Genomic DNA, 144179 nt, shown 5'->3' with positions numbered 1-144179 from the left:
GGATTATTTAGGGTAGGGACAAGCTGGGCTGGCTGCAGTCTCCAGCCAGGGGATGGAAATCACTTCCCTGCTGCCTTGGCAGGAAGATGGTGCTTTCTTGGGGGAAGCTTGAATGAAGAGATGCACTTTCCTGTGGCTGTGAGGTCTAGGCAATGGTATTTACACTTAAAATGTGCATGTTAGAGGAAGTTTCTTGCACTCTTTCCCTAACGTGATCTTGAGCTACAAGTCACCTGACCTGACTGAGCAGAACGGGACCCAGAGATCAGGAATCTGCAAGGGATCCTTTGCTAGGAAGTGGCTTTAGGCCAAAAGGATCCTTTTGAAGTGCCATTAGTGTCCGAGTCTCACCTTTGCAGCTATGTGAGGGATGGGGAATCACAGCAGCCACTGATTCTGATGGTTGTTAGTAAAACTCAAGTGCTGATCTCTGAGAGTATTCAGGGTAGTGACCCTTGATTGAAGGGACGCCGCTCTTGATAACCAGTCTGTTATGACAGTATTTTTGTGTCCATACTGTTGTTTCTACAGCTCTACCCAATGGGAAACTTATGAGGGGAAGGAGCATGAATCCAAGGGAGTCAGTCTGGAAGGAACTCCCCCACGCTCCCTCCAGTGAGCGCTAGGGATTCAGGAGGGAGAGGGCTAATGGGGTAGAAATTCTGTTTCTTATGGAGCCAAAGGCATTTCAGATCAGACCCCTCCAAAATTGCCAATTCCACCAAGTTTATCCCTTGGTAGTGTTTGATACAGCTTATCTTCCACAGACAGAAGAGAAAGTTAGAGGTGAAACAGTGTCACAAAAAGGTGTTGGGTTGTTTTTTTTTTTAATAAAGCCAATTTCTAGGCTAAGGAAATGCTATTTGATGAGCCCAAGTGTGCAATATAAAATAGAGGGGAAGGGGTACCCACCAGTAGACAACATTTTGTCCAATAAATATTGCTCAGGCTCTTTTCATGCCCTCTGTTTCCCAGACTTCTGTCTAAACCTGGAAAAAGCCTGAAACCCTCAAATACATAAACTTTTCTTGATCTGCAGAAACAAATTTGAAATCTATTGATGCTCAGCAATCTAGAAATAATTCAGAAAATTATCCATTACAGAATCTACTGTTTCCCTGATATTCTTTCCGGGAACTCTCTCTCTTGCTGGGAAAGCACCAGGTGCTGGACAGATAGCTGTGAGAGGGCATCAGGTTCAGAGACTCTTTCATTGCTATTTGGGGTTTCCACAAACCAATGTGCTATTTTGAGTCTCACGTGGAACAAAAGTACGATTGCTTTGTTTCCTCTCCCAGTAGAGGGGATGGTAGTGGGGTATAGGACAATGAATAAAATACCCGGCCTAGAGTCTCAGTCCCATTACAGTAAGGCGGGGGTGGGGGGGAAAAACACCTGCATGAGGGCCAGGATTTACACCTTGTGAATAAACTCGTTATCCACGTGTGTATTTTCTTGATCATTTTATCCCACTGTATGTTGAGCTGTGTAGCTTTATCCTCCATTTAGAGACAGGGAGGTAAAAACCAAAAGTAGTGATTCTAAATCCTTAAAGTCTTCAGACCCCAGTCAGTGATCAGAGATCACTTGTTGTCTGTCTGTCTGTCTCTCTCTCTCTCATATGTAGTCCAACCCCCTGCTCAAAGCAGGACCAATCCCCAGACACATAGGGTCAGCATGATGCTGGACAGAATCCATGGAACCTAGCCTTCCTCACAGCCAACAGTGCTCCTGGAACACATGACAGCCACTGCTAGGGTGGGTGACCACTGTGTGGAAACAAGCTATCTTACATGCATGCTAGGGGACAACATGGTGTTTAGCAAACCCAGTTTCTCTAGGCCTAGGAATTTCTGAAACCGACAGGCTGCCTATAAGAAGACATGACCCTCTCCTGGCTCTATATGCATCTTTTGATTCCAGATTTCCTGTCCAGTCTCCCTGCTGCCATGAGAAGGGAGTTCCTGTATGGGAAGAAGCCTGTCTTTGGCCTTGTCTACATAAGGCACCTCTCAATTTCCTCCCACCAGTGGGAGTTCTAGTATAAACTGGGCATGGGTGGCAGCAAACATTTTAACCACAATATCTCCCAGCTCTAAGCACTCTTAGGTGATGTGACGATCAAAAAGCAAGCAGCTGATCTACACTAGAGTGTCCACCCTCACTGTCACCTGGGTAGCTGCACAGGTAGGAAATAAACAGCCTGAGAGTGTTTTCCTGGCCTTCCTTGAACACACATTTCCTTTTGTTCTATTTTTTATTTTTTTAATTCCTGATAGATTGTTTCCCAGACAGTCATAGAGAGCTTGCATCTTAAATACAATTGTTGAGGTCAAGGATTTGCCGCTTCCTCAAAGACTCACACAAGCAGCTATAGGTAAGAAACAAAAAAACTAAAGCAAGCAGTTCAGAGACAAAAGCAGCACCTCCACTACAAGCCCTGTGTGTGATTCCACCACTGTCTTTCCTAGCTATTGCTAGAACATGAGCAATTAGTTAAAAAAAAAAAAATTGTTTGACTATAGACTCTAACTGAGATGTGGGTCCCACTGTGGTAGGCACTGCACACTCAATAATAGTCAGTCACTGCCCCAAAGAGTTAACAGGCTACACAGACAAAACAGAAAAAGGAAATATTCCCATTTTCCAGATGGGACGGAGGGAAACATGAAGTACAGGGAGATTTTGTGATCTTGAGCAAATCAAAGAATCTGTGGCAGAGCTGGGAATCAAAGCCACCTCTCTCAACAGGACTTCCAGTGACAACTGCATGACCATCCTTCCTAAAGGATGTTAGATCATTCAAGGAATAATTAAAGTCCCCTCGCCCCTCATATTAAATTGTTTATTTACCAGTGAAACAATGAGTCATTTTCCTTTAGTTTCTTCCTATGTTAGACAGAAGGAAAAGTCTGATGTAACATTACCAGGCGCTTTCCTTGTACTGAAAATTCTAGGATGAACAACCTATGTGTGAAGTAAGGTGAAAGTAATAATTGCATGGAGATGGTAAGAGCTTTCTTCAATTGTTTCTTCAGAAACACCTTTTACCACATTGCCACACTCAGCAATATCTTTAACAGGGTTACTTCATGCAGCTTTCTATCCTATCAAGAGATCAGCAGCAGCACTGGCTGCTTTTTGCTAGTATAGGATTTTTCAGCCCAATTCAATTTTAGTGTGAATCTAAGCACACACCAAGCATAGGATATTCCTGCATTTGCACAAGTAGCGTTGGAAGGAAGGTGAAGCAGAATAAGAAGGCGTACAATGCAGAAGTGACTTGAAGGGACAAGCTGAGGATGGCTGAAGTATCCTTTACTTGCACATTTCTTGCCACGTTGCCCCCACAATGCACTCTTACCCTCCATCACACTCATACTCCTCTCACATGCCAATTTCCCCTTCAGTCCAACAGCATCTTTTCCTGTTCCCGCTTCCCCCTACACACACACACACACACACACACACACACACACACACACACACTGTTGATGGGGGGAAAGGAGGCGCAGTGTAAACTCTCTTCTTCCAGAGAGGTCAGTGTATATCTGAGGTTTTTGCTGACCAGTTTCAATAAGCACAGCTTTCAGAAACTCTGTAACCAAGTACAGTCCTGATATTTTCTCTCACAGCACACACACACACAATATTGTGACCAATATAGTTAAGGTTTCAACACAATTGCCACCAGAAGCCCTTGTTTTCACACCAATAACTTTGTGGTTCACCGTTTGAGCTGATATTTTCAGTGTTTGATTTCTGCCCATAAGGTGATTTTCTTCTATAGTATGAGCAAGAATCCTTAGATGTTTTTATAGCTATGAGTGTCTGGGGGATGGGACCAGGGAATACTATTTTCTCATTTAAAATCTGATTACTTCCTTTTCCCTCTGTAAATAAGAGTCTAGAAAAATAACTATAAGAGCTGAACTTTCAAGTTTCAAGCCTGGCATCTAAGGCAGTGGTTCTCAACCTTTTCCATACAGAGACTCCACTTACCACCTTTTCCATACGAAGAGCCCCCTTCCCATCTATCTGGATTCCCTTCTCATTTAGCAACATGGGAAGGGCAGGGTGATGGTTACCCTCCCACCCAGACACCATTTTGTAGGGACAATGACCCTCAGGTTGAGAATTCAAAATCTAAGGATTCCTCACTGACAGGTAATAAAGTTATATGCCATTGAGACATCACTTCTGTGCATGCGCAGTATGACCTGCCAAGATTATATTTTTTAAGCCTACTGAAGCTATGTTCCCTTGTGATATTATAATGCACCTTTTCCCTGAGCAAAGAACCAGCGGGTACAGAGGCTGCTGTCAAGTTGCTGCTGGGACTTTTTGTACAAGGGAGACTGTTTCAGCAAGTTGATGCCATTAAAAATTCTGCCACCAATCAATGCTTTTGCATCAGGAGAAAAAAAAATAGTGGACATTAAAATATAATGTCTCTCTTTCTCCCCTGGGATCTTAGGGCCTTTAATCATCTTTCCCTGCATTGTCCGGTAGTTTAGAAAGATTTTTTTTTTAAATGAAAGCAATGAAATTTCATGATAAGATACAAGGCAGCAGCACAGCTGCTTTAATGGCTGTAATACAACTATACAGAAAACTGTCTGCAGGTAAACAATAGCTTCCTTTCCATCCCCATTCCACTGGTGGCACACATTTGACAGCAAAGAGCAATATATTAAAAAAAAGTTGCCACCACAGCAAGATAGACAGGAAGATACATTTCTGTGTATATGCTATTTCACTGAGTTAAGGATGCTGCAGTTCGTGATTTTTATTTTAGCTGGGAAATCTTAATATTGCACTAACCCCTCCCCCCCACACACACTATATTCACTCATGTTTAAGGAATATGTCATTGTGTAGTATTTGCATGAGTTTTGGATTTGCACATCATGCACAAGTGAAGCTACATATTAAAATTACATGGATCATCCCAAAACAAGAATTGATAAAGCCTTTGTAGCACATCACACCTGCATATATTCTGTATATGACACATTACAGAAAGAACTATTCTACAGATGTTTTAGAGTTTAAAAAAATAGGATCGGGACTATTTCTTGTATGCTTCCCCAAGTGATGTCTGGAGCATTAGTCAGCATGAGGCCAACCATACAGAGCTATAGAGGAGTAACAAAAAAGGTTTTTAAAACAGCTTTTCTGCACTATATAACTCAGGACATTCTGTGTCTAGAAGTGAGTGAGCTCTGTTGGGTGGTTCTGAGACAGGTGCACATTCCTTGATGGTATAAATGTTTGTTATCTTGCACTCCCTGAATCTGTTCATTGTAACCATCTCTGATAGCTCATCTTTTACATAGATTGTGAGCTCTTTGGTGCAGGGACCAACTTTTTGCTATAAGTTTGTGCTAGGTGCTGCACAGTGGGGCTTAGGGCTCTGGGTGCTATCATAACATTAATGAGAATACAGCACCCTTTCCAGCCTTTTGCATGGTCAGGAGACATCCCATTTTATTATTTATTTGTAACACCATAGTGCCTAGAAACTCAATGGGGCCCTTGGCCATCACTGGTGGTAACCATTGTATAAACACAGTGCAAGAACTGTCCCTACACATGGAGTTTACAATTTAAGAATAAGATAAAAGACAACAGATGGACACAAATAGATGGAGGAGTCCAAGGAAACAAATGAGACAATACTGGTCAGCATGGTAGGCAGTGGGATAGCTTTAAAGCAGTCACTGGTCGAGGAGGGAATACTTAAGTTTGGGCAACAAAATCCACGTTTGAAGGAAGGGAGGAAACATTGTGTACAAATAAATGATGGTTGTTTGAAATTGCTCAGAGATTTGGAATGTTATCAGTAGCCCCAGAGTAGATGGATTAGTGGGCAGGCGAGATGGTCAAAGTGGTTTTATCCTATGGCTATGTAATACATCACAAGAACAATACATACACGGTAGCACGGCTTTTGTTGATTATGGTATTGAATAATATTGATAATCCCTTTTAAATTCTAGTATCAGAGAAAAGTGATCTCCATGGCTACGCCAGTATTTAAAACATTATGGCTAATACCACCACGTATTCTAGCATCATTGCTGGAGACTTGGAGTATGCAAGAAACAATCTTTATTAAAAGTCTTATCACACATTAATTGGTGTTTTCCTATACCTGTCACATAAATTGCAATGGTTAGGAGGGAAAAAAACAAAACAACACACATCAAAACACCAGTATTTCCAATTCTTTCATACTCACATCTCCATATGGACTCCTGAAGAAGAGTACAGGTGGCTGTCTCCTGTTGAGGGTCAGGAAAGGATGACCTCCAGGAAGCGGTGACCTCCAGCCATCTGCCAGGCCCTATTTATAATAAGTTACACATATGCCCACCAAAGCTTATTAATATGCATGAGGGTTGGACCCCCTCATGTCCATCTTTGGGAGGGTCACCCTCATATTATCAGGGACTCTTCATCTGATAGGCCACTTGGATAGATTTTTTTAAAATCTATTAACATTTACATCACCATTTTATCACCATAGTAACACGTGATTAGCTTACAAGTCTCTAATATTTCACCCCAGTTACCAACACACACCTTGTGGTGTCTACTGATCTCTAAGACATTTTCTTCCAAACTCAGCAGTTATTTTTCAAAACAACAGTATACAAACAAATATAAGATCAACAGATTTATAATTTATTTGTGCTAGTTTATCTTTATACTACAGCTAACTTAATCTAAGTCCCAAGGCCTAATAGTGGCTAAGCTAGGCATCTTTCAGGTATAAGCCTGTAGGTTTCTTGCATTTCAGCTTTAAACATTAAGCTTTATTTATACCTGGTAGGTAACAGGTTTTACTGTCTTATATCCAGCCCTTATAATAAATTAATTTATGCGTTACAAGCTACAGTGGACTGGTACAAAGTTGTAATTGATACTTGCTTGGAATGCCAGGCGTAACTCACTCATGTGCCATCACTTGTGGGCCATAGCACTCCTGCAGATAAGCTCCTGATCACCATGTATCCCATATAGAATACTTACACCTCTTGAATATCTCCTATAATAGCCTTATGTCAACGTAAACTGCCTTCTGTCGACCTAGTTGTGGAAGTGTCTTCACTTAAATTTGTCTCCCTCTGACATAAGTGCCTCTCTATGCCGATCTGGGAACACCACCTCCCCCAGTGGTGTAGTCAGGGTCAATGTTATCAGGCTGATGCAGTGTCAGGGTACACACTGCATGGCTTATATCCATTGTTACTGGCTTTCAGGAGGTGTCCCACAGTGCCCTGCAAGGGCAATATCATCGATATAAGCGCTCCTGCTGAGGACACGCACAACTGGTGTGCACACACAGGTGATTTAATCTCTTAGGTCGCGGTTTAAGTCCACATAATATTGTTGTGTAGACATGGCCTGTATCTCCCAGTCCCAGTGAGCCCTTTGGCCAGCCTTCGGGAAATCACCTGAAGGCAGCCAGGGAAGATCAAGGCAGGAACTCAGAGCAAGGATGGGTTTCCTCGAGGGAGATAAACAGCCTGCCCAAAGTTGGAGCTGCTCAGCCCCCAAACCCTTCAGCAGTTGCCTCCCAGTGGTGAGTTCTCTCTGCATGGTGAAGACCCCTCGGTTTCCCTACAGATCAGTGTTGGGGGCTTATGGGGGGGGGAAGGAGTCATCTTTTGATGTCTGAAGAGCAGCTAGAGCAGGGGTAGGCAACCTATGGCACGTGTGCTGAAGGTGGCACATGAGCTGATTTTCAGTGGCACTCACACTCACTGGGTCCCGGCCACTGGTCCAGGGAGATCTGCATTTTAAATTTAATTTTAAATGAAGCTTCTCAAACATTTTAAAAACCTTATTTACTTTACATACAACAATAGTTTAATTATATATTATAGACATAGAAATACCTTCTAAAAACGTTAAAAATGTATTATTGTCACGCGAAACCTTAAATCAGAGTGAATAAATGAAGATGGGCACACCACTTCTGAAAGGTTGCTGACCCCTGAGCTAGAGCTGTAATTGCTGTCCAGGCAGAAACGTCCCACGCCCACTGCCTAGTGCAAGGAGGGACAGAAGCCCCTCGCAGGCGAGTCTCGCGGCGAGTCCATATACCAGGATCGGGGCCCTTCTGCTCCCCACCCTTACGCCGGTGTTTTGACGTGACCGCAGGCGCCGGAGGCTGAATAAAGAGACGTCATTTGGCAGCAGTCCGGCGTGCGCCTGAAGAGATGATCGCGAAGGAGCGGCTCGAGCTGGGCAGAGTAGGGGCCAGGCTTACAGCTGCTCCCCATGGACTGGGGCGGAGAGGGGGCGCAATCCGGCTGCTCCCGGCCTGCGGAGGAGCCTCCACCGGAGGGGGCTTGCATGCTGCTGCCTGATGCCGAGGCGGAGGAGGCTACGGCAGAGGGGCCCTATGCAACCCACCCCCCTTCACCTCCCCACTGCACCGGGGCAGAGCGGGCCAAAGGGCTGGCTTGGGGGAGGGAGGAAAGTCACTGGAGCGACTGCTGCCCGCTTCCCCGAGAGCTCCGAGATAAACAGCCGCCTCCGCTCCCCGGGCAGCAGGGCTGCGGCTCGGGCGGCAGAGGAAGGCGCCCCGGGGAGCCGCCGCACAGACAGGAGGAGCGGCTGGATTTTGCGCAGAGGCCGGATGGTTTCCTTGTAACAGATGGACCGTTTCGCACTCAGGTTCCCGGGAAGGCGAATGCGCGTGATGGATGACGGGGGCCCGCCCTAGGGGATGGCCGGAGAGTGAAGCGCTGGAGTGCAGGGGCCGGAGGTTCAAGATCTTGGAAAGCATGGCTGATCGCACTCGGGAGAAGGAGCATATATGTGAGTATTACCGTGGATCGATGTCCTGTATCCGGCGTGGGCTAGAAACAGGTGATGATTTCAGCGCTTGTTTCTGTGAGAGCCCCAAGGCAAACGATTCACAATAGATTAACAGGGAGCTTTCTTCTCTCAAAGCCTGTGCCTTCCAGCATATTTCTGGTAACGCCTTGGTGTATCCCCCTCTTCCCCTCCCCAATAAAGTTAGAAACCAGTTTGCATTTTAATAGAGGGGTAATTGCTTTAAATAAGTCTACTGGAAGCAAATAGACTCCAGTTTCGGTTGAGCTTTACGAGTCCTGTGGAAAGAGAGTAAACAGAAACGCCTCATGCACTGCTTTACAAGCTGCACTAATGTTTTAAACTTTCCTTTTAAATAGCTGAGTAGTATAGTACTTGGCAGAGTCCACCTAACAAGCAAGACACGGCTAGAGGTATTACAGTAGTTGAGCGCCTTGGCAGTTGTAAGGCAAGGGAAGTGGATGTTATTTGTTCCCCCCGAAGAGTATAAATTTGTAGGCAATCCAAACTACGCTGCTGGGTTGCCAAATCTGCAACATTCCCATGAAGTTCTGCACACAACAAGCGAGCTTTTCATTGCTCGGAGGCGGGACAATAACAGCTCCAAATAGAAAGAAAGAAGAGCAGCGCTAGCTAGTGGCCGTGATAGATACTGCTGAGCGTCCCTGTCTCCGGTACCCTGGAGTGCTGCATATTTCCCCTGCTAAAAAATCTGCCGCAACCGTTTAAAGCAAATAAAATAGACATTTGCAACATCTGAGTTTTAGATCAGGCTTAGTCTGAAGCTCGGTTCCCTTCACCTCCTTGTGAACCAAGGGTAACGTAGGACGGAAGTTTTACAGTCCAGTCCTGGCTCTCCCACTCTCCAAGCCAGCAGGATCGCCTATGGGAGGAGCCACAGGTGATGGTCAGGGTAGCGGTTTGAGGTGTGCATCTTATTACAAAATAAATATAGTAACTGCCTGGGTGTCCAAGCCTTGGCAATAAAAACACATTGTTAAGAGAGACAGAATGGTACAGTTCCTGTTCCCCACAGCTAGCAGCAGAGAAAACAGCTGCCAGTGCTGTCTAATCCATCATATTTGCCAAGAATTGAAGCAAATCAAACCAAAACTGGAGAAGACACTAAACTGAATCTTAGGCTGTGCTCTAGGGGAGCAGCCAAAGAAAGGAAGTTCCAAAAGGATGAGCACCAGTCCTGGAACACACAATTCCAGGAACCAAATCTAGGAGGATTCCTGTTCATCTCCATTTACCATGTTAGGGTGCAGGATGAGAGGTGGGCGTGATCCCATGCCTGGCAATATTTGTACTAACAGCAGAAATGAACTGGAGGGAGGGCAAGGAGACATTTGCTACTGGACAGAATGTGGGCACAGAATGAATGGGACCTGAGCACCCACTTTAGGGGGTTACTTCCAGGGTGAGCCTGAAGTGTATTGTATTGACAATTATTCCTTATCCCTAAGCTTCCAACAATATTTTAATATAAGATGCACTTATTAATCTCTGGGCATTTTAAAGAAACCATAACTCCCCTTTGGACAAATGCCACTTATCTACTCATCAACTCTTTAAGAAAGGGAAGGCTAGGTAAATGTATTGGCCTTGTATGTGTCCTGAAGGTCAAACTTGAGCTGTCTTAGGTAGGATTCCAGACTTGAGGACCCTCCTCCGCTGCCAACACTGTGCTCCAAGGCATACAAAGCTGACACTTGTATGTTAATTTTAATACAACAAAACAGTATGTCAACTATTGACCAAACTTTAAACTGGCATATGCTTCTGATATATTGGGAGTGCATTTCATTAGCCTCAAAATGCCACATGGCTCTCCACACTTCCATAGCTTTCTGCCATGCCAAGGTCTTATGTGAATGAATTTTTCCAAAGGCTTAGAGGATCTGAAAATCTTCCAAAAACAGGACTTTGAATAAACAGTAAGCAAGCATGGTATGAAGACACAAAATGCTACTTTCCAAGCAGAATTTTGGAAGTTTCCCTGAGTAGCATTTAGATGGGAGGCTCTCGGGGAGAAAGTTCTGGAGAGTGCACATCTAATTAGTATTTTCCTTTCCATTGTCTGCTTTCCCCTTGCCATTTAAACTCATAGACTTTAAGGTCAGAAGGGACCATCATGATCATCTTGCACATTGCAAGCCACAGAACCTCAACCACTCACTCCTGTGATAAGACTCCTAACTTCTGGCTAAGTTACTGAGTCCTCAAAAAAATGATTTAAAAAAAGACTTGAAGTTACAATGAGTCCACTATTGGCACCAGTTTAAACCTGCAAGTGACCTGTGGCCCATGCTGCAGAGGAAAGTGAAAAACTCCCCAGGGTCTCTGCCATATTTGGGGTCAGGAATTGGCAATCAGTTAAACTCCGAGCATGTGGGCAATCCCCACCAGCCAGACACCTGGGAAAGAATTCTCTGTCCTAACTCAGAGCCCTCCCCATCTAGTGTCCCGTCAGCAGCCATTGGAGATATTTGCTGCTAGCAGTCACAGATCTGCTACATGCCATTGTAGGCAGTCTCATCATACCACTCACCCCATAAAACTTATCAAGCTCAGTCTTGAAGCCAGTTAGGTTTTTTTGCCTCTATTACTCCCCATGGAAGGCCGCTGTAGAACTTCACTCCTCTGATTATAAACCTTTATCTAATTTCAAGCCTAAACTTGTTGATGGCTAGTTTATAAGCTGTCATGGGATATGAGGGAAGGTTCTCTTATTCATTGGTAACTGGTTAAAAGATAGACTACAAAGGATAGGAATAAATGGAGAGATGTAAATAGTGGTGTGCCCCAGGAGTCTGTACTGGGACCAGTCCTATTCAACATATTCATAAATAATCTGGAAAAAAGGGGTAAACAGTGAGGTGGCAAAATTTACAGATGGTACAAAACTACTGAAGATCGTTAAGTCCAAAGCAGACTGTGAAGAGCTATGAAAAGATCTCTCAAAACTGGGTGACTGGGCAACAAAAATGGCAGATGAAATTCAATGTTGGTAAATTCAAAGTAATGCACATTGGAAAACATAATCCCAACTATACATATAAAAGATGGGGTCTAAGTTAGCTGTTGCCACTCAAGCAAGATCTTGAAGTCATTGTGGATAGTTCTCTGAAAACATCCATTCAACAATGTGCAGCGGCAGTCAAAAAAGCAAACAGAATGTTGGGAATCATTAAGAAAGGGATAGATAAAAACGACAGAAAATATCATATTGCCTCTATATAGATCCATGGTACACCCACATCTTGAATACTGAGATGTGGTCACCCCTCTCTCAAAAAGAGATAATGGAATTGGAAAAGGTTCAGAAAAGGGCAACAGAAATGATTAGGGTTATGGAATGGCTTCTGTATGAGGAGAGATTAATAAGACTGGGACTTTTCAGCTTGGAAAAGAGATGACTAGGGGAATATGATTGAGGTCTATAAAAACCATAACTGGTATGGAAAAAGTAAATAAGGAAGTGTTATTTACTCCTTCTCATAACACAAGAACTAGGGGTCACCCGAGTGCTAGCTCCACAGCTCCCATTGGTGGGTAACCACAGCCAATGGGAGCTATAGAGGTGGTGTCTGCGGGCAGAGACAGCGCACAGAGCTGCTCCTCTGCCTAGGAGCCACTGGCACAGGTCGCTGCTTGCTGAGAGCCACCCCAGATCCAGCAACCTGCACCTCCTCCTGCACTCCAACCCGCTGTCCCTCGCACACCCAAATTCCCTCCCTCTTAGTTAACTGGCATTTTTCACTTACCAACACCCCCTATTCCTCCAACATGCTGGATAAAACAGCTTTTACTGTAAATTCATGAAGGATAGGTCCATCAATGGCTATTAGCCAGGATGGGTAGGGATGGTGTCCTTCTGTTTGCCAGAAGCTGGAAATGGGTGACAGGGAATTGATCACTTGATGATTACATGTTCAATTCATTCCCTCTGGGGCACCTGGCATTGGCCACTCTCAGAAGACAGGATACTGGGCTAGATGGACCTTTGGTCTACCCAGTATAGCTGTTCTTATATCCATTTGTTCGTGTTCATTTACAGTTTTATGCTTAGTATATATTTAAATTAGTATGTTATTACAAAATGGTGGACCCTATCTTCTTACCTGAGGTTAGTGTAAAGCCTGATGTAAGGATGTGGCTCTGGGGATGGCATTTCCTCCTTCCTGCAGGAGGAAAGCATGTTATTGACTATAAGTTACAAGGGTCTCTTTAAAGCAGTGGTTCCCAAACTGGGGTTTGAGAGATGTTACGGGGGTTCTCGGGAAGAAAAATCCCTAATGGCCGACAGAGCTGTCCATAGGGACCCCGAACAGCACGGGGCCAGCAGCCCCTGGACTTCCAAGAGCTAAGCAGATCAAAACAAACATATCTATCACATTGAGGAGATTTAAACTTCAAGACTCCTTATAAGAAATGGAAAGGGAGGTGGATTTTTTTGCTGTTTTTTAAAATTAAATAGACAGCTAATATTGTTTTTAAGTTATTATGAAGCATAAGTTTAAGCTTTGTTGTAATGTGCGTTGTTTGCCTGAACTGCTCAGGATCGGAATGCTTGTGTAGGAGGAACTCTGAGTTGGGTTCTTAAGTACCTTCATGCTGTTTCACATCTGATAGTCCTTGATGAAACATAGGAGCCTTGTTTTATAACAGGCTTATTCAAAGTGATACAAGCTATCAACGTGAGATCTTGGAAGAGTGTTGCCATTTTCATAATGTAATAAAAATACTGTAATGATTAATAATTGTGTGTAATAAGTATGTCAAAAACAAATTTTATATTTCCAAGATCAATGCTTTTATAATTTATACTTGGGTAAAGGAGAAAATCCCTGGAAATATTCATTTTTAGGAGGGGGTTCACAAGACTTGACATTTTAGTGAAAGGGCTTCACAGGTTGTTAAAGTTTGGGAACCACTGCTTTAAGGGATTGTTACAAATATGGGCACAATAAAACGTGCTTGGGCTATGTATTAATTTAATCAGACATTTTCCCAGATCTATGTATTTGTTAAAGTACAGTTAAAATTATTAATATAAGACCCAAAGTCTGCCTTTCATAATTACACAAGAGTACCTGTGAGATATGCAGACAGTCAATGCTATACACCTTTAGGAATGTTCAAATTGCACTATGCCCCCAAAGCAGCCCCAAGATTGGCCTGTCTGTTCCTTCCCCAGGTAGGCACGCTCCATCTCTGCTTTCTTCTCTATGGGAAAATTCAAGGGAAGCTGTGTGAAGGGAACCTCATGAGATTCTGGCTGATAGGTGGGTATTTCCTTGTAGGAGCATGATTTCATCCTAAGTTTTTACCATTGAGTTTTACCACAGTACAGATTGTAAAAATTGAGTAAAGGACCTTATGATGTAGCCCCAGGTCCTAAGAGCACTATGATGCAAAACTTACACATTGTTCACAAAAAGTGATTCAAACACTTTTGAACAGTGCCCCAGAGATAGATTAGAGTAGGAAGTTATATTTGAACAGAGTACATAAATTCAAAGGTAAGAAATAGAAAGTGAGATACAGAAGGGAAAAATGATCAGGCAACCCTGCATTCTTCAACCCCTGACAGGCTCATGGCTAATAACCCAGCTGCCAGCAGGGAACCCAAAAAAACCCCAGCAACTGTGCCAGCCAAGGAATCAGACGCCCAACAAGATGCTGCTGCTGGAAAAAGATCTACAGCTTGGCTTATGTGCAGGACAGCTGTCAAACATGGTCCATCTGTGGCCACAGCTGTTGATTCCATTGCTGAAGGAAAGGAGCAGGCAGAAGACAGACAGGGGGTTTCAACAGGACTAACAGGGTCAGAAATACTGCCAAGTTAGCATTGCAATTAAAGGGTTGTGCCACTTTTTTTTTTTTTTAAATTGCACGTTTTAAAATGTGCTTTGCTCGTTCATTCAGTAGATATCCAAATGTAATGGGTGAAAGAACATGATGGCTTGGGAATAATTCCTCTTCACTGACATTCAGAATAGAGAATCAAGAACTGATAGTGTCTTCTGATATTCTAAAGAAACCAACATGACCTTCTTGGTCCTCTTTCTGTATATCAGTCACTACAAATGAGACCTCTATAGCTCCTGACATTGCAAATCTACACACATTGATAAGTTACATAGAGCTGTAAAGTAGAAAGGGAAAGAAAATAGCATTTTCCATACACATATGCCCTTATTTTCATTTTAGGGGTAACATATTTGGTACAGGATACATTTCAGACTGAACTACAAGTGTGTGGAATTAATTCAGCATTACTCTGAATGTACAGGCTGCAGTTATTTCAAACTACAGTAATTAGTTTTTATATAAACCACCAGTCCTCATATCACTTAAGTATTTAATAAAGTTATCCTCAATTCTGTTTTCCAAAAGTTTTTCCAGTCCACTATTTTGAATTAAAACAGGTCACTATTTCTCTTCCAAAATGTCCCTGTTTACAACACTGATGTTCTCAAGGTTCTTTGTGCACCTTTCCCAGTTATTTATACAAGTTATCTACTAAAGTCACAGGCCTCAATTGTTGAGTTTATGATGTAAGCTTACATGCAGACATTAGTTCCTTTCAGTGACATATATTGTAAAAAAGTTTGATGCCCTAAGAATACAACAGGGACCAACTAAACAGCGTCCCAAGTCTCACCATTTTCATCACAAGTTTCAAACTCCTGAGTTTCATAAAGCCCCAGCTCCTGAAGTAAGGCAGGTACATGAGAATCTCAGCTCCTCCCTCTGGCCCCCCCACCTGCCCCCCTCATAAACTGCCAGCCTTCACTGGTGTGGAGGAAAATGTGAATGCTAAGGGCCCCAAAGGTAAAAATGCCCCAAATTAGTTATTTTCTAAAAAAAATCTCATTTTTAAGCCAATCTCATGATATTTAATACTTGGCATAGGGGACACTGAAGAATAATACTGTAAATATCTGCTATCTCCAGAGTGCTTCACACATATACGGGAGCGTGCCATCACTGTTACAAGCCATCCGTTTCTACAACTGTAGCACCACATTTCCCAAATGCAATCAAGGCTTTTGAAACTGGTATTTATTAAATTGATTTGGTTCTGTGCTAGACCTTGACAATCCAAGTCTAGCTGTATTTTACAGTAGCTCAATCTATAACAGTGGTTCTCAACCAAGAGTACACGTACCCCTGGTGGTATACAGATGTCTTCCAAGGGGGACATCAACTCATTTAGTTATTTTCCTAGTTTTACAATAGGCTATATAAAAAGCACTAGCGAAGTCAGTACAAACTAAAATTTCATAGACAATGACTTGTTTATACTGCTCTATATATTATACACTGAAATGCAAGTACAATATTTATATTCCAATTGATTTATTTTATAATTATATGGTAAAAATGAGAAAGTAAGCCATTTTTCAGTAATGCTGTGCTGTGACACCTTTGTATTTTTGTTTGATTTTGCAAGCAACTAGTTTAAGTGAGGTGAAACTTGGGGGGTATTCAAGAGAAATCAGACTTCTGAAAGGGGTACAATAGTCTGGAAAGATTAAGAGCCAGTGATCTACAAGATCTTCATCAGTCTGACTGCAGGTATGAGAAGAAATGAATGTGACACAAATATTCCTGTTTGAATGAAAGATTATTGAAGCATTTAAATTATGGCATCAATTCATTTAGAATCAGAAAATAAATTAATTAATCTCAAATTTCCAGATGTCTTATTTCTTAATTTGTCAAGACATCTGGGGGGAAAAAAAGGGGGGGGGGGATGTCTTCATTACTGTTAAACTTGTTATACGGAGCATTGCTAAAATGTCAATATCACATTAGAGAAAGAAGTGTGCCTACTACAAGAATGATGGAAAAGGGCTTTAGAATGAGATAGCAGAAATCTATGATTTAATAGGTAGCTGTCTGAATTCCTATATATTAAATCTGTATTATCTTCAAAAGCAAATCATAGAATATAAAGGAGGCTAAAGACCCCTTACTTTACTAGATTTTTGCCTGGAAATCAATTTCTCTTACATATAAGAGATGCACTTAGCAGTATGGATTTTTGAGTCTCATCCAAATGCAGAATGATTGCTGTACACACAAAACAATTGTTTGTCAAAAATTTCACAAGGATTTGTGTTAAACCCACAAATTGGAAATAAATAGTTGCATGATATGTCACAGTTTCACCATCAAGGAAATGATTAGTGTGTTTAAGGTGTTCTAAACATGGAAACCATAAACATAGAAAAACAGATTGTCTAGTCAGTCTCTGTTAGTACACCTAACAGGTGTTTTCTCACTGTTGTTAATGATTCTCTGAATATCCAAGGCAAACTAACATTATTGTATATGGCTCTAATCCTGCAGATGCTTGCCCAGGTCAATAGTTTTACACTTCTGAATAGGCTCATAAAACTGACCACATTTGCTTGACTGGAGTATGAACTGTTTTAAAACTTTGTTAATGTGAAAGGGACAAAATGACTTGAATCCTCCTTAACTAAAATAACCATCTCCTGTTGTTCTTGGCTCTAGAAACAGCCATCTCAAGAACAGAGAAGGATATGCTTGTTGTGGAAGTCAAGCTGTACTACAAAGTTAAAGATCATCTTGCTGAGGGATAAACACTTCATACACTAACCCTCTGTGCTAAAGACTCAAATGTTGTAGGGAATGAGGAGTGGTAGGGTAGATCTCCCTGGGTACTTCGGTAGGCTTTTACACCTACATACTCAGAAAGAAAAGTACTTATAGCCCTACTCTCAGTTTTCTCTCTCTCATTTCTGCTTCCAGTCTAGCTTGACTTGTTGTACCAGTGGTCATAAGGGCAAGGAAAAAGGGCCAAGTCCAGCAAGCTCCTACTCCGTTATGGTAATGGGAGAGCTAAATGTCCAGGCCAAACATATGGAAGAGAGACTGCAGGGATATGAAAAGTTAGGTGGGTAAATCCACTAGGGAACCAGCCTGCTTGTGTCCACAGGCACAATGCCCTGCCCTTCTTTTCCAGCCAACTCAAAATCTTCCACAGGACAATGAGTGCATATGCCTAACTTCCCACCCCCCACACCAAAGTTTCTGGGTTTGTACATAAAGGTTCTTGGCTCCTGGCAACAGTACAGATAAGAAGGTATAATCCCAACTATCTAGCACACGCTGCCACCCCTCTTGAAGTTATTTATAATGCTGGCTTCAGGGGAATGGTCTTTCATAGAACAAGGAAAGAAAGCAGCAGCTTGTATTGCAACATTTAGAAGAAATATTTTTGTAATTATACATTTGTGTCTATCATTTATTGATCTTTATTTTAAAAGAGAGTATTAGTAAAATGAATTCAGCTGTACTATAATGGGTAATACAAGCATTGATCCTTTAGCCTGATCCAATTCCTACTGAACTCAGTAACTTTAGTGGCAGCTAGCCCCTAGTTCTTGTACATTTACTAAAATGTTTGACTATTAGTTAACTGTTCACATCTCAACTAAAAAGTCAGTGAAAAATTCTGTGTGCCCACAGTCTCTAGCTAAAGTACTAGCAACTTCTGAATGTTTAGTGAATTTCTACAGCAACAACAGAAAACAGTCTCACTCACCTCTTTTTGTAAGTAGGAAAAGCAAGTAAGTGCTGCAGAAAGGCATGGCAATAGAAGAATTCTTCCACTGGCAATGCTAATTACAAACAACTCTAACTCTTAAAGGAAAAACTGAAGCCACTATGTGAGGCTTAACAGCATAAATGATCACAGGATATTAAGCACTAGTCACCACATTTAATTGTAATGGGCTGTGTTTGAGCCAAGTAGTGGTACAGCTCCTGCATGCTTCACATTTGTAACAGTTGTGACAGTAGCTGTAAAGGGAGTAAACCTAATAGCCCAAGCCAATTTCCTGCTTCAGTAATTGATAGTTCAATGATTCCAATTGTAATTAAACAGTCTATTCGGGGAGATAAGTGCTCCTAATTTTGCTACCTTTCGCCCACCCTGCTGTGCTGAGCAAAATGAGGGAAATTTTTGTATAAAGCAAATAGAGTAGGCAACTTCTGTAGCAATTTGCATCTTAAAAAATACTTTACAAACATTACTTAACCTTCCTCATACCCCATTGTGACAGGTGAGCGTTATTTCCTTTTTACAGGTGGGGAGAAAGAGGCACAGAGAAATTAAATGACTTTTTCAAGGTCACAGAGTTCCTGACCAGTACTCAGACATGAGGGCTTGAGAAGTCATCAAGTCCAGGCCCCTGAAGAGGCAGGACCAAGTAAACCTAGGCCATCCCTGACAGGTCCAGCCTGTTCTTACAAAACCTCCTGTGATGGGGATTCCACTTCCCTTGGAAGCATATTCCAGAGTTTAACTACCCTTACCATTAGGAAGTTTTTCCTAATATCTAACATAAGTCTCCCTTGCTGCAGACTAAGCCCATTACTACTTGTCCTACCTTCAGTGACATGGCAAACAGTTGATCACAGTCCTCTTTATAAGTCCTTAACATACCTGAAGACTGATATCAGGCCCCCACACAGTCTTCTTTTCTCAAGACTAAATGTGCCGTTTTTTTAAATCTTTCCTCATAGGTCAAGTTTTCAAAACCTTTTATCATTTTTGTTGTTCTCCTCTGGACTCTCTCCAGTTTGTCCAAATCATTCCTTGAGTATGGCACCCAGAACTGGACACAGTTCTTCAGCTGAAGCCTCACCACTGCTGAGTAGAGCGGGGCAATTAGCCCGTCTCTTACATACAACACTTTGTTAATAAATCCAAGAATGATATTGTTGTCAGATGCTACCGATGTGGTGCTCTGCTCTGTTCGATGTTGATATCAATCGGCTGCGTGTGTGTGTTCCCTCTGTGTGCTGTCCCAGCTTTGCGCAGATAGCTGACACAGCAGATCCTGAGAGAACCCCCAATGACCACAGACTCTAGTAAGGTATGAAGGCAAGTCGGCCAGGTTTATTGTCGAAGAGAAACACAGTTTCCAGCTCCTGGGCAAACGAAGTCCAAGGTGCTGCTAGCCAGTATATATGTGCTCCCTGGCAATGGACTCAGCTCAGTCAGTGGTGGGACTTTCCACTGCCCCCTAGGCTGGACAAAGACATCCACTCACAGATGCATTCTTTTACATGGGTACAAACAAGTTACACATCACTCCTGATGTATTGAGGTGCAGCCCCTCTACGTAGCAAGGTACAACCCCTCTATGTAGTAAGGTGCTGCCTCTCACCTGGTACATGTTGGTTTGAACAAAACAACTCTATCCATATTACCCTTTTGGCCCTGTCAGTGGGATGGGTCAACCTGTTCCTTGTGTGGAGTATACAAGTATGCAAATGTTCTGATATCTGGTGTCCAGTACTTTTTAGGTATGTCTCTTTTTGCAGCATCAGCCCTTTCCTTGCCAGCTTCTGTGAGCAGGGCCTGCCTCTAGCTCACAGTTTAACCTTGCTTTATGTTAGTAAAGTCTTGACCATTACTTTAGTTCAGGCCTTAGGCCTCACGCCGGGCCTCTGATACCAAGGTTTATATCTCAGGGCCTCCTCTTACTACAGATATTAGCCTTTTTTGTAACTTCGCATTGTTGACTCATCTTCACCTTGTGATCCACTATAATCCCCAGATCCATTTCAGTAGTACTACCACTTAGCCAATTATTCTGCATTTTGGAGCTGTGCATTTGATTTCTCCGTTCTGTGTGAAGTACTTTGCACTTATATTTATTGAATTTCATCTTGTTGAATTCAAACTGATTCTTTAATTTGTCAAAGTTGTTTTAAATTCTAATCCTGTCCTTCAAAGTGCTTGCAACCCTTTCCAGCTTGATGTCATCCACAAAATTTTATAAGTATACTTTCCACTCCATTATCCAAGTCATCAGTGAAAATGTTGAATAGAACCAGACCCAGGACTGACTCCTGCAGGATCCCAATAGATACATCCCCCATTCTAATAGCAAATCATTGATAACTACTGTTTGAGTACAGTCATTCAACCAGTTGTGCACTCACCTTATAGTAGTTTTTCATCTAGACCACATTTCCCTAGTGTGTCTCTTTTTCAAAAATACATTAGCTGAGGTTTGCTCTTATTTCTAAATCTGAACAATAACCCTATTATCAATTCATCTGGTTTCTTCTAGTGATCTTTCAAAGTGATGTATGAGTACAAAAACTAAATAAATAAAATGAAAAAATTAAAGTTAAAATGCAATTGTTCCTTCAGACTATTTAAAGAAATTTGTTTAATGAACAAAATTCTATAAATAGTAACTTTCTATAACAGTCCTCAGAACAATCTTACCACTTAAGTAGTAGTAGCAGTATCATTACCAAAATGCAAATTCTTAAAAGAAAAACAAAACCACCACACTATCTAGAGTGAAAAATAACTGTCTCCTTACCCCAACATACACAATATTTACATTTTCCAGTGGTTTGTCTTTAACTGTAGATACAGCACACATTGATACCCATTACAAACATTAGAAGCAATTTTCAAGTGAACTGAAATTTTTTTCTGGAAGATTGGATTGTTGATTCCATCACCTCTACATGATGCCATGTTTGAGAAATATTTTCCCCATTCTAGATCTATTCCATCTTGTCATTTAGTAACGTTCGTTCACTAAACAGCAGAGACTAGTTTCCAAAATTTTAATTATAACTGCAGACGGAACACAAAAATATAAATTTGCATTATATTTGAGATTGATCAGAGAGATGCTTTACTTCAAATCTGTCACTTCCTTTTGGATTGGATAGAGGGGAAGAAAGTAATAAGCAAAGGGAATTACAGTGAAAACTAGTAGAAACACAAGCTTTTTCCACCAATTAAATTAGAAAATTCAAGCACTACTATGCCAAACAAATTTCAATATGTGATCCAGGAAATTGCAGTTGCCCACAGAAGTGTTGCATTCCTAGAATATCCTAATGCCCTTCTGTTGTACAGAGAGTCAGTTAAACAGACAAGACTATTTACAAGAGACCCAGGACTGGCAACTCCTACTCCTGGATTAACAGATACATTAAAGTCCTTTAACCATTCATAGCTCATCGTGTTTTGCAGGGTCCATGCTGGGTTTAATGAAAACGCCTTCCATTGCCATCCAGTAGTTGTGATGATTAGGAGAATTCATGCCATGAACTTCCCGTTGGCCTCTGATTGGGTGGCCATATTGTTCTCCCGTTATTGAAAGGAAGACGTCAGTTCCTATGTGCTTGAAACGCACTGCATCCTCCCGCTCCCAGTGTGTCCCACTGCACTGTACTGTCCATATATCCAAGTCATCTCCTTCACCATCATCACCAAAGGCACTTACTTCCTGAATTAGAAACAAGGGAACACCAATGATACTTAAGACACCAATCACTCAGCCAGCAGGGGGATTGTAAAGACAAGGGTAGGTGGGAAACAAAGAGTTATGTTGTATTGCTTCTGTGGCAATGGATCTAACCCGGATGGGATAACTTGCCCCCTTCTATAGTCCAGAGGTAAAATGCCAAAAATAAAGGTATTATGAACAAAAATAAAACAAAGGAAACAGGACAATCCTTTCAAGAAAACGAACGAACAAAATACTCCTCAGATACAGGGCTCACCTTCCTTCCTCTCAGCAAGATAGTATGGCATCAATCAGGTATTTAAGTCAATCTTAAGAAACATTTCCTCTCAGTCATTTATATTATTATTTATATTGCAGTAACGCCTAGAGATCCCATTGTGTGAGGCACTGTACAAACACACAGTAAAAGGACAGACCCTTCTCAAAGAACTTAGAATCTAAGTAGACAAGACAAATGGTAGGAGACCGTGTGACTTGCCAAGGTCACACAGTAGGTCTGTGACCAAGTCAGAAATAGAACCCAGGTCTCATGTATCCCAATCTAGTATCCTATCCACTGTACCATGCGGCCTCTCAGGAAGGAAGACTCCAGTGAATACTTAAGGAAGCCCATAACAGCTAAATAAGAAATTTATTTTAAGACATATTTTCAAATTTTGCAGAAGTACTTGCTTGATGAGGGAGGGAGCTGGGAAGACTAAGAATAGGAAACACTGATCTTCAGAGAAATACAAAGATGAAGTGTGTAAGTGTGGAAGCAAAGGGTTCTTTTGATGGGGTGGGCACAGAGCAAAATGAGGATACAGAGAGATTTAGGATATGTCTACACAGCAGCTGGGATGATTTCCCAGCATGATTAGACAGACATGTGGTATCTCTACTCGAGCTAGTGCACTAAAATTAGCAATATGGCTAAAGAGCAGCGTAGGTGGTGTCTTGGGCTAGCGTCCTGAATACAATTTTGCCTGACCCCTGGTCTGCCTGACCCCTGGGTATGTACTCAGGCAGGTAGCCTAAGCCACTGCAGCCACATTGCTATTTTTAACATGCTAGCTGGAGCTGAAGTAGTGTGTGTCTGTCTACCTACACTGGGATGGGACGCACCCTTCCAGCTACTGTGTCACCCCAAGTGACTTGCCCAAGCTCATACACAAAGTCTGAGGCAGAATAGTTCTCACGAGTCCTTGGCTAGCATCCAACCCCCTGGACCGTCTTTAGTCTCATGCTGGTCTCTAGCTTCGCAAAAACTTTTACTTTACCAAGCGACTGCTCCAAATTAGGGTGAAGACTATTTTAGACACTTTTTCTACACACACGAGAAATAAAGCACAAGGTTTGAAGGCACAACTCACCATCTTACCTGATTATTGGACAGCGGTGATGGAAAGTGATGTGTGTGTAAGTTTTTTCCTGTGTTAACGTGGGTAAGCCGTATTGCTTGCCCACACTTCACTGGTGTTCCTCGTTGGCAAGTGTCGTCATTTTTCCCTCGAATCCGCCAGTAACTGTTAGCATCATCTGAAGCTTCAACTCCAGTCACCGACTGCTGCCCACTTCCTGTTTCAAAATAATTTAAATGGTAGTTGACCTAACCCACCTTTCACCAGTTCAGGGAAATCAAAAATACTTGATTACTAAAGAACATCCATCTATTCACGCTAATAATTGGAGGGGAACAGCAAAGGAGGGTTGCAAGACTAATTTCCCTTCTCACCCTATTTTTACACTACTCCTGTCACTAGTACAGCTTCTAGATCAACATCCCCACCTGTGATGCAAACCCAGAAAAAAATATATACTGAACAGCTGAGAAGCAGAAGAGTCACCAACACACAAATATTACCAGGGGATGCCATGATTTTCATAGGTGTTGTGCCCTCACAGTTCCCCTACTGACTTGAATGGGAGTTGTAGGTACTCTGCACCTTAGAACTGTGGTTCTCAAATCAGGGGTCCGAAGCCCCCAAGGGGACCGTGAGCAGGTTTCGGGGGGCCGCCAAGCATGGCCAGCATTAGACTTGCTTGGGCCTAGGGCAGAAAGCCGAAACCCCACCGCATGGGGTTGAAGCCTGGGCCCTGAGCCCCCCACCTGGTGGTGAAGCCAAAGCCTGAGCAATATAGGATTCTTTTTTAGGGGGGGAGTGCAGCATGAGGCTCCAGGTAATTTTTATAGCATGTTGAGGGGTCCTCAGAAAGAAAGAGGTTGAGCCCCCTCCCTGCCTTAGGATATCAGGTTCTGAGGATGTGGAAACAGAAGACTGCTCATTAAATTAAGCATTTTTAAATCGAAGTGTCTGTTGCCAATGGCTCCAGCCCCCCTTTTGGATACTCCCTAACCGTTCTGAGTGGCTCAGTCCCGGATATTTGCTTACTCCTGCTAAGGAAGGAGTAACGCTCAGTAGATGTGCTGCATGTGAGAACCTGGCTGGTGATGTGCCCGCCATATGGAAGCGTGTGGGATAGTAGCGGGACACTTTTGCCTTTTCTACCCCCCACCCGGCTTTGTGCCCGAGGCATTTGTCCATGGGAGCTGCCCTTCCTTCCACCCTCTTCCTTCGCCCCATACGAGCCCATTTAACAGCACTTGCTTATCAGCCACTTCAAGAGCCAGCCACCCTCCCCGCATCTCCTGCCCCGCGATGGGCGTCGCCGCCACGAAAGCCTCGGTCCCGCCTCCTCCCTGACGGGCTGGCCCAGGCGCTCCCCTCTCACCCCGGGCGGCCGATCTCAGACCCGCGGGTCGCACCCCGTCACCGGGCAGGGCTCCGGCCTCAGCCCACGCCCACCCCGGCTACTTGCCCGGCAGCCCCGAGTCCCCATCGCCCTCCTCCGAGTTCTCCCGCGCTACTCACCCTCCGGCCCCTTCCTCAGCCCGGCCCGCCGCCCCCCCCGGGCCGCGGCCTCCCGCGTCTCCGGCCCCGATCCTCACCCGATCCGTACTTGACCTCATGCGAGTGCAGCCGCACGTTGTGGCGGGTGTTGAGCAGCTTCAGCACCGACCCGCAGGTAACAGCGCCCGGCCCGGGCTCGCCGCCGCGGCCCGGCTCGCACAGCAGCGCCAGGAGCAGCAGGAGGCAGCAGCAGCGGCGCCGCATCTCTCCTCAGCCCGGCGCCCAGCGACTCCACACAACCAACCAATCCGCCCGCTTCCGCAAGCGACCGGTACCCCGCTTCCGCATCCCGGCCAATCATACGACGCCAGCACCGCAGCCTGCCAATCCCCGCCCGCCTCTCTTCCAACAGCTCCTCCGCATTGGGCCGCCACCTGTGACTTCACAAAACGTACACGAAGGAGGAGCCCATTGGCCTAGGGAAGATGCCAAAATAACCAATCAGAAGAGGCGGCGTGGCATCTCTCGGGGAACGGACCCAGAGGGAAACCAAAAGTTGGAGTCCAGGGGAATTAGTCAGTGGGCCCTGCATGGGGGCAGGTGCGAGATGAGAGGTGGGCTGGACCTTGGATACGTGGGGCTGCCTCATGGCTAGTCACTGCTATAGGGATTGGCAGCAACAGGAGCCCAATTGTCACTCCTTGTAGTGCCACACTGCCAGCCCACCCCAAAACATCAGCGTGTTAACCTTGTGCCTAGCCACCCTCCCCTGGCACCCACACATCAAGCAAAGCATCAGCATGCCTCAAGGCGAAGCGGTGATATTGCATCAGCGTTACCTCTGTTGCACTGGAACATCAGCATACTACCATGAGTAGAGTTGATCTGACATTTTTTATCCACTGAAAATTCCTACCTTTCAAAAATAAACAACTCCTCCCCCCAAAAATGGAAAATGTTCAGTTTTCAGACAAAAAACCCAACACAAAACAAAAAAGAGTTTTTTGAGGACAGCAATCACCTTCTGCTAAAATACTTGTTTAGTTGAAACCCCAATTTTCAGTTGCAAAAATGTAAATGGAAAGTTTTTGACCAGCCCTAATGATAAGGTGAAAATGGGACCCTCAAATGGCCTGGCAATGAGACTGAGCTATTAAATAACTTAGCATCCTGGAAATAACAGTTTCAAGAAGTTCAGTGAGCTTCTCTGCCACATAGCTCTTGTCTTTCACAATGCCACATTTAACAAAGGGCCGAAAAGAAAAGTCAGAATATTGTAACGGATTGGTTAGTATGTGTGTGTACCACTGCCCCTGTACTGGATAAAATCAGCTTCTCAACCATGTGGCACAGTCAACATATTGCAAACAGCTAATAATGACTTCCATTCAGCTCAAGTGATTGTGTGCCTGTGCTTTTGGAGCAGAAATGTCACTTTTTTTATCCCAAGTGCTACCCTGAAGTTATTATAGCATAAAGCAATTATTAAATTATACAAACTATAACAGAAAAGTACTCCATATAGAAAGTAACTGGGACAATGAATGGATCCTTTTTCACTCCTAGTGCAGTTCTGCAGACTAAAGCAAATTTTCTTTCCTTACATGGTTCTGGAAGGAAGAGGAATGTGTTTCTCATCACTTTATCTACAGGAGCCGCTGGGGCAAGAGGTGACACTGAGGGAACTATTATGTGGGCTGTGTTAGGTATGCATCTGATAGTGGATACAGGGCCTGTACAACATACCATGTTCACTGCTGGAAGCATGGTGTGAGGATGCCAAGCTACCAATTTAATGCTCCTATGAAGGCAACATAATTTTCTTGGGACAGAGCAAAAAGTCTCCAACTCTCCAAGCCACAAGGAGGTAAACAGGAATGGAATTGTATGTGTGCAACAGCTCAGAAGTGGCGCTGTGCTCTAAGTTATCCTGACCTGGATAGTTTGGGCAGCACATCACCACTTTGGGCTAGTGAGAGCATCATGAGATACTCAGCTGACTCCATTTTCCACCAGTGCTGAATCTGTCAAGCCCTTTGCTCCCCACATGATGCAACTCATTTATTCGTTCACTCAAAGATTTGTTATTTGACTTGTTGATATTAACCTATGACATATGTAGAGAAGTGTCTCTGATTTTTGGTTCATGCGTGTTCAAATTGCCTGTATTAAATTAAGCTTCAGTCCTAAATCTCCCTCAACCACAACAGCACCCCTGCTCCCCACATCATATCCATTTCTGTTAATCAGAAAATCATTTTCTATTGCTTGATGTTTGTGGCTGACCCAAAAGAATGCAAATGAATATGGTGCATTGTTTGTCACTTGAAACCTTATTTCTGTTTCTTGTAAGAGACTTTCCTCTTCTTCTAAAACAACAGCTCACTTTTGTTACTGTTTTTTTAAACAGGGCAGAACAGATGTCTGTGGTTGCCATTTTAGCCATGGAAAATCAATCGTATGGGGCTTTAGCTGGCACCTGTTTATCTTTCTGGGAGGTCACTAACTCCCAGTGCATTTAGTACTGTTTATATGGTGCTCCCTACAATGTGTTTCAATTGTACTTTAGAAACATAATTGGGTTAGAAAGGTTGCCAACAAAGAACCCCATTAGTGCCAAACAACTATGGCAATTAACAGCCACATTATTGCTATAGGAGCTGTTGTTGTTTTTAGTAGGCTGCTGTGAGCTGCAGGTAAACTCTCCCCTGAAATTATATGATGGGGGTGGGACTGAGTTATATGCTTCTTGGAGGGGAACATTATAATTTCTATTTTTTTTTATGCACATGAAACAAAAAACTCAGTGAAACTGAATCAGTATAACAGACCAGACCAGCAAACAGCTAGAATGCCTTAGGCCCTTAGTCACTTAACCTTACAGTCCTTAGGCTGTAGTCTTGATTTTCAGAGATACTAAGCACTCACAACTTTCTTTCCACTGTACTTGTGGCTAGTGAGCACCCATGAAAATCAGGCCGTAATTGACTTTGCAGTAGGAATCAGTCATGGATTAAAAGTGCAGGAACCCATAAGATACAGGGGCGTATCTTGCGAGGAGTATTCTGGCACAAAGCACTGTATTTTACGAGAGGATTTCCCTTTCTATTATATTGGTCTTTGTGAAACAAGCTTTGAGCTTTCTGTTTAGTATGCATGACAAAAGCACTAATTGACAATGAGGCTAACATGGCAGGCAGCTCTCAGGTTTGATCTATACACCAAATTGTACCGATTTAGCTGGACTCATAACGCTTCATATACAAGTGCTTGGGTATGAAGAATGTGGTAGGACTCTTGGCTTCTAGTTCTCAGATTGCTGCTAATCTGAGGCACGACATTCAGGGCCTCATCCAAAGCCTGTTGAGGTCAGTGGGTGTAAATTAGGAGTCATTCCACTTAAATCAGTGAAATTACGGTGGGGAGAAGGAAATTACCCCCCTAACTGTTCTATGACTCACTACATCTATTTTCCTTTGCCCCACATTGATAAACTGGTTGTAATGATGCTTCTCCAGATTGAGTACCGTAATTTTATTAGCTCACTTCATTTAGCATAATGGGGCCCTGATCTCAGCTGTGGCTTTAAGCACTGCAGTACTACAAATAATAAATAATAGTAATAATTATAATAGGAGTCAATCACCCAAGGAGAGCTAGATGTAGTAAAAGAAAGGGTAGATTGCAAAGAATCTTTGGAAACGTATAGCTCCCTGACCCCTAACAGACACGTCATTTGTGGAGTGGGGGCCGATAATAGGTATTCAGGTGTGTTAACAATACATGTAAATAAATAGAAGAAATTTGACAATAAAATACAAATATATTTGTTTTATTTTAAACTGGTAGGGTTTCAGATTTTGGGGAGAACAGTTGATGATTTTCGGCTGCTGTCCCCTGTGATGCTAGTCCTTTGAGAAAATGAGGATTGCCTTAGAGATTCTACAGAATTCTGGCCTTCAGTGTCCGGTAAAATAGTCGATGATTTTCTGTTGTTCCCCTCCATGATGCTAGTCCTTCGAGAAGATGAGGTTTGCCATAGAGGTTCTACAGAATTCTGGCCTTCAGTGTCCAGTAAAACAGTTGATGATTTTCCGCTGCTCTCCCTGGTGATGCTAGTCCTTCTAGAAGATGAGGCTTCCCAAAGAGGTTCTACAGAATCCTGGGCTTCAGTGTCTGGTAAAACTGTCGGTGATTTTCTGTTGCTGTCACTGGTGATGCTAGCCCTTCGAGAAGACAAGGATTGCCTAGGAGATTCTATAGAATTCTGTCCCTCAGTGTCCAGAAAAACAGCAGATAATTTTTTCTGGCTATCAATGGGAATGATAGACTTTCTAGAAAATGACATTTGTCTTAAGGCTTCAACAGAATCCCGACCTTGCAAATCCTCTCCACTTTGTGGTATATCATCAGGGAATTTTAGAGGAACTATTTCAGTTATTTCTGGCAGAGAAGAGATGTTTTGTTCAGTGGGTTTCTCAATTAATTTTACCTTGCCAGTGATCATTTTTGGTTTAGAATGAGCGGTTTTTTTGTCACCACTCTTTGAACTAAGTTTTTGGGGTTTAGTGGGTCTTTTGGCATGTACCTGCTGATATACCTCAGCCCAATCAATCTGTGATGATAACCTTATGCCGCTGCCTTTTAATTTTTTAAAGCCAAACATTATCTCAAGGAGTACCTTTGTTACAGGAACTGAAATAAACCCAAGTTTCTCTGACAGTGACTTTTCGTAGTTATACTTGTACAATACATGTTTGGCTGCATTTTCAACAAGAAAGTCAACAATCTCCTCTTGTCTTCTGTAAAGTTTGCCTTTCAAGCGTCCACCTGATAGATCTGTTTTTAAAATCTGTCTGTAAAACTGATGTCTTGAAAGAAAACGACCAGTAGACTATCCATAATTTCAGTGAGCAAAACAGAAAAAAAGGTTAGTCATTAAAAAGTCTATTTAATACCAACATTTTAAGTGTAAAATTTAGTAAGTTAACAGTATTTTAAACCTATGGGGCCCAACTCTGCAACCACCCACTAGTATATCTCCATGGATTTCCATGGAGCTATTCTTGATTTATACCAATTTGAGAGCAGGATCAAGCCCTTTGGGCCAAATTCTGCTCTCTGTTAGGTGTAAATTGAAATCAATAGAGTTAGTCTGGATTTCCACCAGCCTAACTGCAAATAGCATTTGTTCTATCAGCTGTGCATATTTTGTGGCAGATCCAATGTGAGGGGAATCATCCAAATTTTGGTTTTGATTGCTGTATGTATTTGATTTCCTTTTTGCTATTTGAAGGTGGGGAAATGCAACATATTGGGCCAGATTTTTAAAGGTATTTAGGCCCCTAAAGATGCAGATGGGCACCTGGTGGGATTTTCACAAGTGTTGAGGCACCTACCTCCCACTGATTTCAATGGGAGTGAGGATACATTTAGAAATCTGGCTCATTTGTGATCTGCATGAGCGTGATATGCTACATATCTTCTTAGGATACATTCCTTTACATATTTACATTAGAAAATTACTAAGAATTTGTTTTCAGACATTGTCATTTCATCTGCTGTTGTGAAGTAGTTTTGCTGCGATGAGCCTGTCACTTGGATTCGAGATGAAACCGTCACACCTACCATTTAGTCAAAGTGTTCATATGTTTGGTCCCATTATTTTACTCTTTGTCAGGGATTCCCCTCCTCTCTTCCCAATCCCTTTTGACTTTACAAATCCTTTTATATTTTCTAATTCTTGTAAGAATGTGGCATAAAAGCCATTTGTGGTAGGGACAAACAAACTTATTTGACCTATTTTCAAAAATCATGGACTCCAAGTTCATCTCAGACTCAAATGTTAATGGGTTTCCATTGTATGTAGGAGAGCCTATGAGGAAGAGGTGGGGGAATGGAGTAAAATCAACTGTAAATGAACATTAATTAACTTAAAATATAGAAAGGTTTGGACATTTTGACTTAAGGGTGGTGTATGAATATTAATTCTAATTAATAGCCAAATCTTGGTCCAGTTGAACTCTAGTGCAGTGGTTCCCGAATTCTATGTACACTTCCTTAAAAACACTGATGTTTGAAGTGCTTACCACATGTAAATTTCTCCTTTTTGTGGACATACATTTTAGCCTTAATAGGCTTAATGTAAGTATTTATGGATTCACAGTAAAGTAAGTTTTGAATTTGGCTGGTGGAGATCTGCCTGAGGCAAATTAGAAGAGAAGACAGTTTGCCTGAGGGAGTCTGGGTGGAAGAGTTAGAGATCATGAGGTTTAAAGCTGGTAGGGAATTTTCTGACAAAACCATTATTCATAAGAAAAGGTCAGTTTGTCAAAACTGAAACTTATAATAATAATAAAAAATAAAAATAACTTTCCATGGGAGCATACCAGTTTCAACAAAACTTTTGCTGGGAAAGATTTTGCAAATCCAGGATGGAATATCTGGTCAAAACCAAACAGAGAGAGAGACCAAACTCATGATAACCTGGTGGCAAGGGCACTCACTTGAAATGTAAGAGACCCAAGTTCAGGTCCCTGCTCTACTACATATTTGATTTATACCATGTTGAACAACTGCACCTGAGGATATTGAGAAAGACCCACCCCCTGAATAGTCTGTGGCCAGGGGACTCACCTTGGGTGTGGAAGATACAGGTACAAATCCCTGGTCTGGCTGATTCAGACCAGGGACTTGAACCTAGGTTGTGCACATCACAGGTGAATGCCCTGTTCACAGGCTGTTAGCTAAACTGAGCGGAGGCAGAGGTTTCTCTCTTTGTTTTTGTGGGACAGTTTTATGTGAGTGTTTGAAAGTTCTCAGTTTTATCCCGATGAGGAATATGAAAATTTTTGAAATCCTGAAAAATATCATGAGATATGAATACCATTTCTTGGCTAGCTCTAATGAGATTAGATTTATGTTAGTGGTTCCAGCTGGAGTGCAGGAGAGCTCTGGTGCTGTGTGGGTGCACAGCCCCTGGATTCTCTCTGGATTGTCTTTCCTACATATCTCCGCCTCCTGTCCTCACAATTCTTTCCTCTTGGTTAAGGGATTCCACAGCTCTTCTCCATGGGGTTGTGCTGTGATTCAAACAGGTTTCCACATCCCACCAGTATTCAGGTTCCAGCCTCATTCCATGAAACCTCCCTTGATTTCATTCATTTCTTCCCTTTAGTGTAGGCCCCAACAGCCCTCCTCAGTCTCCCTTCTGTTTGTAGGTCCCATCCCAGGGAACCTGAACTCCGACTTGATGCTCCCCTGTAATTCTCCTCCTGGGAGCCATCTAACATCAAGGTTTTATCATGTTAAAGTGATATCTACCTGATTAACACCTGGTCCTATTCCCCAGGTAGTCTACTGCTCCCTTGAAAACCTTTTTCCATAAAGGGGTCATGTGATGGAATAAAGGTTACCTGGCCTTAGCTCCCCCCCCCACTTTTTAGAGGGGACAGACCACCCTGTTACAGTGTATCACTTCCAACAAGACCACCTACCACAGTTTGGGAATCCCTGATATAGGGTAAAACTCCAGTTGACTTTAGTGGGACTAAGATTTAGCCTTAAATGCATATTTAGATCCTGATCCTGCAAGATACTCCACCCAGGTGGACCCTGCACCTATGCAGAGTCCCACTGAAGTCACTGGGACACTGAAAAGACTCAGGAGTCTACCCACATGCATTTGCAGAATCAGGGCCCTAGTTCAACATTTTCATAGTGGAAAATTAGCCATTTAATATTAAACCCAATGTGACAGTAAAAGCCACCACAATCACCACCAAAGGCCAACTCCTCCCTTCATTTACACTGTGCAGCTTCCCGTCCTTCCCCTGGACCAGGTTCTGATCTCATTTACCAAAGTCTCTGATCCAGAGTGGGAATTAGAAACCGAGTCTCTCACATCCCAAGTGAGTGCTCTGAGCATTGGGATATAAGGTTAAAGGGGTGGAGGCACCACTAATACCATTTCCTCAATTTTGTGAATGGCTCCAAAGTCCACTTGTAAATCCAGCCCTTTGTTTCCAAATTTCCCTTGCCTTTGTTTAAAACAGAAAAGCCTGAAATCTAAATGAAATGTTTAGTTTTGGGCTGAGTTTTGTTCAATTCAAAATTAAAACGTTTCTGATTTTTTGATTCACTGAAAATTCCAGCAAGTTTTGGTTTCGGGTTGACACCAAATAATTTTTTTTTCAATTTTTCAGAACTGCCAGCAACCCAAAAAATCAGTTGTTCACACAACTCTGCTCCTGCGTAGTTGAAGTATGAGGACTGCAAAGAGCTCTGTGAGCTCTCCTAAATTGAACACAGTCCTATAATGACTGAATCTAAGTTACGAGTCCCCGCTGTTCAAGTGGGCATGAAATTAGGCAAAATGAGTTCATTCATCCCTGATTCTTAAATAGACCTCATACACTATGAAATAGGTATAAACAGCACCAAGCACTATGGAATGATAACAATACTCAAGTATTCTACAGATATATGATGATAAATCATTTTGGTTGAGCTAAAAAAAGCGAAGGTACCTGGGAAAATGAAAGTTCCTCTTCTGCCATTGCCGGTTTCTTTGGCTTAGACTTAGGAAGTGGGGGTGGCACATATTTTGGTTTGGGAGGAGGTTTCTCAACTGGTGGCCGAGGCTTGGATTTAGGGAGTGGGGGCGGTACATATTTTGCTTTAGGTGGAGGTGCCACTTCTACTGCCTTAGGCTTGGATTTAGGGAGTGGGGGTGGCACATATTTTGGTTTAGATGGAGGTTTCTCAAGTGGTGATTTTGGCTTGGATTTATGAAGTGACTGTGGTCCATGTTTTGATTTTTGTGTCGATTCTTTTAATGTCTTCTCTCTTGTCTGTGACTTGGATTCCTTTCCCTCCTCTGTCTTTTCCTCCTCTGTCTTTCCATCCTCTACATTTTCTGAAGCTGTTTGAGTCGACTCATCTATATTTCCAGGTGAAAAACCACATGGCTGGGAATCACCAGTAATGCCAGAGTCATCGGCCATGTTAAATAAAGGGGATCCATCCTTCTTTGTTGTATTCAATAATTCTAGAATGGCCTGATTTACAATATCTTGAAGAGCAGAGACTAATTTATTTTCTTCTAAGAAATCCAGGGGTTCAAATGGCTGCTGGCCAGGATAACAGAGAGCAGTATCAGATGGAGTAGGTCGTTTCTGGACATTTGTGATTTCTTTTTCAATGTATTTAGTATCAAAAGAGGAGTCTTTCTCAAACTGAGACTTATCTTTCTTCTTAATCTTAGAGAAAAAATCTGATGTAGCTCGTTGTTCATGGAAGCCAACAGAAGACTCTGCCAATTGTGCCCAAATGTGAAAATGTTCTTGACGGAAATAATAATCAGCTGATTTTTCTGTAACACTCTGTAACAGAACAAAAAGAAGATGAAGATCTGAAAAGAGTAAATAATGTAATGGATAAAAGCAAAAGGAAGCATTAGGACATTGTAGCAAAGGAAGGAAAAGAGTTAAGGTTTCAATAGACAAATCCCATTTCAGATTTGAGAGATGGGTCCTTGAATCTGAACTCTTGTGAAATTCAGTGAAGACTGGAGTTTAATCCTTGTATCTGAACCTGTCCTTTTCAAATATTGGTTCTGGAATGGATCCAAAACCAGAGAGACCTATTTTCTGTTTGAATGCAACACAACTCTTATGAGAACATTCCCATGAACTGGCTGCATGTAGGGTGGAATTGTTCTTCTGAGAACAGCTGCTCTCATGAGACTTCCAGCACTTAAGTTTAAAATTGCAAGATAGCAGTACAATAAAATCCAAGCCTGAACTGCAGCTTTCATTCAGCCTCACGCTCTGTTACCAACTTTTTGCAATTTTATCACAAATCTTGTGATATTTGGTATTATGCTTGAAGCCCCAGCTCCTGGAGGCATGTGAATACAGGAGAAGCTGAGATTTCATATTTTTAAATAAGTAATTTTGTAGCATCATGGTTGTAGAGAAAAGACTGAAAATGTGGCCCACATGCACCCTAAAGAAACCAGAAGACAAATAAAAAGAATCCCAAATTAATTATATGTGATTTTTAGGTGCATGATTCATGGTTTCTGAACCATTGGGCTAGCAATGCTGCCCACACCTGAACCTTTAGAGTAAATCAGATCCAGACCCAAACTCCACTTTTTTGGCCCATTTCCAGTTTATGTCCTCATTTTACAGTTTATTGCACCAGTTAGCTTCATTGGGACTACTCGAAGTGCATACTGTGGTGAAGTGAAAAGCAGTGGAACACCCATCCAGGAGAACTCTGCAGTTCCATGACAGGTGTGAGCAAAGGAAGGGTCCCCAAGCCAGCTCAGGAGATGAGCAGCAGCCCACATCTGTAGTGCAGACCACAGTCCCTTCCATGACTGTGCAGCCCAGGCCAGGACTAGGGAGCCTTCTGTGGTGACATGAGGCAGTACACACTGTGCTTAGTGAGGCTGGAAGCTGGAAAGCAAAGTGGGTAAGGTTGCCCAATGTTTTCTATTATAAGACCCTGTTTTCAGTGGTTTATAATTTTGCCAAACTTTCACCATTCAGGCTGAAATTTTCCATAGTTGGTGTCTGCCTCAGGATGAATTATTTTTAGAAAATTTCAACAAAAAAGATTCAGCCATTTCTTAGAATGAGATTAGGAAAAAATATGCTGTTTTGCCCCTATTAGAAAATTAATACAGCTGTTTCATTGACAAGTTCTAGCATTTTCATGCTTTGGAGAAGAAACTTGAAGTTTGGCCAGGGAAGGGGGACCTTGGTGTCAGGGACATGCCTTTTGCTGTCCCCGTGGAAACACACCCAAATTTGGCCAAGTTATGAGTCTCTGAAAATCCCAGTTTGCATAAGTAAAGCAGAGACTTGTTAAGAATCTGGCAGCTAAATTCTGCAAACAGTCCATTTGCACAGGGATGCAGGAGGTGAGCAGGACTCTCCTGGCAATTGCTCCTCATGGGAGCCAGGGTCTGCTGTAATGCTGGGCATAGGAACTTCGAGCAGGGAGACTCCCTCTCTCTCTTGTGGTCTCAGTGGTCCCCCTGCTGTCACCCAGACAGCAAGGAGAAGGAGGAGGAAATAGCCTGCTTGGAATACAGAGGGATGAGGAGTCAGGCCTGGGGTAGTGATGGGGGAGACTCTGTTGAGGTGCAGAGGGAGAGTGGACAGGGACTGAGACATGACACTGTGGTATGGAGGAGCAAGACGAGCATGAAGAGTCAAGGATGTGTTTGTAGAGGGAACTGGGACAAGAAGCAGCTGCAGGGACTAGGGTCAAAAGTGGTCAGGTTTTGGTGGGACAGGGGCCGATGAGTCTGTAATGACTAGAATACACTCCACTCAACACCTGGAACAACCCAGAATTCATCCACTCCAAACAGCTCCACCCCTTCAGCAACTACTGTAAAATATTTCTAAAGTTTCTATCACAATTCTGTATCTTCATTTGTTAGCTCTCTAGTCTGCAATGATTTTTGGTGGTTCCTTGGCTAATGGCATAAACCAGGTTTCCCTGTATATTCAATGCACAACTTTGGTGCAGAGAATTCATGGCTCTTTTAATGGCTGGATTCTTTTACATTGTGTTTAATTTCAGAGATGGCTATGCTATTCTTAACTCACCATATTGTGCCTACATAATGCAATGCCCGTCAACCAGGGGGACACATACTCCCTGAATTTCTTTATGGTAGACTAATGTGAAGCCCAAAGGAGAAAGTTCAGGATGAAATTTCAGCTGTAATTTGGAATTGCCTTGCTTTTATGGCAAGTAGTCACAACTGCATGTGTACACAAAAACGTGTGCATTTGTACCATAATTTGTATGTGCAGTTAGTGCAGCTGCATGTGTGTTCACGGCACTGGTGCATGCAAAAGGCAAAGTAGATACACAGACAGTTAGAAATGCATATGGATTAGGTATGTGATAGATTATGGGTCAAATCCGGTGCTGTGCTGCATAAGTAACCTAGCTTCGGGGTGGGGGAACAGGGCGTAAGAAACCTCTTCCCTCCTACCTCTACAAAGCAGCTAGCATGCCGTAGAGCACTAGGGTGGGGGAGTTTGTCTGCACAGGCCGGCACAGCACAGGCCTCATGGGACATGATCTGGTGACTAGAGGGCATGGCCAAGTCCCAAGCTGGTGAGCGTACATGCTCTTTGGCATGTGCTGCCCCAGCTGTGTATGAAAGGGACGAAAAGTGTGTGCTTGGAAGCTGCCTGCCCTGAGCCGTTTCATCACCCTCTGGCAGAATGACTCTTGCACTGAGTAAATAGCGAGCACAGATCCTTCTCTCTTCCCCTGCCAGTGAGGCACCTACTGGTAAGGGCAGAATTTTGCTACTTGTGTATGTCTACAATACTATAAAAGTAGTGTCACATAAAAATTGGGAGTACTTTCTTTCCTACTTTAATTTTATGGAAAAAAGAGTCCTAGTGCCCAGAGAATTAAAAGAGAGGAGTAGAAATACCTTCGTGTGGACTATCCCAGCCACTTCTTCCATCCTCTTCCTTGTTTCTTTCTTTGGGACTTGAGCTACAAACTTATCCAGCATGCACTGATTCTGGAGTTTGGTTTCACTGCCCATCTTATCCCTGGCCTTGCTTTTGAAACATTCTTTCCAGTCTTCCTCTGAGCTGGATGTGGAGGAATAATGACTTGAGCTGAAACAATCACACTGCTTTTGACAGGAGATGGTCAAAGACTCACTTTCTGGACTAGAACTGACATCCTCTTTGAAATCAAGTAGACTCTCTTCATCCTCCATTATAACTTCCCTTATTTTCCGGATTGCCTCTTCCATGGTTTGCTGGAGGCTGTCCAATGCATCCATGTCAACCAAGAAGTCCACAAAATTGGAGAAATCCTGTGCAGCCCCATGGACATTAGAGATGGGATCATCCTGCTTCCCTTTTTTTCCCACTTTATTGTCAGTCTCAAATGTGCTAAAAGCCGTAACATCTGGTGATACGGTTGGATTGTGGCATCCACAGGGAGAAGCTGGTCTTAGCAGGGCTTTCCAGTCATATGTTTTTCTCACTTGGGAAACAGTTGGCTTGTTTGACGATTTGTCTCTCTGTAACTAAGCAAAGCAGGGAGTGTCATTAATGAGGAGACTGGGAAGATCTGAAGCCCTGTTGCTTGAGACTGTGAAAAACTAGATTGGCTTTTGCAGTCTTAACTGTAGAGTCACTATTGTAACTCCATAGTAAAGCATGAGAAATTACATTAATTTTGGAATAATCCTGCAAGTGGAGGAGGAAGGAGTAGATTATTTAGTAAATCTTTGATCAATAAGAGAATAATCATTTAAGAATACTTTGCACTTTTCCGGTGCTTTCCATCCATGATCTCTAGATTTTACAAGCATGAGTGAATGTAACCTCACAATAGCCCATGAGAGAGGAACGTTTTATCACCCCGATTTTACAAATGAGGAAACTAAGGCACAGAACGGTTAAGTGACTTAGCTCACAAAGTGAGTCAGCAGCAGAGCTGGGACCAGAGAACCCAAATCGCCTGTCTCTGTGCTTGACACTTCCATTTGCTAGCTCTAACTGTTGTGATTCTAATATTCACTTTGCAAGGAAAGAAGGTTAAACATTATTTCTGGTGAACAACTTGGAATGTGACCCTGGAATTGGTTGCAGGTGTGGAAAGGCCAAGTGTCAAAACTGATGCATTAATGGGGATTGTTGCAAGTTTATATAAGTTCAAAAGAGGAAACCATCTCACTCAGCTGAGGAAGCATTAATATAGACATTGTGATGAGCTGTAATAACCAGCCTATTCATTACAAAAGCTACTTGTTGTCTCTCTCCTCCCACACTGCCCCCCTGCCCAAAACATACGTTTTACCTACAGCAAGCAGAACAGAAATATCACAGGCAAAATATAGGCCTGATTCTCCTCCCCTTACACTTTTTTCATACCACTGCAACTTCACGGGCGTTATAGTTGATCTACACCAGTCTCAGTGAGTGGAGAACCAGGCCCAAAGGGCAAGTTAGGCTGTCTCTAGTGTGTGCAGGGTGGCAGGGGGAGGGGGCAAGGAGCATGTATGTGATACTGGTGTGTATAGGGGGTGAAGATGAGGTCCGCTGGGAGGTACTAAGATATGTCTGGATGGTGTGTGAGAGGGCAGGGGCATCTGCTGTGTGTGTCTGAGGATAAGGTGTGCCAGTGTGGGCAGTGCAAGTGGCGGTGGGGATTGAGGTGGGTCAGGGGGTAAACTGGCAGGGAAGGATGACTTGCACATGTGGAGCAGTGAGGATGTTGTTATGTGAGTGTGTTGGGTGGATGGGTAAGTGGGGGCCAGGTGAGGTGTATGGGGAGCAAGGAGTGTGTATGAAGGATACTTGGGAGTATTAGGGCAGAGAGGGGACAAAGATAAAATCTGTGGGATGGAAATGGATGTATAAGGTAGATGAGAGGGACCAGAAATCTTTCCCGTGGGATTGGAAATAAAAGGCTATTGGGGTGACTCCAGGTAGGAAAATGTTGCAGGCCCAGAGTCACTGCTGTCTGCAGTGTGATTAGTTTAAATAATGAAATCCCGATCCCAGTATGCCCCCACAACACCCATTGTGTAGACCCATGGCAGGATGTGTCCCTAGAAATGCAAGTTAAGGGATGATTTCTCTTTCTCTGATTCTCACCTGGGCTCCTTGAAGATCTTCATCATCTGCCAAATAGCCTGAGTAGTAGCGGCCCACCATGGTGCTGAAAGGACAGCGACTCTCCCTCCTCTCCTGCCTGCAGCTCCCTCTTCTTCCTCTTCCTGCTGCAGCTCCACAAGGCTCTGGAAAGAGTTTCCCACACAGAAGGGCTCTCGAGGGATGAGAGATACAGAGCACTGGGGAAATCCTGACCCTATTTAAGTCAATGGCAGTTTTGCTTTTGTCTGCAGTGGAGCCAGGATTTCACACCATCTGTCAAATAACCCCTGCCATCTCCCTCTGCACACTCATCCCATCCAAAAGCCTTAGAAGTACCTCAGGAGAAAGTCTAAAAGAAAATCCAAGCACATTTCTAGATCAGATGAATTTGTCACCAGGGCAATAAAACAAAGAGAATAATTGAAGCCATTCTGGATTTACCTCAGTGTACCCCAGAATTTAGCCCCTTATAGCATATTTAAAACATCAAAATGCCATCAAATATTTAATTGCTATAGGTCATTTCTTACCAGCAAATAAGAACATAAGAATGGTCATACTGGAGCAGACCAAAGATCCATCTAGCCCAGTGTCCTGTCTTCTGACAGTGGCCATTGCCACATGCTTCCGAGGGAATGAACAGAACAGATAATCATCAAGTGATCCATCCCTTGTCACCCATTCCCAGGTTCTGGCAAACAGATTTACTCCTTCCAGCTGTGTTTAATACTTACAGCTACTTTCGTAAAGGCTGAACTATCCGGGCAATTAGAGAGAGTGGTATCCAGGACTTTGGTTTCTTATGATTTCTTTCAGTGCCATAAGATTTGAATATGGAAACTGCCTAATTCTGAAGTCAGCAGAGTTTCAGTGGATGAGACCTTGCAACCATGAGGAAGAAACCTGACTTGAAAGGTTCAGATGGAAGTCAGAGAGTTAAGCACATCACAACCCCATCCTCTCTTCCAAGCAGTCTTCCCCAGTGATTGTTATGCAGGAGATTCTGTTTGTTTGTGCAAAAGATTCCATGTATTTGCATAGAGGATTCCATTCATTTACATAGCATGACCTGGCTGGTGAAAAAGCAGTTCCAAGCTCTCATTTCACTGATCCTAACAATCATCCCTCTTTAATATTCTCCAGAAATCATAAAGAATGATCTGCATAAAATGAAAGGATGCATAGTTGTGCATTAAAAGTTTGTAAATATGTCCAAAGATAAATGATATAGGACCTGATCCTTGGGGGCCCCCACCATGTGAGACTAGGAAGTTAACCTGAGCAAAGTGAATGGCTCAGGGTAATATAAAGCCTTTCACCTCTCAGATGCTGTTTCAAATTAGGTTTGATTTGTTAGGGACCAAAAGTCATTACCAGATAATGACCTACATGAGGACTTGAAGACATATTTGTTATGGAGGCCTATGTGAAAGGACTTCATGGTTGCAATCATAGGCGCTGACTCCGTGGGTGCTCTGGGACTGGAGCACCCGTGGGGAAAAATTGGTGGATGCTCTGCACCCACCACAGCCAAGCTCCCTGCGCCACCCCCCCGCCCCAGCTCACCTCCTCCTCCCCTGAGTGCGTGGCGTCCCCGCTTCTCCCCCTAGCTTCCAGAGCTTGCTGCCATGAAACAGCTGTTCTGCGGTGGCAAGTGCAGGGCAGGATGGGGGAGGAGGGGGGATGCGGCGCACTCGGGGAAGAGGCCGGGCTGGGGTGGGGATTTGGGGAAGGAGTCCAATAGGGGCAGGGAAGGGGTGGAGTTGGGGCAGAGACTTTGGAGAAGGGGTTGGAATGGGGGCGGGGAAGGGATGGGGCAGGGGTGGAGTCAGGGTGGGACTGGGGGCAAGATGGAGGATTGCGCACCCATCGGCATCAGGAAAAGTTGGCACCTATGGTTACAATCCAGTTCCTTGCAGATAACTGCCTTTATCACAAAACAGAGTGTGACAGCTGGCCTCCTTTTGAGCAGTCCCACCAAGAGCAAGGATTGGGTGGGCATAGGAAATGAATTGGTGGCCTCTAGTTACCATGCCACAATTCAACCATGAGCTGTTGCAGATTATGATTTCCCTCTAATGTGACAATTCTAGAGAAAGGAGGAGAGAGCTAGAAACAGGGAAGAGGGGGAAAAGAAATGGAGAAGGAGAGGAATAGGGGGGAACTGCCTCTGATGTCACAGTCCTATCACAGGATAGGATATTCCCAGCATGGAAGCTGAGGGAGAGGGAAGAGAAAAGGTGTGGAAAGGAAGGGGCCAGGTAAAGACTGAAAAGAAGATCATGATGGGACATGGCAGGGAGATCAGAAGAGAGGAGAGAAGGAAGAAGTCAGGGCTGTGACCTACCCCTGATGTAAGTACCCCGCAGCCAAAGAAAGTGAAATAGTGAGAAATGGAGGCGCGGGCAGGGTAAAGAAGAAAGCTGTTTAAGGTGCAACTTGCCTCTAGTGTTGCATTATCACCACTTATGAGTGATCTGTGGAAAGGCTTAAGGACAGTGCTGGATTAGGGCCTCAGTGCAAGAGCAGCAGAGAGAGGAAAGCTGAGGAAAGGCAAAGAAGAAAGGAGTGGTTGTGGGCTACTTCTCCTGTCAAAATCCCAGTAACCCACCCATCCTGGATGAGCTACCAGCAAAGCTGGCTTGTATAGCACGGTTTCTTCAAGGTTGTTACTTTTATGTGTGGTGAGCACAAAATCGTCACCTTCATCCAGTAAAACACTCAATGCTGCTTTCATTAAAGTTAATAGTAGTTTTGCCATTTACTCCAATGGTAGCGGGCCTAGATTCAGAACACCTTACTTTCCATGCCTTTAAGGGGCATCTGAGTGTGTAAAAGGACCCATCTGAAAACAACCTATATATACAGCATGGGGCACAGGACTTTCAGCTCAGACTGGTATATGCTAGTGCAGCAAAAACTGTATCCATGTGGGCAGAACTCAGGCCCAGTCAGGCCCAATCACCATCTCATGCATGCTAGAGTTCTTGGGCTGCCATATTTCTTTGATCTATCTGATGTGATTAATTTATGCACTTATTTCAAGAAGGGTGCCCTAGGAACTCTCTATCTCACTAAAGCAGTGGTTTTCAGCCGTTTTTCATTTGTGGACCCCTACAAAATTTTGTATGGAGCTGCAGATGCCTTTGGAAATCTTAGACATAGTCTGTGGAGCCCCAGAGATCTGCAAACCACAGGCTGAAAACCACTGTTGTAGGTTAATGACAACCTTTCACAGATCCCTTAGACATATTCTGTGGACTCCCAGGGGTCCGCGGACCACAGGTTGAAAACCACTGCACTAAAGATTGGAATTCACCTTTCCTATCAAATTGTATGAAACATGGTCCCAATGGACCTGGCCCTCAGTTCCCGGAGTAATTATGTTTTTTTTAATAATTCTACTCTCTTCTATTTAGGTTCCATCACAGCGCTTGATAATGACAAATGATCTGACATTGCCAAAACAGGCTTTGCATCCAAAGCTGTGGGAATTAAAAATAAGAGAAAGAGGTTTAAAATACAGCCATTAAACTGTCATGAAATATATTTCGTAAACCGGTGAGACTGGGTCAGAAAATTATATTTTCTATAATTTTAAAAACAGTTCTTGCATCATCTCATTAAAATGCCTTTCATATTTTATGAAACACACTAATTTAAAGTAAATTTTATCCTAGGGAAAAGATCCTGACCCATTTAGCAACCACCATCATCTCAGGTGAACATTAACACACAGCAACTGAGGGAACAGAAAAACAAAATGCATTTTAATGTCAATGGGTACAAACAAACTGATTTCCCAGTTTTCTGGAAGCATTAATTGTTGGGCAAATGACCTTCCAAAATGCTGGAACCCCTTGACAGTGCTGTTGTTAATCAGGAGTTTAACTGATCTCTGGGGAAAGTGAGCTAGCCCCTGAGCCAGGAAAACACTTAAGCTCATGAGCAACTTTAGGCATGCAAATAATCCTGTCGAGTTCAGTGACTTCAGCTTAATTCCATGAGTTCAATAGGTTGGTTAAAGTTATGCACATGTTTAAAAACCTGATCTAAAGACCTTTCAAGTCAGTGGGAGTCTTTCCGTTGACTTCAATAGTCTTTTGATCAGACTCTAAAGCCCAGATCCTCAAAGGTATCAAGGCTCCTAACTGCCATTGAAATCATCTTCTTACTCCACAGGTCTGCTGCTTCTGAGTATTTGGAATCAAATCAACTGACTCTAGTGACTAGGATAAGTTGTGACTGATTTTTGTTACTGTTATCCCTGCAGAGCCAGCCTAGCTCTAAGACTGTGAGCTGAATCTCTTCTGACTCATGCATACCCAACACAAGTGTTAGCTACCATTCCAGTTGTAGGGTCTTTATAAAGATGACACACTGGGGACTTCTGGGAGCTAGCAGGGAAAAATGGCTGCCTAGATTTGGAGCTCTTGCTTGGCCCCACTAACATCTGCCATCATCCGCCATAGTAAGGCCACAGCTTTTGTTTCTGGATGGTTCATCCTGCTGTTTAACATCATAGTAGCAAATAGATCTATTTTGAACCCCTTTCTCTACTTGGACTCCCCACGAATTGTGAAGAAGCAGAGGTTCTCTGACAGCTATTTGCAAGGCAGCCTGGCACAGCTTGAAGAGGAGGTCCCAACAGCCCTGGATCAAATCTACAAAATGCTGAAGCAGATATCCAGGGAACAGATCCTGCTAAGGAAAATATCTCTGAAATTAAAGCTACAACTGCAGTACACCAAGACAGTTTGCAGGGGCAATTCTCCAGGACTGAAGAGGCAGAAACTAGAAGCTCTACCTTAGAAGACAATATGGGCCCTATTAGGATCACTCCAGACTGACAATGTCTGATCTGAAAGCTACAAGTTAAAATCAATGATGTGGAAGGCCAGGTGAGAATAAATCATTTGAAGGTGGTTGGGTTCTCTGAGGATGTGGAGGAGAGGAGGCCAGTAGAATTTTGTGTAAGACCCTCTTGAGATCCTTTCTCTAGGCCTGGCTACAGAGGCAGACATAGAAACAGCCCACTGCTCCCTAGCTCCTAAACCTTCAGCTAATGCCAAGTCCAGGGTATTTATATTAAAATTCCTAAAATACCGTGTGAAAGAATCGATTCTTTAAAAAGCCTGAGAAAAAGGAAAAGTGGATTGGATGGGGCATAAAATAATGATATTTTCCAGCTACAGTGGGCCATAGCTGAAAAAAGAGCCCTGTTCAATCCCTCAAGGAAGCTGGCCAAGGAGAAAGGACTGACCTATTTTATAGCCTTCCCAGCTATTTTTAGTATCAAGTGGGATTGCCAATTCCTTAGCTCCTTCAGATTGGTGGAGTCTGGTATTGTCTTTAATGCAATCTTATTTATTTACAAGAAATGTACAAAGTCTTCCTCTGAATGTTAGAGGAAACCAAAGGGACAGTTTCTTAGCTTGCAGCCCCAAGCCTTGTTAGCCAATACCAGACGCAAAAACGCTCTCTCTAGAGTTTTCCAGAGTAGTGCTGTGTGTACAGACTCCTGCTTGTCTCTCTTGCCATTTTCTCTCTGTATTCTTTTCCATTCACAGTTTCTGTATATTTTTCTTCACCATCCTCTACAAAAAACAATACTAAGCCAAAAGCTTCTGGGTGGGTTCACACATACTTTTTGGTTTATGTGGGTGCTTCTGCTTACAGTTATATTAATTGAAGGATGAGTTCACACCCTACCAATCTCAATAGGGTTTTAACTCAAGTCATAACAAGGTTTCACCGAGCTCATAACACTTGGAACATAAAAGGAATTGGTAACATTATAAAAAGGGAAAAAAAATCGTCTCACTTAAGAAAGTTGAAAGCTGATATAATACTCCTGCCAGAAACCCCCCTCATTGAGCTTGAGACTGACAAGCTTTAAAAAAGGCTGGATTGGTGATGTTGTTTTTAGTAATTACTCAGCCAAGTCCAGTGAAGTGTCAGTCCTTTTCAATACAAAACTGACCACACAAATCCTCTCAACTGATAAACAGATGAAGGGAAGATTCTTAATTGTTAAAGTTTGTATCTCCAATGTTATATGCCCCCAATAAAGATGAGCCCTCTATTTCCAATTTATTGTTTTCAAGACTAATTGACTCCTCCCTACAAAATGTGATTAATAGCATGGGACTTCAACAACGTGTTAAACCCACTTTTGGACAGATCAAACAGACCTTAAAGATCCCAATCATCTGTACGCAGACCATTATTGCCCAGATGGAGGAATTGGGTTTAAAGGACATATGGAGTCTGCAGCACCATGCAGGTAGATACGACACCTTTTTTCCCCAACTACATTTCACGTACTCATGGATTTTTGGTACTGGGTGGCTTGGTGTGCTCTGTTATTAACAACGAAATAAAAGTGATTATGATCTCTGATCACGCACCTGTGGTGTTGCAGCTCTCAGCTCCTATAAAACATAGAAAATGGAGGTTAAATTCCTCTTTACTACTAGACACACAATTTAAGAAGATTGTGGAGGAAGAAATAAAATTTTTCTTTGAGACCAATGACAATCCCTCAGTCTCCCAAGCAATCTTATGAGACACTAAAGGTATGTCTACACAGCAAAGAAAAACTCGTGTCTGGCCCCTGCTACTCAACTCTGGCTTGTGGAGCTCGGGCTGTGAAGCTGTTTCATTGCTGTGTAGAGTTCCTGGCATGGGCTGGAGACCAAGCTCTGGGACCCTGCCGGTATGTGGAGAAGGAAATTGTAGCCCCACTACCATTAGGATCAGTTCTAAACTCAGACTTCTACTGTTTCCCTAGGGAGAAGTTGGTCACAATTGTGGCTATAGGAAAACCTAGTATCTGGTTGCTTCTAAATTTAAAAGCCATCCCTTATTATATTCAGAGTCTGCAGTCTGGGGTCACTACAAAATTACAATTGACCATAGACCCATTCTGTGGCTCCATTGGATTAAAAAAAGGGGATTTTGAACATTTACCCCATATTTGAAAATTATTCCTTCATGATCTTGCCTCGCTTTAGGGAGTTTCCCACTGGCCCCAAGCCCCCAAAGAAGGAATAACAATACCTTCAGCTTAAACATGCTCTGCAACCCCAGTGTGGGCTGGATGTCTTTGAAGCACCAGAAGCCCCTGACCCCTGAGGCTTTCTGAAAAAGTTACACTACCTACCTAGGCCATTGGCCAGTCTGTAGCCATATCTGTCAGGCAAATTGGCAATCAGCAGTGACAATGTTATTAAGAAAGGAGAAGGTGAGCTGTCAGTTTCCTTTACCAACATTGTTGCATTCCTCCTCAGTCTCAAAGCTGCTTATCAGTGACCGTGCAAACCTGAAATTCCTGCCTATGCAGCACTCCTCAGTTATCTGTAAAACAAAACTATGGAAAGAATGTGCCTCAGCCATATACTTGTAAATAAATAGCACTATTCATTACAATAAAACAACTTACTGATTGCATTTTGACTGTGTTACAAAAATGTTCCAACCTAAGTCTACAGAAACAATATCTATGTATAAAGGTAACTTAATAAGAGTAGGGCTGTCAAGCAACTAAAAAAATTAATCACTATTTAAAAAATCAGTTGCGATTAATCGCACTGTTAAACAATAATAGAATGCCATTTATTTAAATATTTTTGGGTGTTTTCTACATTTTCAAATATGTTGATTTCAACTATAACACAGAATACAAACTGTACAGTGCTCACTTTATATTTATTTTTATTACAAATATTTGCACTGTAAAAAACAAAAGAAATAGTATTTTTCAATTCTCCTAATACAAGTACTGTAGTGCAATCTCTTTATCATGAAAGTTAAAACATACAAATGTAGAATTATGTACAAAAAAACCTGCACTCAAAAAAACGTAAAACTTTAGAGCCTACAAGTCCACTCAGTCCTATTTCTTGTTCAGCCAATCGCTCAGACAAACAAGTTTGTTTACATTTGCAGGAGATAATGCTGCCCACTTCTTGTTCACATGTCATCGGAAAGTAAGAATAGATATTCTCATGGCACTGTTGTAGCCGGTGATGCAAGATATTTACGTGCCAGATGCGCTAATGTTTCATATGTTCCTTCATGCTTCAACTACTGTTCCAGAGGACATGCGTCTATGCTGATGTTGGGTTCTGCTCGATAACAATCCAAAGCAGTGCAGACCGACACATGTTAATTTTCGTCATCTGAGTCTGATGCCACCAGCAGAAAGTTTGTTTTCTTTTTTGATGGTTCGGGTACTGTAGTTTCCGCATTGGAGTGTTGCTCTTTTAAGATTTCTGAAAGCATGCTCCACACCTTGTCCCTCTCAGATTTTGGAATGCACTTCAGATTCTTAAACCTTGGGTCAAGTGCTGTAGCTAGTTTTAGAAATCTCACATTGGTACCTTCTTTGCGTTTTGTCAAATCTTCAGTGAAACTGTTCTTAAAATGAACAATGTGCTGAGTCATCACCGGGGCTACTATAACATGAAATATATGGCAGAATGGGGGTAAAATAGAGCTGGAGACATACAATTTTCCCCCAAGGAGTTCAGTCACAAATTTAATTACCACATTTTTTTTATAGAGTGTCGTCAGCCTGGGAGCATGTCCTCTGAAATGGTGGCCGAAGCATGAAGGGGCATACAAATGTTTAGCATATCTGGCAAATAAATAGTTTGCATAAATGGCTACAAAAGTCCCATGCGAATGCCTGTTCTCTTTTTCTGGTGACATTGTAAATAAGAAGTGGGCAGCATTATCTCCCGTAAATGTATACAAACTTGTTTGTCTTAGTGATTGGCTGAACAAGAAGTAGGACTGAGTGGGCTTGTAGGCTCTAAAGTTTTACATTGTTTTGTTTTTGAGTGCAGTTATGTAACAAAAAAATCTACATTTGCAAATTGTACTTTCACGATAAAGAGATTGCACTACAGTACTTGTATGAGGTTAATTGAAAAATACTGTTTCTTTTGTTTATCATTTTTACAGTGCAAATATTTGTAATAAAAATCATAATATAGAGTGAGCAGTTGTAGTGTTGTAATTGAAATCAGTATATTAGAAAATGTAGAAAAACATCCAAAAAATACTTAATAAATTTGAATTGGTATTCTGTTGTTTAACAATGTGATTAAAACTGTGATTTATCATGATTAATTTTTTTAACTGCGATTAATTTTTTTGAATTAATTCTGTGAGTTAACTGCGATTAATTGACAGCCCTAAATAATAGGCGTACTAAGCTTTGATAAAATAATGTTTGGTTAAAGAAATAAACTGAAAGCCAAGGAACTTTATTCATGGGTATGTTTATGATTGATCTGTGTTCACACCAAAACATCTGGATTTCCACAAGTCTCATAATATCATAGGAGAATTAGTTGAATTCTTGAGTAAGTGCCCTTGAAGTATTTTTTAGAAGACAGTAGTGTACTTAACTGACTAGTATTTATGTGCAACCCTGCCATCTACTGGAAGAAATTAAAACTGTTTGGCTGCATGTTACGTCGAAATGGGCAAATAATTCACAGAGAATTATTTCTGCAATGAATTTCACCTCCCCCACGCCTCCACTTGTGAATCGTCTAAACATATCACAAAATTCTTGAGCATATTTGTTGTTCACGTTCAGTCACAACTTGCTTCATCAAATTAATGCTAGTTTGCAAATTGCTTGCAATTTGTTACAATATTGTGATGCAGACAATTCACAGTTATTTGGAGGGTAAGCTAGCAACAGCCAGAGCTCACAGCAATAACACACAATTAGACAAGAGAACTGTACATGAATGTTTTTGAGAGTTCCCCAAAACAAAGTTGGAAGGAGCAGTGCAATTAGATTTTCTTGGGTAGCTCTTCTGCCTATCTAGATCATGTACTTATAGCCTTTATTACTACAGTATGTGAGTACCTCACAATCATTTAGCATCACAACACCCATGTGCAATAGGACAGTGCTATTTATCCCCATTTTACAGACAGGAAATGAGGCACAGAGAAGCTAACTTGCCCAAGGTCACACAAGAAGTCTGTGGCACTGCAGGGACTTGACCCAGAACTCCTAAGTCCTAGGCTAGTGTCCTAACTACTGGAACATCCATCCTCTCTTGTGAGCTACTGGTTGTCTCCTGTAATTTTATCCTTCTGAGATCCCTGTTTGTCCTGACCACAAACCAGACATATCACTTGCTTTTATTTTTTGGAGGAGACAATGTTAGCTGGCTCACAGGAAATACAGTTTTTCTCACAGAGATTTCTCAGCTTGGTTGGAGAGAGGAGAGAGGTTTCCAGCCCTCCATCAGCAGGTGTTTGCACAGAGGGTCAAATTCAGAAATAGTGTGTAAGATGGTGTAAGTTAGGCTATGCTTGCCCTAGATCTACTTACTCACACTCTACCAATGTTTGAGGACACTGATAGTAATTTACATGCTGAGAAGCTAGAAGAAGCTAGTACTATTTAATAAAGTACAGTGGAAGAGTCTAAAATTTACACTTTCTTCTAGCTCCTCAGCGTGTAAGTTCACCAAGTTCGCTCCTTTACACCTCAGCAGAGTTTGTGGAAGTTGAGCTAAGGCAGTCTGAGGGAATGAAAAGGAGTCTGTACATTGCATTACACCACCTTATGCAGGACTTCTGCATTTGGGCCAAAGGTTTTGTAGCTGGTCCACATAAGTGAGTTTATTAGTCAAAGACAACTTGAGCCCTCTGTATTCAATAGATGTGATAGTCCTGGCTGCATGTAGGATTAGGTCTTTACAACCTGTGTGGGAGAGAGAGCTTGTATATTCCCACCATCACCTGTCTTGCCCTCAGCTAAGGGAGCCTAGAGCCCTTTCAGTGTAAATGCAATGTGGAATATTATGTTTTTGAGAAGATCTGCTGTGTGGGGAAGGGAAGAACAGCCAAGTCAGGTGGTTGTGGGGAGAGGAGAAGTGTGCCAGGGGGCAGGTGTGGGCAAAGATAGAGGGTTGGTTATGAGGGGAGGAGGAAGGAGAGCCAGGCCTCTACTACCCACTTAAAGAAGAACTGGAGAGAACTCATTTATACGTCTGAAATGATTCACCCATCAAAATCAAGAGAGGAAACACCCAGGCACTTGTCCCTTCTGCCATAATCTTCCTAGCCAAGAAGCTCAGCCTGCCCATGAAATGCTTGAGGGATTTAACTCACAAAACCAGACTCGCTACTATTTGATCCACCCTGGAAAATGCAGATTGGGTATTTTTCCAAAACTTGCTATTTTGGAAACTCAGATGAAGACAGCAAATAGATAGTCTGGATATTAGGATACAGGCTATGGACAGTCATATTGCCATGTAGAGACAGACAAAGGCCAAAAACATTGGAATTTGAGAAGCCTGGTAAGGAAGGTATCTCAGACATGATCACTTTGATGGACAGCCTGATGCTCCAGGTTCTAAAACTTAACATTCACAAAGACCTGAGTTAAAGCCCCTAGAAATACTTGTTCTGCGTGCATCTAAAATGAGGAGACCAATTGTTAAACTTGGGCTATGTTAGGGGACTCAGTTTTCCATCTGGGCACTCACATTGGTATCTGTCTATAGTTCCTTCCATCTGAGGCTCTCAAAACACTTCACAAATATTAAGAAATGAGCCTCATAGCTGTCCTGTGAGGGAGGTGATTATTACTATCCCCATGCAACAGACTGAGAAACTGAGTGACAAGTTTAAGTGACTTCTCCAATGTATCTCAGGGTATGTCCAGACTACTCACCCTATTGGCGGGTAGCGATCGATTTATCGGGGATCGATATATCACATCTCATCTAGATGCGATATATCAATCCCCAGACGCACTCCCCATCAACTCCGGAACTCCACCGGAGCGAGCGACGGTAGCAGAGTCGACGGGGGAGCCACGGACATTGATCCCATGCCATGAGGATGGGAGATAAGTCAGAATAAAATACTTCGACTTCAGCTACGGTATTCCCGGAGCTGAAGTTGCATATCTTACATCAACACCCCCCCCAGTGTAGACAAGGCCTCAGTAAATCTGTGACAGTTGCGACTGGAACTCAGGTTTTCTGATTCCCAGTCCTGTGCTTTAACCAAGGACTATATCCTCCCTCTCCTGGACTATTTGAGTGCAGATCTCTGCACCCATATTCAAAACTAGGTGTCCTAACTTACATGTCCGAGTTTGAAAATTGGGCCCAGTGTCACTGTTTGCTTACAAATACCTAATCTGCCTACTTGCTGCAGCTTGTTTTACTCTGGTTGCTTGTAATTAAAAGCCTCAGAGTACTTAGGAGTAATATATTCCTGTTTATCTTTTGACAAACCAATAGATCCCAGAACCAGCAGCACGATTAAAGACTCCGAAGACTAATTTTTCAAGATGATAAAAACATATTAAACATTTCATTACTTATTGATGGCAAATTGCCATCCTGTTGATCATTAGTCAGCACACAATTAAATACTAATAGGAATAATATACCAAGTGTAATGGATAGTCTACTAACTTACAGTATATAAAGAATGCTCTTTGAGAGCAGCTTGGATTAAAAGTGCTTTTTAAAAATATATTTCTAGCTGTGTCACATGCTTGGCTTATAGTCACTCCCGTTCTTTATGCATTTTAAAATGTAGGTCTCTCTTTCTGTCTGTCTTAAGGTTCTAATCTACTGCCTATCAATGTTATGTCTGATCACTATCAGTTTTACTTGGAAGATGCTCAATGTCCTATCATCACTCACAATTTCTCTGTCACTAAAGCTGAAAAGGTTATTTATTATTTGATAGTGCTCAGATATGTACTAGGTGCCTCCCAATACAGATAAAAGAACAAAGGAGCTTACAAGCCACGTCACAGATTCAAGACATCTTTAAGCATGTGCTTAACTTTAAGTGTGTGAGTAGTCCCATTGACTTTAGTGTAACAACTCACAAGGCTGACGTTAAGTACGTGTATAAGCCTTTGCAGGATCCGGGCTTTATTTCAGACATGACACTATGCAGGGAGGGTGTCATAAACAGATAGCTAAGGGTTAATGTCTCTTTCACCTGAAGCACCTGACCAGAGGACCAATCAGGAAACCGGATTTTTTTCAACTTTGGGTGGAGGGAATTTAGTGTCTGAGTCTTTTGTCTGTCTGCCTGTTTTCTCTGAGCTTTGGAGAAGTAGTTTCTACTTTCTAGTCTTCTGTTTCTAAGTGTAAGGACAAAGAGATCAGATAGTAAGTTATATGGTTTCTTTTCTTTGGTATTTGCATGAATATAAGTGCTGGAGTGCTTTGATTTGTATTCTTTTTGAATAAGGCTGTTTATTCAATATTCTTTTAAGCAATTGACCCTGTATTGTATCATCTTAATACAGAGAGACCATTTATATGTATTTTTCTTTCTTTTTATATAAAGCTTTCTTTTAAGACCTGTTGGAGTTTTTCTTTACTTCAGGAAAATTGAGTCTGTACTCACCAGGGAATTGGTGGGAGGAAGAAATCTGGGACTAAGGTTATGACAAAAGGAGCTTACAAGCCACGTCACAGATTCAAGACATCTTTAAGCATGTGCTTAACTTTAAGTGTGTGAGTAGTCCCATTGACTTTAGTGTAACAACTCACAAGGCTGACGTTAAGTACGTGTATAAGCCTTTGCAGGATCCGGGCTTTATTTCAGACATGACACTATGCAGGGAGGGAGGATAAGAAGGACCTGATTCAAACCCCTGAAGTCAATGGGAATCTTTCCAATAACTTTGATGGAATCTTGATCAGACCCCAAGACAGCAAGAAGAGCTACAGGCAGGAAGGGCAGGGGTAACATTAATATGCAGTTGCTCAGGCCAGATCTACACTAGGAAAGTTTTGCCAGTATAGCTACAATCGGCAAACTCCCCTAAGCTTTGTCTACACTAGCACTTTTGTCCATAAAACTTTTGTCAGGGGTGTGAAAAAACAACCCCCCTTGACTGGCATAAGTTTCATCAACAAAAGCACCAGTGTGGACAGCACTATGTTGGTGGGAGATGCTCTCCTGCCGACATAGCTTCCATTGCTTGTTAGGGGTGGTTTAATTGTGCTGGCAGGAGAGCTCTCTCCCACCACCATAGAGCGGCTACACAGGAAAGCTTACAGTGGCAATTTTCTTCCTCAATCAGTGCCACTGCAGGTCTGTAGTGTAGACAAAGCCCCAGTGTAGACAGAGTTTATATCCGGGGGGGGGGAATGCTTTTGCTGGTATACCTTATAACAGTTCCTTGTCTGACGTAAACTATACTTGCAAAAACAATTCTATGCCACTATTACTCAGTCTACTCTAGGGTTTTTGCTGGTGTAGGACTGTCATAAAATAAATCACACCCCTAACTGACACTGCTATACTGGCAAAAGTTTCTAGTATAGAACTGGCCTCTTTAAGGCTAATGCCAAGCACAATGGAGTAAAGAACTTGTGCTTGGTTAAATATGTGCAATGTATAAAAGTCCTTGCTGGCTAGTTTCTCATGGCATAGGGTAGTAGCCTTGGGATCAGCTCAGCAAGTGGTTTCTGGGGTAGGGGGCAGCATGGAAGGGATTCAGAAACGTCCTCAATTTGCTGAGAGACACAGAGAGAGAGAGAAAAAAAAGATTTCAAAAGGGGGCAAAATGGCAAACTATAAATGTTTCTTAAGGTGTAGCTCTACCTCCTGCAGCCCTGATTCTGCAAAGGGTTAACATGTGCTTAGCTTTAATCATGTGAGTTATTCCAGTTAAGCCTGCATGAAAGTTTTTGCTGGATTGGGGCCTAAGAATAAAACATAAATAAGAAGAATAAATAAAAATAAGAATAAAACCTGTATTACTACAGCATGCCTAGTAACCTTCTTTGCTCTTCTCTGTCCATAATGCCTCCTGCCAGCCCTCCTGTAGCACTGATTGAGGAAAAAAATTGCAGACTCCTTCTTGTCCCCAGGCTGTTACCTAATCCTAGCGTTGCCTCCCCTGTGATTAGAGCTCAGTTCCTCTCCCCAAGGTGCTCATATATAACAGCTAACAGTTACTTGTTTCAGGTCATCTTACAGAATCATAGTCGTGTAGGGCTGGAAGGGACCTCAAGGGATTATCAAGTCCAGCCTCTGTGCTGAGGCAGAACCAACTAAGCCTTGACCATCCATGACAGATGTATGTTCAACCTATTCTTAAAAACCTCCAATGCCAGCCATTCACAGCCTGCCTTGGAAACCTGTTCCAGTGCTTAACTACCCTTACAGTTAGAAAGATTTTCCTAATATCTAACTAAATCTCCCTTGCAGCAGATTAAGCCCATTACTTCTTGTTCTATGTCCCATAGATATGGAGAACAATTGATCACCATCCTCTTTATAACAACCCTTACATATTTGAAGACTGTATTCAGGTCCCTCCCGCTCCCCCAGTCTTCTTTTGTCAAGATTAAACATGCCCAGTTTTAAAAAACTTTCCTCATAAAACTCCGTAGGTGCTTCGGGGCTGGACAAGATGGTCATTTCCTTTGTGGGAAGCTTGCTCAAATGATACATTCCTTTTGGAAACTATTTTCCACTGACTCATGTTTAACTTTTGCCTTCTCCCCAAACATGAATGACTTTTTTGAGTGTGTCCATGTCTCATCTCTTTCTCTCTGAGAGTTGTGTACATATTCAGTTTCCTTTGTCGGGCTAGTGACGCTAAACAACATCAGCATCTGCAAGGAACTCCCTGAGATTTGGATTTCTTATCCTAGGATTCCACAGAATTGAGAAAAGGCTTTTGGTTCCTGGAGAAACCAGCTGAAAGGGATTTGTCTAAATACAGGCAATTTTAACAGGATCCCACACACAACAATGGACTACTTTGGTTAGCCTCTCCCTAGTCCAGGGGTTCTCAAACTTTTGTACTGGTGACCCCTTTCACATAGCAAGCGTCTGAGTGCGAAACCCCACCCCCCATAAATTAAAAACACTTTATAAATGCTTTATAAAACCTTTATAAATACTGGAGGCAAAGCAGAGTCTGGGGTGGAGGCTGACAGCTCGCGACCACCCATGTAATAACCTCCCAACCCCCTGAGGGGGTCCCATCCCCCCGTTTGAGAACCCTGCCCTAGTCCAACACCAGCTACTCTACTTAACCTTGGTATTTCTTCTTCTGGCCTATGCAAGAAGCGTACAGCAGTATTCTGAACATTTAGGGACAATCCTAACAACTGAGAAGAGGCTCACTGAATATTGATGAAACTTGGTCCTCTAACTTCATAGTTGAGAACATTGATAATATGTCTTACTCAACATTTTTGGGACTATTCACACAATCTATTAAACCTTTTTTCTCTCTGCATTAAGGAAAAGAAGCAGTTAAAAGCCCAGAGAAACAGGATTTTACATGCAACATAAGGATCCAATACGAAATGGTAGCTTGTGATCTAAGCTATATTCCCCCAGACAATTTATCTGTTTCATCCAATGCCCCTCCCCATCCCAGGATAAGAAGTTTAGGCACTTCCTAATCAAGGTCTATTGGATTGGATTTCAGCACTAGATCAACACTTAAGCTCACAGCTGCAAACAGACAAATGTAGGTAAAAAACACAACTGAGGAGCTACCCTGGCAATTGATGACCAAATGGTGCTAGTGAAAAAAGATTTTGATTCATTTTACACTGGGGAAACAAAAGAAAACATCTTGTGTGATTGCACTAGTCATGCCATATACAGCTGTAGGTACAAATCTAACATCATCAGTAGGTCTGAGAAAGGGAATCATCTCTTTGTATGGTGAGTGTTGTGGGCATGTTGTCTGGGAGAAAAGGATATTTTATCTATCTGTCTATTTCAGGGTTTTCTATACCACTCATTACTGTAGTATCTAAGTGCTTCCCAGGCATGGTAAGGCTATGTTTGGGAATAGTTTTATATCTGAATCCATCGGGGCATGTTGGGGTGCAACAGGAGGAAATATACACCAAGGTCATATCAGAAAATATTAAATACAATAGAACCTCAGTTATATTAATGTCTCACAGGACACCCAAGACCTTTGTAAATGTGAGGATTCGGATAACTCAGGTTTTCTCGATAATTGGTTGGTTGATTTAGCACACAAGAGCTTCAGTTTCATGGAGCTTAGTGGCCCTGTACAGCTTAGTAGATGGCGAGGAGTGTAGCTTCAGTCAGTTCAGCATTTGAGGGCCTATCTGCTGTATTGTTGAACAGAATTTGTACAGTGGGATTCGCTCTAGAAAGCCCAGCGTAGTTGATCCAATAGGCTTTTCTTTCATTCTGAATAACATGCATTTCCTGCTGGTGGGATTCATGTTCTCATGAACCTGAGAATGCAACACAAAACTCAGCTGAAACCAGATCATTTCAATTAGTTTTGTGACAAAGCTGTACAATGATGCAAACTGATGTGAAACCATAAATCAGCCCCAGGTTCAGCTATGAGGAAAAAAAATAGCCCAATGTCCCTGGAAACATCCAGCATTTTAGTCATCTTTGCATAAATGTAGACCGAGTTTTGCAGTTATAACAAATCAGGAAAGCAGGAGGAGTGCCTATGTTTTCTAGTTTCAGGAGTAAAGTTTGATAATAATACCATCCCATCTTCCTGCCCTCTCATACCATGGTGCTGGGTTAGGAGCATCCTACTCATTTGGTATAAATGAGGACACCCGGCATGCTCAGGTGCTATGGCAATGAGTTCTATGGAAATGCCCACCAATGACAAAGTAAATAAAATATCTTTTATTGGACCAACTTCCAATGGTGTGAGAGAGAGAGAAGCTTTCCAGCCATGCAGAACTCTTCTTTAGGTGTGGGAAAGGAACTCCCAGGGTCAAAGCAAAATCCAAGGTGGAGCAGATTGTTAAGCAAAAGTAGTTCACACATATTGTAAGAGACCATTCAAGGTAGAGTGACCTGTTAATACCTTTGCTGTCACAGGACAAAAAGAGGGGATTAGTGGGTTACATATTGTTGTAGTAAATCCAGTGTCTCTGTTCAGTCCATGATTTTTGATGTCTGGCACAGTAATGAATTTAAGCTCCCAGGCTCACCTTTTGAAAGTGTTGTGCAGGTTTCCTCTGAGGATGAGGCTTGACAGGTCAGATATGCAAAAATCGCTTTGTGACAAATGTTCATGCACAGGTGATATGGTGTTTTTGTGTTTTATCATTTCCCTGTATGAGTTCATTCAAGAGCACAGTGATTGTCTGGTTTCACCCACATAATTGTTATTGGGGCAGTTAGTGCACTGGAGGAGGTATACCACACGTTGTGATAGGCATGTGTAGGACCCATGGATCCTGTGTTGTTTGGGGGTGTGGATCGTTGTAGCAGTGTCAATATGTCTGCAGGTTTTGCATCTTTTGTTCTGGTAGGGTCTGGTGCTTCTTTGAGTTGGTGTGTCCTGGTTTGTGGGGAGCTTGCTTCTGATGTGAGCTTGGAGAAGTTGTGGGGTTGTTTGAAGGACAGAAGCAGGGTTTCCAGAAAGATTTCTTTCAGGATGGGGTCCCCATCGAGTAAGGGTTGTAGGTATTTGATGAAATTCAGTATGGGTTCCAGTGTGAGATGATAAGTGACAACTATGGGATGTAGGCAGAGGGGGTTTTATTTCTGTATTGAAGCAGGTTTTCTTGGGGTGTGGCCTATTCCATGGTGCAATCTACTTGTCTGGTGGGGTGTCCTTGTTTGGTGAAAGTGGTTTTAAGTGTGTTAAAGTATATCTTGGACTTTCTCCTCAGAGCATATTCTGTGATAGCTGAGAGCCTGGCTGTAGATAACATATTTCTTGCTGTGTTTGGGGTAGTTAGTGGATCTATGAAGGTAGGTGGTGATCCGTGGGTTTCTTGTATATAGTTGTCTGAAGGGTTCCGTTGTTGAAGCTGATTGTGGTGTCCTGGAAGTTGATGCTAGTGTGGGAGTGTTCCAGAGAGAGTTTAATGGCTATGAGTTTGTTGTTGAAGTTGTAGTGGAAATCTATGAGGGAGTTAAAGTCGTCTGTCCAGAGGAGAAAATATCATTGATGTATCTCAGGTATATCACTGGTTGTGTGGTGCATTTGTCTAGAAATTCTTCTTCAAGGTGGCCTGGGAAGAGGCTGGCATATTGGGAAGCCGTCCTAGTTGCTATGTCTATGGCCATGGTTTGGATAAAGTGTTTGCTGTTAATTGTAAAACTTATGAGTGAGGATGAAATGGATGGAGGTGTTAACTGGCCACTCTACCTGGAATGGTCCCTTATAATTGCTGCTAACTACTGATGCTAAACAATCCCTTCCACCTTGGATTGTGCTGTGAGGTCTCTGTGTGTCTTGAAAGCTTGTCTCCCTCACCAACAGAAGTTGGTCCACTAAAATAAATTACCTCACCCACTTTGTCTCTCTAATATCCTGGGACCCACTTGGCTACAACTACCCTGAATACAACAACGCCATATCAGCCCTACTCCTTTGGGGAGTGTCCTTCAGAGGTCTGCCAGCAGTGCTTAATTTGTAAGAAAAGAGGTGATGGGGCGCAAAGAATTTTTTTTTTACATTCATAACTGAGGCGGCAAGCCCAGAGGCTCCGGGGGCTATGAACTGCCAAGCCCAGAGGCTCGGGGGGCTATGAACTGCCAAGCCCAGAGGCTCGGGGGGCTATGAACTGCCGAGCCCAGAGGCGCCGGGGGGCTCTGAACTGCCGAACCCAGAGGCGCCGGGGGCTCTGAACTGCCGAGCCCAGAGGCTAGGGGGGCTCTGAACTGCCGAGCCCAGAGGCGCCGGGGGCTCTGAACTGCCGAGCCCAGAGGCTAGGGGGGCTCTGAACTGCCGAGCCCAGAGGCGCCGGGGGCTCTGAACTGCCGAGCCCAGAGGCGCCGGGGGGGCTCTGAACTGCCGAGCCCAGAGGCGCTGGGGGGACTCTGAATCGCCGAGCCCAGAGGCGCCGGGGGGCTCCGAACTGCCGAGCCCAGAGGCACGGGGGGCTCCGAACTGCCGAGCCCAGAGGCGCCGGGGGGCTCCGAACTGCCGAGCCCAGAGGCGCCGGGGGGCTCTGAACTGCCGAGCCCAGAGGCACCGGGGCTCTGAACTGCCGAGCCCTAGAGGTGCCCGGGCTCAGCCCTGACACAAATTAAGCGCTGTCTGCCAATCACGCCAGTGCACTGGGTACATCCCTCTTTTTACTGCCTGCTGATCCGCCAGTGCCCCAGCTCCAGCGGCGCCCGCGCAATCCGAGCCGCCGCCCGCTTTCACCGCTGTGGGGCGCACACGCCACAGCCTCCGCCAGCGGCTCTGGGCCGCGCATCACTGCGGAGGCGCCTGGCTCGGAAGCGTGGCATGGATGCTGCAGCTGCTGCCAGGGGCGGTGCGGGCGCTTCATGATGGGTGAGTGCGGGGACCCTTCCCGCCAGGGGGCAAGTGCCCGGGCTTGCACCGGCCCCGCTTCCCGCCCTTTGCCCCGGAGCTGGAGGGAGGGAAGCGGCAGCGCCGGCGGTGAGCAGCCGCCGGCCTGCGGCGTTCAAGGGGAGGATGGCGGCCGCAGCGCGGGGCTGGCTGTAAGTACCTGGGCCGGGGGCGGCGCACCTGGGCGTGCGGGGTCTCCCCTTTGCTCAGTGCGGGGGAGCTGGCAGAGGAGCCCGGCTCGCAGGGCAGGGATTGGGCAACGGAGTGGTGGGGCTGAGGAGCCCTGTGGTGTGCAGCAGAGGCGTAGCGAGCGCCCTCCGTACCCTCCGACCGGAGGGGGCCCCGCAAGGAAGGGGGCCCCTAAAAGTGGCAAAAAAAATGTAAGGTATAACTAGGTAAGTGACATTTATTGATGCTATTGCACAATCCGTGTCGGTTTTACTGACAAAACCATGAAGTTATTATGATACATCACAATGCTATTGGCTACATCAGTTGTCTGTGGGTCAGTTTCGAATTTTAGTTGGACCCATTCAAAGAATGTGTATTTGCGTTCATAATGGCGGTCGGCGGATACATGTTATTAATTTAGTTGTTTAGTTTTTTATCATTTCCAACGCAGAAGCGTGCTTTGTGATGTCTAAGAGAATGTATAAGAGCGGAGCTAGTAAACGAAAGGCAGCAAAAGATGCCGAGAAGGAACTTGAGAAAATTCCAAAGTTGTCAACGTATTTTGCGCTGCAATCCAACTTACACGTACAGGCACATGAAACGGACAGCGCTAGCAGCGACGAATCATATCCAGAAGTGCTTCAAGTGAGGTTGAAGGTGAAGCCAGTTGTTCTACCAAACAAACTGTGACAGATATTCCAGCTGCTGCCGGGAAAGAAGTATCTGAATCTGAACCACTGACTGATGATCCAGGAGATTGGCCGTCTATAATATCGGACAGGCAAGTGTGTGACATTGTTGCACGTGACCCACCGCAGCAGAATGAAAGTTACGAATTTCCATTTAACGAGGAAAGACTGTGGTTCACAAGTACTCATTTCTATCGAACCATGGCAAATGGCGAGAAAATAAGACGTTCATGGTTAATGTACTCAGTTCAGAAAGATGCCATTTTTTGTTTTTGTTGTAAATTATTTGGCACTGGCGGCATACCGCTACGTCGTGGAACATCTGCTTGGAAAGCACTGTCAAAAAGACTTCAGCAGCATGAAACAGGCAAAGGTCATCAAGACTGTATGGTGAAATGGTTTGACCTTCGGTCAGGCATAGTAAACCGTACATCTATTGACCAACTCGAATTGCAGGCTTTTCTGAAAGAAAGATTTCTGGAGAAATGTTGTCAAACGCATGGTTGATGTCGTTATTTTACTGTCCGAAAGAAACTTGGCATTTCGAGGAAGTAATGAAAAGCTCAGCGATCCTTCGAATGACAACTTTTTGGGACTGTTTGAATTGCTTGCAAAGTATGATACTGTCCTCAGCGAACTTTTACAGAGGATTAAGAAGGCAGAGACACATGTTCAGTACCTCAGTCTACAGATCCAAAACGAGCTGATTCAACTTGTTGCCAGTAACATTCAAGAGGCCAACATAGCGCAGCTTAAAAAAGCAAAATATTATTCAGTTATTTTGGACTGTACTCCCGACGTGTCACATGAAGAACAGATGTCTGTGGTGTTACGCTTTGTTGAATGCAACGGTGAAGATGGTGTCAATATTCGTGAAGCGTTTGTTGGTTTTCTTAATGTTCATGATACAACTGGCGAGGGCTTATTGGAAGCGTTTCTTGAAAAAAGGCAAAAAACTTAGGAATAGACATTGCTGACATGAGAGGCCAAGCTTATGATAATGGCGCAAATATGAGAGGAAAGAATAAAGGAGTTCAAGCCCGCATGCTAGAAATAAATGACCGTGCCTTGTATGTACCATGTGGAGCTCACACTTGGAATCTTGTGATCTCAGACGTGGCAAAGTCATCGAAATATGCCGTTGACTTTTTCGGTCTGATTAACAGAATATACGTTATCTTTTCTTCTTCACCTTCACTTTGGGATATACTTCAAGAACATATGCCAATATCTGTTAAAGGGTTATCGGACACTCGTTGGGAGTCGAGAATTGATGCTGTGAAGCCATTGCGTTATCACCTTGAAGAATTGTGCAATGCTTTGTCATCTTTGCGAGAATATGCGCTCAAAAAGAAAGATCGCAATACAGCAACAGAAGCCGGTTAGCTTTTAGAGCATGTTACTATGTGGCCTTTTGTTCTGACTGTGTACACGTGGTACGATATACTATTTCACGTCAATAAAACCAGCAAATTAATTCCGTCACCAGATGTGTCAATTGACGTACTGCAGGCATAAGGCGGTGCTACAATGAACTTTTTGGAAGACTATCGAAATATAGGATATAACTCTGTGGTCACAAATGCACGTGAAATAGCAGAGCATATGGGTATTGAGCAGGTGTTTCCAGAAATCAGGGTGTGACGTAAGAAGAGAATGTTTGATTACGAATGTGCTGATGATTCGAGTCGTCTTTCTGCCGAAGAAAAATTCAAATCGCAGTTCTTTCTTGTTCTCACTGATCAGGCCATATCTTCTGTTTCGTCGCGATTTGACCAACTCGTGGAGTGGTATAAGTTGCTTGGATTTCTGTACAACGCTAACAGCCTGAAGCAGTGTCACAGAGAAAATGAACTGGAGAATCACAGCAAAAATTTTGAAAGAAAAATGGGAGACATTGATGCCAACGAACTCATAATGGAATTGAATCGTTTTATTTATGTCATCAAGAAAGAGAGAGGACTTGTCATGGCAAACAATTTTTTAACATATATATACAAGAACAGCCTATCCGAATCTTTGCATTTGCATCAGAATTCTTCTGACCACACCAGTTACTGTCGCTGGTGCTGAAAGGAGCTTCAGCAGAATGAAACTGATCAAGAATATCCTGCGCTCAACCATGACAGATGACAGGCTTTCTGCGCCTGCAGTTATCTCAATCGAAAACAAGATTGCCAGTTATCTGGATATGACGCATTGATTAACCAATTTGCGGAGAACAAGGCTCGAAAGAAGCGCTTTGCGTAAATACGGAATACATGTACACTGTAGGCCTATGTATACATAATATGAACCCTGTATATTGTATAAAATAAATACCGCATTCCAGTTTCTGCATTGTAAGGGGCCCCGGACATATGTTTGGAGGGGGCCACGTTCTTTGTTGCTACGGCCCTGGTGTGCAGGCAGGGAGCTTAACTCCGGGACTAGCCAGGAAATCATTAGGGCCACGCCTTCACCCCGGGACCTTAGAGGATCTAGCAGCTGCGTGCAGGGGTCAGATGCCCTCCCTTGCCCTTACCTTACTGGCTGATCAGGGGCTTGATGGTGCCTATCTGTCTTCTCCAGGACAATTCCATCCTTGCCCCAGGAGGGGACCTCCCCTGCTCCTGGTTGTTTCAGGAGATCAGGGCACTTGCTGTCACTCCACAAATGGGATCTGAATGTCCCTGCAGTTAGGAATTCTTGTGATGAAATATTGTAGCGGACAGTGTTAAGTGCTCCAGTTAGGGTGACCACATGTCCCTGATTTTATAGAGACAGTCCCAATATTTGGGGCTTTTTCTTACATAGGCACCTGTTACCCTCCACTCCCATCCCGATTTTTCATACTTGCTATCTGGTCATCCTAGCTGCAAGGGGGCGTGCTTTGTTGCTATATTTTTATATGATTTAAATGTGTGGCCCTGTGAATAAGTAGATTGATTATACTGAAAAATCGCTTACAAAACGAGACAAGCATGCCTTTGCTTCACCCAGTTACTTTCTGCCCTATTGATTTTGGGTCGCTGTTCTGAATTCTAGGTCTCTTACCCTCTTCCTAAGCAAACACTGCGTGGATTATATAAATAGCTCACTTCTCTGCTGCTCCACACTTCGTGCTTGTTCTCAGCGCATGCACAGCAGACCCCTTACTATTGCTGGAGTCCCAGCTTAAAAACAAAGGCACAGAGGTGATGAACCACTGCTAAAAGGAAAGAAGAAAGGAAGAGCAATAGAGAGGGGTGGAAAAAAACAAGAGAGGATGTGACTGACTCCCAAGGTGCCCTCTGCTCTCAGAGTTGTTCTGGTGAAGCAGAAAACCTCCAGCTTCCTGTGTGTCAAATGCTGAACAAACACCATATGCTCAATAGTTAAACAAACCTCAGATCTGTGTGACAGGAAAGTGTGAATACAGAGGTAAAGGAATCTTGCTTACTCTTCATCAGAGGAGGCATGCAAATTGGAAAGGGAAGGGCAGTGTGAGGAAATTAAGACTCTAACCTCTTTCCCTTGTCCACTGTTTTACTTAAAAAAACCAATCCAAATGTCATGCCTTTTTGAAACTCTGATATAGGAGAACGTAAGCTGCTTCTGTGGGATAACTGCAGAATTCAGACAGTGTATACAGAACCAGAAACCAGCATGCACCCTTCTTCGGACTGGACTTTCATTGAGATTTGGCTATTGGAAGAAGTCAGTCTTTTAACTGCCTAATGGTTTAGTTTCGTCTAGGATTGTCTGAGCTCTGCATTCCGGATGTTTCTCCTCTTCAGATACCATAAGCTAGCTGCTCAATATGATGGAGTCCAGAAACCAGAGGGTTCTGAACCTTGATGTACCATCAGTTATTTAAATCATCATGTAAATCAGTGACCTGTTAAACTGGAAAAACTACTCTTAATCCAACTGGGTGGTATAGCATGACACTCCTTCCTTCCCTGAATAGAAAAGTGAAGGAGGCCGATCTTTGCACTGAGGGAGGGGCAGAGTACTGTGTGTAAGAGCCACAATTACGAGCATGCCAGTATATTAGTCATTGCTACTGTAAACAGCTAAGGTGGAGCAGCAGGAGGAAGAGTCACTTTCTGATTCATTTCTCTATTTCTCATTCACATATATTGATCCTGCCTTTCCCTGTATCCTTTTTATGTGCTACAGCGTTCATTGCTTTGATTTTGTCTCCTTTGATTTCCTGTCAGGGCTGACCCCTAAGGATGCTTCAGGCCAGAGTGAAGTTAATTGTAACCGGAGATGACTTTGGCTACTGCCCAAGGAGGAACCAAGGAATCGTGGAGTGTTTCCTGGCTGGAGCAGTTTCCAATGTTTCCCTTCTGGTCAATGGCAGCGCTGCGCCAGATGCAGCACAACTGGCAAGAAGGTGAGCTGCTTACTTTAGTCCTCTTCACATGCAACCTCCCCAGACCATGTGAGCAGAGCCAGAACTGTAACATTCAGTGAATCCATAACATTCATAGACAAATGGAAAAACTCAACTTTCCCAGACTTGTGCAGGAAAACTAGAGCTAGTGCATTGAGAGACAAGGTGGGTAAGGTAATATCATTTATTGGACCAACTTCTGTTGGTGAAGAGAAGTTTTTGAGCTTACACAGAGCTTTTCTTCAGGTCACTCAGATTGTCACACCTTGTATTTAGTTGTAACATCTTGTTTAACATAAGGAGTTAACACATGTTGCAAGAGTCCGTTGAAGGTCAAGTGAGCAGTAATTTCACTGCAGTTGTAGGACAAGGAAGGGTTAGTGGATTACAGATTGTTGTAATGAGCCATACATCCAGTGTCTATCCAGTCCATGATTTTTAGTGTCTCGCACAGGTATGAATTTAAGCATTCAGGCTCTTCTTTTGAAGGTGTTATGCACATTCACCAACAGAAGTTGATCTAATAAGAGATATTACCAACCTGGCCTACCTTTTCTCTAATATACTGGGACTGACACAGCTACAACACTACTTTATTAACATAGTCAAACAAAATATGCTCATCTGCAAACGTTACTCTAAGGGTGCATCTACACTGCAGTTCAACACCTGCGCTGACCCGGGTCAGCTGACTGCGGCTTGTGCTAAGGGACTGTTGAATTGCAGTGTAGATGTTTGGGCTCGGGCTGGACCTTGAACTCTATGACCTCCCTCTCCTGGGATCCCAGAGCCTGGGCTTCAGCCGGAGCTCCAACGTCTGCACTGGAGTTAAACAGCCCCATAGCCCGAGCCCCACAAGCCTGTCAGCTGTCACAGGCCAGCCATGGGTTTTTAATTGCCGTGTAGACGCACCCTAAATGGTTCTGCTTCCTCTTAGCCACTACTTTGCACATTTCCCCCCCTGACATGTATCGGGGGTGGAATGGAGATAATCCTGATTGCTATTTCTTTCATTGTTACAATCCGGGTTTGTTGGTCTCTCGCTTTCCAGAGCACTTCAAGGGACGCCATCAGGGGAAAAGTCCATGCTTGAAAAAGCAAATGTCCTTACTGAACTGCTCACGCCCTAGATTATTAGAACTGAATGAATTTTAAACATCTCACTTATTTTTACCATTTATGCTGTTTGTTTAGTTTTTGCATTTCACTCAGTTTGATCACTGAAAGTAAACTAGTGGGTTTCACACTTTGGTTCTCAGGCACTAGCACAATTCTGCAATGTTTGGGTTGCAAACCTGTGCAATTCCAACCAAAAAAAACCACATTTTTTAACAGTCATGAAAGCATTTTACTCATATTAGGTTTTGTAAAACCATTAATAAAAAACACACACAGACAAAGAATTTTCTGGGGTATCAGGTACCTGAATTACTTTATAGATTCCTGATTACTGCAGGGGCTTTTTAAGAGATGCTGTCACACTTGGCTCTGTATCACATTACATGGTATGTTCAGGGCTCCTGGATTAACCCAGCAAATCCTTTAATATGGAGTATTATTTGTAACTCATTTAGAAGGTAAAACCCAGCTTATACCGCAGCTCCAGACTGGGTTAGTCCTTGGAAAGAGAAGTACTTCCTGAAAAGCTGGACCTGAAAAGCACTGTGTAGACTAAAAAGCATCTTTTTAAAAAGAGGGCTCTGCTGGGACTCTGAAACCTTGTGTCCCATTTCCCAACTCCAATTGTACACAGAGGACAGTTTTATATTAGCAACTTCATGCTAGTTCTCTGTGTGCATCCAAAGCCATGTTTGGAAGAGGTTTGGATATGCTTGGAGGGTGGCATGTGTGTTTTGCATGATGTGTATAACTGTAGTCATATTTTAAAGACAAGAATGCAAAACACACATGCTGTCACACTTGGCTCTGTATCACATTACATGGTATGTTCAGGGCTCCTGGATTAACCCAGCAAATCCTTTAATATGGGTTAGTGTTTCTGTGGTGTGGTGTGTAGTCGCTGGTGAGTATTTGCTTCAGGTTGGGGAGTTGTCTGTAAGCGAGAACTGGCCTGCCTCCCCAGGTCTGTGAGAGTGAGGGATCATTTTCCAGGATCGGTTGTAGATCGTTGATGTGCTGGAGAGGTTTTAGCTGGGGGCTGTATGTGATGGCCAGTGGTGTTGTGTTATTTTCCTTGTTGGGCCTGTCCTGTAGTAGGTGACTTCTGAGTACCCATCTCACTCTGTCAGTCGGTTTCCTCCCTTCCCCAGGTGGGTATTGTAGTTTGAAGAATGCTTGATAAAGATCTTGTAGGTATTTGTCTCTGTCTGAGGGATTGGAGCAAATTCAGTTGTATCTTAGGGCTTGGCTGTAGACAATAGATTGTGTGATGTGTCCTGGATGGAAGCTGGAGACATGTAAGGAAGTATAGCGGACAGTAGGTTTCCGGTATAGGATGGTGTTTATGTGACCATCACTTATTTGCACTGTAGGATCCAGGAAATGGATCTCTTGTGTGGACTGGTCCAGGCTGAGGTTGATGGTCAGGTGGAAATTGTTGAAATCCAGGTTGAATTCTTCAAGGGCCTCCTTTCTGTGGGTCCATATGATGAAGATGTCCTCAATGTAGCACAAGTAGAGGAGGGGCACTAGGGGACGAGAGCTGAGGAAGCGTTGTTCTAGGTCAGCCGTAAAAAATGTTGGCATACTATGAGGTGCAAAGAGCTTCTACATCCATAGTGGCCAGGATGGTGTTTTCAGGAAGATCACCGATGCATTGTCATTTCCTCAGGAAGTCGGTGGTGTCTCAAAGATAGCTGGGGGTGCTGGTGGCGTAGGGTCTGAGGAGGGAGTCCAAATAGCCAGACAATCCTGCTGTAAGAGTGCCAATGCCTGAGATGAGGGGCATCCAGGGTTTCCAGGTTTATGGATCTTGAGTAGCAGACAGAATACCCCTGGTCAGAGTTCTGGGGGTGTGTCCGAGTAGAGAAGAAGCCTTAAAGTAACTGGCCTCAAATTTATCAGACACAGACATAGCTTAACTATTGAGTACAAATAAATGAGGGTTCTTCTCTCTCTCTCAGATATCTCCTTTCAGAATTACGTGGGAATTAGTTTATTTTTGTGCCACACTGTGGATTTGTCTAAATGAATACTTAGTTCATTGCTAGCCAGGGTGTGAATGTATTCTGCTGCAGACTATGTGTCTGCGTGGACCCTGCTGCCATGCAGTAAGAGCTCCCTAGTGGACTTTGACCTATCAAGTTTTGAGACAGGAGTAGATCAAAGTACACTAGGGAACTATTAGTGAGCGTCAGCAGGTTCCACATGAAACTTAGCGCACAGCAGGCTAGTGCGGGGTAGATTCACACCCCAGCTTGCTGCAAACTAAGTATTTGTTCAGACAAGCCCTGTGATTGTGAAGTGTGTGTCATCCTAGACATGCTAGGCCTCATTTGGAGCACCATATGTTGCCTTATGCTGTGGTTGGGCGACTCAGCAGAAGTAAGACAGCAGGAATTAGCAGGTCTTCATAGGAGCTACAAAGCAAAACAAGCAACTGTAGAGTGTGGGAAACAGCAGCAAAAAAAATTAAAAAAAACAACTCCCCACAACTTTCAACATCCAGATGTAGATCTTTGCCTTCCCACAGCGTCCCCTGTCTGGTTCTTCTCCAGCCACTCATATCGTCCCTGAGCCCCCGTGTAAGGAATACAGGAATTCAGCCTTATTTGCTGTGGAGCTGTCGTGTGTGGCCCTCTGCCCCAAGAAACTTTGGGGGAAGTCTGTGTACAGGTTTTCAGCATCTGCAAAAGTCTATAGTGAAGTGTTGCTCTAAGATCCCATGGATCGGCATGCATTAATGTTGTAAGGAACAGTGAGCATGGGTGAAACTCCATTGCAGAGAAGCAGTAGCTGTCAATGGCGTCTCCAGGAAACTGCTTAACCCTGCACTTTGATGAGAGGAGCTGCTTCAGCCATCGGTAGTTCTGAGTATGGAAGTATTTAGATAGTCTCTGTCCCAGGCCATCCACAGTGGGGACAGATGGCTTGTGTTTTCCCCCCAAGCATCTGCAGCCTTTGGGAGCCAAATAGCCAGCACATAATTATTCCTGTGCACGAGGCAGGGCTGCCTTGGGTAATGTTAACTTGCAATGCCTTTGCAATCAGAAATTATGCAGTGTTGAGATGGCCAACTTGGCAAATATCAGGTTTCCCATCCCTCACGGCACTGCTTTGCAGATCCCACCAGATCTCACTTTCACTGAATCTATAACTGGGATTATCGATTCCAAGGCCACAAGGGACTATTGTGATCACCTAGTCTGACCTCCTGTCTCACACAGGCCGTGGAACTTCCCCAAAATAATTCCTATAGGACAGCTTTTAGAAAAGCATCCAATCTTGATTTAAAAATTGTCAGTGATGGATAATCCACTACAACCCTTGGTAAATGGTTCCAATGATTATGGTAATTATCATCACTGTAAAAATGTACGCCTTATTTCCAGTGTGAATTTGTCTAGTTTCAACTTTCAGCCATCGGATCACGTTATGTCTTTCTCTGCTAGACTGAAGAGCCCATTATTAAATATTTGTTCCCTATGTAGGTACTTATACACTGTGATCACACCACCCCTTAACCTTCTCTTTGTTAAGCTAAATAGATTGAGCTCCTTGAGTCTGTCACTAGGGCCGGCTCCACGCCACAGCACGCCAAGCACGTGCTTGGGGTGGCACGCCGCAGGGGGCGCTCTGCCGGTCGCCGGGAGGGTGGCAGGTGGCTCCGGTGGACCTCCCTCAGGCGTGCCTGCGGAGGGTCTGCTGGTCCCGCGGCTCCGGTGGAGTATCCGCAGGCACGCCTGCGGGAGGTCCACTGGAGCCGCAGAACCGGCGAGCAGCAGAGCGCCCCCCGCAGCGTGCCACGGGGCTTGGGGCGGCGAAATGGCTAGAGCCGGCCCTGTCTATCACTATAAGGCAGGTTTTCTAATCCCTTAATCATTCTCGTGGCTTTTTTCTGAACCCTCTTCAATTGATCAACATTGTTCTTGAACTGTGGACACCAGAACTGGACACAGTATTCCAGCAGCGGTCATCCAGTGCCAAATACAGAAGTAAAATCACCTCTCTACTCCTGCATGAGATTCCCCTGTTTATGCGTCTAAGAACTGCATTAAGTGTTTTGCCCACAATGTTGCCTTGGGAGCTGATGTTCAGCTGATTATCTACTCCACTCCCCAAATCTTTTTCACAGTCACTGCTTCCCAGGATAGAGTTCCCCATCATGTATATAAGGTCTACATTCTTTGTTCCTAGATGTATACATTTACATTTAGCTGTATTTAAACACATATTGTTAGCTTGTGCCCACTTTACTAACCAATCCAGATCACTCTCTCTGTCACCTGTCCTCTTCATTATTTCTTATGTTCCCAATTTTTGTGTCATCTACAAACGTTATCAGTGACGATTTTATGTTTTCTTCCAAATCATTAATAAAAATGTTAACTAGTGTAGGGCCGAAAACTGTGATCCTTGCAGGACCCCACTAGAAATAGACCTGTTTGATGATGATGATTTCCCATTTACAATTACATTTTGAGACCTATTAATTAGCCAGCTTTTAATGCATGTAATGTATGCCATGTTAAATTTAAATCTCTCTAATTTTTTAATCAGAATTTCATATGGTATAAAGTCACATATCTTATGTTAGTCTGTAAGTCTGTTACATCAACACTATTTCTTTTCTCAATAAAACTTGTAATCTTATTTTTTAAAAAAAGATATTTTTAGTTCGACAGGATCTGTTTTCTATAAACCCATGTTGATCAGCATAAATTATATTACCCTTCTTTATTTATTAATTGAGTCCCATATCAGCTGCTCCATTATTTTGCCTGGGATTGAGGTCAGACTGACAGGCCTACAATTACTCTAGTCATCCCATTTATCCTTTTAAAATATTGCACAACATTAGTTTTCCTCCAGTTTTCTGGAACTTCTCTGGCGTTCCAAGACTTATTGAAAATCAGCCCTGACAGTCCAGCGAGCTCCCGAGCCAGCTCTTTAAAACTCTTGGGTACAAGTTTATTTCAACCCGTTCATTTAAAAATGTCTAACTTTAGTAGCTGCTGTTTAACATCCTTTGACATACTAGTAGAATGGAAATAATGTTGTCATATGATATGACTATATAATCTGTTTTTTCCCCTAATACAGAACAAAAATATTTATTGAACACTTCTGCCTTTTCAGTATTATTATTGATAATTCTATCATTTCCATCTAGTAATGGACCAACACCATTGTTAGAATTCTTTTTGTACCTCATATACTTAAAAAACTGCTTATTGTCCTTAACTCTGCTGGCCATACATGTCTCCTTGTGTCCCTTTGCTTCCCTTATCAATTTTCTAAAATTCCTAGTTTCTGATTTATATTCATTACTGTCAACTTCCCCTTTCTTCCAGTTGTTGCATTTTTTATACCTGCTATCATATCTCCTCTAAACCAGGTTGGTTTTTTAATCAGTGCAGCCTTCTTCCTCAATTGTGGGATTGTGGCTTTGGGGCATCTAGTAAAGCGTTCTTAAACAATTTCCATGCACATTTTTCTGATTAAAGTCTTGGTTTGCATATGGGAAATCCCTTTGCATAGGTGGGGTTTTATACCACTGCAGGGGTTGTGTTCTGGTTTTGTCTCACAGCATTTAGCTTGTCAGTTTTCAGTACTGCTCAGTTTACTTTGTACTGCTCTTCTTTGTTCCATCGCTCACAAGACACTAGTCTACAGCCATGTTTGCAGGTTTTAAGAAGCTGAATAATTACAGCCTCAAAGAAATAAGATGCTGGTCTAGTAGTCTGAAAAGAAATATACAACCTGAATGTCCCCAGGAGTCAACACCTACAAAGTCTGAAACATCTTTTTTCCTTGTTAGGCCCCTCATTATATGCTGCTCTGAATATTGGCTTCCAGTCTAACGGGGCACCTCCCATCATGCCCCAGCTGAAGACACCTCCACAGCCACAGTAGAATATTGGGTGTTCTTGCAAAGTTATGTTAAAAAAGCACAGTGAAGACAGGCTTAAGACACAGGGCCGCCCGGGGAGGCGGGGGGAGCAGGTGGGATAATTTGCCCCAGGCCCTGCAGGGGCCCCATGAGAATTTTTCGGGGCCCCTGGAGCAGGGTCCTTCACTCACTGTGGGGGCCCCAGAAAACTCTCGTGGGGCCTGGGCCCCCGGAGATTCTTCCGCTTGGGATCTTGGGCAGCAATTTGGCAGCGGGGGGTCCTTCTGCTCTGGAACCCACCGCTGAAGTGCCCCGAAGATCCGTGGCGGGGGCTCCTTCCGCCTCGGGACCCCTGGCCGAAGTGCCAGGTCTTTGGCGACAATTGGGTCTTCGAGGCACTTCGGCGGCGGGTCCCAGAGTGGAAGGAACCCCAACGGCCGAATTACCGCTGAAGTGGGGGCCTCCCGCCGCCGAAGACCCCAGGCCTCCTGAATCCTCTGGGTGGCCCTGTTAAGACAATCTCCCAATGTGCCAACAAAATTTGGTTGCCTGATGTAGACAGGATGTTCACTGAAGGTCAACTTAATTCACACTGGAAAGCTTGGGGACATTTTAGAGATATCACTGAAGACAAGGCTTGCCTATTGGAAATGGCCCTGAGTGCAAGTTTCACTGTATCAGTCGCCCAGAGAGACATAAAAATATCGAAGGAACTGAAGTATACATAAGGGGAATTCCCTGCCCCCTCTGCTGGTTTGGCTGGACCAGCTGTGTGCTGCAGCAGGTTTGTGTGGCTGGTGGGATGCTGCTAGCATCAGGCCACGTCCAGACTACCCGCCGTATCGGCGGGTTAAAATCGATTGCTTGGGGATCGATATATCGCGTCTAATCTAGACGCGATATATCGATCCCCGAGCACGCTTATATCGATTCCGGAACTCCATCAACCCCAACGGAGTTCCGGAATCGACAGGGAGAGCTGCGAACATCGATCCCGCGCGGTGTGGACGGGTGAGTAATCCGATCTTAGATATTCGACTTCAGCTATGTTATTCACATAGCTGAAGTTGCGTATCTAAGATCGATTCCCCCCCCCATAGTGTGGACCAGCCCTCAGAGCAGGAGTTGGTGATCAGAACAAGGCCCGGATGTTGCAAGACTTGAAAACAACTTTAATATCTTGTCTCACTCAGCTAGTTGTGAGACACTCCTAAAAAAGTTTATTGTTCACCTTGAATTGCAACTCCACCAGTATCAACGGCAGTACACAGGAGCGGAGACTCAGACCTGCCATTCTTAGGTTATTTTATAGCACTATGTAGATAGATTCCAACATCTTATTTTTACTGGAGATAGACAGGTCTTTTAAAACATTTTCCACAGTATTTTCTTCATTCTTTTGTCAGCTCAATTGTGATTGAACATCAATGTCCCTTATCTGTTATGTGCTGCTAAAACTAAAACATTCGATGGAAAAATTCAACATTGTCAAATGGAAGTTGATAATCTTCCCTAGTCTCATTCGTTTTTTTTGTAGCTCAGATGCAGAATGTTAGTTGCACAAACTCTACCACATCTGGGTACATTTAGAAGAAAAATTCTAACCAAACCACATGTCATTGCCCTCTGTTTTCACTTCCTTTCCCATCAACGCTAATTGCAAATCGTGTGTATAAACAGTGACTTCATTCTGATCCTCCTGCTTGACATTTACCTAATCTGGAAGTATTTCTGCTGCTCCCTCCACCCTCTCCTCTGACTGCTAACCACATCGCCCTCACTTCCTCAGTGAGCTGTGATGACCCAACCATTGAATGAATGGAAACAGCACAGTATAAGGCCTTGTCTGCCTGCAAAGTAGTGTACTCAGCCTCCAGAGCACCTCTTACATCAGGGTGCAATGCTGCAAGAGGCCCTTGTCGCCAGTGCCTCCTGGAAGCTGTCTGCCTCTCACCAGGTCTCTTGTGGCTCAGCCCTCTGGCCACGTCATAAAGTTCAGTCCCCTTCTGGGATAGTACAAGGTCCAACTGATCGTCCAAGCTAAATGTTCAAATAATAATTCTTCCGCCCTCTCAGGCTCCATTGCAATGTTTCTATGGGCCCTTCCTCAGGCCTCCCTCACAGGAGCCTGACTTGCTCCGGCAGAGGTCTCCCTTTGTTACTTCTTGTCTTAGCAGGTTTTCCCTCACTGCCTCCCTGGCAAGTTCCCCATGACATCTCGCTACTCTGGTCAGCCCTGGCTCAGGGCTTCCCCCACAGGAGCCTAACCTACTCCCTGGGGGCCCTTCTACCTGACTTTGTCCCTGGTTAAGCCCTAGTACCCTCACAGGTGCCGGACCCTGCTCTGCAATCCACCCTCCCCCCACTGAACTCCTAGCGCTATGTAAGTAGCAGTTCATGATTATCTGCAGCTGGGATCACTAATGATCATTAAACTGCCATATCGCTATCAGCTGGGGGCTAGCTAGTATGTGACAGAAAAGGCTGAGCCTGGCTTGCCTTGAGGGCCAGCCAGTGACATTACCCTAGATAGGGTTTATTGGGATAGCTAGTCCAGCAAACCCTCCTACTGTAGGCACAGCTTATACCAGCAAAAGTGTGCTTTTGCTGCTGGAGTTTATTTCATTCAGGTAATTGGTATCTGATTACTCCCAACAAAAGAGTGCTTTTACCGGTATCGCTTATACAAGCTCCCCACATGAAGTAACCTATATGGCAAAAGGACTTTTTTGCAGGTATAAACTGCATCCCCTTGAGGGCTTTTGCCAGTATAAAAGTGTCATAATAAAACTACACTCCTAACCAACACTACTATACCAACAAAAGTGTTTAATGTAGATCAGGCCTAAGAAGCCTTGTCTCTGTATAAAAGGCTTTGTAATCAGAAATAATGGGAAGAAAAACAAGAACAAGATGCATGACAATTAGATGTGTTGTTTGACCAGATCTTAAAGTTTGCCAGAGGGAGGCAGTGACTACTCTTATGCAACAACTTTATTTGTGTAAATGTGTTTGTATTTGCCAAGCAGAAATCCAAAGATGCTCCACTGGCATAAGTTCTTAGAAGCATTGCACAGCAGAGCATTGCTTTCCCTGGTGTCAGACACTGTGATATTTACTAACGTGACATCTGTATGCAGATATTTCTATCTTTATCATGTCACCACTTGTAATAAAAGCTGACAAGCCCAGCCAGCTGGTGGTTTCCAAGGTAGGGATATAAACAGGATGCCAACAGAGATCCATTTTCTTATAAAGAAAGAGAACAGAATTCACCCAACAACACTGCTATTCGATGACACGCAGCTTAAAGCAAGAGCTCTGTGTAAGGGCCTAGGAACATCCCTTCCAGATTCCCAGCTAGGAATTCAAAACAACTGAAGATACTGGTCTCAAAGAATGAATCCCAGGTTTTGCACTGGGCCCAGCACGTAGCTGGTCAGGACTTGGGGTCAGGAGACAGACATGTTCAGAGATACTCAACTACATTCTGAACTCAGCATTTATTGTGACTGCGGAAAGGTCAATTATTTCAGCAGGAACATTTGCTCAGAGCTCTCACACTGAGAAACAACAAATCCTTGAAAAGGAAATGATTCTAATGATTCATTTACCTAGTTTATTCCCCTCCCTTGTTTGCATTCACCACAAGAGTGCGTTCTCCTTCCCTACCCCTGATTTGGATGATGCAAAAAGTTTTTGAGAACACAGCCAGTGGGCTGGCTTTGACAGTTACCCTTCACTCAGGAGAAGGAACTGGATGCTGTCCCATTACTGAGTGCTGACAATATGCTCAGTGTGGTACAGAACACAAAACAGACTAGAATTCTGCCCCAAGGAGCTTACTAAATCCTCCTGCCTGATTCCTATGGATAGCTCCGTTGGGTATTTGACACAAGGTGTGTGCCCAAGTTCACAGAAATTGTGTCTTTTTGGCTTTGTTCAATCACAATGTAGTTAAACCCTGATGCTGCACAGCTGTTGCCTTTCTGTATATTACCCAGAGATTATCCAGACAATCTTGTAAACATACATTTGCAGGTCTCTGTCAACTGATCACAGAATTGTGGTTATTGCTTAACACACTGGATAGAACTGATTTAGAGGCCAAGTGAATCCCCCAGCTTACTTTAGGGGCTCTCTTCAAAATGTTCAAGTGTTTTGCATTTGAGGCCATTGACAGCAACGGTGGTTGTGACAAATCAGCGGTGTCATCAGATACAACTATTCTGCTTTACAAATGGTATCAGTTTACTTAGATTGGCTTTAGATTCGGATTTTTAAAAAACAATTTGTGTTAGTGGCCAGGAGTGACTGACAATGCTCATTCCGGAAGGGGGCCCATGCATAGTAAATGGGTGGAGAGGGCACCAGACTGCAAACCAGGAGAGCTGCATTCTGTTTGGCCACTGAGCTGCTGTGTAGCCTCGGACAAGTTATTGTCTCTGTGTGTCAATCAGTGCAGTGAGGATAACAATCCCTCCCCTCCTTTGTAAGGAGCTGTGCAAGAGTAAAGTATTGCTACTGTGTAGGTGTAAGGCAATTATCTGCCCCAGGCTGGAAATTTTCTTCTAAGGAGGGGTAAGGGTTGTCCCTCCCTGTTCCTAATGGACATGAGTCTTTGGGATCCTCCCCACATATCTCAGTTTTCATTGTCCCTTTCTGTTCTTGTTGCTCAACAGTGGCTGGAGAGGTCCCTTTTCTATGCTGAGAGGCACTGCAGCCCGTGGAAGTAATGCCCGTTGGAGTCAGTGGACAAGCTCCTATTGACTTCAGTGGACACTGGGTCAGGTTCTGGTGTTGTTCCCTCCATACACCTGTACCCCACTGACCTGAATAAAGTGTGCCTGGCATCAGGAACAGAACCTTGTTCCCTCATGGCAGTGCAAATCACTGCCAAAATATTCCTTTTGCTTTGGTTTTCCATCCAGTTTAGTTAACGTGGGAGAGTATCTGTCCCCAGCGTTGGAACTGTTAGGAACACCATCCATTGCAGAGGATCTGTTGCTGAATACATGCATTAAACGGCTTAAGGTATCCCAAAGAAAACACACACATGTAGAACAGGAAGCTGACACGTTATCAATAGCCCTCAGAGGACTATAGAGTTAGAGATCTAAAGAGCAGATGGTCAATCCCTTTGCCAGAGCAGAATATAGCTCCTCAGTAGAGAACTTACCAGATGGTCAACTGATCTTAGCCAAAGTTTTGGAACATGGTTGAAGGTACCTCAAAGCCTCCTTTTACAGTGAAAACAAGCCCAACTCTCTTAACCTTTGTGACTTCAGCATATCTGCTGAGGGGAAGGGAAGCCAAGAAGCAACACAATTGGGAGCAGGATATGCTCATGGATTCCCCACGATCCAGGGGACTGTCAGCTGCATTCCCTGTGGATCCAGTGGCCTCTAGAGTCTTTCTTCAGGCTTTCCTATCCCTTCCCCATAACTAGAAAACTCCTACGTGGCCAACCATACAGAATATCCATTGTAAGTATTCCAGCCCCATGGAGTGCCCTGTCACTGGGAAAGATCAAACCCCAGAAGCAGAGCTGCACCAGGGAATGGTAACTGTTCCCAGGTGGGTTCAGCTGCATTGGGATTAACTGCATTGGGGCCTTGTGAAGAAGGTTCTCTGGCTCCAGCAGCTGTTTTCAGCGCCGTGTCAGGTAAATGTGCTCAGAGCATGTAGCTGGAAACAACTGCTGGATCCAGAGCCCTGTCCACACTAGAGCACCTCATGTAGCTGACACCAGTACTGCCTCCCCTAGCAGGCTAAAAGTGGGGCTTATAGAAGTCAGGACAGACTGGGGAACCCAGGAGTGGGGCTGGTTAGCGTGTGGAGTTTTGAAATAAGTTCACTTTTGCCGACTTTGTTGTGGAATCCAGGCCAGAGTTCCTACTGGCCTTTGTAGCAGCTACATGTAAAGGTCACATGAAAGATTGGATTTAAATGGTTACAAACCCAACAGTTTTAAGTTATGAAGGTACAATGGCAAAGTTCCTCAAAGCGGCCACTCAGAGACTCGTACTTGAGAGACTTGGGAGTGCTTGAACGCAGCAGCCTTGTGGCAGCAGAGCTAGAAAGAGAGGCACTATATTATTCCTCCGCCCCTTCCTGGGTCTTTAGGAGACCCAGGAGTAGCTCTGGGAGAAGTTTCAAAGCAGAATTCAGCCAGCACAGAAGCGTTTCCAGAAGCAACAGAGAAACTAACATATCTAAGCACTTGTGGTTCCTGTATTCATTGTAGGGGAAACCATAATAAACACTGAGCAAGAAAATGTAATTGCTATGCAAAGCATTTCAGTAAATGACATTTTAAGAGATCTGCTGGCTTTTGTTAATTTTTAATCCGCAGTTATTAAGTCAGACCCTTGCTGTTATTTAAGTATAGGCTTTGCATTTATCCTCTGCCAACTCTCTGCTGTTACCAGCCTTCTCTAATAAAGAGAAGTGCTAATTTGTACAACACCATCCATGTTGTTCACTCAGCAATTGTCCTTGTGCATAAACAGAAGACCTGGGCACTGTCTGTGATCACAAATCCAGCCTGTTGAACTGAGTTGCCCTTAAACTCTGGTGTTTCTTACCACACACTTATAGCTTGCACTGTTACCATAATATCTATATGTCTTATGTACTGTGTATAACTGGATTTTATCAAAGGGCATCTTAAAAATAAACTGTCAGGCAAACCTGGAATATCCTGTAAGCAATGTATTTTAATGTAATAAATGCCATCTCTGGATGCACTGTCTATGAAAATACCAGTGAACTGCTGTCAGAAGCAGAGTGATGAGGGCCAAATTCACTATGGTGGAGTTACAGGAGGGCAGTTTGGCCCAAGATGTTTCATTGCTACTGTTCCTGCCATTCTGTCACACAGAATCAAAGACATTTGAAGTGGAAGGGACCGATTAGATTGTCTCCCAGCAGACAACACAGGATTGATCCCTGGAGAGGAGCTACTCTTGTTCAGCATTTTGCTCTGCTTCTCTTTCCAAAGGAGCAGCATCTCTAAATTCCATGACTGAAAGAGACAATGAAACCCCTCCACATAAATCCAGCTCCTTAACTAGGATCTCACCCACTGGCTACAGGAAGGTGAAACTTAACCAGCCTTTTGTTCATATTCTAGGCATAACATTCCAATAGGTCTGCACGCCAACTTGTCCGAGGGCTCTCCTGTCTGCAAGGCACTCAAGAAGAACTCCTCCCTGCTCAACAAAGACGGATTCTTCCACGGAAAGATGGGATTCAGGACGGTTCTAGCAAAAGGTCTCCTGAAAATGTCAGAGGTGGGAAAAAAAGCAGCTGACGCTACCCAAACACTTTCCATAGATATAACTTTCCCTAGAATCATTTTGCTTTATTGCTCATCCATAGATCATGTGGAAAGCTTCTCCAGGTCAGAGCTCAGGGTGAGCTCCAGGATTAACATGGCCTGTGTTGGAGACTATTGTCTTGTAGTTGGAACAGGAGCCTGGCAGGCAGGCGGTCTGGGTCCTACTACTAGATCTGCCTTGTGACTATGGGCAAGTCACAGTGCTTCTCTGTGCCTTAGTTTCCCCACATGCGGCTATGTTATAACCACTTACCTAAGTGGATGGGGTTTTACAGGAATTATTGTTTATAAGGTGTCCTGAGATCATTGCATGGGAAATGCAATAGAAGTGCTTATTAGGATTAATTTGCCTGCTGAGAAACTGTTTGATTCTGATAGTTGTCAGCTTGAATCATTAGAGTATGTTAAACACATTGACTTGGTGGGTTGATTTTTTTATTTGCGCATAAGCTTTCATGGGCTAAAACCCACTTCATCGGATGCATGCAGTGGAAAATACAGTAGGAAGATATATATACATAGAGAACATGAAAAAAAATGGAAAAGAAGCTGTTGAGGAATTCCACCATGATTTCAACAACTTCCGGATCAAACTCAGCCTGGACCAGTCCATACAAGAGATCCACTTCCTGGACACTACAGTGCTAATAAGTGATGGTCACATAACCACCATCCTATACCGGAAACCTACTGACCGCTTGTACCTATTGGGTTTCCAGGAAGTGGGTGGGCAGAAGCCCACCCACTGCTAAAGGATCCCCCACCAGCCTAAGGGGAGGATCTACAGAACCTCAGAACCCAACTTGCTGGGTTGGTGCAAGAGGTCTTCATCTGTGTTCAAATAGGATTTTGGTAGCAAGTAAGAGACGTTTCTTGGCTTAAATCTAGTCTCCAGTGACTCTTTTAGAACACGAAGCCACCACACAATTTAACACCTCTGGGTGTATCTTCAGGAGAGGCCCAGGAGCGTAGTAACAAGTGCTAAGGTGCTTGGGCGGGTCAGGGTAGGAATCACCCACACAAAGGCTGGCAAAAGCCAAGAGCCTTCACTTTCCTGTTGCTTGTGAAGAGCTGCACATTCAGCCATGGATGATAACATTCAAGGATCAGAGGGGAGTCGTGTTAGTCTGGATCTGTAAAAAGCAACAAAGAGTCCTGTGGCACCTTAGGGCTTGGCTACACTGGTGCTTTACAGAGCTGCAACTTTCTCGCTCAGGGGTGTGAAAAAACACCTCCCTGAGCGCAGCAAGTTACAGCGCTGTAAAGCACCAGTGTAAACAGTGCCCCAGCACTGGGAGCACAGCTGTAAGTTAACCCCCTCAGGGAGGTGGAGTACCTGCAGCGTTCGGAGAGCTCTTTCCCTGCGCTGGTGTGTGACCACATTCGCACTTCAAAGCGCTGCCGCGGGAGCACTCTGAAGTTTCGAGTGTAGCCACGGCCTTATAGACGAACAGATGTATTGGAGCATAAGCTTTCATGGGTGAATACCCACTTCGTCAGACGCATGCAGGGGAAATGTCCAGAGGCAGGTATAACAATGCAGGCAAGAATCAGTCTAGAGATAACGAGGTTAGTTCAATCAGGGAGGATGAGGACCTCTTCTAGAGACTGCGAATGGCTAGCCAACCACAAAAGCAGTCTCTCCTCCCTTGGTGTTCACACCTCAACATTCAAGAAAAGGCTCCTCAGCGAACCTGGCAGTGGTGTCTAAAGGCCCCAGCCAGGCCAGCCCCGTTGCACAGACCGAAAGGTCAGCAGGGCCTGACTCAAAATGCATACAGCGATGTTGGACTGATGACATTCACTGTAATGGGAACTGGAAATCCAGCTCCCTTAGGAGGAGCTGAAGCAAAAAAAACTTCAGGACCAGACTTCAAAGAGAAACTGCTGAGCTTCAGTTCATTTGCAAATTTGACACCATCAGCTCAGGATTAAACAAAGACTGTGAATGGCTTGCCAGCTACAAAAGCAGTTTCTCCTCCCTTGGTGTTCACACCTCAACTGCTAGAAGAGGGCCTCATCCTCCCTGATTGAACTAACTTTGTTCTCTCTAGACTGATTCTTGCCTGCATATTTATACCTGCCTCTGGAAACATCCACTGTATGCGTCTGACGAAGTGGGTATTCACCCACGAAAGCTCATGGTCCAATACGTCTGTTAGTCTATACGGTACCATGGGACTCTGTCGCTTTTTACAGATCCAGACTAACCCAGCTACTCCTCTGATATTTGGGTGGTTTTGACAATCTCACTCTCCACATATAGCCCCGCTCACACAGACGGTGCTCTAGGGGCTTGATCCTAGAGAGCTAATGGGAACCAAGGGCCCTTGGCAAATTACAGAGCAGAGTCCAGGGTTGGCTTTGCTGCCAGTTGAGGATGCTCAGCACGTCCGAGAAGCAGGCCCTACATAAGTAATAGTGGACGGTGTGGTGGATGGGGCGCGTGTCCTCCAGTGAATATTTTGTCCCAGACGTCTCCTATTCTCTGCACTAGTGACAACTCTCTCTTCTTCCCCCGCCCCCTTCATTATTTAGGTGAAACAGGAGCTAACAGCACAAGTTGACCTCTTCTGTGAATTGACAGGTCATGTCCCTCATCACATTGACGGACACCAGCATGTTCATGTTCTCCCAGGTAGGGTGGTGGTGATATTCCTCCCAGCCCCCCAGAATTAAGGATAATTCTGCTTTGAGGGAACCCTCCCATTCTCGGTTTGCTGAATGATCCTTTATACAAAAGGTATTTGATCAAGAACTATAGTATGAAATGTCCCCATCCAGTATGAGAGGAAATTATCCTTCCTGTGCCTGAATCAGCTGCCATTTAACTTGCCTTTCGCTGCCTCTAACACTGTGAGGATCTTTACAGTCCTAGAATGGCAGCTTCCCTTCCAGGGCTGACAGTTCAGTGCAGAGTTTTCCTTTACTAATTCCCTGCCCCATCACAGTAGGAGTCAAGCAGGGAACGGGCAGCTGACTGGCCATTCTGAAACTCAGAGCATTACAATGCTGTTGGGGGAGATTTTTTTTAATATTTTTTTTACCATTTTATAAATACCTGGGTGTTTCTTTCCCCCGTGTTTTATTAGCACCAGACATTTGAGATGATTGTGCTTAAAGGCATCGCGTCAAGAGAAGAGACTCTTTAATCCAGTGGTCCCCAACCTTTTTTGTCTGGCGGCGGCAGGAGGCGTTGCTGCCGAATTTCGGCAGCATTTTGGGAGATGCTCGACTGCCGGCCAGGACGCGGGCGCTATGCGTCCATGGGCACTGTGTTGGGGACCCTTGCTTTAATCCTCTGGTGGAAGGGGGGAATATACAGAAATACGAATGGCAGTTAGATGACTGACTACATTTTGTGCCTTTGAACATCTTCCCTTCTTCCCCCGGACGTCTGTGCTGGGCTGTCCTTTAATGGCAAGGCTCTGTGCTATGCAGGAGATCTGGCTAGCTGATCGTAAGGGTCCCTTCTAGCCTTAAATGCTCTGAATCGTTCTGTCTGCCCAAACCAGCAGTTGTTTTGCTGCCATTCACTGCAGCTTTATGATCTCAGCAGCACATTTTTTATAATTTAAGTAGCAGGAATTGCACATAATATATTAGAGCTCATATGTTTCTCCCTCTTCGCTGGGCACAGAGGAGAGATTTGTGGGTGGGAGGAAGGGAGCTATGCTATACTGTCCTGTGCCCCTTCCTGTCATATACATGCAGGGCAGAGGTCTGTGTTCAAAGAGGCTAGTAGTCAGGCCAGTCAGAGAAGAGCTGGGAAGACATTTTATGCTGCATGTTTCCCAGACACTTCTGGATCATAGATGCTGAAAACACCCAGGGAAGTTAAAGCTTCTGGGTGGAGGGTGGAAATTTCCCTGGTTTCCCTTTCTCCAGAACAACTCAAATGCTGCCTGTTAATACTTAATTATGACAACAAAGGGCAATAAATATTAGATTTAATTATAATAGGAAGAACTGATCAGATTATGCTCCCAAGAGGACCAGGCCTGGTGAGAGAAGTTATTGTACTGATCACACTGTCCTAGGGGGATTTTGTGCAGCAATGGGAGGTGCCAAACCTTCTGAGGTGCTAACACCAGAGCTTTGCCTGCAAATACCCAGGAGTATATCATGCACTTTTGAAGGTTTCAGCCGAGCTGTTTATCCACCATAGCTGTGGTGTCGGCTTCAGGGAGCAATAAATGGTGTACAGCTGCTGACAAGACTGGAGAGGTTTCCATTTCTGCCAGTTTCCCATGACAACAGTAATTGATCAGCTGAGCCTCACTCAGAGAGGTACATTGGGAGATCTGACAGTGGGCCACAGAGCTGCTATTTCTAGGATGAGGAATTTGGTGCTGCAGCTGCAGAGCAATTGAGGCCCCACTCTTCAAGCAAGTCTCTGAGAATCACAGGGCCTGACTGGAGTCACCTTTCACCCGTCAGCGAAGATTCAGATAGAGAGTAAGCCTCATTGTAGGCCAATCAGTTCATTGCAGCAATGGAAAACTTCACTGGAGGCTGGTAATTTTAAAGCAATGAGGTGAAATTGACACATAAAGGTGCAATCAGGGCCAGCTTGTATGAGCAGGGTCACGATGTATGTGTCACAATAGCTCAGGATGTCTCCATCCTGAAGAGCCTCTACTGTGAACTCCCACATTAGCAGGTCATATTAAAGCTGATGATGTCTTCAGGGACAAACAGCCCCTAATGCTAATAATGCTTTGTATTTATGGAGCACTTTCCATCCAGAGATCTCAGGGTGCTTTACAAAGGTGGGAGAGCATCTTTATTCCCATTTTACAGCCAGTGTCACTGGAACCCTTTTAATACTGGGGATGCTGAAAGCCAGTCCCTTACCCCTATCCATGCCTCCCTCCCCACCCCCCGCAGCTGAGACTGGGAGTAGTGCCATGTCTCCAGGAGTGGGGGATCCAGACAAGGGTAAAAGGCTAGGGGCAGGCACGGGGCCAGGAGCAGAGCCCCGGGCACAGGGCCTGCACCTGGCACCCCATGTGCGGGACCAGTAGCAGAGCTCTGGCTGCAGAGTAATGTTACCAGATGCTGATGGGATTCTTTGGACACTGTGCTTTGTGGGCTGGAGGGAGGTAAAGGGAGAGGGTCTTGGGACGCCTCAGAGATGAGCCTTTCAGGGGGAGAAAGACCAGGTGGGATTATATATTTCAATCGAAAGGAAAAAGGGAGCTAGTTATCTAATTTCTAGCTAAATTCTCTCTGGATTTTCTTGTAGGGGTTAGACATGTGTTTGCACAAGTGTTAGAGGAGTATGGGATCAAGTATACACGTGTGCCAGTAGAACCAGGCCTTCGCAGCTGTGCGTGGATAGAGCCACCTCTAATGGACTTTTATCTGGGAGTAGAAAAAGATTCCCTTGACACACTAGATGTGTTTAAAAGACATGGAATAAGGTAAGACAGACACACACATCGCATATATACATTAAAGAATTCAGATCTTACCAGTTCTTGATGTTCTTCATCTTCCCACGCAGACCATTACAGAAACAGACAGCAGGCATTCTCCTGCCTCAAAGGGGCAGTTTCTGTAGTGTTTTGTGTCTCCTTTGGACTCAAAGGCACAGATACAAGCACTAGGTTACTTACAGGAAACACCATCTTGAATCAGGCAATTGGCCTACAACTGCTGCTGATTTATAGCCTCCCACAGCACCAGGGGTGGTAGACACGTGGCACTGCAGCCTCCCACTGAGTATTGAGGGAAAATGTAAATACCAAGTTCGGTATGCAGTATTGTAGCCATGTCAGTGCCAGGATATTAGAGAGACAAGGTGGGTGAGGTAATTCTTTGATTGGACTAGCCTTCTGTTGGTGAGAGAAACAAGCTTTCAGCTTCAGCACCTGCAGAAGAGCTCTGTGTAGCTTAAAAGTTTTTGTCACTAACAGAGGGTGATCCAATAAAAGATATTACCTCACCCACCTTGTCTCTCTAACCTCTGTTTGTTCATGTCTATTTTAGTTCCAATTCTCCATCTAGTCTCCTGCTGGCCAAAGGCAGCTAAAGGGGGCAAACTGTGATAAAACAAACACATGCAACAAGCAGTCATAGAGAGATGGAGGAAGACAGAATGGCTGAATCCAAAAGGAAGTAGAGCCAGAGACCTATGAAACTGATCTCTAGCACCTGTGCAGGCCGTTCAAACCAGAGTTCTTAAAGTGCTTTGGCCATGACTCTGTATAATTGATATGACCCTATGTTTATTGTGCAGTAATGATGCTATGTCAGATTTCATCAGTTTACAATTAAAAAGACTGAGTTGCTGTCAGTCCTGCAAACTCAGCCTGAAATCTGAAAGTCACATTGGGGTCTTGCCTGCTTATGCACCATTAGCAGTAATACAGAGTAAAGCAGCCACTCACATGACATTCTGGTGCTTCTGGGAGCAGCGTAGGCCTGCCCCCTGCTTGCATGATCTCATATACCCAGTGCGTGAGGTCATGCCACACAGAGGAGGCTCCATCTTTAAGAGCTTGCTGCCCTGCCCCCATCGGCATGATCTTGTACATATGGTGCATTCAAGGTCATGCCAGACAGAGGTGCCATTTTTAAGAGCTGGAGGGGGCAGAGCAGCATTCTCCCAGCCAATACCACATCCGGTACCAAACAGGGGACAAACCTTTCAAAAAGAGGACCATCCAGTTTAACACCAGACAAGTGGCCTTCCTAGGCCAAGTGCTGTCCTCAGTTATACCTGGGAACTTCATTGTGTTCTAATTCTGCACTCCCTTTTGAAGCCATTTGGGAGTGCACAGGTGAAACACCAGAAAGTTTGCCCTGCAGCTGGAACATAGCCAGCCGTTCTGTGGCTAATGCATAGGAATGCATAGCCTCTGGCTCCCTCCCTGTTGGGTTTGTTGGCTCTTCAGTACTAACTCTAGTAAACGCCTGTAATTTTGTCCCTAAAGCAAGCAAGCATGTCTCTGCTACACACCAGGGCCAGAGCTGGTAGCAAGCTTTCCCATTTTACAGTCGGGTTTACACAAAATTAAGCTATCAGAGGTAACTATAACCTGAAAGTGTGATGTATTCATTTTTAAAAAATGAAACTTTCAATAACAACACACTGTTTTAATACACAGTAGTAAACAGTATCCTGCACGGTCACCACCAAAGTGGGTCTACAGCCAGAGCCCCAGCAAGAGCCATATCATGACCTATTTAAACATTCTCCAACCAAAGGCGTGGGCCGTGGGTTGACTTATTGGGGCTCTGGGGGAGCTGGGGCTTCCCACAGCACACAGCCTGCAGGAACGGTGTCAAATGACGGTGCTCTGTTAATAATGAAAGGAGGAGTTATCTTGTTCAGTGTAGTTGTATTTGGTTTTATTTTGTATTTAAATATTTACACTAACAAGATTATTTGAAAGTAACTTTTTTTTTTTAAAGTCTAACACTACAGCTACATTTCATGCCTTTTGTTCATATTAATTTTTGTATCCTCCCCCCAACAGGTGGGCTGACGTTTATGTAGGTTTGAGTACCATGGGCAAAAACATGTCTGTCAGCAACATTCAGAGTGCCATTGATACTGCTGTGGCAGCTTTTGCTACCAAGGAAAACTCTCTGATGACTCAATTTTCACCTCAACATCAGCAAAGCAGAACAGTCACAATTGAACTGATGGTACATCCAGGGTACCCCACTATTCCACCTGTTGGAGGCTGTGGAGAAGGACCGGATGATTTTTCACAGTCATGGGAACGCTTGCATGAACTCCAAACATTAATGAATCCAGACTTGCAAAGCTATTACAAAACAAGGAACATTCAACTTTGTGCATTTAAAGATCTTTAATTAAGAGAAGATAAATCTAGCTTGTACTGGGGTGGGGGAATCTGTAGCTGATAGGATACCTCATAACACAGAAAGGAACTGTGAATGGACTGGGAGCAGCCTATAAACGAATTAGAAATACCTGGACTCTCCAATGCACCTAGCAGCAATATCCCAGCCTGTATCTCATTGTCATCAGATTTGTAAGACACCTCAGCTGATTTGAAAGTGATGGATTTCCTTTGTGTACCATATTCACAGTCCACCCCAAAATTTAACTTGAAAGCCAAGGCCCAACTGTCAGACTAACAAACAGTTCCTGCAGATGCTGCAATAGCAGATAGCACATCCACCCATGGCTGACAATCATGCATCAACTTTTTGAAAGATTTTTTGTGTGGTGGCAGGGAATAGTTGTAAAAAGATAAACAGCCTAGAAAATAAGACTCACCTGGCCAAGGGAGGCTGATTTCTGTAAGCCTAGTAACTTTGAGCATTCCCTTCAGAAATTACTGTATTTTCCTTTCATTTTTTTACTTGAGCTGTTGCATCTTTACTCATGCCTACAGAAAAGGAATGGTCATTGCAGACATTTTTTTCTTCACTAAAAGTAATCAACTTATATTAGCCTTCTGATGTCTTCAATCATACGCCATGCAGAGTTAAACTATTTAAGTAGGCTCTAGCCATTATGCAGTCAAAAGAAACTTTTAATGACAGCACTTCCAGACAGGCTTTTTAGATGATTTTACAAGAACAGCAATCGTTGCCCCATTAGCTATTTCATGATGACTGTTACCTATAAAAATCCTACCATCACCTGTCAATACACCACACTCTGTCCTTTCATGAGCTACGTGCTGTGATGGCCACTTACTGTAAACGTAAAGGTGTTCTAACGTCTAGAGGGAGCAATGACAATGAGAAGGGAAAAACAGAACAAAAATTCTGATTATCATCAAAGTTTTCTAATTTCTACAGTTCCACTACAGGTCAGTTTTCATTCCTCTTGATACTTTCTGAAAAATCCTCCTTGATGTATGAGATTTTTTTGAGCTTCATGTCTCCCAAAGCCTATTTTAATGTGTCAGTGTTGTTCAGCCATCTTGGCTATATAAAGAGATGGAAAAATGCACTTCATCCAAGCCTGACCAGTATTTTTCCCCCATTACATAACTCAAACCTCATTTTAGCACATGGCCTTTATTTTTATAAAGTCTTAATTGTTTGAGGCATAACCTGTAGAAAAATCAAAGTCTACAACAGCCCAGTCATACCAGGGCTATGTGCACAGAGGGCATGATTTTTTTCCACGACTAACAGGACTTATTTGGCCTCCAGTTCCTAGCCAACTGGGAACTTCCTTTGTGTAAGGGATAAAACCAAACAAAACTAACATTAATGAAATATTAAGATTGCTATATCAAGAATTGCATTGCAATTTCAGGCAATTCCATAAGTTTAGATTATGCCACAGTATTAATTCCAGATTTACAGTCTCTATTGAAATAGGTACATGGTGTATGTACAATGTTGCTGAGGTAAAGTTACAAAAGAAACCAATTTTTGGAAGTGCTTGATATGTCAAACAACTGTACATGACCCCCAGTCTTTACATTTAGCAGTAAAGTTTCCAGGTTACTGATTGTGATAAAGTATAATAAAAAAACAAGGGATGTAAGAGTTGCACTCAGCAATGAAAGAATGAGATTGTAAAAGTGCTGTTAGAAGTGAGCGCCACCTAGTGTTTCATTAGCTGTTGTTCATGTACAGTAATATGCCTGGAGGCACTGGGTTATCTAATACTGTGTCTGAGATTTTTACACATTACCTAATTTTTAACCTTGATTTATTCTCGCGTACTTACTATGAATTTGTTTTGATCACACAATCATCAGAACATCCCTTCTCTTTTCATGTATTGTACTGGTTGTACTCATTTTCTGCTTCCTTCACGCTAACTGAACACTGCGAAATCAGCATGAGTGGCCTTAACCCATTCAGTTCTGTACTGTGAATATTAGGCAATTTTGTAAATGTCCATATTTCTAAATAAATAGGACAAAAACAGGATTTTACCATTCAAATGAATTGAAAGCACTTTAAAGTGGAAGTGTGAGTAAAGAACTCATTTTAAGTACATGGACTTTTAGCTGAACTATTTTTATGTAAATAGGGAAATGATAAAGTGTTCTGAGAAAGTCTTGAGAGATATGAAGTTCGCAATAAGAACATTTAGCAAACCAACTATAAGCTTTCCCTGTACACAGATATTTTCAAAATCCAGTTGGTCTAAAAATAAACCATGCCACAAAGCCTTTGAGAGCATTTTTATTACAGGTAGCAGAAGGGAATTGCAGAAAGCCTATACCAATACTCTTGGGTGTATAGTTTCACCAGTATGCTGTAGTTTTGGGTCTTAAACTGCATGTTTAGAATAGAGCATGGCTTAGGGAACCAGATAGAACAGCTTGAATTCCTGAGTTAACACAGGACTGGCTTAGTACTTTTCATTGGTCTACTCCCACTTCAGCCATACAGTACACACACTTATTTGGTCTGTATCTTTTGCAAAGAGAGTCACCTATAAGTAAAAGCTACTACTTGTGTTTCACATCTTGTGGTTTGGGTACTAGACTATAAAGAAAGCAAGAAGAGAACTGAGATTAATATTTTCTTCCACCTGTGATCCCTAGACATAAAATTAGATAACAGGCATGACCTTGCTATAGGCTGATGTGAATTTGAACTGCAGTTCCTGGAATTATCCAACCTCTTCAGTTCCCTTGCAGTGGTATCTAATGGCACCAATTCACATGTATATGCAGCATTTAACCTGAGAGGTTTACAATCAGAAGGTATATTCACTTTTTTATAGAAACAAGAGTGACAAACAGGTGCTACAGTTTTTATAAATATGAAAGGATAATTTGGGCAATGCCAAGTTTCCATACTAACAGATGTGATCAAGAGGAGAGAAAAACAGAGGGTCATTTAGGTAGCTGATGCAGAAGTTACACATACTTCAGTTTGATGAATAATTTGGCTTTTTTTTATTATGAATCAGTGAGCGTGAATGAAACAAAATCAGTACCCACTTGCTGCAAATGAAGACACAAAGATGTGAAAATTTGGTAATAGACAGTGCTCTCACTGAAAACACTTAGGAAATGCAAGTTTCCTTACATAAGGTGACCACAGTTTAACTTTATTTACCTGCCAAAGAATCTGTCTAAGAATACTTAAACATCCAAGTTCTTAAGCTCCCTCACTTATAAAATGTTTCACTTTTCAACACAGGTACTGGGCTGTCATTCTTTATGCTAAATTCTAAATCAAAGCTGGATCTAGATAAAAAGGGCTGAGCAGAAAAGGCAGGAAACATACAAGACATTAAAACCAAAAGGGTTTCTCTACTGCTCCCTAGACACATGTAAGTCCTGAAACATTGCAAAGACAGATGCTGTACTAATGCTGATTGTAGGAGTACAAATAACCATCTGGGCATGAAGAATTTACTGATACAGCTTCCTGCACATCAAAGTGCTATGCACTCCTAATTTCTGGAAATAACCCTGCTTGTTCAATAAGATATCAAAATGCTAATGGTTGGGAAGAGAAGGCCGTTTGTGTGGCTATGATCTCACTTTAGATTTAGAGGGGAAAAAAAACAGGCAGTTAAAAATTTTGAAAAACATTTAGATTATAAAGGGTATTGAGTCGTGAACAGTCCTTTTCTCTGAGCAGGCAGTGCCTTGGACTGAAGGGAAAATAACTTAGTCAAGTAAAAATAGGGTAGGAGGGAGTGTTTCAATAAGTATTTCAAGTATCATCTAACGCAAGTGTCGTATATTATCTTACAGATATTTCTGAACAGTACTAGTGAAATGTGTTCTATTTATTAGTTTATTGCTTAATGCTATTCTCAGACCATTTTCAAAAAAAATCATACAGTAATGGGGGGGACAGGGGGGCCCCATCTCAAAAAAATACAGATGGTTTCATAATACATTTTGATGGAAAGATGTACTCAAATGACTAGCCGTGGTGTCAGATTTAACTTTTAATTTCAAAATTAACATTTCCAAAAAGTATCAATTTTTAATTCAAACACAGTTTGTTACTTTGGTACCTATTGGTCCCCAATTTCTGAAACTCTTCTAAAGTGGTTGCAATGCTGTTCTGTGCAAGTTTTTCCTAGCTAGTCTGCATAGATATTAAGAATTAAAGTGAAAGAACTTCATAATCACATTCCACTATTCATTGGCTACACAATTTTGTTTTCAGTTTTCCGAAACCAGCACAAGTCATATTTTAATTCAATCACGCACACAAAATTTGGGTTTCCCCATTTAATAAACATTATTGTGGTAACATCAGCCAGATTTACATAAGACCTAGGCTTTGTTTCTGATTGTTTTTGTGGGGGTTTGTTTTTGATGTTACAAACTGAAGTTAAGGGGAACTTGCAACCTAAGTTCCACAAAGCACAGTGCAACATTTAAAGAGAAAAGTAAACAGAACTGCCAAACATTCAACCATTTTCTGTCAGGACAGGAATATATTTTCTAAGACATCAGTTTGGGGGAAGAAAATTAAATGAAAAATTAAATGAACGCACGATAGTGGGAACTGCAAGGGAAAAGAAGAAATAACAGCCACAACCTTTTGAATTTTAAGGGCAGAATATAAGTCTAAGATATTTTTGATAAATTCTGACAAGAAAAAGAAACAGCATCCTTTAAAGTATACTGAAGCAGTGATTTTTAAACAAAGAAAGCAGAACTAGAACATCTTAAATGTTTAATCCTTTCTTTACAGGTTACCTAGACCACTTTTGATTAAGAAAACTGTAGAAAGTTAGTAACAGCCACAAGTAAACACCAAAAGGTGGCACTTGTCAATTTTCCATAGAGTCCTGCTTTGTGGTGTGTCTGAAATGCACTGCTCCGGATCTTCTAACACACGTTGCTGACATCAATAGTGTCAGATTTTAGTCCACTGGTCGCTTTTCACCATATTTCTTTGTAAACTCTTCAGCGTTCTTACAGAATTTTTTACGGTCCTTAGAGTATTCTTCAGCTAGGTCAGCCCGAAGGGGGTGCTCGGGCTGTGGGTCATTCACCAGTGCTATGAGGGACTGGATTACTGTCAAAATAAGTACAAGTACTGTCAGTGACGTGAACATTTAATTTTTAAATAGCCAAAATGTAAGTGATGCACTAAAAATAAGAGTTTAAATGTGTTAAAGAATGACCCTATAAATCTGTATGCTTTCCAAAAGAGAGACCAATACATTATATAAACAAGTACAAAGCAACTGCACACAGTTCACAATTTTAGTTTGGTAGTGATCCTGAATTCATAGTTCATCTCAAGAAGGAAAAACTGGAAGCTGACACTAGAAAACTAATAGACAAATCCCATACAGCTCAAAGTGCATTCCAGATTTTCTGGCTAAGTGACTGGCGCGATTGATGAAATGTATTTTATCTAGCTACATATGGAAGAAACTACCATTGTAACAAACAACCTGGTCTAAAACAAATACAATAAATTGGATATTCTCTCACTTCCTGAAACAATTTCTATCATTACTCCAACCTGAACTGCCAAATATACCTGCTGGTGAAGATATACTTGATGAACAAACTGGTAATACTTCAGGGTGATTCTCACCCCAATATTCATGACCAGGCTCTAAAACAGTCAGTCAATGCTCTTCATGAGAAGTGTCAGTCTTAACTAACCACATTAAACCAAACTAGCCAGGGCACTCAAATGATGGACTTGGCATACTGCTGTGAAATCTAAAGCTACTTTTTTTTTTTTTATGTTCCTTTGGCTATTAGGAACTAATTAGCTAAACTGACAGGCTGCAGCAATCACAAATTCTCATACTGTACTACACTGTGTGCAATCATTAAGAGGAGCATGCACAAATGGAAGGTAGGTTATCCGCAATAAATATCTTAGATCTACAGAAAATAGGTGTATGGAAAAAAATTAGAGGAGTTCACTGACATTCATTCATAATACCCCAATCCAGTCAGATTTAGGGGTCTCAAACAATATACAACATTGCTCCCGTGCTTTTCAGGCAACTATGTCAAAACTTTATTAACTGCATATTTTCCACATTGATAACCAGCTGTCATATGGAATGAAAAGCAGCTCTCTGGAATGTTTGGTTATAAAAATCATTTAAAGGAAGCTTCCTTCCCTCAACATCACAGTTGCTTGATAAATATAGTACCTATATAACAGAGGGAAGTCTCTACTATAGTAAGTACTGTAGAACACTAATCTTGCTTCTCTCTACATCAGTGGTTTCCAACCTGTGGTCTGTGGACCCGAGGGTCCGCAAACTATGTATAAATTTTCCAACCAGGTCTACACCTCCATTCAAATTTTTTTAAGGGTCTGCAAATGAAAATTACTCTATATTTAATAAACAGGAAGTAATTTTCTAGTAGCAAAATTCTGAAATGCCCTGGATGTCAGAAGACTCTAGCTAAAAGCTCACTGCAGATAGACAACTGTTACTTTTTGCTATGGGATTATCAGAATCTTGCAACAACTATCCTGAACTGCAAGTTAAAAAAACCAAACAAAAAAAAAAACCCACCAACCAAAAAACTACTCAAGACTTCCTGGGAGGAGGAAAAAAACCACTGAAAAAGGAAACCAAGGGAAATAAGTGTAATAGGATTAAAACAATCACTGGTTTTACAAAGTTTTATAGATTAGCTCTAGTTCACTTTTATATAGTGTCAAAAGCGAGCAGGAGCTTTGGTAAATGGAACCAAGACACATTACACATGAGGGTGATGATCAAGAGGCAGGTGATCTGACAATTTCAGACAGCACATTCTTGCATATCAGATACATCCCATGGAATACAATATATAGGGACAAAGGCAGATTAAGATTTGTTTTTTAAACACCTGCTCTGAAATAAGATGGATAAAGTGTCAATTGCAAGTTTCTTGGAGTAGGGACCATAACTTTCTCATTGTTAAGTACCCGGACAAGCACATCAGTAGTGCCGAATGTCAAAATGAGCTATGCTACATTGTCAAATAGTGGAGAATAAACCTAGAGAGAGAACACACAGAGTAAACTGACCACTACATTCTTGTATTTATAGTCAAGCCCCAGCCACCAATTTTAAACAGGTCTGTTATAGAAATAACACTGGTTAAATGAGGATTCCTGCCCTGTAATTATTTCTACAAATGGACATTGGCTGGATGATGGTTAAAACTATGATTTTGCCATAGGCAATTAACAAAAATTCACAGAAGCTGTGACCTGTCAATGACTTTTACTAAAAATGTCCATGACAAACGGAGAGAGAGGAGGGTTGAGCATTCTGTCCTGTCCTGGCTGGGAGCTGTGGCCCTTCCCCCACCCAGTGGCTGGGAGGGACCCCCTGCCTGTGGCAGCTGGGGAGCTGCAGGGGATCCCCTGCCACCCGGGAGCTGCAGGAAATTTCCCACCGTGCAGGGAGCTCTGTGGGATTCCCCCCAGACTGGGGAGCTCCAGGGGTCCCCAGCATCCATGAGGACTGGGGAGCTCCAGGGGATTCACCCGCCACCCGCAGCAGCTGGTGAGTGGACGTGGATTCTCCACCACCTGCGGGGGATCCCCGCATCTGCAGTGGCTGGCGAGCTGCAGGGGACCCCTGCCATTCTGGGTCCCCCGCAGCTCCCAGCCACCACAGGAGATGGGGGTACCCTGCAGCTCTCAGCTGCTGCGGGCTGAAGTCATGGAGGTGTGCCTGACTTCCGTGACCAAATCATAACTTTAATGATGGTGCATGAAAGACTATCATGAATATGTATTATAAACAGAGTTTGACAAAAGTGGTCTTGATAAGTTATATTTTATCTGTGATTTAAAGTACTGAAAGAGGTTCCTCATGTACAAGACATATCACTCCCATGTTAAATATGTTGACAGTATAGTCCCAACTACACTGTACAACAATCTTTACAATATAACCTATTGTGGTTACCATACAGCATCCTGAAATGGGCTACAGACTCTTGTACATGTTGCAAAGGCTGTAGCAAAATTCAAGGGGCATGGTTAAAACACAGTTCAGTCTCATCAATGCTATACGGATGAACCATATTATAATCTTGTGGGAGGATAACTGTGTTTGGACATGTTTTCGAGAGTTTGGAACAGCCTCAAATCAGGCTACAAATTACTGTTCTCCTGCAAGCACATCATCTTCCTTCTTCATACCTCCCAACTTTAAATTCACTCATATTTCCCCATGCTCCCCTATTCCCTCAGCTCCACAACAGCATCTCAGCAGATGAAGATTTGGACTCTGTTCATCACTCTGGCACCCATCACGTCATTTCAGAGTTCACCAAAGTGATTACTAGAATACTACATGTGGTGCTTCTGCCAGAGGGTGTAACACATTGCATTCACATCACTCTCCATCCCTCGCCAACCTGGGAGCAAGAAACATAGCTCGAGACCAAAACTTGGATCCCAGTAGGATAACCTATTCCTCCAATGCTAAGGTAGGGGCTGGCTTACATGTGCTTACCTTAAACTAGAGTTGTTTAAATAAAGTATGAGAAATGTTGTGTTGATATTGGCTGGTTTCAAAGTTGACTTAAGAGACTGCTGCATCTGAGAGCTGTTGCCATATTAATGCTTGCATACCAAGCCATATATCAACACTACAGTATGCCACAGCTCCTCTTTCACACACGTTACATAATTAAATTTAAAAAATATTTCACACACACAAGTCAGGCCCTAACATAGTATTAAGATGAGTCTTAACAGTAATTCCATCACACTACACATGTATCTTTTTTAATATTAAGCAGCTGTAACCCTAATATGTAGTATAGCCTTAAGAGGTGCACTTAGTATATGAAAGGTGGGATGAGTTGAGACCCCTAACTTTCCCCCTTCCTGACATTTGCGTGTTTAAAGCTATCCTGATATTGCATTGAGTGATGGTTTTTTTCCTTTGGTTCATGCAGACTTTGAAAGTCACATCTCACAGCACAGAACGGGGATGAGTAAGAGTGCAGGGGACTGGACTAGATAACCTCGAGGTCCCTTCCTGTCTTACAATTCTATGATAAGAGGAATGTACACCTCAGCCAGACTGCCATATTTGGTTGCAGACAGTTTTATGCAAGGCTGGGCTAACAAGCATTGAGTTCACATTGTGAAGACTCTGCCACTGCAAGACAGAAACTGAATTCTTTTAAACACAGCTTAAACTTGCAAAATGCAGCAAAAATGGTGGGATCGGAAAAGTTTTTTCACATTCCTGCTTTTAAGCCATTTTTATTTTTTCCCCTGATTTTAAAAGAGGATTTTGCTATTTTCAATTATTAGTATCAGTTGAAACTGCTGAGCAAAGTCCAGGTGTAAGACCAAGTAGAGAGACTGGATAGTTCTCCTTTTACTCTTCTGTACCAGGCAGCAGACTGCTGAAGTGTCACCTTAAGTTTTTAGCAGATGCACAGTTTTAACTTAAATTTTTCCCCAAGTTTGGCTAAAGGGCTATTCCTCCTGGAGGACTCACCACATAATAGATTTGGTGGTTTTTATTTGGCTATTTAAGTTACTGGTGGGCAAAAATACCTCAATTATTTTCCTAAATCCTTCTCTGGGCTGAGATCAAGCATAGTATTAGGAAGTTCTGAGTATATAGAAGTGAAAAGGGGAAGTCAGAGATGTACGGTTTTCATGGGCATCCACATGTATCTACAGTATTTGGTTCTGTCAACACATAGTTCATGGCGAGAAACTGACAGATGGGGGCTGGGAGAAGGGAAATTTTTGGTCAAGGATACCTGAACAGACTCTGCCTCTATATAAAAAAAGCTCTTTGTGGTCACTAAAGCTCTGATGAACGATAGAATCTCTCTATTATTAATTTGGGTTTATAACACTAAAAAAAGCCCATATAAAAATGGAGCTCCCTAACAATAGTTATACTTACAATAATCACCCAACAGCGTTCAATACCAATATATAAACCAATTAGCTCTGTCAGCAACAAACGAAGACAAATTCTCAGCCTGACAACAAATGGAAATAGAAAAGTCCCTCAAACCAAACAGTACCCTAAAATGTTTAAGGTCTTATCCAAGAGATCTCCACACTGTAAGTCTCATAGTACTCAATTTATCATCTTTTAAGAACTATGAGAGGAGCCATCTTTGTTAGGATTTGAATCTGTAATTCTATGGTTTCTAGGTACTTCAGACCTAATGCTCTGATCATCAATGACAGAGATCCACAGCAACACATGCCAAGTCACTGCATTATCCTAACGTATAACTGAAGATCAGCTACCACTGATTCATTACATTCCCAGAGGGAGTAATCCATTGCACAAACGTACAGACAACGGATATCTTGGGAGATCAGCTACCAAACAATAATACGAAGCATCCGTTGGCTTTAACCAACAGTTACTTGAGATTAAGTTCACCATACACAGTGTCTTACCTTGGTCAGTTTTGGTTGCTGGCTTCCAGTTTTCAGCACTAATTACTGGCAGACAAACCTGCCCCTTTTCATCGATATTAGGGTGATAGATCTTTGTTTTAAATGTAATCTTAGGAGGTTTGAATGGATACTCTGCTGGAAAGTTGATTTCGATTCTGAAGGCTCCCTTATCATATGGAGGATTGTCCTGCAACGAGAAGACAGAACATCAAGGGATTTCAGACATCAGAACAGATACATTTGAAGGGACTGTGTGCTATAGATCTCAGTCTTTTGAATGGTCCAAGTTTAAGATACACTGTTGTCTGTATAGGCCTGCAAGTCCATTCACATGTCTAGATTTAGGTTTATGTGCCAGAAATCATCAAAACCATAATATTCTTTTGCAAAGGGGTAACAGTGTTTTGTCAGTATCTGTATTTATCTTGAAAGGAAAATAAAAGCCACGCATGTTATGGCAGCACTGAGGGGTGATTGACATTTCTACTTGGTGAAAGCAGAACTTTGTGACACTGATAAAAAGGCCTCCAATCTCACAATTGTTTGTTATTCCCAATTTCATAAAGGTTTTCAAGTCCTTTCTTAGATATCAATTTTCTTCCTCAAGTTTTCGGTTTCTGTCTCTAAACCTAGTTATTTCATTTCTCCCAATATGGTGGTACAAACAACAGAGCAATTTGACTTGTCAGGTTTCCCTCTATGTTCTGAGAGAATCTTTTTGCTTTAGCTGACTGCATAAAGTCTACTGACCATTCTTTTTTTTTTTTTTTAAACTAAACATAGATATTCACTGCATCTGCTGATGAGAACACTAAACTCATGCAGTGTCATGTGCCTTTCATCAGATCATCCTGGGAGGAGTACGGTGAGAGGACTATGAAAGTAGGGAGAGTGATTCTTCATGCTGAAACTGAACAAGACAATGCTCAGAAACTGATAGCAACTGCTGCTAGACACTGCAGTCCTAGTTTCAAAAATGTTTTTCAATTACTTTCTGAGAAACCCAGAAGAAAAATCAACTTGCTATTTTTAGAGTTTATCAAAATATAACGTTTTATACTGCAAACAAGGATTTCACAATGATAAAACTACTCAGGATACTGGGGAAAGAGATTCAGAATAGCTGGAAGTGAGTTTTTACTCAGCGTACAGTTTAACTTCCCCCACCTAGCAGCCAGTCAGTTCAATCCCTTTAATCGAAGCCATTCTAGAAGTTAAAAATGAGCTCTCCAGTATTAGCATCTTAAGGAAAACAACAACACTCTACAGGGAAAGGAAAATGGCATTATACCTATGGGGAGAGATTCTATGTTGTCCTCAAAAACAGAACAGAACTCACAACGCAGGATGTGGGGTGGTGAAGGTGACTTTAAGCCACTTTACATCCATCCAGTCTTCTCAAGTGACCCTGGCATAATTTAGTCAGCCTTGAAAGTTTGTATAACTAACAACAGCATGCACAGGGTGTCCTATGAGCTGTAGTGCTGCCTGGAATCTGTGCAACACTTCATACTGTGTCTTCACCCCGGCCCACATACACTCTTGAGTCAGGGCTTGAAAATCTTTCACAAATCCTGTGCTGGCCAAATCCTGGCTACTTTATACAGCTATAACCCTTATTCCCAGCATCAAGAGGTCAGTGCAGGGGTAAGGATCTGACTCACGAAGTGGAATTAAAAGATTGCATGCAAAGGGTTGTTCATCACTTACACTTTAACATGAATGACGGTAATGCTCACTTTGAATATCTGTGCTATACCTTTCAATCCCCAAAAGGCTATCCATTGTGACCAGTATTTAAAAAGAAGATTCAGTTTATGATACATCAATAAATGTATTTTACAAGAGCACATGAGTCTCAGACCAGTGTTCTTTTATGTTTCATATGTTGAAATTGAAACAAATATAGTATAGAAATTCAGTGACATGGATAAATTTATTTCAATGTATAGAACACGAAACCATTTTATCCTGAAAGGTTTTTTTTTAAAATTAATGTCTTGTTATAAGTCATGTAAAACAAGTAATATAAACAAAAAAATCTGACACACACATCTGTAGAGGAAAAACCCAAGATAACAAGCTGTCTTTGACTTGTTTCACAACCGAGTGACTGTTTATTTCTTTAACAATGTTCTAGAACAAATCTAGCAGGCTGGGCTACTTCTAGCACTGTATCCTCCACAACAACCTTAACTGAACATTAAACAAAATATCACTCAATAAGCCCGTCTACTGCATATGCCAGATCAAATCTCAATTGTACATCAAGCATCAGTTCTAGAAAAGCTGTGGAGAGGGGCTGCCCAGAAGGGAGATTAAAAATACAGAACTGGACAATCAATAACTAGCGAAAGCTAGTTGAAACACTGATAATTTGTTTTTAAAAGTGCCAACAATTATTCTGGGAAAAAAAAAACACACACACACACACATCTGGTACTTCAAAACCAAATTTAACATCAAAAAGATTTCATCTGTACCCAGATTATGTCTGCCAATTAAAAAAAAAAAGTTTTTCACAGTGTGACAGCTGAATTTCAGACAACTCTAGACCAGTTAAGCAAAGAAAGAAGAGGAATATTATTTGTATTGATTGTGTCCTCTCTTTAAATGGTGACCCAAAGTGCTTTTTAAATACGTACAAAAACTTAAGATCCTTAATACATGTAGATTCAGTGACAAAACATTTTAAAATAAATTTCCTCATAATCATGCCAAAACACGATTTCAAAGTTCTGTTTCTCCTGCAAAAGCATGTAACAAAAACCTAAAGCTGTCTTTGGGATGCAGCTCCCTGCAATGCTGTTTTTGGTGTTTGTGATGTCATGAACCTTTGCAGAGGAAAGTATTCCAAATTCAAGTCTTAATGAGCAGAAATCTTTATTTAAAACAGACCTCATTTTTAAAGCTATATATTTTCTGTTAATTTCTTTTTTAGCTCAAACATTTTGAGGTTTTGGTTTTTTTTAATTTGGTTTTTAAGGAACAGATCACCATAAAATGTTTTTCTTTAAAAAGAAAGGCATGCTCTCAGCTTTATACTGATTAGGAAGAATGCCCAAGCAGTAAAATGCTATACAAGAGCCATAAACGGTGTTTTATTAAAAATATATTATTTAATAGAAATCTCCTCTCTAAAGTTCAAATCCTGCTCACTTTATTCACAAAAGAGGCACCAAAGACTCAAAGGGATTATTTGCATCAGTCGTTCTACAGCAGGGGTCTCAAACACGCAGCCTGCAGGCCATCTCCTCTCCGGCCTACCTCCAGGTCAGGGGTGGGCAAACTACAGCTGCAGGATTTCCTCCCTCAAGCCCCGCACCACCCCCTGAAGCAGCTGGCATCACGTCCCTGCAGCTGAGTGGGGGGTGGGGGGGGGAAGGGAGAAGCAGAGGGCTCCGTCCATGTGTTGCCCTGGCTTCCAGGCACCGTCCCCCCGCAGCTCCTATTGTCCGGGAACAGGGAACCACGGCCAATGGGAGCTTCGGGGGAGGTATCTGGAGGCGCAGCAAGCAGCATGCCGAGCCCTGCGCCCCCCCGCCCTCCCCCAGGGGCCGCAGGGACATGGTTCCAGCTACTTCCCGGAGCAGAGCGGGGCCAGCAACCTGCCCTGGCCCCAGTGTGCGCTGCTGCCACCCTGGAGCCCGAAGCCTTCCTGAACCCACCCCCGCACCCTATGCCCTGAGCCCCCTGCTGCATCCCACACCCCTTCTGCACCCCAATCCCCTGCCCTGAGCCCCGTTTGCACCCCAACCTCCTGCTGCACTCCAACTCCCTGCCCTGAGCCCCCTGCCTGAACCTCAACCCCCTCTGCACCCCAACCCCCTGTCCTGAGCCCCCTGCTGCATCCCACACCCCTCCTGCACCCCAACCCCCGCCCTGAGCCCCCTGCTGCACCCTGAGCCCCCTGCCTGCACCCCAACCTCCTGCTGCACCTCAACTCCCCGCCCTGAGCCCCCACCACACCCCTCATGCACCCTCTGGGGGCAGGGCAGGGGCGGAGTTGGGATGCGGACTTCAGGAAAGGGGTTGGAATGGGGCAGGGAAGGGATGGGAAGAGGCGGGGCCTAATGGAAGGGGTGGAGTGGGGGCAGGGCCGAGGGCAGCGAGGGGCTGTGTGTCAGTGATATGGCCCTCAGGGCCAATGAACTAGCCCTCATGGCCACATGGTCATTTGAGTTTGGGACCCCCTGTTCTACAGTGTTTCAAATCCAAAGGATCAGCAAGAATCTCGATGGAGCCAGCATGATCCATGTTCAGGAGCGGCTTTTAACTAACAAAGCCAGAGGCACTGCAGAGTTGATGTTGAAAGTCTTTATGATCACATGCAGATTATATTTCTCTCCAGCTTTCTACTGCATCTAACCAAAAGGTAGCATTGATGTCCAAGTAGCCCAACTCTCCTTTCCACAGACTAGATGCAGCTGTTCATCCAGGAAAGTGAACACAGAACTCGGTAGTTGAAAATGCCCAAAATAAAGAAGGTGAAAATCCATGACTTCAGACAATCCAATAAACTGGATTCCTTCCTTCCCCTTTCCAACAAATCCCTATTTGACTCAGGGCTTTGGAGCTGTGCTCCGGCTCCACTCCAGCTCCAGGCAAAAGCCTGCAGCTCCACTGCTCCAGCTCCGCTCCAAAGCCCTGATTTGACTACTATAGTAGTAATTTACTTTTAGGGTTTGTCTAAACAGTGGCGTAATGTGGTCTACAGAGGTGTGCTTTCTAAAGCGCTCTAGCATATCAATTTATCCCTGTGGATCCTGCTGGTGCACACTAAAGGTTCCCTAGTGAGCTTTCACATAATACAAAAGCATGCTGTTAAAGCATACCAGCAGATTCTACACAGACCAATTAATGCACAGCATCTTAGTGCACTTTAGAAATCAGACCCGACCACTTCTCTTTCAAAGGTACAAAATCACGGGCAAGGTTTTTAAAAGTGGATGCCTAGAGTTAGGTACCTAATCCTCATATAAATGCATAAATAAGTGGCCTATTTTCCAAGAGATGCTGAGATTTTTAAAACCCAGCACTTAGAGCCTAACTTAAAATACCCAATCTCGAAAATCCAGGCCAAATTGTTTTGCACACCTTGGATTCCAGTTATTTTTGTACTGCCTGCACCAGTTTAAGACCTCTTAATTTAGGCCCATATTCATGGACATAAAAACCATACTAGCCAGAGCCGTTTTAAAACAAGTTCAAAATTATTCCTGCCAAAATGAGGTAAATATGTTTTGCCTGGCTACTATGATACAACCATAACTGCTTTAATACTCTTATCACCATATCACAATGGCCAGGCCAACTATGTTTACACCAAATTAGCAGGAACCATTTGAAAACTGTAAAAATAGATTCACTAACATGATCTAAGTGCCAACATACACAAAGCATTAGAGCTTTTGTATTTGCTTAGTCTAGCTGTTTCAAAACACAAGATTCTTTACATGTTACTGCGTGACCTACGAATTATGGGCTACCTGCACATAAACAGATACCTGGAAAATAGTACTGTGCCTACATCTAAGTTGACAATAAGTGATTGTTAAGCGAGTTAAATGCTCAAGTCACCTTACAACAGTGTTTGTTTTATAGTCTATACTGCTTTTTAAAAATCTCATTAAAAATGCATTATGCCTTTGAGAGTAAGTAAAATTCTTGGATAAAATTTTCAGAATTGCCTAAGCAACTTAGAACACTGTGACTATAAAACAATGCCATCTGGGGACTACGACACTTCAGTTAAACATATTTTGTTTACAAACTAACCTGATACAGTTGTTAAAAAAAACGGTGTTATTTTAACATTTTATGATTTTAAAAGTGTCTGTACAATAAAGAAGCAGGGCAACAACATCACAATATGACTAAGGCCCCAATCCTGTTCACATTGAGGTAGTTGCAGGAACAGGTCTAAAGTTTTCAAGCATCTGTCTAGGTACTAATATGACACCCATCACAACAGCATTGGAGCCTCTCCCAAGTATCTGTGGATTTATCCTCACAACACCTATGTGAGATAAGGTAATACCTACACCCCAATTGTCTCAGAGGACAGGAGATAAGTAACTTGCCCAAGGTCATGAAAGAAGGAAGTCTGTGATACAGCTGAAAACTGAATCCAGATCTCCCAAAATCCACTTTAACACCTTAATCTCAAAACCTCCTTCCTCCCTAGAGACTTCTAAAAAATGTCATTATGCATCACATACAAACCTAGGTTACATTTAGTGCTGGCAGAACTCAATTTTTTCTATTTTTTATTGTTGAAAATAAATTTATTTTTTTTTAAAAAAGGGTTTTTTCCTATTTTAAATTATTTTTATTTTTACTGTTGTGGGGAGTAGGGCTAGGGTTAGGGCAGCGCTAACAGCAGGGTTGCAGGAGGTTTCCTATGCAGCTGAGGGGCCCAAGACACCAGGTACATGGGAGACTGCAGTCATCCTGGCCCAGTGGAGATCTCCTTCAGTCCTGGCCAGGGTAAGGATTAGCCCCAGGTCATGAGGCAGGCCCCACTGCTGAACTGTTCCTGCTTGGGGATGGCTCCCATGCTCTGGGCTGGTGAATGAACAAGTGGGGCTCTGACAACAGAGCTGCAGAGGGCTCCATGCAAGGCCGTGGGGCCAGTGACAACGGATCCCTGCAGGCACAAGGTGCGAGGAAAGCTGGGGTCCTGGTGGGGCACAGCAGAGACCCCCATCTAGGACTGCAAGGAGGAACGAGGAGGAGGACAAAGACGATTCCCTGGCTCTGTGGGAGGCCATCCCACTGCTAAATGGCTCTTGCCCAGCAATGGAGCCATTCAGCAATGGGGCAGCCTCCTCCCTGGCTGGGGACAATACTGACTCCTCGTCGCAGTCCCGGCCAGGGGTCTCTAGTCTGCCAGGCCAGTATCACAGCTTTCCCTACATCTTGTGCCTGCAGTGATTCGGTGTCATCAGCCCCACTTACTCACTCTCCAGACAGGAACGTGCGAGCTATCCCCAGACAGGAACTCTTCAACGACAGGGTGGTCTCCTGCACAGCCAGGAGCTTGAGGTCCTGCTTTGCAATCCTGGCCAGGGATCTCTGTGCCAATGGGCCAGGATAATTGCAGCCTCCCCTGCACCTAATGCCTGCAAGGATTGGGTGTCACTGGTGCTGCAGCTGTCTAGAGAGCCCTCTGCAACTCTGCAGTCACACAAGTAAGGGAGTGGGGCTGAGACAGCGAAGTTGCAGCGGGCTCCCTACATGGCCACAGGACTGGTGATACCCAATCCCTACAGTTGCAAGATGTAGGGAAAAATGCAGTCTCCTGGCACTCTCAGCTGGTGTGTGAGAAAGCAGGTCCGTGCTATGAGGCTGTAGAGGGCTCCCTGAACTGTTGCAGGAGCCATTCGGCAGTGCGTTGGCCTCCCCCACAGTCAGAGGCTTGTCGTCCTTCCCTTGCAGTCCCAGCCAGGGGGCTCAGCTCTGTCCCCATTGTGGGATCAGGTGAGGCGCAAAGAGCCCTCTGCGGCTGGAACCACCCACTCACTCCCCTGACAACAGGGCTCCAGAGTACTCCCCAAATGGCCGGAGGGACCAGCGACACTTGATTGCTGCAGGCACAGTGACTGTTACCAATTGATTTTCTTTTTTGTCAATTTCAGTGCATCATCTGAAATCAACATTTACCAACAGTTATAAACTAAAACTGAATCCTGCTAAGCCTAGTTATTTTTATAACCAGTAAACAACAGGTATGTTTTCAGTGCAACCATTCACTGGATCTTTTCTTCTTCAAACATAACCAGAATAACCAAAGTATTGTTTTATAACAGCAAATAATCACCCATTTGTCAAGGTGCAACAATTATATAATGGCCACCTACAGTACTAATAGACTACGGATTTGTGAGAGTTTTTTCCCCCCTCAACACAAGTCATCACCAGGTACAAATGGTCTGTGGATTGCTTTAAAGAACAACGTAAGTGTTCTATACTCACAGGAACAATAAGCCCTTGCCAAGTCAATAAATTAGCTTCATCAACCTGGATATTACGGAAGTTTTTCATTCCACATTTGCGGATTTCTTCAAGCTCCTGAAAAGCAAGCAGAGTGTAAGTATACATTAATAACTGTAATAAGCAGCATGTTCATTTATTTTTTTCAAGAAACAGAGGTGAAAATGGGTTCCTTTGTTTTATATTAAACAAGTTTGTGGTCTCAGAAGTCACATAACTAACAAAACAGATTGAATTCCTGCACCTATGAAGAATCAAGGTTATCTAGGCCAGGGAATCAAAATCTTTATTTCTTGAATTAAGAGATATGCCATGAAGCTACAACAGAAGCATGGTTAATAATATTGCATCGTAGCTATACATTTTATTTGCACTTTTGTTATACTCACTTATATATCAGATATTCATTTGTTTAAAAAGTTTATTCTCAAACAATTTGTGGATTGAGAATACTGTATCAACTTGCCAGCTACAAAACAAGTAACAGATGTGTTAGGATTTATTTACATGAGAAAGCTACACTGGTTTATTTAAAGGTATTATTTTAAACCAATCTAATTAAACTGGTACAAATCACTGTGTGGACACTTATTTTGGTTTAAGATTTAAGCTAAAATGAAATATGCCCATTTTAAGCCAAAATAAGTGTCCACACAGAGGTTTGTACAGTCTAATTAGATTGGTTTAAAAACCAATCGAGTGCACCTCCATCATGTAGGCAAAGCTCTAAGTTAAGGCTGAAAACAAAATATAAAGTTAACAGCAATATTATAGCCATTTGGATACTTACAACCTTCAGGAATTGCGATATTGTTAACTAACTGCATGAGCTAAGAAACTATATTCTCCCTTCCTTCAGAAATTTCTGAAAGAAGGATGACAGGCCTTGTGAGCCAAAATGTTATTAATTTTCAGTGAAAAATAAGCCAATTACATACAAGTGTACACGATATTTTAAGAGAGTTTAGGTCAAGGAAAACAAACACTATGTTTATTTCCTGTATTAATAAATACATCAGTAGTTTACAAAGGGCACTCCCAATGAAACAAAAAACTACACTTATTCTTTCAGAACTAGAGCGTTACTCTGGCATCATGAGTAAATGAAGTTCAACAGAAGACCAAAGTCCAAACTCACATACAACATACTTAAAGGTTCATTTTCTAGTGTATGTCAAAATAGATATAAGCACAGCTAAGGAGCATGTCCAGAACATAAGGTTCAGACTTGTCTTCGGGACACTAGAAATGACTAGTTAGTCTGGTCCCCTGGCTCCACAGCCATTAAATGTACCCTAACTTGTTTGATATTACAGAAATAGGGTTTTTTGTGGTAAGATTATGCCTTAGAGCATGAAGTCACACATCAAGAGTCTCATAGATTTCCATTCATAGGGATACGCTAAACCTAAACCACGCTGTTCAGTGGAAGATAACCTTTATTAGCAGCAGCAATAAGGCATCAAATGTCCATTTTAACTAAGAATCTAGTACTATGCTAGGTATTTAGTTTTGGACACAAAGTACAAAAGGTCTCAGTTCAAAAGTGCAGAAGATTGTGGTCATTTTCTGAGAGGCTCGGAAGGTATGTAAGTAATTCAGCTGCGTTTTCAGCTGGTTCATTTTTGTTGCATGTAGCACTGTCAGAGTCACAACGAACTACCCTTTTTCATAACCCACAATTTTAAACAATGAAGCCCATTCTAAACCAAAAAAATCTTATGGGATATCATGAAAAGGGCAAGTTACAGAAACAGATAGATCACCAGCACACATTTAAAGCAGAACTTACGCACGACTGATGCCTGCTCCCACAAAACACAGATGGATAGAAAATTTGTTTATTTTAGACATTATCTAACTCTTAATAGAGGTTTATATAATATGTTTAATTTATATTAGTTTCTCTCAAATGGACCCCATTAAGGATCAAAATCACATTGTGCTAGGTATTATATAAAAACCACAGGAAGATATGGTTCCTGACCAGAGAGCTTACAATCTAATACATATAAAACAGATGAAGTAGTTATATAAAGACAAGTTAACTATCAACGTGATCAGTCTCTTTGTCTGTCAAAATAATTAACACATTTAAGTGTGGTAAGCTTTAGAATGAAAAAAAAAACAAATGATGTTAATTTAAAGAGGTAAACTCATTTTTGTTTTAAAAACTTGACATGTCTGTAATGTGGTTGATTTAAGAAATGCAATAAATACAGTGCAGAAGTTAACTGTGATCACCACAATTTTATTAAGCTTTGTATGTAACCAAAGAAAGTTTAAATGAACCAGCAAGCCTCTCTCTGATTTCCTTAAAATCCTTCACTCAAAGTTGAGAGAATTAATTTTTTCCCCCAGTAACCCTACTGGCTCTGCAGCGCTTCCATCTGAAATGACGTATAATAGTGAAACCCGTTCAAGAGACCCCTACCCCCGCCTCATCAAGTATTACCAAATATCTGAGCCTGATTCTTCACAACCTTTCACCTACTATAGCAATTTCTACTTATGCAAAGGAAGTACAAAGTAGGTATAAAAAGTTGCCAGCTCAGACTAGAATATAATACATATATTTTCAACAGGCATGGACTACACAAGGTGCAAGATTGTGGAGAATCAAGTCTTTGAGCACAATCCTACTCTGCCTTTACTAGAAGGCCATGTCCATTAGACAATGGTTTTGGTCAGTCCCTTGTGTGGCTGCTTAAAGTTTCACTTTATACTCAAAAATGACTGATTGAAAGTAGCACTGTGAGGTTCCATATTTATTGCAAATCGGTAACTTCCATATTAAACTTATTCAGCTTAGAGGAGGCTTTTTGCTTACTGACTCCCCTGCAAATTCAACCAGGAAACTGCAAAACAAACTGTATTTATTCCTGGCAGTGCACTGCCAGGAATAAAGATATTGTAACAGAAATTTAGTTACTTTTGTTGATGAGACACAATTCATAATAAAATACTAGCACAGCCAAAGCAACATAGCTAATGAATAAAAACATACTTTTGTCAAAGAAGAAAGAAAATATGATTCTGCTGAATGTCCACACACAATAGGCTGGTAAGAGGTAGTACCATGTTCAGAGTTAGAAAATGACTCATTTCACCTTAAGATCACTGACTCTGAAAGGACAAAAAGGACTTTTGGAAGTGAGAGAATGAGGCCAAACATGCATTTTTTTCTAAAAGAAGTCTTAAGGTTAGAAATGTAGCAAGTAGCTGAATTCCAATTCTCTCCCATCCCCTTTAATGCTGCTGTTTTAAATAATGTAAGTAAGTGACTAAGAGAGAGTGCACCAATAGCTAGAATACAGATGTGGGAATGCACACTCCTAATTCTATTTCCAGTTCCGCCACTGACCCTGCGCGTGACCTTGCTGAATCAGATTTCTCTTTTCTAACATGGAGATATCTACTTATTTTATAGGGATGTGTTCGGACTTCAAGTCTGTAAAGTATTTTAACATGTTCAGATAAAAAACATAGTACAGTATATAAAATGGAGAACATACTATTTGATATGTAATATTTAATCTTCAGGTATAGCACTGAAGGGACGTGATCACAAAAAGCATTTAATATTTTTCCTTATGTATGTTACATTACTGAAAATGAAAAAAGTACTTCTCACCACTTATGCTGTTTGAAAGCAATACATTTCAAATTCAGCTTAAAATTAAAAATTCAAAAAGCAAAAAGTAAAAGAAATGCCACCAATTTGAAATCTAGTCAATTAAAACAAGTTAAAAGTCATTTCAAATACTGTGCTTGCACCTGAGTCCTTCTGCCAGTTTGTGATTTCATAAAGAGGTTTAAAAAAAAAAAAACACGACAAAAATGATGGGGCTGCTTTCTGAAAAAGACACACAAACAAGGAAAAACAACTTCAGTCCCAATCCTGCAAACTCTTGCGCATATGAACCATCCCAAGACTGGGGCCTGCCTCAATGATTGTCTACATAGGGAAAACAGGAAAACTGACTATACACAAAGGGTTTAAACCCAAAGCCCATTGAAAATCAATGGAAAGACTCTCATTGACCCCAATAAGCTTTGCATCAGGCACAACGCAAATAAATTGAACAGAGAAAAGATATTCTGTAATCTGTTATTTATGAACAAGAGTACGTAAACAATTTCTAAACATAAGTGTTTTATGATGAATATGTCCCTTAGCCAGTTTTAAGAAGTTGATCTATTTCAATTTCTGGTTCTCTGGTACTGCAAGGTAGTGTTTTTATAAAAAATCTTCCAATTTAAATAAAAAACCATGAGAATATTTAATTTTCATAAAAGCTATAGTTAAGGCTCCATTGAAACATTACAATTTTGTGTTTTCATGTATTCTTTATTTTCTGAATAGTTCTTCTTTCAAGCAGAAAGTTTCTATGTTTGATCTCTGCTCAAAAGTGAAGTTTGAGTAATATATGGTCACCCATTTCTGAGTTATAAAACCACACTGTTCTCACTCCTGCTGTAAAATGTGCAAGCTTTTTTTTAAAAATACGCCAACACGAAAACAGACAAAGTTTGTTTCTCCTGACTAGTTGTTACTGAGGAGTAAAGGCCAGAACAATTAAGAACACACACATACAAAGTATCAACGCTATGAACTGAAAAAAATCTGATTAAAAATACAAAATTCTCAATAAATTTGGTGGTGTTATACTGTTTACAACACTAAGGCATAATGTAAATACATGCATCAACATTAATTACATGGGTGTGGTTCTGAGATTTATTTCACTGTGGAGTTCATTGCTTCATAAATGTTTGACTATGCAACTGAGAGTACACAAAGAAAACAGATAAAAATAATCTTCCTTCTGCCCTTCCTCACTTCCTTAAAACACACACAAAAAGCTTACATTTACAGAATATTAATTATACTTTTTAAACATTAAAAAAACCCAGGAAATGGAAACATTATAGGCCTAATAGAAACCTTTACTTGGCCATATTATAGTTGGGATTTCAACAGCAGCTTTACTTGAGGAAGGAGTGTCAGATACTGTCCCAGAGAGTCTTCTGGACTACTAATTATATTTTTAAGTACATATCTCTATATACAGTAGTCCCAACCCAATTTAATAGAAGTACAAGTTCCATACATGGTATTTCATTTTAACATGACATATCTGCAAAGACAAGTAACATGACCACCTTTGCCATATAAGCCTCCCTCCCATCTTCAATTGTACTCCCAGCTAATGTCGTCTCTCCATCCATCTATCTTAGGGTTTTATACTGTTGCCCATCACTGTGGTATCCAAGTGACTTCCGCATAAAATCAGTAGCAATAACAAAAACCTTTATCATGGACACCATGGAGTCTCTGGCACTCCTCCCTTTCTGGGATCAAAACTCTTCTTGGGGTAGAGTTTTTGTGGTGTTGGTGGGTTGGGGTTAGTAACAGTTTGGAAATAAAAGGGGTGTTTGAATTTTGAGCATCAGCTATGGTGAAAAACTCTCTCAAAAGGGAAGGCCTTACAGGGTTTCCTAAGACAGACTCTAGATTTACCACATCTCTTCTGAAAGACTGTTCCATAGCTGGATCCCCTCGACAGAGAATGTTTTGTTGCCAGCTCTCACATGCTTTGAGATCTGCACTGTCTTAGAGGAGCACAGCTGTCAGAGTGGCTCATAGATTAAAACTGGGTCTTTGATGTACTCGGGACTTAATCCGCTAACTGCATTTGTTATGATAAACTTGGGGCCTGATCCTGTAAAATGCTCATGCAAGTAGCCCCAATGACTTCAGTTAGACTATTCAGATGAATGAGAGTTTGTGATAAAAGGCCCCTATCTTCTGTTTGTACAGGGCCTAGCATAATAGGACTCAGGCCCACAGACCCCCTCCCTGTTTTGAATGTTTATGATTGTAACCACACAATTGCATTTGTGTAAATTTTAGTATGTCATTAAGATTTGTAAGTTATTAAACATAATTTTAGAAAAATTTGATTTTTACTGGTAAATATCAATTTCACTGTCACAAAAAAACCAACATATTTCAATCAATAATAACTAAAATGTATAGCCAGGCAAAGAAAGAAAAATGCTGCTTGAGAAGAGAGTCAAAATCCAGGGATTTTGACTTTTGGATTAGACTTGTTACAAATGGACTAACAAGTGGACTAGTAAAAACAGCTATGATTTGTTGATTTAAGGATATTTACTTTGTATATTTTGACATATTGAAAATTTATATTTTAAGTTCTAAAGCTTGAGTTTTTTGAATCTCAGTGTCTACTGTCATTAAATAATCTTCTGATTCCCCATAGTTTCCTGCAACTGAACATTTAAAATGATAAAAATAGATAAAAGTGCTTAAGACCCATCATTTCACAAATGTAAAAAATTAAATTGATAAAAATCTAAAAAATACTCAAAACGAACATCAATATTATCTATTGAAATTATAACAAATACAAATTGAATTCTGCCAAGACTAAATAAATACTGGCTCTTAATTTAAAGAGAGATCGGTTTTCCTCTGTAAAGTGGGGATGATACTCCAATCTTCCATACTTTGTCTTGTCTATTTATACTGTCAGTTCGTCACAGCAGTCCCGCCACCTACAGCAGGACTCTGATCTCAAGTGCAGCCTCTTGTTGTTGGTGTAATACAAATAAATAACCATGATCCACTCAATGGTTCCAAACTCCAGCACTTTTAAAATAAAACTATTTCCATTCACTTACATCCTTGTTCATGGGAATGTTAGATTTTGAACAATCTGCAGGAGGTTCCAAATTTATTTTCAGTTATTAAACAAACTATATTTAGTTCAAAGATCTGTAAGAAAATTCAGAGATTTTAAAATTATTATTATTATTATTAACAAGTATGAAAATACAGAGCTAAAATTGGGTTTCCTTTGAGGTTTCAAGCATTCATTATATTTTATGACCCTAAGCTTTGTTTAAAAAGTATAATGTAAATAACTGAGAAAACATCCAATTATCATCGCTATTAAAAAAAAGGACAGACAGACAGACAGTTTGGCACTGGAACACTTACAGGTGCAGTTTGTGGTACAATGGAATTGTACTATAGTCCAAAATCCTGAAACTGGGGAGGAGTGATGGGGGTGAGTAATAATATCTACTAATGGTGGTGTATAAGAAGGTAATTTCTGAACTGTTAAGAGCATTATGCAGCTGCTGAACTCATGGGGAAAAGTTTCTGATTACAATTCATGAAAACAAAACAAAACAAAAATGAAAGTAAAATCTAGTAACAGATTCTCTATTCTCACCACCATGTTCCCCAATCAATCAATGTTTGGCCACAAATTTCTTCTAGAAGAGACATGTCTAGGTGCAGACAGAAGAATCAAATACTTCAGAAAACTAACATCTATATACTGTCTCTGTAAACATACTGCAGGAATACCATTAACGCCATAAAATGTAGCAGAATGATAACTAGCTTTGGTAGATACTTAGCGATATTAAATATTGCCTCTGCAGCCTTCCAAATTTTTAAGATTATATTTTTTTGCTCCTGTTTAGAAATGTACTAGGAGTATTTATATACATTTTTGACCTTACAAAAAAGGTTAAAAGGCTATATATGGTTCTGAATATGAAATTCAATTTCAAATGAAACAGAAAAGCTAAGCTTATTAAAACATAAAATAACTACTCTTGTTCATGTGAAATAGAGGAGGTTCTTATGCTGACATATTTGCAACAATAGCTTCATATGTGGTAGTATGAGATATATTATTAAAAATAGAATATATCAAAAAATAAACAAAACTACAAGTTAGTTCTGTCTCACCAAGGTCCTCAGGAGCAGTTTATGTTCCTCGCTGAGGTTATGGATATTATCTTGTATGCATGACTCTGCATCAAAGGTGTTCTACTGTTAAATTACAATCTACATTCAGAACAAATTTAAAATAGCAAAGCTAATCTTAAATGAAATCAATATTAAACTATCACAATTCTCTTTATCATTATAATCCTCGGGTACTTTTGAATGTATGAACTATGCATCTGTGTAACTCAAGTTTCAGACCCCAATCCAGCATCTGGCTGGACAAGGATAGAACCCTGTGTCCGGGTAACCTCGCTGATTTCAGTGAGGCTCTGGGGAGGGCTCCACCTGCCTGAAGCCAGTTTCAGGATCAAGACTTAAAGGAAGAAAACTAACGGAAGTAGCACCAAACTTGTCTCCCATCAAGCACAAGATATGTAACAAATGAAGAACATTGCACAACATTCAGTTTGGTACCTGCATCTACGTATCATGTGGTTAAATTATATCATCTATCTGATTTAGGTTATAAACACCTAGGTGCAAAGATCATAGAATGTTCGTACAGTACCAGGTACACAGATAATTGTTACTGTCCCACTAGGTGCTATAAAGTGTGGCAGATCCCTGCCCTGAGTAGTATGCAGTCTGAATTGATAATAATGATGTCATTCACTACATAAGAGGACACCATCAGCTCAGGATTAAACAAAGACTGTGAATGGCTAGCCAACTACAAAAGCAGTTTGTCCTCCCTTGGCGTTCACACCTCAACTGCTAGAAAAAGGCCTCATCCTCCCTGATTGAACTAACCTCGTTATCTCTAGCCTGCGTCTTGCTTGCATATATATATACACACACATACACACACACTTGCCCCTGGAAATTTCCACTACATGCATCCGAAGTGGGTATTCACCCATGAAAGCTCACGCTCCAATAGGCCTGTTAGTCTATAAGGTGCCACAGGACTCTTTGCTGCTTTTACAGATCCAGACTAACACGGCTACCCCTCTGATACATAAGACTGTAAACTTCTAGGGGCAGTGACTGTCTTCCTAGGCATCGGAAAAGCATCTTACACATTGTGAGAGCTACTGCAAGAGAACAAATAATAAAGATACAACACTGAACAACAGAATAGAATAAAAGTATTAAATAAAACCATTCTTAAGTAAAAATCAACCACCACAGGCTACAGCCACTCTTTACACGATTATACATCGGTCAGAAGGAATAAAGAGAAAGAACCCAGAAACAGAAAAGGATTTGTGTCTAAGGCAAACTCAGTGAAGTAACTTCTGAACCCAGGTCCATATTTCAACTTGATAAACCAGCCATGTCTCCCTCACATGCGGGGCAGATTAACGCTAAAAGCACAAAAACACCTGAGAAAAATAAAGTTAAAATGAGCCCGGAAGGGGGAAATCCTCAGCCCGTCCCACCCCATCCCAGCCTCATGGTCCCGGCGGGTCGGGGCTCCGGGCGCTCGGGCAGCACTGCAGCCAGTTCGGGCTAATCGTCCCCATCCCGGCGAGCCCGGGGGGAGAAAGCCCCAGCCCCCGGCAGGAGCCAGGCGGCATTTCCTCCCGCACCAGCTTCCTCTTTGCTTAGTCACGGCAGGAGCCCCCTCGGGGAGGCGCATGGCCCGGCGCGGGGCACCCCTGGCGCCTTTCGCTGGCTCCCCACACGGGGCCAGGCGGCCGCAGGGGCTCTGGGACCCCCCGGAGCCCGGCCCCGGGCAGGGCGGGCGGAGCGAGGCCCCTCCGAGGCGCGGCCTAGATGCCGGCTGTTCCCGTTCCGGGCTCCTCGTCCCGCGGGCTGCCGCGGCGGGAGGGGAGAGCTCCCCGCGCGCCCCCAGTCGGAGGGTCGCTGCCCCCCAGCACGGAAGGAGCCCGGGGCGGAAGCGCCCCCTCCCCACGCCACCCCCCGCTCGGTCCTTCCCCGGCGCGGCGCTGGATGTTACCTTCATCAGCCTCCTGCTGGCCGCCATCTTGGATCTGCTACTGCTGCCCCACAATGCATGGCGGCTGCGGGCAGGGCGGCTAAAGCGCTGCGCTTCCTGGAACGGAGGGAGGGGGAAGCGAGAGGCTCCTGGCCCCGGGCTGCTCCCTTCCCTCCGCCCAGCGCACGCCTTGGGGGGCGGGAGAGGAGACGAGACCCCTGCCAGGGAACGCTAGAGGCTCCCCACCCCTCTCCCTTGGAGAGCCTGCAGCCCTGGGCAAGGGGAGAGTAAACCCCCCTCCCCCTGCTAGGGGGTCTGTGTCCTGGGGACAGGAGCGAGGGTCCCCCCCACCCGGGGGCCTGCATGGAAAAATGAACTCCCCTCCCCCAGACACACACTGCCAGTGAGAGCTGCACACTCAATGGAGGGGGGACATAGGAGCTGCACCTGCCACCCTTCAGAGAGAGAGACCCCCCTGGACCGCTTTTGGGGGGGCTCCCACTCCGTGCTCCTGGCGACCCCTGCGTGTGTGTGTAAGAGCAGAGATCTGCCCACACAGTCCTCTTGGGGCACAGGGGGAAAGAGGGGAGGGGACCCTTCTGCCAGCCTTCTGCCCCTCTTGGAGAGCCCTGATGTGGGGCAGAGGAAGAACCCAGCTTTCATACTTCTGGGCTGAAGGAAAGGAAAACTGGAGAGTGCATCGCACACGTCTTTCTTTGACACTAGCTTTAAGACAGTTTTAAAAGCCTCTTCCTTTATGCTGTTGGGGTTGGGCTGTTTAGTATTTTCCATTTTTTTCTATCTTTATTATTGCTGCTGCTGTGTTGTATTTTATTTACTGTACACATCTTCCATGGAAACACCTGTGGAAAGAGGAAATGTTACTGAATAAATCCATCTGATTCGCTGAGCCACAAATACTCCCTCTTTGGGTATCCTTACAGGAGTGGGGCGGGGGGCCTGCAGTTCCAGCATAGATCGGGAACTATCATATACCCCACTGATACCAGACAAGATGTGCTGAGTAGCCCCACCACAAAATACACTAGTAGCACAGCTAGTTCAGGTGCCATCATCCTGTTGGCTTCCCCTCTGTAGCTATGCATTCCTACTTTCTCCAGGAAGAATGAAATCTGTGAATATAGCTGATACTAACCAACACAACAATTTGATGTGCTTTATAGCCTTTTCCCAAGTATCCAAACATGGCTGCTCCCCAACTCCATCTCTCCCCAGCTGGCTTCTCAATTGTCAGTAGACTCTCTAATGCGCATTGTTGGCACATTTCCTTTCTGGGAGTACTACTCAACTCCATTCTGTTTGTATTTGTGCCCCTTAGTTCCTCTCTGCACTGGACATGTCCCCAAGTGACTGAGACTTGGCAAATCTAGCTCTTCAGGAAATGCTGTTCCTCTTTCCTGAAAAGCATCAAGTCTTACAGCAAACTTGTAGAGTCCTGTCAAACTCAAGCAATTTGAAAGGGTGAAATTTCAAACTCTTATGAGAGATTTTAAAAGTCTCATTAAAACATACAGAATAAATTCCTTTGACTGGCATAGAATGAATCCACCAAATAATAATGATTTCATCAAATATGTTGCCATTCTGTAGTGCCTTCTGTTCCAAGAACTCAAAGAACTTTACTAATATTAGGTAATGAGTTAAATCATGCTACACCCTTGGCAACTAATTTAGTACCTACCTCATCGGGGTGTTGTGAGAAATAATTAGTTTGTAAAATGCTTTGAAGGTTAAAATGCTATATAAACGTTAAGTGTTATGATTACTTTATTTTAATATTAGACATTTAGGGATTATTATATCCATTTTGCTGATGGGGAAAATGAAGCACAGAGAGAGGTTAAGCAAAAGGAGCAGGCTGACTCAGAGAGGTAACTGTATGTGTAGAGCAATTGCAGCTGTGCCTAGCAGGTACACAGTGGGAGAAAGCTGAATATTGCTCAGGAAAGAAAGGAGAAAAGGCAGACGAGATGGAAAAGCTGCAGAGTGTCTCTGATAAGAGTTCCTGATGTACTACTGAAGTTGGATGTTGGTGCTAAAGGTTTAAGAACATTGACTTTTGATTAAAAAGGGCTAGTTGAAGTCTCACTGTACTTAATTTGGCAACTAATCTTTGATTATCAGCAGGTAAGTATGCCCAGTGGTCTGTGATGGGATGTTAGATGGGGTGGGATCTGAGTTACTACAAAGACTTCTTTCCTGGGTGCTGGCTGGTGAGTCTTGCCCACATGCTCTGGGTTTAACTGATCGCCATATTTGGGGTCGGGAAGGAATTTTCCTCCAGGGCAGATTGGCAGAGGCCCTGGAGGTTTTTTGCCTTCCTCTGCAGCATGGGGCACGGATCACTTGCTGGAGAATTCTTTGCAGCTTGAGGTCTTCAAACCACAATTTGAGGACTTCAATAACTCAGACATAGGTTAGGGGTTTGTTACAGGAGTGGGTGGGTGAGATTCTGTGGCCTGCATTGTGTAGGAGGTCAGACTAGATTATCATAATGGTCCCTTCTGACCTTAAAGTCTATGAGTCTATGAAACCTGAAATATCCAAATCTGATACCATACTGACTGGGGAGAATAGCAATTATTATGTGTCATCCAGTCCTGTAAATATGCGACACATCAACCATTTCAAATACTATCTTCATTTCTTCTCTGCCAAAACTCTTAATCACACCTGGGCTGTATAGTCCTTCAAAGAAGATACCATAAATCCCTATTCTTTAAACTTCAGTTTTTCCAAAATACAACTGCTCAGATTCCCACCTGTTGCTGGAAAAAGAAATCCACCATCTTCTTCTTCAACATGAAGTCCTAAAGGCACTACATGAAAACTGAGCAATCGTCTGCAATTCTGATCCATGCCCTTCATGGCTGGTAAAACAGAGACAAAAAAGGATGTGACTCTACCTTACGGAGATAGTCAGCACTTCTTTTGTAGAGGAAAAGTTATCACCCATGCTATAGTAAGCTATAGTCCATCCATTCTTAAGAAACCATTGTTCATTGCAGTTGACTTCCCAAATAACCACCTAATATCTAAATCCCTTTTCTAGACAGATGATTGAGAAGCTTGCAAAGAACTGTGTACATTCCACCTACCAACTGCCAATATCCTGCATATCCCTAAAATCAGGTTTCAGACTGAACACAGAACAGATACAGTAGTGATCACACTGGTGGATGATCTCTTGTCTGTGGACAAGGTCTATGTAACAGTGGCCGTGCTGCTGGATCTCTCCAGGACATTTGTTATTGTCAGTCATGAAATGCTGCTGTATCATCTCAGAGACGTGGGAGGGGTTTCCTCCCGCAGGGAACTGCTCCTTTGCCTCCAAAGCCAGTACCATCATTCTTCCACATGTAATGAGACCAGCACCCTTAATTTCCCTGAATTAGCAGCATGTTATGCATTTGGCTAATGTGATCCCTGCTTTTGTGACCTTCAGGCTTGATTACTGCAATACGCTATACCCAAGAATGAAACTTAAAACTTAAACAAAAACAAGAGAAAACATCTCCAAGAAATTAAAAATGCATGATTGAGTTTACTTAGCAATGAATACTGCCCAGAGCACGGGTTTCAGTCCTTATCTTCCAAATCCTCCAAGGGCCTACCCTAAACTACCTTGAGGGCCTCTTCACGCTCAAAGATCATGATCTCCCATGACAGTTCCATTGTTGCAGGATAGATAATTGATCCTTGAGAGGAAACAAAGTTTTCTCAGCAACTGCCCACAACAGCAACTCAGTCCCAGAGGATATGATATTAGACATATCTTACATCTCATTAGACAAATATAGAACCCGTATCTTTGCTTAAGCTTTCTCACAAAAACAAAACAAACACAAAAACCCATGCTAACCTGGGGTGAGGGTAGGAGAGTAGAGCAGAGAAAAAGATATCCTTTATTATGTTTACTTGTAGAATTTGTATATGCTTAAATAGAAATTCAGTTAAAGGCTCTATCTCTAATCTATTACTATGACATTCACTTCCAATAACTACTAATAGGATAGAACATTTACAAAAATCCATTTTCCATGTCCCAAACCATTTTATATGCCTCTCAATTTGAACTGTTAAAAGAATAAAATGGATAAAAGAATTCATTTGAAATTCTTCACCTTACGTTCCCATAAATTTGCTGACAAATGCTGTTTTTATATGTGTTGTTTTATCTCTTGAGTTGTTTTCTAATAGTAAGCATTTTTAAGCAATGAATTATGTATTGAGGTGGTTATTGTGACTTTTACTCTCTCATTTGAAGATTTAATATAAATGTATAAACTTGTTTTTTCTCCCTCTGTCTTTTCTTCTGTGATTTGTGTGTAATGTACATTGTCATATTAATTCTGTCTTAGGCAGATGCTTTGTATGTTATGGAACATTTCTTAAAGCATTCATGAAAAAAGTAAATACAGTCTCCCAGCCCCTCTCCCTCCAGAAAAAGAGTTCACAAAGCTCTCCATCCTGAGAAAAAGGCTGGATGTGTTAACTTAATTGGTATTACTTGTGTGTATAACACTAACATGAATAGATGCACAAAACTCCTCATACAGAGGTTTCTCAAGCTTTTAGATAACGTGGGCCATGTCTTAATGGAGAGATTGACTCACGGACCACTATTCCTCCCATTCACACCAGTCGCCTGCCCTTCCATTCATGGTCACATAACACCCTTGTCACAACTGCAGTAATAGCTTACATGGAAAAACAATATTTGAAAATATGAAATATATTTTTAGCTTCCTTTTAATGTGATTTACCAGCTGGAAACAAGGAGAGCCTGCACCAGGTGACCAGCCTGTTCTGCACAGACCAGCAGTCGAAGACTGAGAACTGCTGCTCTAAGAGCTAGCAAGATTTCAGCTAACACATTACATGGGACCCACATATATACAGTTTCCCCAAAGCTAGGAAACAAGCTAAAACACCTTTTCTTCAAATACATTTATGCTGGATAAGGTGAATGAAGCATAACTTTGTTGAAAACATTTTTGAAAAATGTCCTCAAAACCTAGTCTTGTGAATTGTTTGAGAGAGAGAGAGAGAGAGAGAGAGATATTAAAAAAACAATTCACAAGACTAGGTTTTGAGGACATTTTATATATGTTTTAACAGAGATATACCCAATTTACACTGGCTGGCATGACAGTTTTTGCAGAAACCATGTTTAAAAATGGTTGGCTGACACAGGAAACTAGTGTACAGAATACAAAGCTTTGGTGATGTAAACTTGTACAAAGTATTAAAATCAATGTGCTATGAAGCTTTACTATATATATATAGAGAGAGACACTAAAATATAATCAAATATATATAAAATCAATTTTTAAATTTGTATTGCATCAGTGTCTAGATGCCCCAATCAGGAATTGGGGTCCTATTGTGCTAGGCACTGTACATACATATAATGAAAAGACAGGATCTACTGAACTGAGCAGAGGCCAAGAGTACATCCATATCCGAATAAGCTACAGAGTTTGATGGTTCTAAAAAGTAGCATGACATGTCTTGCAAACTATTTAATTATATCATAAAACAGATAACTTTATGGCTAATGTTATTCTCTACATGTTGTGCCTGTTCTTTAGTTCCTGTTCCTCTCTGATGGAAGTTTGATTATACTTTAGTTCTAATCACATGAATACAGTATGCCACAGCAGGTGTACACATAATCTCAATTCTAGTAATTGCTTTATATTCTGGAGATGAGGCCTAATTTGAGCATTTGCTACAGGTGCCATCAATTTCATGAGCAACTAGTTTGTGACTATGTGTACCAGTGCCCTCTACTGGACGTTTTATGTTTTTGTCTTTTGCTTTTTAATATTTCTTTTTCTTTCCAAAACTAAGATTTATACACAACAGAACCTATTCCAAAAGCAGCATGTTGTGCCAAATCTGAATTTGGTCCACCATCAATCATAAGATAATAATATAAACAATACCTCAAAAGAAACACTTATGTGTAAGATAATAAAATTACAAAGTAGATGAACAAGAAATATTAATCATAAACTACAAACAATGGGAAACAGAAAGAAAACCCAACAAACAAATGTCCCATAAATTCTTCATTTTTATCAGTCAACTGAAAGGAATCCCACTGGCTAGACCCATGTCAACCTCCATCAGTTTCTTCTACTCTCTTTTCTCTGACACTAACTCATCAGGAAGTTGGCATCAGTTTGGCCCTACCTACAGTGGTATTTTACATTTTATAGAAATCATATTTAAATTTTATTTAAAGTAAACAAGCAAAATATTTTAACATGGTTTAGCCAACCAGCCTGGGAAGGAACAACCTATTTTAAAACTCTATTTGAAAACATGATCTAGCATAGCATAGAACAGTCGTTCTCAAACTTTTGTACTAGTGACCCCTTTCACACAGCAAGCCTGAGTGTGAACCCCCCTAAAAAATTAAAACCACTTTTTTATATATTTAACACCGTTATAAATGCTAGAGGCAAAGCGGGGTTTGGAGTGGAGGTTGACAGCTTGCGACCCCCCATGTAATAACCTTGTGACCTGCTGACGGGTCCAGACCCCCAGTTTGAGAACCCCTGGCAAAGACTGTATTCTAGAGAGCTAGGCTTAGATCTCGGGCCCACATTCTCCCCTGATTTCAGGCTGCATTGCACAGCTGACTTCAACAGAATCAGCTGAATGATGGCACAGAGCTGGTATAAGCATTTCTTCACTTCTGCCACAGCTGGGGCATTTCTGCCCTAGTTGCTGTGATGACCCTTTGGAGTCATTTGCAAGCAGCATAAACTTATGACAGGAGACTGGACTGGTGCACAGACATCCCAAGAATGAGAGTGTGGCTTAATGTCACCTTAGCACTCTTCTTTCCCGAGTTGCGCTGTGCATTCCTCAGTTGTAGCCAAGAATCTATTTTTAAAAATGTCTTTGCCAGCTCCATCCACAGTAGCTTAGACAAACTGTATTTCAACTGAGTTGGTCTGAATCAGGCCAAACCGGTTAAGCAATATGGTTCCTCACCCAGATGGTGCCTAAAGGGTGGCTACAAATCTGAAAGATGGATCTCGACTCTTCCCTTCCTTGTGTTCTGCTGGGAATGAGAAGGGTCACTCATCTTATTGTCTCTCTTCTATTGCTATACCTTACTTTAAAAGTTCATTTGCATGAGGAAAGCAACCCATGAGGAAAGCAACCCATTACCAACAATCTAAGGCCCTGATCATAGATTTGCCCACACAGATTTACCCACATGCTTTACACTTGTGAGTATTCCCATTGAGCTCCCCGGAACCACTCCTATGCTTAAACTCATCCATAACTCTTGGCAAGCTCAGGGTCACTGTCAGCAATGGGTCCTCCTGAACCAACGTTGCAAATGGTTTGACTGCTAGTATAGATAGGGCAAAACTGTTTTCAGCATCATTACAAAAACTGACAGATACTTTCAGAACCAAGTGTCCCTACTATATGAGCACTTAAACCATTCTCAGTACTAGTTCAGAATGACCTGTTGATAAACATTGTCAGCAATGATCACTTTCCTAATGCAAAGGGAGTTCTAGGAGCTGCTGCCATTACTTTGTTTTGAACAATAATGGCGTGTGTGAATGACCTTCTCAAAAGCAATACATTCTGATTCATGAGGGAACAGAGGATGGGGCATTCTTAAACAGCAGTTCCCAAATGTGGTCCTCTGAGCACTGTTGCTCTGAGGAGCTTTCACCGGCTGGTAACACAGTTGCTCTTGTCCTTGTTCCCAACTGCCTGTACACGAATTCAGGTCCTTCAGTGCAAAAGAGTGGAAATCTGTAATACTTCCAGATGCCTGGCATAAAGACAGCAAAAGAAGTACACAAATAGTTTCCCAACAAAACTGCTGCATTTGCAACCGGGAATTTAAGGCCATGTCTACACTACCAATTTGTGTCAACAAAAGTGATGTCGATACCCATAAGTTGACATAATAAAAATCACAATTTTGTTTTCACACTTGCTCCCTCTATCTGCAGACCGCATCCACAGTGGGGGCACCATCATCAACAGTGTGAGCAATGCACTGTGGGTACCTATCCCACAGTCCTTCCGTCGCTAGGTGTTATGGGACGACGGAGCGGATCGTGGTGTATTGGGGGACAGTGCTAAATGTCCCATGATGCATTGCTTTCTATCCTAGCACTCCATGGGCTTCCGGCTTTCTTTTGCAGCATTTTTTCAACAGCCCTTCTTTGCTGTGAACCCCAGCATCTCTGTGAGAAGGGATGGATCCCACACTGCTCTCCTATGCTCTGTTAACTGTCATGAAGACATTGTGGATGACAGCGCAGTTAATCGTGAAGTTCCTACCGGAAGAAGCCTCGCAGGCGCCTGACCTGATAGGAACAATTTTAGATTGCTTTTGGCATTCATACAGCAGGTGCATAGGGTAGGCCATCACTTTTGGGCTTGTGAAACAAGCACTGAATGGTGGGATCGTATAATCACGCAGGTGTGGGATGACGAGCAGCAGCTACAGAACTTTTGGATGCAGAAAGCCACCTACCTCGAACTGTGCATGGAACTGGCCCCAGACCTGCAGTGCAAGGACACCAGAATGAGAACTGCCCTCTCAGTAGAGAAGCGTGTGGCAATTGCTGTGTGGAAGCTGGCAACTCCAGACTGCTACCAGTCAGTTGCGAATCAATTTGGAGTGGGAAAGTCAACCCTTGGGGATGCATTAATGCAAACGTGCAGGGCAATAAATCACATCCTGCTATGAAGGACTGTGACTTTGGGAAATGTGCGTGAAATAGAGGACGGCTTTGCAGAAATGGGTTTCCTTAACTGTGGAGGGGAGACAGATGGCACACATCTTTCAATTTTGGCACCAGACCGCCTTGCGACGGCATACATCACTAGGAAGGGGTACTTCTCCATAGTGTTGCAGGTGCCTGTGGATCACTGTGGGTGAGGGGACTGGACTCGATGACCTCTCGAGATCCCTTCCAGTCCTAGAGTCTATGAGTTTCACTGACATCAATGTGGGGTGGTCTGGGAAGGTGCATGACGCACACATGTTCAGGAACACCAGCCTGTACAGAAAGCTGCAAGCGGGGATTTTCTTTCCTAACCAGAAGATTACAGTGGGGGGTGTTGAAATGCCCATAGTGATCCTGCGGGATCCTGCGTACCCCTTACAGCCATGGCTCATGAAACCTTATATGGGACACCTGGACATCTTGAAGAAAAAATAATAAAGATGATTTACCATTATAAAAGTTTGCTTTTATTGCACAAGAAACTAACTTCATCCTCTGGGTTAGGTCCTCTTTCCGCCACCTCCGTGCCCTATGAAGTATCCATGCAGCTCTGGGTGATGGAGGTGGGGTCATCACCAAGGATAGCATCCAGTTCCTTATAGAACCGGCAGTGAAGCACCTGAGGGACGGTTTACCTCCCTCGTATTATGGTACACCTGCTTCAGCTCCTTTATCTTTGCTCTGCATTGCAGCGTGTCCCGCTCATAGCCCTTTTCATATAAGCTTTGCGAAATTAAAGCAATGAAATGAAGCATGGTGTCTACACTTGCACTTTGTCAACAAAAATGTAGAGGAAAAAGATATAACTCTCTCGTAAGGGTGGATATATTTTGTCTCTAAAACCAGGCATTTTCCTCAATAAAAGTCGCTTCACCGTTTGGATCGACAAATGGCAGTTTTGGCAACAAAGTGGAGACAAGGCCTTCATGATGGTAATGGGAGAAAAGGTGATTCCTATAATCAGGAATGGGAAGACTGCCAGTGAGATACTTCTTGTACTACAAAGTGGGCCATGCCATTGCAATGTTTGACAACCCCTGCTCTGAATGCAATGCAGCAATTCCTCTGGAGTTTTAGCAGATGGCATCTTTGACTTGCAGTTTTTGCTGTCTCAAAGGGTTATTGTATTAGTGGAAAGAGTAGCAATCTCTCATTTTTGGAAGATAATCTTGATTTGGTAAAGTATGCTTTATGCTTAATTGTGCATGCAGTCTAATTTGCTGCTGCCTGTGTAAACACTACACATAGGGTGACCATATAGCAAGTGTGAAAAATCGGGAGAGAGGGTGGGGGGTAATAGGCACCTGTGTAAGAAAAAGCCCCAAATATTGGGACTGTACTTATACAATTTGGACATCTGGTCACCCTAACTACACACCACAGGAGAAATCCAGGCACTGGGGATATGCGGAGCGGGGTTAACTAGGGCACGCGGACGCCAACTCTGATGACTGCCAATGTGCTGTGCGTTAACCCCCGCTCCCGGGGCTGGGGGATGGAGGCCGTGGGGGGGTCGAAGGGGGCCGCGAGGGGGCGGCTGCCCCGCTCGGGAAGCCGTTAGTTAGCGCCTATCTCCAGCGGCCCGAGCCCAGCGCTGAAGGGGCCGCGCGCGCGCGGGCGGCGGTTGGCGGCCGTTCCCCGCCGGCCCTGCCCGGACGCCGCGTCTCCCCTGGGCCATGACCCGGGACAGCCCGGGCGGGGGCCCGCCCCCAGGGGGGCGGCTGTCTCCCCGCAAGGCCGCGGCGCCGCCCGCCGGCAGCCAGGCCCAGCACGACGAGCACAAGCGGGAGCTGGAGGCGCTGCGGGCCGAGCTGGACGGGGAGCGGCTGCGCTCGCAGGAGAGCCGGCGCCGCTTCGCCGCCGAGGCCCGCGAGCTGCGGGAGGCGGCCGAGCGCGACCGCCAGCTGCTGGCCGACCAGCTCCGCTCCAAGTGGGAGCAGCAGCGGGCCCGGGAGCTGCACCAGCTGCGGGAGCTGAGCCTGCGGGAGCGGGAGGCCGAGATCCGCCAGCTCATCCGCTGGAAGGACGCCGAGCTGCGCCAGGCCCAGGAGCTGCTCCAGCGGGAGCGGGACGCCGCCGTGCGGCAGGCCCGGGACCTGCAGCGGCAGCTGGCCGAGGAGCTGGTGAGCCGGGGCTACAGCAGCACCCGGGGCTGCCCCGCGGGGCTGAGCAGCGAGTGCCGCGGGAAGCTGCAGGAGGTGCTGGGCAAGCTGCGCTGGGAGACCGATGGCGACCAGGCCGCCCGCATCCGCCACCTCAGGGCCGAGCTGGAGCTGGAGCGGAGCCTCTTCCTCAAGTACATCCTGGAGCGGTTCGAGGGCGAGCAGCAGCCCGCCGGCTCCCCGCATAGGGCCCGGCACGGCCCGCTGCCCCGCCTCAGCAGCAGCCTCCTGGAAGGGCCGAGGCCCCGCTCCTTGGAAAGCCTCATCGCCGCCGCCTCCCCGGATGGGGGAGCCGCCAGGTCTCGCTCGCTGGACAGCAGCCTAGCCAAGCCCGAGTCTTCGCAGGCAGGGCACCAGGCCCCGCTGGAGGGGAGCCCCCCGCAGAGCCCCTGCCCGGGGCAGCAGCCGGCCCAAAAGGCCTTGGAAGAAGATGTCCACCCGCAGGAAGGAGCTGCCAAGGAGCTCCCTCTGAAGCCCTCCAGTAAGGAGTGGCCCCTGGAGTGCTTGGACTCGCCTCCTGAAGGGAAGATGGGCAGCTGGGGGTCTGCAGGAGAGGGTGGCACCCAGGCAGTGGGGCAGCAGCAGGAGTGGCTCTCTGGTAGCAGTTACAGCCAGCTGGTGAAGCAGAACACCGACCTGCTAAGTGCCCTGGAGGATCTAGAGCAGCGATGCACAGCCCTTAAGGAAGAGAATGGCCTTCTGAGGAGAAACAGCTTTCCTGAGATGCAGGAGAAGGTGAAGCGGCTCAAGAGGAAAAATGGAGATCTGGCTATCATTGCCAAGCGATTGGAAGAGAGAGCCAGGAAACTCCAGGAGTCCAACCTCAAGGTGGTCAATGCCCCAATGCCAGTATCCCTCAAAGGCTCCAGTGTGGAACTGTGCAAGAAAGCATTTGCCCGGCAGCGGGCTAAAGACCTGAGTGAACAAGCTAGCATCCTTCTGGCCAAAGATAAACAGATAGAAGCCTTGCAGAGAGAGTGTTGGGAGCTGCACGCCAAACTGGCCACAGGCAAGGAGGGCTCATGCTGGCTCAATTTAAGTGACTTTGATCGTTTGTTGCGGGAGTCTCAGAAAGAAGTGTTACGATTACAGAGACAGATCACACTGAAGAACCTGAAAGAGTCTCTACAGTCCTCCAAAATGGGTCCAGACAGTTCTTCTCCAGCCGCTACCATGTGCCTAATACAGGAAACACTTGCACCAAACATTGATGCAAGCTTAGATGGTTCATCTTTGCCAAAACACACAACACCAGGATCAATCACTTTGGCAAAGGATATTAAGTCAGTAGTACTACCTTTGGGAAATGTGTCTGAGGAACATGAAAACATCCCTTTAAAAACAGACCCAGACAGCAAAAATCAAATACAGCATTTGGAAGTAGAGCTTAGTAAGAAATTTAAGCAGTGTGAAAACCTTGAACAAGAAATGGAGAAAAAGCAGAAAAAATGTGAAGAGTTGGAAATGCAGCTTCAGGAATTGTTGACTGAAAATGCCAGAATGGCTGAGGAAAACGCTCAACTCAGTGGGAAAACTAAATGGACAGAAAAGGTTGAATCTGAAAATGCTGCCCTGAAGGTGAAATTAATGGGAGTGACAGAGGAGTGGAATTCTGCTGTCCAGTTGACAAAAGGACTTCAAACCAAGGTGGAGGATTTAGAGCATGTACTGAAGGACATGAAAGAAATGGCAGAGAGAAGGCAACAGTTGGAGGTTGACCATGAGGAAACACTGTTAGTACTGCAGAAGAAAGAAGAGGAGGTCAAATATTTGCAGCAGGCCCAGGTAGAAGCAAAAAGGGAACATGAAGAGGTAGTACAGCTATTAGAAGCCCAGGTGAGAGAATTGGAGAATCAGTATCACAGTCAAACGGAACATTTTAATCTTCTGTCTCAGGAACTGGAACAATTACAAATAAAAAATTCTGACCTTGTGTCTTCAGACTTGCCACACGCTACATGCTGTTCCTCAGAAGATTGCCATGCTCTTCAGTGTAGTAAGACTATTAATGATGTAGACTTTGTATCCACTCCTGCTGCTTTTAAGAAGCAAAGCAAGAAACCGGAGTTCCAGTCAAACTCCTCAAAATCAGAATCCACACAGTACAGTCCTAAGTCCTGCCCCACTCCAGAGGGGGATAGTGCAAGTGAGATGGATGAATTGGAGACAGACAAATTTTCCCTAATCTTGGAGCCTGAGAGACAAGGCCCTGCAAAACTTCAAGTGTTTTTAGCTCGATACAGCTATGACCCTTTTGATGGTCCTAATAAGAACCCTGAGGCGGAGCTTCCACTGACAGCAGGAGAATACATTTATATCTATGGAGAGATGGATGAGGATGGCTTCTTCGAAGGAGAGCTGATGGATGGCAGAAGAGGGCTGGTTCCCTCTAATTTGATAGAAGAAGTTTCAGATGATGACCTCATGACCTTTGTGCCTCCAAAGACAAGTGACCTCTCCCATACTTCAGATCATGAAATGAGTTTCCTCAGCAGAAGTGCTAGTAGTGGAGAAAAGAGTGATTGCCATGATGAAGAAATCAGTGTCAATCTATTGCCTAATAGATTAGAAGGAGACATGGAAATGCCTGATCATACAGCGGTGCCTTATCCCAGAAATTTGACTCTAATCAAATTGTTTGCAAGAAGTGTTGTTATAGGCTGGGAGTCACCACTCATGCCAGCTGGCTGGGGAGATGTGCAGAGTTATAACATATATGTAGATACAGAACTTTGCCAAAATGTGAGGTCTGGTTGTCAGACTCAAGCAGCAATTGAGAATCTGGATTTAAAGATTAAGGCATATCGGATCTCGGTACAAAGTGTGACAGAGAAGGGAAACTCGGATAAGATGCAATGTACCTTCCTTGTAGGGCAAGGTTTCCATTTAGCACCAGCACTTCTGAAACTTAGGAGCATCACTGCCACTTCAGCAGAGGTCACCTGGTTACCAAGCAGTAGCAACTACACTCACGCAGTGTACCTTAATGAGAAGGAGTGTGATGTGACAAAGGCAGGGATCTACTGGTACACTTTCCATAACCTGCAGCCCAACACTCAATACAATGCAAAAGTGGAAACACAGCCTCAGAAGATGGTATGGGATTTGCCTCAAGAGAAATGGGAGCAGAAATCAGCAATGATTAAGTTCATTACTCCATCAGAGGGACCACCTGATGCTCCACTTGATGTCCAAGTACAGTCTGATCCCTCAGCAGGCATTCTAGTTATCAGCTGGCTACCAGTGACAATTGATGCAGCAGGATCATCCAATGGGGTACGAGTTACTGGTTATGCTGTGTATGTCAATGGACAAAGAGTAACAGAAGTTATATCTCCAACAGCTGGGAGTGCCATAGTAGAACTGTCCCAGTTAGAGATGCTACAAGGGTCTCAGAAGGTTTCTGTGAGAACTGTCTCCTCCAATGGAGAGTCAGTTGATTCTGTGCCAGCTCTGATTCCCTCAGCCATGTTGAATGTTCCCAGTTGTTGTTCATCATCAAAGTCTACGTCTACCAGCCTGACCTCTGAATTACCCTATGGGGAATTCATAGACTCTCAGCATGTGAAAATCCCTTTGATGCATTGCACATCTTCACCCTCTTCAGAGATGTTCATGGCCAGTCAGGATAACAAATTCACCATTCACTTCACCTCCAACTGTGGAGACTCAGTAGCTTCTCTGCCAGCAAGCATCCCCCGACACCAGTTGTTCTCCTCTCAGAGTTCTTCCTTGATACATGAGCTTGCAATGTGCAACACTGGTGATAACATAGCAAGAGATAAAGATGATAAATGTTTAAAGTCTTATCAGCAGACAGCAGTCAGTGTGCAACCTTCAGGCCTTGTCTTTCCAACTAGATGGACTGAAGAATCAGTCAATTCCAGGATGTCAGCATTAAAAGAACTTACTGAAGACAGTCAGAGAAAGAGGATAAAAAAGCTCTTTGTTACTAAAAAAGCTGTGCTTGAAAATCAAACAGACACTAGCAACATGAAAATGTCTGTGATCACCCACTCTGTGCCCTCTAACGACAAGTCTGTGAAAGATTCAACCACTCAAGATATTGAGGCATATGATGAGAGCTGCTTGAGTTCTGGGCCTCAGCTGTGTTCTAGTCAGCTTGAATTGGAGGACAGTTACAGAGACATAGGTATACCTAATATCTGTGTTCAGAAAGCCCCATATATTTCCACTGAGAAGAAACAGACGAAAGAATTATGCAAAGAAGTCCCCAGCCTAGGGATGTCTAGAGGTGAAATACAGGAAGACCAAACATCAAGAATAGGACACTGGCAATTGAATCCTGTTGGTGACCACAGCCACAGTTCTGACCTTTCAGATATTTTGGAAGAGGAAGAAGAGGACCTGGATTTAGACATGCAGGAAGAGAATAGAATAAAGGTGGTTGGTAACAATTCCAGGCTACTGGAGCTTCCAGAGTTTCCCATGCAGTGGGCTCAAAACAGAAAAATGAGCAAGACTTTAAGAATAGGCCAAGCAGGGACATCTTTATTTTCCAAAGCAGGCCCTCTGAGAAGCTTCATCTCAGAGGAAATAGATAATAATGATGATGCAGTAAGGATATTTGTGGCCCTTTTTGACTACGATCCCATGTCTATGTCACCTAATCTTGATGCAGCTGAAGAGGAGCTCCCATTTAAAAAGGGGCAGATTCTAAAGGTGGTTGGTGATAAAGATGCGGATGGCTTTTACAGAGGTGAATATGCAGGAAGGGCAGGGTATATTCCCTATAATATGGTGTCTGAAGTGCAGGTGGAGAGTAGTGAAATGAAACAGCGCCTGTTAAAACAAGGTTCCATTACTGATGAAAAATCTGCGATCAACTTAGTGGAGGTGGATACAAAGAATAACAAGTCTCACCCGGAACATAGCTGGCAGGATAGCAAGGCTGAACAGCTTACTTCTAAGACAGTGGTGGCTGCCTTTGACTACAACCCAAGGGAGAACTCATTACATGTAGATGTGGAAAGTGAGCTGACATTTAATGCTGGAGACATCATCACAGTATTTGGGTCTGTGGATGATGATGGATTCTACTATGGGGAGTTCAATGGACAGAGAGGCCTTATCCCATCTGACTTTGTAAAAGCTATCTCTCGGGATGAAGAGTAAAAGAGGATTTGTTTAAAAGACACCTCTGCAGAGAGTTATAGGAGAAGGAAAAGAATCTGATATATCAATTAAAAAAAAGCACAAAATGTAGATGAAAAATTTGATCTTTAGCGAGGTCTAGCATTAAAAACTATCCATGAAAATGCCTCCTATAAAATGTATATTTTTAAGAATTGAACAACTAGACAATTCATATGTACTTGAATCTCTGAGCATATGAGAATAATAGTATGAACTATTTGCAGAAGGCTCCAAATAGATTTTTAGTTGTAAAACAAACAGGATAACTTTAAATTTGTTACTAAGACCTGTAAGAAAGTTAGAAGTGAATTTTAAATATTTTCCTGTAGGGATTATGAAAAGAGTGCTTTGCAGAGATAAAAGTGAATTTCACATACAGTTTAAAACATTGTACGCCTTAATCTTTTTTTCTTTTTAAATGGAGGAGATGTATATGTTTTCTCTATGTTGGTACTTAATGGATCAACTTCTACCACTTTCTACAGTACATACAGTAATGGTGTGGAATGGCTGTTAAAAGCATGCCAGATAGTATTTTTCTCAAGGGGTAGGTGAACTTCGACTACTTTTTAGAATGTCTTTCTCTACACAAATAACTGATTCATTAGCCCCCTTCTCCTCTTCTTCATTGAGAGTTGCCGTTCAAAGAGAGGAAGATGTTCAGAATGTGTAGAATGCTACAGTGACTGTGGGCAGAATGTTCCAATAGCTGACACAGAGCAAAACAAAAATATTCAAGGGTAGACACCTACCTAGTACAGAGTCCAAATGATTTCCAGCTCTGAACTGAATATAAACCCTGTTTCAGTCTAGATTTTGATTTTAAGGAAGATACTGGTTTCTCTCTAGCCAGTTGCTCCCATTAAAGCTTGTGTTATCTAGGAGAAACTTAACAGCTGCATGTGCTTTAACACTGTGGTGTCTTTGTGTGATTTACACTGAAATTTCTCTTTCCCATTTCTGAGTGGGAGGTCTGTAATACCTCAACGTTTGTTGAAAAGAATATGCTCTCTCCTGCTGCCATTGAAGTCAGTAGGAGTTTTTCAGTTGACTTCAAGGAGAGCTGGATTGTGTCCAATGGTTGCACTTCATTGTCTCATATCTCAGGGGTTATTAACATAGGCATCTTGTCCTATAAATATTCATTTGTGCCTAGGATCACATAAGGCATGCTCTACATAGGAGTCAATACCAGAAGCGTTCTTGCACGAAGGGCTGTGTTAAATAGCTTTTGCACACTGGAAGGCTTACATTTGCTGCAGAGAATACTCATCCCAATGACAGACTTTAATAGGAAGGATTCTGTTGGGTTAATGTTAGGTTCCCAATCTGAAGATGACTCCATTCAGGCACAGGAGTCCGCTTGGACAAACTTACTCTCAGGAACAGGGTGTCCTTTTGTGCAGTTTGTTTTGAAAATGTAGGGGTCGGTTTCTGTCCTTTAACTTATTTAAATATTTTACTTCACTTATTTATGGAGATATTAAACTGTTTTACTTGTTTACTTATTTAAATATTTTATTTGTTTACATATCTAAATACTTGTTTTACTATTGTATGATTCAGAGTATGACTACAGAAGCTATGAAGAGTGACTCAAAGCTCTTGAAGTAGGATCAAAGCTGTATATGTAGATAAGTTTGAAAACAGGAGAGTTTGCAGATGTTTCCTTGTGAGATGTATTCTTTGTGTTATGATGTTACTGTTAGACCTATGGGAAGTTTCTGTCTTTTATACCAATGTTAATTTTCTTGCATATTTCACTTTGTCTTAAGAAAGCAATTTGTTTCATTTTGAAATTTCAATTTTAAAAGTGATATCCATAGGTGCTAGTGATACATTTTTATTTAAAAAAATATAATAAAGCTTATTTATTATTTTCTGAGTATTTGCCTCTGTTCTTCATTGACGCTTAGAGTGGTGTTATGAACTTGCAAAATTTTGATTAAATTTTTTTTTACTTGTTTGATTTTCCCATTTCATTCTGTGTCTAAACAATACACCAATCACTTTGAAGCCTAATGAATTTTCAGATTTAAGACCCTGATTTTGGGTTGTGGCAGAATTGACCTTGGTTTATCCCTAATGGTAGAGATGGTATCTTTATGCCACCTTTGCACCTCCTGGATTCTGGGCAGCTGGGGGCTGGTTTTGTCCCAGAGACAAGTAATTGCCCAGTAGCCTAGAATAAACAGAGCACAGATTGTTCCAGTCATGCCTCCTTCTATTGTGCACCCTTCTGTGATTTCAGATAGTATTTCTTTCTAACATTCATTTATTTTCTAGATTTAAATGAGCATGCATGGTGGCAACAAATACATGTTATGAGAAAATTGTCACCCATGCAGAAAACAGCAGTATATGCTAATTATTAATTTATATAAATAATTATATGGTACCACTAGATGGCAGCAGAGCCCACGGTATCAGACTATGTATAGTGTATGGTCCTGTTAGCTAAAGGACATGGTCAGTTTAAACATCACGTTTTTTTCCAAGCTGTTGTTGTTGACACCTTTAAATTATTTTTAAAATGAACTGTTAACACTGAATTTACTTTTAACTATTTATGCTGTTTACTTTTTGCATTCCTCTTGGCTCAGACAATGAAAATAAGAGTAGTCAGATTTGCTTTGGTTATGAATATTGCAAGTGAAGGTTTGGTTTTTTTAATTTTTTTTAAATTAATGGAAGCATTTCTGTTAGTCTTAAATTTGGAAAAGCTTGTTTAAAAATATTTAAATTTGGGCCCAAACTTGACCTGACAGCATCCCTTCAAACTGTGAATGACTGAGGCCCCAATCCTACAAGCACACATGATTTTGTTCTTAACTCTGAGCACAAGTTGTCCCATGGAAGTAAATGGTATTACTCGGATGTTTCATGTTACGCTTGTGAATAAATGTTTGCAGGACTGCCACCTGTTTTAATTGCTTGATGAAAGGATGCTATGAGAACCTTTAGGAAACCCTACGTTCGGATAGTTGTCAACAATGAACCTGCATTGTTTAGATATTCTGCATTACAGAGCATCTGCAAGATGGGAGGAGGAGTTTGAAGGTTTGAAACATCATTTAGTGCTTGGCTTCCTTTCACTCATCTTTAGTACATGTTGAGAATTTTTATTTCACTGAACTTTTCTCAAGTTAAAAAAGAAAAAATTTTTTATTTACATTTTTTTCATTCAGAGGTTAGCCAGCACATTTTATCACATTACAAATCAATTTTCTGTTTTTTAAAGAAAGTAGGGAACATCTTTTTATGTGTTTGTACACTGCCTAGCACAGTAGTACTGGTGTCTCTAGGTGCTACGTTAGAACAATTAATAATTAGGTGTCCATTTCCTACTTTATATTTTCATGTTATTTAATTACAGGATAGAAAATTCAAAGTGCCTTGTATCCAAAATAAAAATTTAATATATATTGTGTTAGATTTATTTAGTACCCATATATTTTTCATGGCTGTTTATGGAGATGATAAACAGATTCCCAACATAAGTAATTTAAGAGCCTATTCTAGTGTGGCAAGGTGATTACTTTTTGCAGGGAAATGTAAGGGAAGAAATTATATAGTGAAATTTTAACTACAGACAAAAGTACCTGATGTTAAGGCTCAAATCCACAAAGGTATTTTGGGTTCTAATTTCTGTTGATTTATGGATCTGGGCCTAAGTCTCTTTGTTTAGGCTTTGCATGACTTAAAAAAAAAAAGTAAACTTAAAAAATTCAGTTTTGTTTTGTTTTAACATTCCCTGCAATGTTGGGAACCCAAAGACTGAAGCATTATTACTCCACTGGGGTCCTAGCAGTATGTTTGATGGTGTTGGAATTTCTCATTAGACCATTACGACTGGATCCCTTTACCCTCTCTGTTTGTCATATGAGCATTGGCTAATCAAACTGATTCTGCCCCGCAATCGGTTTCATTCCTTTCTTCTTCTCATATCACCCTCATCTTCTAAACTGTCCACCAGTAAACTTCCTCAGTGCATCCTTTCCCTATCCATCATCCAGTTATTTATTCAGTCTTACTGAGTGAGGTACCAAACCATTCTCTGTGGAATCAAACATGTTCTTGAGAGAGAGAAGAGGTGGGTGAGGTTTGAGCTACACAGAACTCTTCTTCAGGTCATTGCGTAGAGAGCTCTGTGTCGCTCAAAAGCTTGTCTCTATTACCAGCAGAAGTGGAGGAATAGAAGATAATACCTCACCCACTTAATCTCTCAACATAGCTACAACAACACAGCAAACAGCATGATCTCTAGTGGGTTTTAAAGAAAAGGGCACCACAGTAAAATATGTAAGTCGGTGGTTATGGTTTTTGTTTTGTTTTTGTTTTAAAAGTTAAATAAATGGATTATTTTTGAAGTGCTGAAAACAGTTTTTGGAGAGAGACATCGGACCATAAAGATCTACCTCACTCATCAACAGGTTCTCATATTTTAGAATAATTTCAGGGAAACAAGGTTTTCAACACCAAGAAAAACAGATTTTGATTCCCCAAAGCTATGCTATAATTATGCTAACATTAAACAGCTAAGATAGGAAAAGCAGGAAACCTATCGTATATGTAATATATGTTGTTATAGGAAAACTCGTCTTAATATGGCTAAAGTGCTTGTAAATCTGCACTGAAGTTAATAGAAAAAAGACATCCTAAATATAAGGAATGATAAGAAAAACTATAGGTTATTTAGAAAAACCTGTAATGAAAATGCAGTTAACATAATGCTAACTGAAAATACTAAACTTGCTTTTAAATTGCCCATATCATTCTTTTAAAGCCCATGCCTGACAGTGATTGCAAAATAATAATAATAATAATGAAGGGTGGCTTCTTTGCACAGGCTCTTCAGAATCCACCCCAATACAGTTACTGATGTCAAGGTCAAAGTTAAGCTATCAGAGTGGTAATTGCTCCAAGTAATACTTTAGGGAGGTAATAGCCCCAAGATGCTGGAAGTCAGACTTTCTTGTTGAAAATGGAATGTACTTGAATCTGATTTCAGAGATAAGAACGTGGTCCAAACGGGAGGCCAAATTGTATGCAGTTGCATCTCATATGTTTGAGCTAAGGAGATCCTATGTGCCACCCAGACCCAGTTGGCTTGGAAGCACCTGGAACCCAGCTATTGGGGCCACTCATAACTAACTGGTGCCATACAAAATAATACTAGGCCAGGTTGCAACAGAAGGCAGTGCAGTTGAGGTAGTAAAGAGGAGGGAGTAGCTGTATATGATACTAAAATTAGAAAATTAATGTGTAGTTGTGTCAAATTGCGAGCTCTTTGTTGTGCTGAGTGAAAACAAGTCTGGAGATGCCCAAATATAGCCTACTATAATGCATTCAGACCGCTGCCCTGCCCAGGTGTTCGACAGTTCATTGAAAGACTAACACTAAAAGCCATCAAGAACACAATCTGAAGTGATCCACATGGAATGACTCTACTGCTGTCCCCCTCTGCCATGGAACAACAGTTTTTCTGCACTGGTGGGGTACACATGACTGGGCAAAGCAACTGGGGCTTTCCTGTAGAGCACATCACAGAGGAGAGACCCTACTAAAGACCGGGTTCTGCTCAGTGCAGAGTGTCCAACAATCACTATATGTAAGCAGAACGGGCAGAGAGAGGGCTGATGATCCTTGGACTCACTGGAGGAGTGAGATCAGACTAGGGGAGAGTGCATCTGAGAACTTCTGTTGTTTTCAAAGCTCTGTAACTCTCAAGTGCTTTAAGAGTAAAGTTTCTGTGGTTAAAAAATTCCTTGCCTAAGCCTGTATTCCTTGCTTTCTTGCTATGTTGTCCCAGAAACACAAAGTGCCCAGCACCTAGGCAGAGCTCTGGGGGAGTGTAAACAGCTGGCGGGAGGGGATTTTGGAGGTCTCACACTCTGCTTTCACAGCCTAGGGAGGTTGGCTGGCAGTGACCCACCTCCCAAGGAAGGGCATCAGACAGGCAGTCTGAGCCTGCGAATGTGCCTAGAGTCCTAGAGCTAGAAACAGTGACTAGACTCCATCCAGACCCAGTTGGCTTGGATGCATGTGAAACCAAATGATTGAATTTACTCACAACTAGCGTGACCAGATAGCAGTTTTGAAAAAACAGGACATGGGGGGGGGGAGGAAGGAATAGGCGGCTATCAATAGAATAGAGAGTGGAATTTAGCTCATGGTGTTAAATCTTAGTGTCCTGGCCAAATTGACTCTTAGATAACAACCACCAGCCAGAAGCCCAAACAGGGAAGGTTCATCAACTTATAAGTAAATGGAAACAGGGTTATAATGGAAATCATTCTGCAACCTTAACTATGAGGTTGACTTCCAGTGACCTTTATAACTTTCATTTATTTATATATCAGATGAAATATGTATGCTGTTTGCAACCTCACTATTTTAGGAAATCTTGGAAAGAATGAGTTTCAGCACAGGAAAAGCCCACGGGGATCATTGATAATTTGCTGATAAGCAGTGGGTTCATTAAAACCATGCACTTCATTATCTCTTTAAGTCAAAGGCATGTTTGTAGTCAGAATGATGAAATGTTTAGTTTTCTTCTGCTCTGGCCTCCACGACCTCCTACAGCTCATTAGAAAAGCTAATCAGATTGAATTTTTCCACCGTGCTGTTTATTGTAGCCCTAATGGAAGACAATCACTTTAAAATTACACACTCGGCAGGTAATTTCTAAAAGCTATAAGCCATGGAAGCATTATTGTCCCTGGAATATTTCTCTTTGTCTTTCTTCCTTAGGATAAGATAGGTAATAAAGGTTTCTGGTAGCGTTCTGAAGGCTATTTTTGCAAGCAAAAATATAATGAACTGCTGCTAAAGACACAAATAAATGTACTTGTTATCACACATGAATATAGCTTGATAGAAGAATAGCAATGTGTGAGATAGTTAATAGAATGTGTTTCTACTTTATGATTTAATTATCAAAAATCTTTAAAAACTTTTTTCTTGCTTCTGTGTCCTGGGATGCAGTTCATGAAGTTGAGGACAAAACTTTCTGATTTTCACATCACAAACTTGTCATCATAAACCATGATGTGTTAGAATCTCATGAACTAATTTAGCAGTGTGATCTGAGGCCAAGATGTAACACAATTTAATGAAAATTGATTCACAAACAAGGGCGACCTAAAATTCTAGGTGAGGCAGGACTTGGATAAAAACACAGATGCTTGAGAATCAGAGAGGAAGAGGCAAAGAGACAATATGGAGATGATCTACAACACCTGGCATCCATCCTCTTGTTGTATAACTATCTCAACATAAGTTAAAGGTTTTGCAGAGGGAAGTTGGAAAAAGGTCTCACAATCATATGCCTGACGCAATCAGTAAATTTAAATGGGGCTCAGATTGACCAAGACTCCAAACTAACCTCTCTCTGTTATCAGCACCTGCCAATTCTGTTAACATAGTGTGTAGAAAGACAAGGCGGGTGAATAATATCTTTCATTGGACCAACTTCTGTTGGTGAGAAAGACAAACTCTGCAGCTTATACAGAGCTCTTAAGCTTGAAAGCTTGTCTCTATCACCAAGTTGGGCCAATAAAAGATATTACCTCACCCACCTTGTCTCTCTAATATCCTGGGGCCCACATGGCTGCAACACTGCACACAATATGTTGTGTAGTCACACTTCCAAATTAAGATACAGTAAGAGTGGATTTAACATTTGACCCTTGCAGCATCCTTCAACACAAATCCTCCAAAGTCCGTTGCCAACTGTAACAACATCATTGCCCTTAGTTTACTTTATATGGTCCTTCATCCAGTTTACAGACCATGTGGCAGTGGTAATCCCACGACAACTAGATTTTCTAAGTAGGATTTCATAAGACATTGCTAAGTGCTCATGTTTCAATAAAATCCAAATATTACACCTACTAACACTGTCTTCTATTGCAGCCTGGCCCACTACCATTCTGTATGGTCCCCATTTGGTTGTGAGTAGGGTGACCAGATGTCCCGTTTTTAAAGAGACAGTCCCTTTTGGGGGGACTTTTTCTTATATACAGCCCCACTGATTACAACCTCATTGAAGTCAATGGCTTTCTATCAGTGCAAATGAGAGCAGAATTTGCTTCATGTGCTGCATGTTGGGTAATAACAGGAGAAGAGTCCATGTTTCTAAAATAAATTTGGCACTTTATTAAGAGTACTATAGAGAGAGATGGTGCAATTGTAACTAGCATTCCAGCCATGTGCTCACAGGCTGATTTACTGGTACCACCTCCCAATTCTTCCCTCCTGCAATCTGTACTTCTCCCTTCCACTTCAATGCAGGTTACTACAGAATTTAGCTAGATATTTGCATTTTACAACAGAAAAACTTATACTGGTACCTGAAAGTTGTTTTTCTAGCTAGGCAGGAGGATATACATAGGGAAAAATAAATGGCATAAATAATGTTTATGGTTTTAGCAACATCAGCATTTCCTGGTGAGGATTAATCCCATGACTGCACCTAAGCAGATTAATATAAATTCTTGTGAGACAGGGAACTAGAACTAGAAAGAGAAATTGCCTCAATCACTGTTATTTCTGTATTTTGGGACATTCTGCTCTTGGGATCTCTGTTCATTTTCTGCTTTGTCACCACCGTAATCCTTCGCTGCTTTCTGGATAACAATCATATGTCCTCCATTTAGAATACAAATTAAGAAACTAAAATGCTAGAGGCAAGCCTTTCAGTTAAACGATCACTTATTGATTTATGAAGTACATTTCACTTGCATTTTTAACAGACTGCTGTGCAAAATAATATGTTTCAGTTTGACAGCACCTTTCATCCAAAGATCTCAAAGGGCTTCACAAACTTTACTGAATCAAGCCTCATAACGCACCCCTATCAGCTAGGTGATAGTATTGCCCATTTACAGTCGATAAACAAGTAGCCTGTTCCCTGGACACAGTTGAACTCTCAAACAGTACACATGTGCCATCTATCTTCATTTATTTGTCTTCAGAATTAATCAGATGGAGTCATTACTAGAGATCTTGTGCTATCTCCTTCCACCTATTGTTCCTGTACATTTTTAGCTGAGAGCAGACTTTGTATTTACTGTTAGCCTGTTCCCTCCGTGGTACTGTAGAACCCTACCACTCATGCTATCCTGCTGCCAGTTTCCTCGCATTTCTTCTTCTTTGGTGTTTCAGATACAGGAGCTAATCTACTGGGAAATCCTGCTGGTTTTCTGTAACAGACATAGACTAAATGATGCAGCTAAACGACCAAATCACTGGGAACATGAAAATTCACGAGGCCCATTTTACATTTGTTTTTCAATTCACTTAAGAGCAGAACTGATGGCATGTCACTAGAGAAAGTGAAAGTATAGAATCATTAGAATGAATTGACTTATATTTTATATGATTCCAACATTTTCAGCTTAATTCCAGAAGCTTGGTTATATCTAAACAATGAAAATAAATTAGAGGAAAAACTGTATTTTAAAAGTTTTTTATTTAAAAGTCCGTTAGAACTTGGCTTCCTTTTGTCTTTTCTTGTATGAGAACAAATAAAATCCCCAGGCCCCTACCAAAGACTTTCAGTTTGTTTTCCTAGACTTTGAGTTATCCCACGTAAATGTAACTCTCAGGGAGGGACTTCATTTCATTACTTTTGTGATCCTCCATACATGTACCCATGTTGTGGGCTACTGGCATCCAATACATAACTTTGTTGCCTTAAGCCTTGACCCTGCAATGAGATCTATGCAGATGGACCTCTGTCTATCTCAGAGCCCTACTAAAAAGCTTCTCGGGGGAATAGAGCTCTGCCTGAATGGAGCTTATTGCAGGATCTGAGCTATAATCATTAAACTCTATTTTACAAGCTTTTCTTGTTCTTGTCCTCTTAGGGACTTAAGTTGTCTGAACCAGTTGACCAAAGAACGCAACTCACGTATGTCTTTCACTGGATGGAAAAATATTAATATAGATGAATACTGACCCTCCTCCAGAGGACCTTTACTTTCCTGCTTTATAGTTATGTCACAAAGGGGTGAGGAAGGGGGTGAAAAAATGTAATGTCTTTAAAAAACAGTTTAATCTAATCTGGGGCCACAAAATAGGAACACCTTAATCATAATGCTATTGCATGATGTCTCTACAGGGCAGAGTTAAGGTTGTTTGGGAACCTTGACTGTCCATTACTTACCTTTAAAGTCTCTGGGTTTCTTTTGACTGTAACCTTAATTCTGAATTATCTGGGTTTATAATTCTTGGTTTGGGAGTAATTACATCATCCTCACAATGCTTTTTACCTTTACATTACTGATATATACGTTCAACCTTAGCTCCATCTTAACACAGGTTTTTTTATTTGTTTTTTTGGTCTGGGATAGATATAACCTATCAGAAACATGGGCCCTCTTAACCTTAGGGGCCAATATCATCGCTTCAGCCCCAGTTCAGCAATAGGGTCCCCCACTTGTCAGCTAGATTATTATTGTATCAGGGTGCTGACTTTGCTAAATGGATACATGAAGCAGAAGTAAAAGCAATTATTTATTGAGATTTATATTGTTTTAAATAAGCAATTGGGTGTTGTTTGCACCTGAAAGAGAGAGTATTAACTTGCCTTTTTATTTGTGAACATTGTTGTTAGAGCTGAGTAGATGAATAGTTTGATTGCAATTTCCTCAAAATTGTTCATTATTTGAGTTTATTTTCAAATATCTTAGGGATTGTTTGTACTCAATTGATGGTAAATATTTGAAATAGAGCTATGTGGCGTAGTTGTGATTGATCAGAAAATACAGTCTTTTTCATGTTCACTGCTTGCATGAGCACACAAGCATGTCCGGCATGGACACCCATGTATGCAAATTTAAAATTGGATTTCCACAAATACTCATGAATGTGACTTAAAATTCATTTTCCACAAAGGATTGTGCCAGTTGAACTTAGTCTCACTAACATTTCATGGAAAGTAAACACAAAAAATGTGTGAATATGACTGAAGTGAATTCATTAAAAAAATCAAACAAATATTAACAGAAAACTTTTACATTCACAGCTCTAGTAGTGAAACAATAACATTAATAATGCCCCAGTTTTATCTGTTTTGTTATCTTCAATGGTTGTCTCTTTGATTAAACTTTTTAAATATTATGTATTACTCCTTTTCTTATATAAACCTATCAACATTCTTCTTTCTATCCCAGTCGCTTGTTCTGGTTTAAAGGGGAGGAGGTAGTTACAGGACTATCACAGAAAGAAACAGAAGCAGAAGTCACATGGGCTAAACCATTATCTCATTGAAATCAATCAGAGTTTTGCCATCAAGTGCAGTTGGACCATGATTTGGCCTAGCTGCTTGGAAAGTGGCTGCTCTGTTTTAATTCCTATTTATTGCTTATTTGTTCATGACATGATTTAGCCTGCAATGTCCAGCATGTGTGTTTTGTCTACACTGCTTTTAACTACAGAAGACTGGAAATCAAAGGTGCTTCAAATGGAAATACCAGAGTTTCTTTATAAGGCAAGATTAGTAAGCAATTTAATTTTTATCTCGTTTACTGATTTACAGAGGCTCAGAGTCACTGTGAGGTTGAAGTTGGCAGATTACTTTTGAAAGTAGCTTTTATTAACCATTTTTATCAAAGAGAGGGAATAAGTCAACTTTTGCTGCTATAGACATTTTGCAGGTTATTGCTATAATCAGTGAACCACTGAATTCTGGTATGTTTTTGAATGGTTGTATGAACATGTTCTAAATATGATACTTTGAGATTCTGAAAGGATATAAACACAAGAGGTCAACAAAACCAATAGACATGTAATTGCATCTAGAAATGGACCGGGCTAACCGTGAAACTCTTAGAAAATAATTTCATTTTTTTTCTTTCCATTGCAGATAACATATTGCTCACTGCAGGATTGAAAGTGACAGATGGCTCTTAAAAATGTCTTTTTCTAGGGAAGAGAAGTCTGGGTAAGCTGCTTCATTGCTGCTGAGTTTTGATGAGAGCCAGAGGCTTCATTTATAAGGGGCAGAAAAGAAGACGTTGGGCAAACTCTGTCAGGAGCACATTTCAATGGCCCTTACGAGAACAGCCAGCATTATATTAGCCACCATCAAAAGTGAAATGGAAACACAGCAGCAGAATGAGGACTATTTTTTGAGCAAACTTTTTAAAAAGTGAGAACTTGCTTTCCAGAGGTGCTGAGCAGCCACAGATCTCACTGACTCCAGCTAGAGTGATGCACACTCAGCACTTCTGAATATCAGGTCCTAAGTAAATGTAATAGCAGATAATCAAGATGACCAAGAATTGATACCTATCTTTTACAAACGAATAGTCATAAGGTAAAAAGGTTTGTCCCGATAATGGTGCTCCTCCATATTTATACATGTGTAGCTGACTGAGCCCAGGTTCAGAATTTGGCACAAGGTCTAAATATAGGATGAACAGAAACCA

The 144179-nt window shown here is 42.6% G+C and overlaps 5 protein-coding genes and 1 long non-coding RNA gene across 8 annotated transcripts; 2 read left to right on the top strand and 4 right to left on the bottom strand.

Annotated features, from left to right (window-relative positions):
- Window positions 1–21484: 21484 nt before the first annotated feature.
- On the bottom strand, window positions 21485–25325 carry SDF2L1 (stromal cell derived factor 2 like 1). The gene is made up of 3 exons (XM_050924015.1): window positions 25120–25325; window positions 23551–23747; window positions 21485–22169 (listed from the first exon to the last, which is right to left on the bottom strand). Exons 1-3 carry the CDS (start codon window positions 25283–25285, stop codon window positions 21891–21893), a joined length of 642 nt encoding a protein of 213 aa, XP_050779972.1. The 5' UTR covers window positions 25286–25325; the 3' UTR covers window positions 21485–21890.
- A 3549-nt stretch (window positions 25326–28874) lies between these two features.
- On the bottom strand, window positions 28875–39747 carry CCDC116 (coiled-coil domain containing 116). The gene is made up of 4 exons (XM_050923989.1): window positions 39688–39747; window positions 37500–38111; window positions 33550–34404; window positions 28875–29915 (listed from the first exon to the last, which is right to left on the bottom strand). Exons 1-4 carry the CDS (start codon window positions 39745–39747, stop codon window positions 28875–28877), a joined length of 2568 nt encoding a protein of 855 aa, XP_050779946.1.
- Window positions 39748–59909: 20162 nt separating this feature from the next.
- YDJC (YdjC chitooligosaccharide deacetylase homolog) lies at window positions 59910–87420 on the top strand. 2 transcript variants are annotated; one of them, XM_050924007.1, is made up of 6 exons: window positions 59910–59995; window positions 65058–65236; window positions 79384–79543; window positions 82129–82228; window positions 84839–85016; window positions 87078–87420. In XM_050924007.1, the coding sequence occupies exons 2-6, from the start codon at window positions 65073–65075 to the stop codon at window positions 87418–87420; spliced, it is 945 nt and encodes a 314-aa protein (XP_050779964.1). In that variant the 5' UTR covers window positions 59910–59995; window positions 65058–65072. The 2 variants fall into 2 exon arrangements, with proteins under 2 accessions (XP_050779964.1, XP_050779963.1); XM_050924006.1 differs by lacking the exon at window positions 59910–59995 and adding an exon at window positions 60054–60165.
- A 4408-nt stretch (window positions 87421–91828) lies between these two features.
- UBE2L3 (ubiquitin conjugating enzyme E2 L3) lies at window positions 91829–115723 on the bottom strand. 2 transcript variants are annotated; one of them, XM_050924016.1, is made up of 4 exons: window positions 115638–115723; window positions 105883–105978; window positions 97906–98092; window positions 91829–92547 (listed from the first exon to the last, which is right to left on the bottom strand). In XM_050924016.1, the coding sequence occupies exons 1-4, from the start codon at window positions 115662–115664 to the stop codon at window positions 92393–92395; spliced, it is 465 nt and encodes a 154-aa protein (XP_050779973.1). In that variant the 5' UTR covers window positions 115665–115723; the 3' UTR covers window positions 91829–92392. The 2 variants fall into 2 exon arrangements, with proteins under 2 accessions (XP_050779973.1, XP_050779974.1); XM_050924017.1 differs by lacking the exon at window positions 115638–115723 and adding an exon at window positions 112609–112635.
- Window positions 98658–105547, bottom strand: LOC127034787 (uncharacterized). The gene is made up of 2 exons (XR_007769496.1): window positions 101832–105547; window positions 98658–101662 (listed from the first exon to the last, which is right to left on the bottom strand). It is a non-coding gene; the product is annotated as an uncharacterized LOC127034787 (long non-coding RNA).
- Window positions 115724–126099: 10376 nt separating the features above from the next.
- Window positions 126100–133613, top strand: RIMBP3C (RIMS binding protein 3C). The gene has a single exon (XM_050923983.1). The coding sequence runs from the start codon at window positions 126100–126102 to the stop codon at window positions 131719–131721; it is 5622 nt and encodes a 1873-aa protein (XP_050779940.1). The 3' UTR covers window positions 131722–133613.
- Window positions 133614–144179: the final 10566 nt, after the last annotated feature.

The sequence above is a fragment of the Gopherus flavomarginatus genome, chromosome 15 (genome assembly GCF_025201925.1).
Source record: "Gopherus flavomarginatus isolate rGopFla2 chromosome 15, rGopFla2.mat.asm, whole genome shotgun sequence".
NCBI lineage: Eukaryota > Metazoa > Chordata > Testudines > Testudinidae > Gopherus > Gopherus flavomarginatus.
The sequence above is the reverse complement of the archived record's forward strand: the minus strand, read 5'-3'. Positions and strand labels throughout refer to the sequence as shown.

What these genes read in the sequence shown, in the direction of transcription:
- SDF2L1 (XM_050924015.1), bottom strand. Translation starts at nt 25,285, where the DNA reads ATGCGGCGCCGCTGCTGCTGCCTCCTGCTGCTCCTGGCGCTGCTGTGC. An exon ending in TGAGGTCAAGTACGGATCGG is followed by an intron (nt 23,748 to 25,119) that starts GTGAGGATCGGG and finishes ATTTTGAAACAG; the next exon opens with GAAGTGGGCAGCAGTCGGTG. An exon ending in CACCGCTGTCCAATAATCAG is followed by an intron (nt 22,170 to 23,550) that starts GTAAGATGGTGA and finishes TTTCTAATTCAG; the next exon opens with GAAGTAAGTGCCTTTGGTGA.
- CCDC116 (XM_050923989.1), bottom strand. Translation starts at nt 39,747, where the DNA reads ATGGTGGGCCGCTACTACTCAGGCTATTTGGCAGATGATGAAGATCTT. An exon ending in AAGATCTTCAAGGAGCCCAG is followed by an intron (nt 38,112 to 39,687) that starts GTGAGAATCAGA and finishes TGCTTTGCTTAG; the next exon opens with TTACAGAGAGACAAATCGTC. An exon ending in CTGGGATAGTCCACACGAAG is followed by an intron (nt 34,405 to 37,499) that starts GTATTTCTACTC and finishes GTTCTGTTACAG; the next exon opens with AGTGTTACAGAAAAATCAGC.
- YDJC (XM_050924007.1), top strand. Translation starts at nt 65,073, where the DNA reads ATGCTTCAGGCCAGAGTGAAGTTAATTGTAACCGGAGATGACTTTGGC. An exon ending in GCAGCACAACTGGCAAGAAG is followed by an intron (nt 65,237 to 79,383) that starts GTGAGCTGCTTA and finishes TTCATATTCTAG; the next exon opens with GCATAACATTCCAATAGGTC. An exon ending in GCATGTTCATGTTCTCCCAG is followed by an intron (nt 82,229 to 84,838) that starts GTAGGGTGGTGG and finishes ATTTTCTTGTAG; the next exon opens with GGGTTAGACATGTGTTTGCA.
- UBE2L3 (XM_050924016.1), bottom strand. Translation starts at nt 115,664, where the DNA reads ATGGCGGCCAGCAGGAGGCTGATGAAG. An exon ending in CCAGCAGGAGGCTGATGAAG is followed by an intron (nt 105,979 to 115,637) that starts GTAACATCCAGC and finishes CTTGCTTTTCAG; the next exon opens with GAGCTTGAAGAAATCCGCAA. An exon ending in AGCAACCAAAACTGACCAAG is followed by an intron (nt 92,548 to 97,905) that starts GTAAGACACTGT and finishes TTATTTTGACAG; the next exon opens with TAATCCAGTCCCTCATAGCA.
- RIMBP3C (XM_050923983.1), top strand. Translation starts at nt 126,100, where the DNA reads ATGACCCGGGACAGCCCGGGCGGGGGCCCGCCCCCAGGGGGGCGGCTG.